General features: G+C 46.8%; 1 protein-coding gene across 2 annotated transcripts; it reads right to left on the bottom strand.

Annotated features, from left to right (window-relative positions):
• Positions 1-46,202: 46,202 nt before the first annotated feature.
• LOC140467095 (CD9 antigen-like) lies at positions 46,203-135,189 on the bottom strand. Of its 2 annotated transcripts, XM_072563160.1 has the most exons (8): positions 134,904-135,187; positions 96,769-96,871; positions 83,379-83,476; positions 82,157-82,231; positions 74,975-75,070; positions 63,279-63,350; positions 62,163-62,246; positions 46,203-46,447 (listed from the first exon to the last, which is right to left on the bottom strand). In XM_072563160.1, the coding sequence occupies exons 1-8, from the start codon at positions 134,970-134,972 to the stop codon at positions 46,382-46,384; spliced, it is 663 nt and encodes a 220-aa protein (XP_072419261.1). In that variant the 5' UTR covers positions 134,973-135,187; the 3' UTR covers positions 46,203-46,381. The 2 variants fall into 2 exon arrangements, with proteins under 2 accessions (XP_072419261.1, XP_072419262.1); XM_072563161.1 differs by lacking the exon at positions 63,279-63,350 and having other exon boundaries at positions 134,904-135,189.
• Between the last annotated feature and the right edge of the window lie 8,990 nt (positions 135,190-144,179).

Raw genomic sequence — 144,179 nt, 5'->3', positions numbered from 1 at the left:
CCCACACACACTCACAGGCACCTCCACTATCACACTCACCCTCACACCCTGACACACTCACTCCGCACTCACCCTCACACACTCACCTCCACTATCACACTCACCCTCACACCCTCACACACTCACCGCCACTATCACACTCACCCTCACATACTCACCTCCACTATCACACTCACCATCACACACTCACCTCCCCTATCACACTCGCCCACACACACTCACAGGCACCTCCACTATCACACTCACCCTCACACCCTGACACACTCACTCTGCACTCACCCTCACACACTCACCTCCACTATCACACTCACCCTCACACCCTCACACACTCACCGCCACTATCACACTCACCCTCACACACTCACCTCTACTATCACACTCACCATCACAAACTCACCTCCACTATCACACTCACCCTCACACACTCACCTCCACTATCACACTCACCCTCACATACTCACACACTCACCTCCACTATCACACTCACCCTCACACCCTCACACACTCACCTCCACTATCACACTCACCATCACACACTCACCTCCACTATCACACTCACGCTCACACACTCACCCCCACTATGACACTCACCCTCACACACTCACCCTCACATCCACTATCACACTCACCCTCACACACTCACCTCCACTATCATACTCACCCTCACACCCTCACACACTCACCTCCACTATCACACTCACCCTCACACCCTCACATACTCACCTCCACTATCACACTCACCATCACACACTCACCTCCCCTATCACACTCGCCCACACACACTCACAGGCACCTCCACTATCACACTCACCCTCACACCTTGACACACTCACTCCGCATTCACCCTCACACACTCACCTCCACTATCACACTCACCCTCACACCCTCACACACTCACCGCCACTATCACACTCACCCTCACACACTCAACTCCACTATCACACTCACCCTCACAGACTAACACACGCACCTCCACTATCACACTCAGCCTCACACACTCACGTCCACTATCATACCAACCCTCACATACTGACCTCCCCTATCACACTCACTCTCACACACTTACCTCCACTATCACACTCACCCTCACACCCTGACACTCTCACCTCCACTCTCACACTCACACTCAAACACTCACCTCCAGTATCACACTCAGCCTCACACACTCACCTCCACGATCACACTCACCCTCACACACTCACACACTCACATCCACTATCACACTCACCCTCACACACTCACCTCCACTATAACACTCACCATCACAAACTCACCTCCACTATCACACTCACCCTCACACACTCACCTCCACTATTATACTCACCCTCACACCCTGACCTCCACTATCACACTCACCTCCACTATCAGACACACCCTCACACACTGACCTCCACTATCTCACTCACCCTCACATACTCACACGCTCACCTCCACTATCACACTCACCCTCACACACTCAACTCCACTATCACATTCACCATCAGATACTCACCTCCACGGTCATACTCACCATCACACACTCACACACTCACTTCTGCTATCATACTCACCCTCACATACTCACCTCCGCTATCACACTCACCGTCACACACTCACCACCACTATCAAACTCACCCTCAAACACTCACACACTCACTTCCACTATCACACTCACCCTCACACACACACACACGGACCACCACTATCACACTCACCCTCACAAACTCACCTCCACTATCACACTCACCCTCACACACTCACACACTCACCTCCACTATCACACTCACCCTCACACACTCACCTCCACTATCACACTCACCCTCACACCCTCACTCACACAGCTCCCCATCACACTCACTCTCACACACTCACACTCACCTCCACTATCACACACACCCTCACACACAGACCTCCACTATCACACTCACCCTCACCCATTGACCTCCACTATCACACTCACCCTCACCCATTGACCTCCACTATCTCACTCACCCTCACACACTCAACTCCACTATCACATTCACATCAGACACTCACCTCCACTATCATACTCACCCTCACACACTCACCTCCACTATCATACTCACCCTGACACCCCAACATACTCACCTCCGCTATCACACTCACCCTCACACACTCACCTCCACTATCACACTCACCCTCATACACTAACACACTCACTTCCACTATCACACTCACCCTCACACACTCACCTCCACTATTATACTCACCCTCACACCCTCACACACTGACCTCCACTATCAGACACACCCTCACAAACTCACCTCCACTATCACACTCACCCTCACACACTCACATCCACTATCACACTCACCCTCACACCCTCACACACTCACCTCCACTATCACACACACCCTCATACACTCACACACTCACCTCCACTATCACACTCACCCTCACACACTCACACACGCACCTCCACTATCACACTCACCCTCAAACACTCACCTCCACTATTATACTCACCCTCACACACGGACCTTCACTATCACACTCACCTCCACTATCAGACACACCCTCACACACTCACCTCCACGATCAAACTCACCCTCACATACTCACACGCTCACCTCCACTATCACACTCACCCTCACACACTCAACTCCACTATCACATTCACCATCAGACACTCACCTCCACTGTCATACTCACCCTCACACCCTCACACACTCACCTCTGCTATCATACTCACCCTCACACACTCACCTCCACTATCATACTCACCCTCACACCCCAACATACTCACCTCCGCTATCACACTCACCCTCACACACTCACCTCCACTATCACACTCACCCTCACACCCTCACACACTCACCGCCACTATCACATTCACCCTCACACACTCACCTCCACTATCACACACACCCTCATACACTCACACACTCACCTCCACTATCACACTCACCCTCACACACTCACACACGCACCTCCACTATCACACTCACCTCCACTATCAGACACACCCTCACACACTCACCTCCACGATCAAACTCACCCTCACATACTCACACGCTCACCTCCACTATCACACTCACCCTCACACACTCAACTCCACTATCACATTCACCATCAGACACTCACCTCCACTGTCATACTCACCCTCACACCCTCACACACTCATCTCCGCTATCACACACACCCTCATACACTCACACACTCAATTCCACTATCACAATCGCCCTCACACACTCACACACGCACCACAACTATCACACTCACCCTCACACTACCTCCACTATCAGACACACCCTCACACACTGACCTCCACTATCTCACTCACCCTCACATACTCACACACTCACCTCCACTATCACACTCACTCTCATACACTCACACACTCAATTCCACTATCACAATCACCCTCACACACTCACACACGCACCACCACTATCACACTCACCCTCACACTCACCTCCACAATCAGACACACCCTCACACACTGACCTCCACTATCTCACTCACCCTCACATACTCACACACTCACCTCCACTATCACACTCACTCTCATACACTCACACACTCAATTCCACTATCACACTCGCCCTCACACACTCACACACGCACCACAACTATCACACTCACCCTCACACTCACCTCCACTATCAGACACACCCTCACACGCTCACCTCCACTATCACACTCACCCTCATACACTCACACACTCACTTCCACTATCACACTCACCCTCACACCCATACACACTCACCTCCGCTATCATACACACCCTCACAAAACCTCCACTATCTCACTCATCCTCACACACTCAACGCCATTATCACATTCACATCAGACACTCACCTCCACTGCCATACTCACCATCACACACTCACACACTCACCTCTGCTATCATACTCACCCTCACACACTCACCTCCACTATCATACTCACCCTCACACCCCAACATACTCACCTCCGCTATCACACTCACCCTCACACACTCACCTCCACTATCACACTCACCCTCACACACTCTCCTCCACTATCACACTCACCCTCATACACTAACACACTCACTTCCACTATCACACTCACCCTCACACACTCACCTCCACTATTATACTCACCCTCACACCCTCACACACTGACCTCCACTATCAGACACACCCTCACAAACTCACCTCCACTATCACACTCACCCTCACACACTCACATCCACTATCACACTCACCCTCACACCCTCACACACTCACCTCCACTATCACATTCACCCTCACACACTCACCTCCACTATCACACACACCCTCATACACTCACACACTCACCTCCACTATCACACTCACCCTCACACACTCACACACGCACCTCCACTATCACACTCACCTCCACTATCAGACACACCCTCACACACTCACCTCCACGATCAAACTCACCCTCACATACTCACACGCTCACCTCCACTATCACACTCACCCTCACACACTCAACTCCACTATCACATTCACCATCAGACACTCACCTCCACTGTCATACTCACCCTCACACCCTCACACACTCATCTCCGCTATCACACACACCCTCATACACTCAACACTCAATTCCACTATCACAAGCGCCCTCACACACTCACACACGCACCACCACTATCACACTAACCCTCACACTCACCTCCACTATCAGACACACCCTCACACACTGACCTCCACTATCTCACTCACCCTCACATACTCACACACTCACCTCCACTATCACACTCACTCTCATACACTCACACACTCAATTCCACTATCACACTCGCCCTCACACACTCACACACGCATCACAACTATCACACTCACCCTCACACTCACCTCCACTATCAGACACACCCTCACACGCTCACCTCCACTATCACACTCACCCTCATACACTCACACACTCACTTCCACTATCACACTCACCCTCACACCCACACACACTCACCTCCGCTATCATACACACCCTCACAAAACCTCCACTATCTCACTCATCCTCACACACTCAACGCCATTATCACATTCACATCAGACACTCACCTCCACTGCCATACTCACCATCACACACTCACACACTCACCTCTGCTATCATACTCACCCTCACACGCTTACCTCCACTATCACACTAACCCGCACACCCTCACACACTGACCTCCACAACAGACACACCCTCACACACTCACCTCCACTATCACACTCACCCTCACACACTCACCTCCACTATCACACTCACCCTCACACACTCACCTCCACGATCATACTCACCCTCACACCCTCACATACTCACCTCCGCTATCACACTCACCCTCAAACACTCACATACTCACTTCCACTATCACACCCACCCTCACACACTCACACACGCACCACCACTATCACACTCACCCTCACACACTCACCTCCACTATCACACTCACCCTCACACACTCACCTCCAACATCACACTCACCCGCACATACTCACCTCCACTATCATACTCACCATCACACCCTCACAGACTCACCTCCGCTATCATACTCACCCTCACACACTCAACACTCACCTCCACTATCACACTCACCCTCACACACTCACCTCCACTATCACACTCACCCTCAAACACTCACACACTCACCTCCACTATCACACTCACCCTCATACACTCACAAACTCACCTCCACTATCACACTCACCCTCACACACGCACCTCCACAATCTCACTCACCCTCACACACTCAACTCCACTATCACACTCACCCTCACACACGCTCACCTCCACAATCTCACTCACCCTCACACACTCAACTCCACTATCACATTCACATCGGACACTCACCTCCACTGTCATACTCACCCTCACACCCTCACATACTCAACTCCACTATCAAACTCACCCTCACACACTCACCTCCACTATCACACTCACCCTCATACACTCACACACTCACTTCCACTATCACACTCACCCTCACACCCTCACCTCCACTATTATACTCACCATCACAAACTCACCTCCGCTATCATACTCATCCTCACACCCTCACACACTGACCTCCACAATCACACTCACCCTCACACACTCACTCACACAGCTCCCCTATCACACTCACCCTCACACACTCACGCTCACTTCCACTATCACACTCACCCTCACACACTCACGCTCACTTCCACTATCACACTCACCCTCACACACTCACCTCCACGATCACATTCACATCAGACACTCACCTCCACTGTCATACTCACCATTACACACTCACACACTCACTTCTGCTATCATACTCACCCTCACACCCCAACATACTCACCTCTGCTATCCCACTCACCCTCACACACTGACCTCCACTATCAGACTCACCCTCAAACACTCACACCTCACTTCCACTATCACACTCACCCTCACACACTCACCTCCACTATCACACTCACCCTCAAACACTCACACCTCACTTCCACTATCACACTCAACCTCGCACACTCACCTCCACTATCATACTCACCCTCACATGCTCACATACTCACCTCCCCTATCACACTCACCCTCAAACACTCACACCTCACTTCCACTATCACACTCACCCTCACACACCCACACACGCACCACCACTAACACACTCACCCTCACACACTCACCTCCACTATCACACTCATCCTCACACACTCACCTCCACTATCACACTCACCCGCACACACTCACCTCTACTATCATACTCACCATCACACCCTCACAGACTCACCTCCGCTATCACACACACCCTCACACACTCAACACTCACCTCCACTATCACACTCACCCTCACACACTCACATCCACTATGACACTCACCCTCACACACTCACACATGCACCACCACTAACACACTCACCCTCACACACTCACCTCCACTATCACACTCATCCTCACACACTCACACACTCACCTCCACTATCACACTCACCCGCACACACTCACCTCCACTATCATACTCACCATCACACCCTCACAGACTCACCTCCACTATCACACTCACCCTCACACCCTCACCTCCACTATCATACTCATCCTCACACTCTCACACACTCACCTCCACTATCACACTCACCCTCACACCCTCACACACACACCTTCCATATCACACTCACCCTAACACATTCAACACTCACCTCCACTATCACACTCACCCTCACACCCTCACCGCCACTATCACATTCACCCTCACACACTCACCTCCACTATCACACTCACCCTCATACACTCACACACTTACCTCCACTATCACACTCACCCTCACCCACGCACCTCCACTATCACACTCACCCTCAAACACTCACCTCCACTATTATACTCACCCTCACACCCGGACCTCCACTATCACACTCACCTCCACTATCAGACACACCCTCACACATTCACCTCCTCGATCAAACTCACCCTCACATACTCACACGCTCACCTCCGCTATCACACTCACCCTCACACACTCAACTCCACTATCACATTCACCATCAGACACTCACCTCCACTGTCATACTCACCCTCACACCCTCACACACTCATCTCCGCTATCACACTCACCCTCATACACTCACACACTCAATTCCACTATCACACGCACCCTCACACACGCACCACCACTATCACACTCACCCTCACACTCACCTCCACTATCAGACACACCCTCACACACTGACCTCCACTATCTCACTCACCCTCACATACTCACACGCTTACCTCCACTATCACACTCACCCTCATACACTCACACACTCACTTCCACTATCACACTCACCCTCACACCCACACACACTCATCTCCGCTATCATACACACCCTCACACACACCTCCACTATCAGACGCACCCTCACACACTGACCTCCACGAACTCACTCACCCTCACACACTCACCTCCACTATCACACTCACCCTCACACCCTCACATACGCACCTCCACTATCACACTCACCCTCACACACGCACCACCACTATCACACTCACCCTCACACACTCACCTCCACTGTTATACTCACCCTCACACCCTCACACACTGACCTCCACAATCAGACACACCCTCACACACTCACCTCCACGATCATACTCACCATCACACCTTCACATACTCACATCCGCTATCACACTCACCCTCAAACTCTCACGTACTCGCTTCCACTATCACACTCACCCTCACACACTCACACACGCACCACCACTATCACACTCACCCTCACACACTCACCTCCACTATCACACTCACCCTCACACATTCACACATTCACCTCCACCATCACACTCACCCGCACACACTCACCTCCACTATCATACTCACCATCACACCCTCACAGAAACACCTCCGCTATCATACTCACCCTCACACACTCACACACACACCTCCCCTATCACACACACCCTCACACACTCACCTCCACTATCACACTCACCCTCAAACACTCACACCTCACTTCCACTATCACACTCACCCTCACATACTCACACGCTTACCTCCACTATCACACTCACCCTCATACACTCACACACTCACTTCCACTATCACACTCACCCTCACACCCACACACACTCATCTCCGCTATCATACACACCCTCACACACACCTCCACTATCAGACGCACCCTCACACACTGACCTCCACGAACTCACTCACCCTCACACACTCACCTCCACTATCACACTCACCCTCACACCCTCACATACGCACCTCCACTATCACACTCACCCTCACACACGCACCACCACTATCACACTCACCCTCACACACTCACCTCCACTGTTATACTCACCCTCACACCCTCACACACTGACCTCCACAATCAGACACACCCTCACACACTCACCTCCACGATCATACTCACCATCACACCTTCACATACTCACATCCGCTATCACACTCACCCTCAAACTCTCACGTACTCGCTTCCACTATCACACTCACCCTCACACACTCACACACGCACCACCACTATCACACTCACCCTCACACACTCACCTCCACTATCACACTCACCCTCACACATTCACACATTCACCTCCACCATCACACTCACCCGCACACACTCACCTCCACTATCATACTCACCATCACACCCTCACAGAAACACCTCCGCTATCATACTCACCCTCACACACTCACACACACACCTCCCCTATCACACACACCCTCACACACTCACCTCCACTATCACACTCACCCTCAAACACTCACACCTCACTTCCACTATCACACTCACCCTCACATACTCACACGCTTACCTCCACTATCACACTCACCCTCATACACTCACACACTCACTTCCACTATCACACTCACCCTCACACCCACACACACTCATCTCCGCTATCATACACACCCTCACACACACCTCCACTATCAGACGCACCCTCACACACTGACCTCCACGAACTCACTCACCCTCACACACTCACCTCCACTATCACACTCACCCTCACACCCTCACATACGCACCTCCACTATCACACTCACCCTCACACACGCACCACCACTATCACACTCACCCTCACACACTCACCTCCACTGTTATACTCACCCTCACACCCTCACACACTGACCTCCACAATCAGACACACCCTCACACACTCACCTCCACGATCATACTCACCCTCACACCCTCACATACTCACATCCGCTATCACACTCACCCTCAAACTCTCACGTACTCGCTTCCACTATCACACTCACCCTCACACACTCACACACGCACCACCACAATCACACTCACCCTCACACACTCACCTCCACTATCACACTCACCCTCACACATTCACACATTCACCTCCACCATCACACTCACCCGCACACACTCACCTCCACTATCATACTCACCATCACACCCTCACAGAAACACCTCCGCTATCATACTCACCCTCACACACTCACACACACACCTCCCCTATCACACACACCCTCACACACTCACCTCCACTATCACACTCACCCTCAAACACTCACACCTCACTTCCACTATCACACTCACCCTCACACACTCACCTCCACTATCATACTCACCCTCACATGCTCACATACTCACCTCCCCTATCACACTCACCCTCAAACACTCACACCTCACTTCCACTATCACACTCACCCTCACACACTCACACACGCACCACCACTAACACACTCACCCTCACACACTCACCTCCACTATCACACTCACCCTCAAACACTCACACATTCACCTCCTCGATCAAACTCACCCTCACATACTCACACGCTCACCTCCGCTATCACACTCACCCTCACACACTCAACTCCACTATCACATTCACCATCAGACACTCACCTCCACTGTCATACTCACCCTCACACCCTCACACACTCATCTCCGCTATCACACTCACCCTCATACACTCACACACTCAATTCCACTATCACACGCACCCTCACACACGCACCACCACTATCACACTCACCCTCACACTCACCTCCACTATCAGACACACCCTCACACACTGACCTCCACTATCTCACTCACCCTCACATACTCACACGCTTACCTCCACTATCACACTCACCCTCATACACTCACACACTCACTTCCACTATCACACTCACCCTCACACCCACACACACTCATCTCCGCTATCATACACACCCTCACACACACCTCCACTATCAGACGCACCCTCACACACTGACCTCCACGAACTCACTCACCCTCACACACTCACCTCCACTATCACACTCACCCTCACACCCTCACATACGCACCTCCACTATCACACTCACCCTCACACACGCACCACCACTATCACACTCACCCTCACACACTCACCTCCACTGTTATACTCACCCTCACACCCTCACACACTGACCTCCACAATCAGACACACCCTCACACACTCACCTCCACGATCATACTCACCCTCACACCTTCACATACTCACATCCGCTATCACACTCACCCTCAAACTCTCACGTACTCGCTTCCACTATCACACTCACCCTCACACACTCACACACGCACCACCACTATCACACTCACCCTCACACACTCACCTCCACTATCACACTCATCCTCACACACTCACACACTCACCTCCACTATCACACTCACCCGCACACACTCACCTCCACTATCACACTCAACCTCACACACTCACATCCACGATCACACTCACCCTCACAGCCTCACACACTCACGGCCACTATCACATTCACCCTCACACACTCACCTCCACTATCACACTCACCCTCAAACACTCACACACGCACCTCCACTATCACACTCACCCTCACACACTCACACACGCACCTCCACTATCACACTCACCCTCACACACTCACCTCCACTATCACACTCACCCTCACACACTCACCTCCACTATCAGACACACCCTCACACACTGACCTCCACTATCTCACTCACCCTCACATACTCACACGCTCACCTCCACTATCACACTCACCCTCACACACTCAACTCCACTATCACATTCTCCATCAGACACTCACCTCCACTGTCATACTCACCCTCACACACTCAACTCCTCTATCATACTCATCCTCAAACCTTCACATACTCACCTCCGCTATCACACTCACCCTCACACACTCACCTCCACTATCACACTCACGCTCACACACTCACCCCCACTATGACACTCACCCTCACACACTCACCCTCACATCCACTATCACACTCACCCTCACACACTCACCTCCACTATCACACTCACTCTCATACACTCACACACTCAATTCCACTATCACACTCGCCCTCACACACTCACACACGCACCACAACTATCACACTCACCCTCACACTCACCTCCACTATCAGACACACCCTCACACGCTCACCTCCACTATCACACTCACCCTCACACCCACACACACTCACCTCCGCTATCATACACACCCTCACAAAACCTCCACTATCTCACTCATCCTCACACACTCAACGCCACTATCACATTCACATCAGACACTCACCTCCACTGCCATACTCACCATCACACACTCACACACTCACCTCTGCTATCATACTCACCCTCACACGCTTACCTCCACTATCACACTAACCCTCACACCCTCACACACTGACCTCCACAACAGACACACCCTCACACACTCACCTCCACTATTATACTCACCATCACAAACTCACCTCCGCTATCACACTCATCCTCACACCCACACACACTGACCTCCACAATCACACTCTCCCTCACACCCTCACTCACACAGCTCCCCTATCACACTCACCCTCACACACTCACGCTCACTTCCACTATCACACTCACCCTCACACACTCACGCTCACTTCCACTATCACACTCACCCTCACACACTCACCTCCACGATCACATTCACATCAGACACGCACCTCCACTGTCATACTCACCATTACACACTCACACACTCACTTCTGCTATCATACTCACCCTCACACCCCAACATACTCACCTCTGCTATCACACTCACCCTCACACACTGACCTCCACTATCAGACTCACCCTCAAACACTCACACCTCACTTCCACTATCACACTCACCCTCACACACTCACCTCCACTATCACACTCACCCTCAAACACTCACACCTCACTTCCACTATCACACTCACCCTCGCACACTCACCTCCACTATCATACTCACCCTCACATGCTCACATACTCACCTCCCCTATCACACTCACCCTCAAACACTCACACCTCACTTCCACTATCACACTCACCCTCACACACCCACACACGCACCACCACTAACACACTCACCCTCACACACTCACCTCCACTATCACACTCATCCTCACACACTCACACACTCACCTCCACTATCACACTCACCCGCACACACTCACCTCCACTATCATACTCACCATCACACCCTCACAGACTCACCTCCACTATCACACTCACCCTCACACCCTCACCTCCACTATCTTACTCATCCTCACACTCTCACACACTCACCTCCACTATCACACTCACCCTCACACCCTCACACACACACCTTCCATATCACACTCACCCTCACACATTCAACACTCACCTCCACTATCACACTCACCCTCACACCCTCACCGCCACTATCACATTCACCCTCACACACTCACCTCCACTATCACACTCACCCACATACACTCACACACTTACCTCCACTATCACACTCACCCTCACCCACGCACCTCCACTATCACACTCACCCTCAAACACTCACCTCCACTATTATACTCACCCTCACACCCGGACCTCCACTATCACACTCACCTCCACTATCAGACACACCCTCACACATTCACCTCCTCGATCAAACTCACCCTCACATACTCACACGCTCACCTCCGCTATCACACTCACCCTCACACACTCAACTCCACTATCACATTCACCATCAGACACTCACCTCCACTGTCATACTCACCCTCACACCCTCACACACTCATCTCCGCTATCACACTCACCCTCATACACTCACACACTCAATTCCACTATCACACGCACCCTCACACACGCACCACCACTATCACACTCACCCTCACACTCACCTCCACTATCAGACACACCCTCACACACTGACCTCCACTATCTCACTCACCCTCACATACTCACACGCTTACCTCCACTATCACACTCACCCTCATACACTCACACACTCACTTCCACTATCACACTCACCCTCACACCCACACACACTCATCTCCGCTATCATACACACCCTCACACACACCTCCACTATCAGACGCACCCTCACACACTGACCTCCACGAACTCACTCACCCTCACACACTCACCTCCACTATCACACTCACCCTCACACCCTCACATACGCACCTCCACTATCACACTCACCCTCACACACGCACCACCACTATCACACTCACCCTCACACACTCACCTCCACTGTTATACTCACCCTCACACCCTCACACACTGACCTCCACAATCAGACACACCCTCACACACTCACCTCCACTATCACACTCACCCTCACACACTCACCTCCACGATCATACTCACCCTCACACCCTCACATACTCACATCCGCTATCACACTCACCCTCAAACTCTCACGTACTCGCTTCCACTATCACACTCACCCTCACACACTCACACACGCACCACCACTATCACACTCACCCTCACACACTCACCTCCACTATCACACTCACCCTCACACATTCACACATTCACCTCCACCATCACACTCACCCGCACACACTCACCTCCACTATCATACTCACCATCACACCCTCACAGAAACACCTCCGCTATCATACTCACCCTCACACACTCACACACACACCTCCCCTATCACACACACCCTCACACACTCACCTCCACTATCACACTCACCCTCAAACACTCACACCTCACTTCCACTATCACACTCACCCTCACACACTCACCTCCACTATCATACTCACCCTCACATGCTCACATACTCACCTCCCCTATCACACTCACCCTCAAACACTCACACCTCACTTCCACTATCACACTCACCCTCACACACTCACACACGCACCACCACTAACACACTCACCCTCACACACTCACCTCCACTATCACACTCATCCTCACACACTCACACACTCACCTCCACTATCACACTCACCCGCACACACTCACCTCCACTATCACACTCAACCTCACACACTCACATCCACGATCACACTCACCCTCACAGCCTCACACACTCACCGCCACTATCACATTCACCCTCAAACACTCACACACGCACCTCCACTATCACACTCACCCTCACACACTCACACACGCACCTCCACTATCACACTCACCCTCACACACTCACCTCCACTATCACACTCACCCTCACACACTCACCTCCACTATCAGACACACCCTCACACACTGACCTCCACTATCTCACTCACCCTCACATACTCACACGCTCACCTCCACTATCACACTCACCCTCACACACTCAACTCCACTATCACACTCACCCTCACACCCTCACATACGCACCTCCACTATCACACTCACCCTCACACACGCACCACCACTATCACACTCACCCTCACACACTCACCTCCACTGTTATACTCACCCTCACACCCTCACACACTGACCTCCACAATCAGACACACCCTCACACACTCACCTCCACGATCATACTCACCATCACACCTTCACATACTCACATCCGCTATCACACTCACCCTCAAACTCTCACGTACTCGCTTCCACTATCACACTCACCCTCACACACTCACACACGCACCACCACTATCACACTCACCCTCACACACTCACCTCCACTATCACACTCACCCTCACACATTCACACATTCACCTCCACCATCACACTCACCCGCACACACTCACCTCCACTATCATACTCACCATCACACCCTCACAGAAACACCTCCGCTATCATACTCACCCTCACACACTCACACACACACCTCCCCTATCACACACACCCTCACACACTCACCTCCACTATCACACTCACCCTCAAACACTCACACCTCACTTCCACTATCACACTCACCCTCACATACTCACACGCTTACCTCCACTATCACACTCACCCTCATACACTCACACACTCACTTCCACTATCACACTCACCCTCACACCCACACACACTCATCTCCGCTATCATACACACCCTCACACACACCTCCACTATCAGACGCACCCTCACACACTGACCTCCACGAACTCACTCACCCTCACACACTCACCTCCACTATCACACTCACCCTCACACCCTCACATACGCACCTCCACTATCACACTCACCCTCACACACGCACCACCACTATCACACTCACCCTCACACACTCACCTCCACTGTTATACTCACCCTCACACCCTCACACACTGACCTCCACAATCAGACACACCCTCACACACTCACCTCCACGATCATACTCACCCTCACACCCTCACATACTCACATCCGCTATCACACTCACCCTCAAACTCTCACGTACTCGCTTCCACTATCACACTCACCCTCACACACTCACACACGCACCACCACTATCACACTCACCCTCACACACTCACCTCCACTATCACACTCACCCTCACACATTCACACATTCACCTCCACCATCACACTCACCCGCACACACTCACCTCCACTATCATACTCACCATCACACCCTCACAGAAACACCTCCGCTATCATACTCACCCTCACACACTCACACACACACCTCCCCTATCACACACACCCTCACACACTCACCTCCACTATCACACTCACCCTCAAACACTCACACCTCACTTCCACTATCACACTCACCCTCACACACTCACCTCCACTATCATACTCACCCTCACATGCTCACATACTCACCTCCCCTATCACACTCACCCTCAAACACTCACACCTCACTTCCACTATCACACTCACCCTCACACACTCACACACGCACCACCACTAACACACTCACCCTCACACACTCACCTCCACTATCACACTCATCCTCACACACTCACACACTCACCTCCACTATCACACTCACCCGCACACACTCACCTCCACTATCACACTCAACCTCACACACTCACATCCACGATCACACTCACCCTCACAGCCTCACACACTCACCGCCACTATCACATTCACCCTCACACACTCACCTCCACTATCACACTCACCCTCAAACACTCACACACGCACCTCCACTATCACACTCACCCTCACACACTCACACACGCACCTCCACTATCACACTCACCCTCACACACTCACCTCCACTATCACACTCACCCTCACACACTCACCTCCACTATCAGACACACCCTCACACACTGACCTCCACTATCTCACTCACCCTCACATACTCACACGCTCACCTCCACTATCACACTCACCCTCACACACTCAACTCCACTATCACATTCTCCATCAGACACTCACCTCCACTATCACACTCACCCTCACACCCTCACCGCCACTATCACATTCACCCTCACACACTCACCTCCACTATCACACTCACCCACATACACTCACACACTTACCTCCACTATCACACTCACCCTCACCCACGCACCTCCACTATCACACTCACCCTCAAACACTCACCTCCACTATTATACTCACCCTCACACCCGGACCTCCACTATCACACTCACCTCCACTATCAGACACACCCTCACACATTCACCTCCTCGATCAAACTCACCCTCACATACTCACACGCTCACCTCCGCTATCACACTCACCCTCACACACTCAACTCCACTATCACATTCACCATCAGACACTCACCTCCACTGTCATACTCACCCTCACACCCTCACACACTCATCTCCGCTATCACACTCACCCTCATACACTCACACACTCAATTCCACTATCACACGCACCCTCACACACGCACCACCACTATCACACTCACCCTCACACTCACCTCCACTATCAGACACACCCTCACACACTGACCTCCACTATCTCACTCACCCTCACATACTCACACGCTTACCTCCACTATCACACTCACCCTCATACACTCACACACTCACTTCCACTATCACACTCACCCTCACACCCACACACACTCATCTCCGCTATCATACACACCCTCACACACACCTCCACTATCAGACGCACCCTCACACACTGACCTCCACGAACTCACTCACCCTCACACACTCACCTCCACTATCACACTCACCCTCACACCCTCACATACGCACCTCCACTATCACACTCACCCTCACACACGCACCACCACTATCACACTCACCCTCACACACTCACCTCCACTGTTATACTCACCCTCACACCCTCACACACTGACCTCCACAATCAGACACACCCTCACACACTCACCTCCACTATCACACTCACCCTCACACACTCACCTCCACGATCATACTCACCCTCACACCCTCACATACTCACATCCGCTATCACACTCACCCTCAAACTCTCACGTACTCGCTTCCACTATCACACTCACCCTCACACACTCACACACGCACCACCACTATCACACTCACCCTCACACACTCACCTCCACTATCACACTCACCCTCACACATTCACACATTCACCTCCACCATCACACTCACCCGCACACACTCACCTCCACTATCATACTCACCATCACACCCTCACAGAAACACCTCCGCTATCATACTCACCCTCACACACTCACACACACACCTCCCCTATCACACACACCCTCACACACTCACCTCCACTATCACACTCACCCTCAAACACTCACACCTCACTTCCACTATCACACTCACCCTCACACACTCACCTCCACTATCATACTCACCCTCACATGCTCACATACTCACCTCCCCTATCACACTCACCCTCAAACACTCACACCTCACTTCCACTATCACACTCACCCTCACACACTCACACACGCACCACCACTAACACACTCACCCTCACACACTCACCTCCACTATCACACTCATCCTCACACACTCACACACTCACCTCCACTATCACACTCACCCGCACACACTCACCTCCACTATCACACTCAACCTCACACACTCACATCCACGATCACACTCACCCTCACAGCCTCACACACTCACCGCCACTATCACATTCACCCTCAAACACTCACACACGCACCTCCACTATCACACTCACCCTCACACACTCACACACGCACCTCCACTATCACACTCACCCTCACACACTCACCTCCACTATCACACTCACCCTCACACACTCACCTCCACTATCAGACACACCCTCACACACTGACCTCCACTATCTCACTCACCCTCACATACTCACACGCTCACCTCCACTATCACACTCACCCTCACACACTCAACTCCACTATCACATTCACCATCATACACTCACCTCCACTGTCATACTCACCCTCACACACTCAACTCCTCTATCATACTCATCCTCAAACCTTCACATACTCACCTCCGCTATCACACTCACCCTCACACACTCACCTCCACTATCACACTCACGCTCACACACTCACCCCCACTATGACACTCACCCTCACACACTCACCCTCACATCCACTATCACACTCACCCTCACACACTCACCTCCACTATCACACTCACTCTCATACACTCACACACTCAATTCCACTATCACACTCGCCCTCACACACTCACACACGCACCACAACTATCACACTCACCCTCACACTCACCTCCACTATCAGACACACCCTCACACACTCACCTCCACTATCACACTCACCCTCACACCCACACACACTCACCTCCGCTATCATACACACCCTCACAAAACCTCCACTATCTCACTCATCCTCACACACTCAACGCCATTATCACATTCACATCAGACACTCACCTCCACTGCCATACTCACCATCACACACTCACACACTCACCTCTGCTATCATACTCACCCTCACACGCTTACCTCCACTATCACACTAACCCTCACACCCTCACACACTGACCTCCACTATCACACTCATCCTCACACACTCACACACTCACCTCCACTATCACACTCACCCGCACACACTCACCTCCACTATCATACTCACCATCACACCCTCACAGACTCACCTCCACTATCACACTCACCCTCACACCCTCACCTCCACTATCTTACTCATCCTCACACTCTCACACACTCACCTCCACTATCACACTCACCCTCACACCCTCACACACACACCTTCCATATCACACTCACCCTCACACATTCAACACTCACCTCCACTATCACACTCACCCTCACACCCTCACCGCCACTATCACATTCACCCTCACACACTCACCTCCACTATCACACTCACCCACATACACTCACACACTTACCTCCACTATCACACTCACCCTCACCCACGCACCTCCACTATCACACTCACCCTCAAACACTCACCTCCACTATTATACTCACCCTCACACCCGGACCTCCACTATCACACTCACCTCCACTATCAGACACACCCTCACACATTCACCTCCTCGATCAAACTCACCCTCACATACTCACACGCTCACCTCCGCTATCACACTCACCCTCACACACTCAACTCCACTATCACATTCACCATCAGACACTCACCTCCACTGTCATACTCACCCTCACACCCTCACACACTCATCTCCGCTATCACACTCACCCTCATACACTCACACACTCAATTCCACTATCACACGCACCCTCACACACGCACCACCACTATCACACTCACCCTCACACTCACCTCCACTATCAGACACACCCTCACACACTGACCTCCACTATCTCACTCACCCTCACATACTCACACGCTTACCTCCACTATCACACTCACCCTCATACACTCACACACTCACTTCCACTATCACACTCACCCTCACACCCACACACACTCATCTCCGCTATCATACACACCCTCACACACACCTCCACTATCAGACGCACCCTCACACACTGACCTCCACGAACTCACTCACCCTCACACACTCACCTCCACTATCACACTCACCCTCACACCCTCACATACGCACCTCCACTATCACACTCACCCTCACACACGCACCACCACTATCACACTCACCCTCACACACTCACCTCCACTGTTATACTCACCCTCACACCCTCACACACTGACCTCCACAATCAGACACACCCTCACACACTCACCTCCACTATCACACTCACCCTCACACACTCACCTCCACGATCATACTCACCCTCACACCCTCACATACTCACATCCGCTATCACACTCACCCTCAAACTCTCACGTACTCGCTTCCACTATCACACTCACCCTCACACACTCACACACGCACCACCACTATCACACTCACCCTCACACACTCACCTCCACTATCACACTCACCCTCACACATTCACACATTCACCTCCACCATCACACTCACCCGCACACACTCACCTCCACTATCATACTCACCATCACACCCTCACAGAAACACCTCCGCTATCATACTCACCCTCACACACTCACACACACACCTCCCCTATCACACACACCCTCACACACTCACCTCCACTATCACACTCACCCTCAAACACTCACACCTCACTTCCACTATCACACTCACCCTCACACACTCACCTCCACTATCATACTCACCCTCACATGCTCACATACTCACCTCCCCTATCACACTCACCCTCAAACACTCACACCTCACTTCCACTATCACACTCACCCTCACACACTCACACACGCACCACCACTAACACACTCACCCTCACACACTCACCTCCACTATCACACTCATCCTCACACACTCACACACTCACCTCCACTATCACACTCACCCGCACACACTCACCTCCACTATCACACTCAACCTCACACACTCACATCCACGATCACTCTCACCCTCACAGCCTCACACACTCACCGCCACTATCACATTCACCCTCAAACACTCACACACGCACCTCCACTATCACACTCACCCTCACACACTCACACACGCACCTCCACTATCACACTCACCCTCACACACTCACCTCCACTATCACACTCACCCTCACACACTCACCTCCACTATCAGACACACCCTCACACACTGACCTCCACTATCTCACTCACCCTCACATACTCACACGCTCACCTCCACTATCACACTCACCCTCACACACTCAACTCCACTATCACATTCACCATCATACACTCACCTCCACTGTCATACTCACCCTCACACACTCAACTCCTCTATCATACTCATCCTCAAACCTTCACATACTCACCTCCGCTATCACACTCACCCTCACACACTCACCTCCACTATCACACTCACGCTCACACACTCACCCCCACTATGACACTCACCCTCACACACTCACCCTCACATCCACTATCACACTCACCCTCACACACTCACCTCCACTATCACACTCACTCTCATACACTCACACACTCAATTCCACTATCACACTCGCCCTCACACACTCACACACGCACCACAACTATCACACTCACCCTCACACTCACCTCCACTATCAGACACACCCTCACACGCTCACCTCCACTATCACACTCACCCTCACACCCACACACACTCACCTCCGCTATCATACACACCCTCACAAAACCTCCACTATCTCACTCATCCTCACACACTCAACGCCATTATCACATTCACATCAGACACTCACCTCCACTGCCATACTCACCATCACACACTCACACACTCACCTCTGCTATCATACTCACCCTCACACGCTTACCTCCACTATCACACTAACCCTCACACCCTCACACACTGACCTCCACAACAGACACACCCTCACACACTCACCTCCACTATCACACTCACCCTCACACACTCACCTCCACTATCACACTCACCCTCACACACTCACCTCCACGATCATACTCACCCTCACACCCTCACATACTCACCTCCGCTATCACACTCACCCTCAAACACTCACATACTCACTTCCACTATCACACCCACCCTCACACACTCACACACGCACCACCACTATCACACTCACCCTCATACACTCACCTCCAGTATCACACTCACCCTCACACACTCACCTCCAACATCACACTCACCCGCACATACTCACCTCCACTATCATACTCACCATCACACCCTCACAGACTCACCTCCGCTATCATACTCACCCTCACACACTCAACACTCACCTCCAGTATCACACTCACCCTCACACACTCACCTCCACTATCACACTCACCCTCAAACACTCACACACGCACCTCCACTATCACACTCACCCTCACACACTCACACACGCACCTCCACTATCACACTCACCCTCACACACTCACACACGCACCTCCACTATCACACTCACCCTCACACACTCACCTCCACTATCACACTCACCCTCACACACTCACCTCCACTATCAGACACACCCTCACACACTGACCTCCACTATCTCACTCACCCTCACATACTCACACGCTCACCTCCACTATCACACTCACCCTCACACACTCAACGCCACTATCACATTCACCATCAGACACTCACCTCCACTGTCATACTCACCATCACACATTCACACACTCACTTCTGCTATCATACTCACCCTCACACACTCACCTCCACTATCACACTCACGCTCACACACTCACCCCCACTATGACACTCACCCTCACACACTCACCCTCACATCCACTATCACACTCACCCTCACACACTCACCTCCACTATCACACTCACTCTCATACACTCACACACTCAATTCCACTATCACACTCGCCCTCACACACTCACACACGCACCACAACTATCACACTCACCCTCACACTCACCTCCACGATCAGACACACCCTCACACGCTCACCTCCACTATCACACTCACCCTCACACCCACACACACTCACCTCCGCTATCATACACACCCTCACAAAACCTCCACTATCTCACTCATCCTCACACACTCAACGCCATTATCACATTCACATCAGACACTCACCTCCACTGCCATACTCACCATCACACACTCACACACTCACCTCCGCTATCATACACACCCTCACAAAACCTCCACTATCTCACTCATCCTCACACACTCAACGCCATTATCACATTCACATCAGACACTCACCTCCACTGTCATACTCACCATCACACACTCACACACTCACCTCTGCTATCATACTCACCCTCACACGCTTACCTCCACTATCACACTAACCCTCACACCCTCACACACTGACCTCCACAACAGACACACCCTCACACACTCACCTCCACTATCACACTCACCCTCACACACTCACCTCCACTATCAGACACACCCTCACACACTCACCTCCACGATCATACTCACCCTCACACCCTCACATACTCACCTCCGCTATCACACTCACCCTCAAACACTCACATACTCACTTCCACTATCACACCCACCCTCACACACTCACACACGCACCACCACTATCACACTCACCCTCACACACTCACCTCCACTATCACACTCACCCTCACACACTCACCTCCAACATCACACTCACCCGCACATACTCACCTCCACTATCATACTCACCATCACACCCTCACAGACTCACCTCCGCTATCATACTCACCCTCACACACTCAACACTCACCTCCAGTATCACACTCACCCTCACACACTCACCTCCACTATCACACTCACCCTCACACACTCACCTCCACGATCATACTCACCCTCACACCCTCACATACTCACCTCCGCTATCACACTCACCCTCAAACACTCACATACTCACTTCCACTATCACACCCACCCTCACACACTCACACACGCACCACCACTATCACACTCACCCTCATACACTCACCTCCACTATCACACTCACCCTCACACACTCACCTCCAACATCACACTCACCCGCACATACTCACCTCCACTATCATACTCACCATCACACCCTCACAGACTCACCTCCGCTATCATACTCACCCTCACACACTCAACACTCACCTCCAGTATCACACTCACCCTCACACACTCACCTCCACTATCACACTCACCCTCAAACACTCACACACTCACCTCCACTATCACACTCACCCTCATACACTCACAAACTCACCTCCACTATCACACTCACTCTCACACACGCACCTCCACAATCTCACTCACCCTCACACACTCAACTCCACTATCACATTCACATCGGACACTCACCTCCACTGTCATACTCACCCTCACACCCTCACATACTCAACTCCACTATCAAACTCACCCTCACACACTCACCTCCACTATCACACTCACCCTCATACACTCACACACTCACTTCCACTATCACACTCACCCTCACATACTCACCTCCACTATCACACTCACCCTCATACACTCACACACTCACTTCCACTATCACACTCACCCTCACACCCTCACCTCCACTATTATACTCACCATCACAAACTCACCTCCGCTATCATACTCATCCTCACACCCACACACACTGACCTCCACAATCACACTCACCCTCACACCCTCACTCACACAGCTCCCCTATCACACTCACCCTCACACACTCACGCTCACTTCCACTATCACACTCACCCTCACACACTCACGCTCACTTCCACTATCACACACACCCTCACACACTCACCTCCACGATCACATTCACATCAGACACTCACCTCCACTGTCATACTCACCATTACACACTCACACACTCACTTCTGCTATCATACTCACCCTCACACCCCAACATACTCACCTCTGCTATCACACTCACCCTCACACACTGACCTCCACTATCAGACTCACCCTCAAACACTCACACCTCACTTCCACTATCACACTCACCCTCACACACTCACCTCCACTATCACACTCATCCTCACACACTCACACACTCACCTCCACTATCACACTCACCCGCACACACTCACCTCCACTATCATACTCACCATCACACCCTCACACCCTCACCTCCACTATCATACTCATCCTCACACTCTCACACACTCACCTCCACTATCACACTCACCCTCACACCCTCACACACACACCTTCCATATCACACTCACCCTCACACATTCAACACTCACCTCCACTATCACACTCACCCTCACACCCTCACCGCCACTATCACATTCACCCTCACACACTCACCTCCACTATCACACTCACCCTCATACACTCACACACTTACCTCCACTATCACACTCACCCTCACCCACGCACCTCCACTATCACACTCACCCTCAAACACTCACCTCCACTATTATACTCACCCTCACACCCGGACCTCCACTATCACACTCACCTCCACTATCAGACACACCCTCACACATTCACCTCCTCGATCAAACTCACCCTCACATACTCACACGCTCACCTCCGCTATCACACTCACCCTCATACACTCAACTCCACTATCACATTCACCATCAGACACTCACCTCCACTGTCATACTCACCCTCACACCCTCACACACTCATCTCCGCTATCACACTCACCTTCATACACTCACACACTCAATTCCACTATCACACGCGCCCTCACACACGCACCACCACTATAACACTCACCCTCACACTCACCTCCACTATCAGACACACCCTCACACACTGACCTCCACTATCTCACTCACCCTCACATACTCACACGCTTACCTCCACTTTCACACTCACCCTCATACACTCACACACTCACTTCCACTATCACACTCACCCTCACACCCACACACACTCATCTCCGCTATCATACACACCCTCACACACACCTCCACTATCAGACGCACCCTCACACACTGACCGCCACGAACTCACTCACCCTCACACACTCACCTCCACTATCACACTCACCCTCACACCCTCACACACGCACCACCACTATCACACTCACCCTCACACACTCACCTCCACTGTTATACTCACCCTCACACACTCACACACTGACCTCCACAATCAGACACACCCTCACACACTCACCTCCACGATCATACTCACCCTCACACCCTCACATACTCACATCCGCTATCACACTCACCCTCAAACTCTCACGTACTCGCTTCCACTATCACACTCACCCTCACACACTCACACACGCACCACCACTATCACACTCACCCTCACACACTCACCTCCACTATCACACTCACCCTCACACATTCACACATTCACCTCCACCATCACACTCACCCGCACACACTCACCTCCACTATCATACTCACCATCACACCCTCACAGAAACACCTCCGCTATCATACTCACCCTCACACACTCACACACACACCTCCCCTATCACACACACCCTCACACACTCACCTCCACTATCACACTCACCCTCAAACACTCACACCTCACTTCCACTATCACACTCACCCTCACACACTCACCTCCACTATCATACTCACCCTCACATGCTCACATACTCACCTCCCCTATCACACTCACCCTCAAACACTCACACCTCACTTCCACTATCACACTCACCCTCACACACTCACACACGCACCACCACTAACACACTCACCCTCACACACTCACCTCCACTATCACACTCATCCTCACACACTCACACACTCACCTCCACTATCACACTCACCCGCACACACTCACCTCCACTATCACACTCAACCTCACACACTCACATCCACGATCACACTCACCCTCACAGCCTCACACACTCACCGCCACTATCACATTCACCCTCACACACTCACCTCCACTATCACACTAACCCTCAAACACTCACACACGCACCTCCACTATCACACTCACCCTCACACACTCACACACGCACCTCCACTATCACACTCACCCTCACACACTCACCTCCACTATCACACTCACCCTCACACACTCACCTCCACTATCAGACACACCCTCACACACTGACCTCCACTATCTCACTCACCCTCACATACTCACACGCTCACCTCCACTATCACACTCACCCTCACACACTCAACTCCACTGTCACATTCACCATCAGACACTCACCTCCACTGTCATACTCACCATCACACACTCACACACTCACTTCTGCTATCATACTCACCCTCACACACTCAACTCCTCTATCATACTCATCCTCAAACCTTCACATACTCACCTCCGCTATCACACTCACCCTCACACACTCACCTCCACTATCACACTCACCCTCACACACTCACACATTCACCTCCACCATCACACTCACCCTCACACACTCAACTCCACTATCACATTCACCATCAGACACTCACCTCCACTGTCATACACACCCTCACACACTCAACACTCACCTCCACTATCACACTCACCCTCACACACTCACCTCCACTATCACACTCACCCTCAAACACTCACACACTCACCTCCACTATCACACTCAAACTCACACACTCACATCCACTATCACACTCACCCTCACACCCTCACACACTCACCGCCACTATCACATTCACCCTCACACACTCACCTCCACTATCACACTCACCCTCAAACACTCACACACGCACCTCCACTATCACACTCACCCTCAAACACTCACACACGCACCTCCACTATCACACTCACCCTCAAACACTCACCTCCACTATTATACTCACCCTCACACACGGACCTCCACTATCACACTCACCTCCACTATCAGACACACCCACACACATTCACCTCCTCGATCAAACTCACCCTCACATACTCACACGCTCACCTCCACTATCACACTCACCCTCACACGCTCACATACGCACCTCCACTATCACACTCACCCTCACACGCTCACATACGCACCTCCACTATCACACTCACCCTCACACACGCACCACCACTATCACACTCACCCTCACACACTCACCTCCACTATTATACTCACCCTCACACCCTCACACACTCACCTCCACTATCACACTCACCCTCACACACTCACCTCCACTATCATACTCACCCTCACACACTCACCTCCAAGATCATACTCACACTCACACCCTCACATACTCACATCCGCTATCACACTCACCCTCAAACACTCACATACTCACTTCCACTATCACACTCACCCTCACACACTCACACACGCACCACCACTATCACACTCACCCTCATACACTCACCTCCACTATCACACTCACACTCACACACTCACACATTCACCTCCACCATCACACTCACCCGCACAAACTCACCTCCACTATCATACTCACCATCACACCCTCACAGACTCACCTCCGCTATCATACTCACCCTCACACACTTACACACACACCTCCCCTATCACACACACCCTCACACACTCAACACTCACCTCCACTATCACACTCACCCTCACACACTCACCTCCACTATCACACTCAACCTCACACACTCACATCCACTATCACACTCACCCTCACACCCTCACACACGCACCTCCACTATCACACTCACGCTCACACACTCACCTCCACTATTATACACACCCTCACACACTGACCTCCACTATCACACTCACCCTCACACACTCACACACGCACCTCCACTATCACACTCACCTCCACTATCAGACACACCCTCACACACTCACCTCCACGATCAAACTCACCCTCACATACTCACACGCTCACCTCCACTATCTCACTAACCCTCACACTCTCAACTCCACTATCACATTCACCATCAGACACTCACCTCCACTGTCATACTCACCCTCACACCCTCACACACTCAATTCCACTATCACACTTGCCCTCACACACTCACCTCCACTATCACACTCACCCTCATACACTCACACACTCACCTCCACTATCACACTCACCCTCACACACTCACACATGCACCTCCACTATCACACTCACCCTCAAACACTCACCTGCACTATTATACTCACCCTCACACCCTCACACACGGACCTCCACTATCACACTCACCTCCACTATCAGACACACCCTCACACACTCACCTCCACGATCAAACTCACCCTCACATACTCACACGCTCACCTCCACTATCACACTCACCCTCACACTCTCAACTCCACTATCACATTCACCATCAGACACTCACCTCCACTGTCATACTCACCCTCACACCCTCATCTCCGCTATCACACTCACCCTCACACACTCACCTCCACTATCACACTCACCCTCATACACTCACACACTCAATTCCACTATCACACTTGCCCTCACACACTCACACACGCACCACCATCACACTCACCCTCATACACTCACACACTCACTTCCACTATCACACTCACCCTCACACCCTCACACACTCACCTCCGCTATCATACTCACCCTCACACTCACCTCCACTATCAGACACACCCTCACACGCTCACCTCCACTATCTCACTCACCCTCATACACTCACACACTCACTTCCACTATCACACTCACCCTCACACACTCACACACGCACCACCACTATCACACTCACCCTCACACCCTCACACACTCACCGCCACTATCACATTCACCCTCACACACTCACCTCCACTATCACACTCACCCTCATACACTCACACACTCACCTCCACTATCACACTCACCCTCACACACTCACACATGCACCTCCACTATCACACTCACCCTCAAACACTCACCTGCACTATTATACTCACCCTCACACCCTCACACACGGACCTCCACTATCACACTCACCTCCACTATCAGACACACCCTCACACATTCACCTCCTCGATCAAACTCACCCTCACATACTCACACGCTCACCTCCACTATCACACTCACCCTCACACACTCAACTCCACTATCACATTCACGATCAGTCACTCACCGCCACTGTCATACTCACCCTCACACCCTCACACCCTCATCTCCGCTATCACACTCACCCTCATACACTCACACACTCAATTCCACTATCACACGCACCCTCACACACTGACCTCCACTATCTCACTCACCCTCACATACTCACACGCTTACCTCCACTATCATACTCACCCTCACACACTCACCTCCACTATCATACTCACCCTCACACCCTCATATACTCACATCCGCTATCACACTCACCCTCAAACACTCACATACTCACTTCCACTATCACACTCACCCTCACACACTCACACACGCACCACCACTATCACACTCACCCTCACACACTCACCTCCACTATCACACTCACCCTCACACACTCACACACGCACCACCACTAACACACTCACCCTCACACACTCACCTCCACTATCACACTCACCCTCAGACACTCACACATTCACCTCCACCATCACATCACCCGCACACACTCACCTCCACTATCATACTCACCATCACACCCTCACATACTCACATCCGCTATCACACTCACCCTCAAACACTCACATACTCACTTCCACTATCACACTCACCCTCACACACTCACACACGCACCACCACTATCACACTCACCCTCACACACTCACCTCCACTATCACACTCACCCTCAGACACTCACACATTCACCTCCACCATCACACTCACCCGCACACACTCACCTCCACTATCATACTCACCATCACACCCTCACATGCTCAGATCCGCTATCACACTCACCCTCAAACACTCACATACTCACTTCCACTATCACACTCACCCTCACACACTCACACACGCACCACCACTATCACACTCACCCTCACACACTCACCTCCACTATCACACTCACCCGCACACACTCACCTCCACTATCACACTCACCCTCACACGCTCACCTCCACTATCTCACTCACACTCATACACTCACACACTCACTTCCACGATCACACTCACCCTCACACAATCACACATGCACCACCACTATCACACTCTCCCTCACACACTCACCTCCACTATTATACTCACCCTCGCACCCTCACACACTGACCTCCACTATCAGACACACCCTCACACACTCATCTCCACTATAGCACTCACCCTCACACACTCACCTCCACTATCATACTCACCCTCACACATTCACCTCCACTATCATACTCACCCTCACACACTCACCTCCACTATCGGACTTACCCTCACACGCTCACATACTCACCTCCACTATCACACACACCCTCACACACTCAACACTCACCTCCACTATCACACTCACCCTCACACACTCACCTCCACTATCACACTCACCCTCAAACACTCACACACTCACCTCCACTGTCATACTCACCATCACACACTCACCTCCACTATCACACTCACCCTCACACACGCACCACCACTATCACACTCACGCTCACACACTCACCTCCACTATTATACTCACCCTCACACCCTCACACACTGACCTCCACAATCAGACACACCCTCACACACTCACCTCCACGATCATAATCACCGTCACACACTCACCTCCACGATCATACTCACCCTCACACCCTCATATACTCACATCCGCTATCACACTCACCCTCAAACACTCACATACTCACTTCCACTATCACACTCACCCTCACACACTCACACACGCACCACCACTATCACGCTCACCCTCACACACTCACCTCCACTATCACACTCACCCTCACACACTCACACATTCACCTCCACCATCACACTCACCCGCACACACTCACCTCCACTATCACACTCACCCTCACACGCTCACCTCCACTATCTCACTCACACTCATACACTCACACACTCACTTCCACTATCACACTCACCCTCACACACTCACACACGCACCACCACTATCACACTCACCCTCACACACTCACCTCCACTATCACACTCACCCTCACACACTCACCTCCACTATCACACTCACCCTCACACACTCACCTCCACTATCATACTCACCCTCACACACTCACCTCCAAGATCATACTCACACTCACACCCTCACATACTCACATCCGCTATCACACTCACCCTCAAACACTCACATACTCACTTCCACTATCACACTCACCCTCACACACTCACACACGCACCACCACTATCACACTCACCCTCACACACTCACCTCCACTATCATACTCACCATCACACCCTCACAGACTCACCTCCGCTATCATACTCACCCTCACACACTTACACACACACCTCCCCTATCACACACACCCTCACACACTCAACACTCACCTCCACTATCACACTCACCCTCACACACTCACCTCCACTATCACACTCACCCTCAAACACTCACACACTCACCTCCACTATCACACTCAACCTCACACACTCACATCCACTATCACATTCACCCTCACACACTCACCTCCACTATCACACTCACCCTCGTACACTCACAAACTCACCTCCACTATCACACTCACCCTCACACACTCACACACGCACCTCCACTATCACACTCACGCTCACACACTCACCTCCACTATTATACACACCCTCACACACTGACCTCCACTATCACACTCACCCTCACACACTCACACACGCACCTCCACTATCACACTCACCTCCACTATCAGACACACCCTCACACACTCACCTCCACGATCAAACTCACCCTCACATTCTCACACGCTCACCTCCACTATCACACTCACCCTCACACTCTCAACTCCACTATCACATTCACCATCAGACACTCACCTCCACTGTCATACTCACCCTCACACCCTCACACACTCATCTCCGCTATCACACTCACCCTCACACACTCACCTCCACTATCACACTCACCCTCATACACTCACACACTCAATTCCACTATCACACTTGCCCTCACACACTCACACACGCACCACCATCACACTCACCCTCATACACTCACACACTCACTTCCACTATCACACTCACCCTCACACCCTCACACACTCACCTCCGCTATCATACTCACCCTCACACTCACATCCACTATCAGACACACCCTCACACGCTCACCTCCACTATCTCACTCACCCTCATACACTCACACACTCACTTCCACTATCACACTCACCCTCACACACTCACACACGCACCACCACTATCACACTCACCCTCACACCCTCACACACTCACCACCACTATCACATTCACCCTCACACACTCACCTCCACTATCACACTCACCCTCATACACTCACACACTCACCTCCACTATCACACTCACCCTCACACACTCACACATGCACCTCCACTATCACACTCACCCACAAACACTCACCTGCACTATTATACTCACCCTCACACCCTCACACACGGACCTCCACTATCACACTCACCTCCACTATCAGACACACCCTCACACATTCACCTCCTCGATCAAACTCACCCTCACATACTCACACGCTCACCTCCACTATCACACTCACCCTCACACACTCAACTCCACTATCACATTCACGATCAGTCACTCACCGCCACTGTCATACTCACCCTCACACCCTCACACACTCATCTCCGCTATCACACTCACCCTCATACACTCACACACTCAATTCCACTATCACACGCACCCTCACACACGCACCACCACTATCACACTCACCCTCACACTCACCTCCACTATCAGACACACCCTCACACACTGACCTCCACTATCTCACTCACCCTCACATACTCACACGCTTACCTCCACTATCACACTCACCCTCATACACTCACACACTCACCTCCGCTATCATACACACCCTCACACACACCTCCACTATCACACTCACCCTCACACACTCACCTCCACGATCATACTCACCCTCACACCCTCATATACTCACATCCGCTATCACACTCACTCTCAAACACTCACATACTCACTTCCACTATCACACTCACCCTCACAAACTCACACACGCACCACCACTATCACACTCACCCTCACACACTCACCTCCACTATCACACTCACCCTCAGACACTCACACATTCACCTCCACCATCACACTCACCCGCACACACTCACCTCCACTATCACACTCACCCTCACACGCTCACCTCCACTATCTCACTCACACTCATACACTCACACACTCACTTCCACTATCACACTCACCCTCACACAATCACACATGCACCACCACTATCACACTCTCCCTCACACACTCACCTCCACTATTATACTCACCCTCGCACCCTCACACACTGACCTCCACTATCAGACACACCCTCACACACTCATCTCCACTATAACACTCACCCTCACACACTCACCTCCACTATCATACTCACCCTCACACATTCACCTCCACTATCATACTCACCCTCACACACTCACCTCCACTATCGTACTTACCCTCACACGCTCACATACTCACCTCCACTATCACACTCACCCTCACACGCTCACCTCCACTATCTCACTCACACTCATACACTCACACACTCACTTCCACTATCACACTCACCCTCACACAATCACACATGCACCACCACTATCACACTCTCCCTCACACACTCACCTCCACTATTATACTCACCCTCGCACCCTCACACACTGACCTCCACTATCAGACACACCCTCACACACTCATCTCCACTATAACACTCACCCTCACACACTCACCTCCACTATCACACTCACCCTCACACATTCACCTCCACTATCATACTCACCCTCACACACTCACCTCCACTATCACACTCACCCTCAAACACTCACACACTCACCTCCACTGTCATACTCACCATCACACACTCACCTCCACTATCACACTCACCCTCACACCCTCACATACGCACCTCCACTATCACACTCACCCTCACACACGCACCACCACTATCACACTCACCCTCACACACTCACCTCCACTATTATACTCACCCTCACACCCTCACACACTGACCTCCACAATCAGACACACCCTCACACACTCACCTCCACGATCATACTCACCCTCACACACTCACCTCCACGATCATACTCACCCTCACACCCTCATATACTAACATCCGCTATCACACTCACCCTCAAACACTCACATACTCACTTCCACTATCACACTCACCCTCACACACTCACACACGCACCACCACTATCACACTCACCCTCACACACTCACCTCCACTATCACACTCACCCTCACACACTCACACATTCACCTCCACCATCACACTCACCCGCACACACTCACCTCCACTATCACACTCACCCTCACACGCTCACCTCCACTATCTCACTCACACTCATACACTCACACACTCACTTCCACTATCACACTCACCCTCACACACTCACACACGCACCACCACTATCACACTCACCCTCACACAATCACCTCCACTATCACACTCACCCTCAAACACTCACACACTCACCTCCACTGTCATACTCACCATCACACACTCACCTCCACTATCACACTCACCCTCACACCCTCACATACGCACCTCCACTATCACACTCACCCTCACACACGCACCACCACTATCACACTCACCCTCACACACTCACCTCCACTATTATACTCACCCTCACACCCTCACACACTGACCTCCACAATCAGACACACCCTCACACACTCACCTCCACGATCATACTCACCCTCACACACTCACCTCCACGATCATACTCACCCTCACACCCTCATATACTAACATCCGCTATCACACTCACCCTCAAACACTCACATACTCACTTCCACTATCACACTCACCCTCACACACTCACACACGCACCACCACTATCACACTCACCCTCACACACTCACCTCCACTATCACACTCACCCTCACACACTCACACATTCACCTCCACCATCACACTCACCCGCACACACTCACCTCCACTATCACACTCGCCCTCACATGCTCACCTCCACTATCTCACTCACACTCATACACTCACACACTCACTTCCACTATCACACTCACCCTCACACACTCACACACGCACCACCACTATCACACTCACCCTCACACACTCACCTCCACTATTATACTCACCCTCACACCCTCACACACTCACCACCACTATCAGACACACCCTCACACACTCACCTCCACTATCACACTCACCCTCACACACTCACCTCCACTATCACACTCACCCTCACACACTCACATCCACTATCACACTCACCCTCACACACTCACATCCACTATCACACTCACCCTCACACCCTCACACACTGACCTCCACTGTTACACTCACCTCCAGTATCAGACACACCCTCACACACTCACCTCCACGATCAAACTCACCCTCACATCCTCACACGCTCACCTCCACTATCACACTCACCCTCACACACTCAACTCCACTATCACATTCACCATCAGACACTCACCTCCACTGTCATACTCACCATCACACACTCACACACTCACTTCTGCTATCATACTCACCCTCACACACTCACCTCCACTATCTTACTCACCCTCACACACTCACACACGCACCACCACTATCACACTCACCCTCACACTCACCTCCACTATCAGACACACCCTCACACACTGACCTCCACTATCTCACTCACCCTCACATACTCGCACGCTTACCTCCACTATCACACTTACCCTCATACACTCACACACTCACTTCCACTATTACACTCACCCTCACACCTTCACACACTCACCTCCGCTATCATACTCACCCTCACACACTCAACTCCACTATCACACTCACAATCATACACACACCTCCACTATCACACTCACCCTCACACACTCACTCCACTATTACACTCACCCTCACACCTTCACACACTCACCTCCGCTATCATACTCACCCTCACACACTCAACTCCACTATCACACTCACAATCATACACTCACCTCCACTATCACACTCACCCTCACACTCACCTCCACTATCACACTCACCCTCACACTGACCTCCACTATCAGACACACCCTCACACCCTCACCTCCACTATCACACTCACCCTCACTCCCTCACACACTCACCTCCACTATCACACTCACCCTCACACACTGACCTCCACTATCACACTCACACTCACACACTCACCTCCACTATCACACTCACCCTCACACTGACCTCCACTATCAGACACACCCTCACACCCTCACCTCCACTATCACACTCACACTCACTCCCTCACACACTCACCTCCACTATCACACTAACCCTCACACACTGACCTCCACTATCACACTCACACTCACACACTCACCTCCACTAACACACACACCCGCACACACTCACCTCTACTATCACACTCACCCTCACAGCCTCATACACTCACCTCCACTATCTCACTCACCCTCACACACTCACCTCCACTATCACACTCACCATCACACACTCACACACTCACTTCCACTATCACACTCACCCTCACACACTCACACACGCACCACCACTATCACACTCACCCTCACACACTCACCTCCACTATCACACTCACCCTCACACACTCACACATTCACCTCCACCATCACACTCACCCGCACACACTCACCTCCACTATCACACTCACCCTCACACGCTCACCTCCACTATCTCACTCACACTCATACACTCACACACTCACTTCCACTATCACACTCACCCTCACACACTCACACACGCACCACCACTATCACACTCACCCTCACACACTCACCTCCACTATTATACTCACCCTCACACCCTCACACACTGACCTCAACTATCAGACACACCCTCACACACTCATCTCCACTATAACACTCACCCTCACACACTCACCTCCACTATCATACTCACCCTCACACATTCACCTCCACTATCATACTTACCCTCACACGCTCACATACTCACCTCCACTATCACACACACCCTCACACACTCAACACTCACCTCCACTATCACACTCACTCTCAAACACTCACACACTCACCTCCACTATCACACTCACCCTCACACACACCCTCCACTATAACACTCACCCTCACACACTCACCTCCACTATCACACTCACCCTCACACACTCACATACTCACCTCTACTATCACACTCACCCTCACACATTCACCTCCACTATCACACTCACCATCACACACTCACATACTCACCTCCACTATCACACTCACCCTCACACACACCCTCCACTATAACACTCACCCTCACACACTCACCTCCACTATCACACTCACCCTCACACACTCACATACTCACCTCTACTATCACACTCACCCTCACACATTCACCTCCACTATCACACTCACCATCACACACTCACATCCTCCATCACACTCACCATCACACACTCACACACTCACCTCCGCTATCATACTCACCCTCACACACTCACCTCCACTATCACACTCACCCTCACACACTCTCCTCCACTGTCACACTCAGCCTCACACACCCACACACTCACCTCCACTATCATACACACCCTCACACACTCACACACACCTCCACTATCAAACTCACCCTCACACACTCACCTCCACTATCACACTCACCCTCACACTCACCTCCACTATCACACTCACCCTCACACTGACCTCCACTATCAGACACACCCTCACACCCTCACCTCCACTATCACACTCACCCTCACACCCTCACACACTCACCTCCACTATCACACTCACCCTCACACACTGACCTCCACTATCACACTCACACTCACACACTCACCTCCACTATCACACTCACCCGCACACACTCACCTCTACTATCACACTCACCCTCACAGACTCATACACTCACCTCCACTATCTCACTCACCCTCACACACTCACCTCCACTATCACACTCACCCGCACACCCTCACCTCCACTATCACACTCACATCACACACTCACCCCCACTATCATACTCATCATCACACCCTCACACACTCACCTCCATTGTCAGACTCACCCTCACACACTGACCTCCACTCTCACACTCACCCTCACACACTGACCTCCACTATCACACTCACCCTCACACACTGACCTCCACTCTCACACTCACACTCACACACTCACCTCCACTATCACACTCACCCTCACACTGACCTCCACTATCAGACACACCCTCACACCCTCACCTCCACTATCACACTCACCCTCACTCCCTCACACACTCACCTCCACTATCACACACACCCGCACACACTCACCTCTACTATCACACTCACCCTCACAGCCTCATACACTCACCTCCACTATCTCACTCACCCTCACACACTCACCTCCACTATCACACTCACCATCACACACTCACACACTCACTTCCACTATCACACTCACCCTCACACACTCACACACGCACCACCACTATCACACTCACCCTCACACACTCACCTCCACTATCACACTCACCCTCACACGCTCACCTCCACTATCTCACTCACACTCATACACTCACACACTCACTTCCACTATCACACTCACCCTCACACACTCACACACGCACCACCACTATCACACTCACCCTCACACACTCACCTCCACTATTATACTCACCCTCACACCCTCACACACTGACCTCAACTATCAGACACACCCTCACACACTCATCTCCACTATAACACTCACCCTCACACACTCACCTCCACTATCATACTCACCCTCACACATTCACCTCCACTATCATACTTACCCTCACACGCTCACATACTCACCTCCACTATCACACTCACCCTCACACACTCAACACTCACCTCCACTATCACACTCACCCTCACACACTCACCTCCACTATCACACTCACCCTCAAACACTCACACACTCACCTCCACTATCACACTCACCCTCACACACTCACAATCACTATCACACTCACCCTCACACACTCACCACCACTTTCACATTCACCCTCACACATTCACCTCCACTATCACACTCACCCTCACACTGACCTCCACTATCAGACACACCCTCACACCCTCACCTCCACTATCACACTCACCCTCACTCCCTCACTCACCTCCACTATCACTCACACCCGCACACACTCACCTCTACTATCACACTCACCCTCACAGCCTCATACACTCACCTCCACTATCTCACTCACCCTCACACACTCACCTCCACTATCACACTCACCATCACACACTCACACACTCACTTCCACTATCACACTCACCCTCACACTCACACACGCACCACCACTATCACACTCACCCTCACACACTCACCTCCACTATCACACTCACCCTCACACGCTCACCTCCACTATCTCACTCACACTCATACACTCACACACTCACTTTCACTATCACACTCACCCTCACACACTCACACACGCACCACCACTATCACACTCACCCTCACACACTCACCTCCACTATTGTACTCACCCTCACACCCTCACACACTGACCTCAACTATCAGACACACCCTCACACACTCATCTCCACTATAACACTCACCCTCACACACTCACCTCCACTATCATACTCACCCTCACACATTCACCTCCACTATCATACTTACCCTCACACGCTCACATACTCACCTCCACTATCACACACACCCTCACACACTCAACACTCACCTCCACTATCACACTCACCCTCACACACTCACCTCCACTATCACACTCACCCTCAAACACTCACACACTCACCTCCACTATCACACTCACCCTCACACACTCACAATCACTATCACACTCACCCTCACACCCTCACACACTCACCACCACTTTCACATTCACCCTCACACATTCACCTCCACTATCACACTCACCCTCACACACTCACACACGCACCTCCACTATCACACTCACCCTCACTCACCTCCACTATTATACTCACCCTCACATCCTCACACACTGACCTCCACTGTCACACTCACCTCCAGTATCAGACACACCCTCACACACTCACCTCCACGATCAAACTCACCCTCACATCCTCACACGCTCACCTCCACTATCACACTCACCCTCACACACTCAACTCCACTATCACATTCACCATCAGACACTCACCTCCACTGTCATACTCACCATCACACACTCACACACTCACTTCTGCTATCATACTCACCCTCACACACTCACCTCCACTATCTTACTCACCCTCACACCCTCACATACTCACCTCCGCTATAACACTCACCCTCACACACTCACCTCCACTATCACACTCGCCCTCACACACTCACACACGCACCACCACTATCACACTCACCCTCACACTCACCTCCACTATCAGACACACCCTCACACACTGACCTCCACTATCTCACTCACCCTCACATACTCGCACGCTTACCTCCACTATCACACTTACCCTCATACACTCACACACTCACTTCCACTATTACACTCACCCTCACACCCTCACACACTCACCTCCACTGTCATACTCACCATCACACCCTCACACACTCACCTCCACTATCATACTCACCCTCACACACTCACCTCCACTATCACACTCACCATCACACACTCACCTCCACTATCACACTCACCATCACACACACACCTCCACTATCACACTCACCCTCACACACTCACTCCACTATCACACTCACCCTCACACAGTCACACACTCACCTCCACTACCACACACACCCTCACACACACACCTCCACTATCACACTCACCCTCACATACTCAATTCCACTATAACACTCATCCTTACAAACTCGCCTACACTGTCACACTCACCCTCACACACTCACCTCCACTATCACACTCACCCTCACACACTCACACCCTCACCTCCACTATCACACTCACATCACACACTCACCCCCACTATCGTACTCATCATCACACCCTCACACACTCACCTCCATTGTCAGACTCACCCTCACACCCTCACACACTCACCTCTACAATCAGACACACTCTCACACCCTCACCTCCACTATCACACTCACCCTCACACTCTCACCTCCACTATCACACTCACCCTCACACACTCACCTCCACAATCGCACTCACCCTCACACACTGACCTCTACTATCTCACTCACCCTCACATACTCACACGCTCACCTCGACTATCACACTCACCCTCACACACTCAACTCCACTATTACACTAACCCTCACACACTCACTTCCACTATCACACTCACCCTCACACTATCACCTCCACTATCACACTCACTCTCACACACTCACCTCCACTATCACGCTAACCCTCACACACTCACACACACACTTCCACTATCACACTCACCCTCACACACTCCTCTCCACTATCACACTCACCATCACACACTCACATACTCACCTCCACTATCACACTCACCATCACACACTCACATCCTCCATCACACTCACCATCACACACTCACACACTCACCTCCGCTATCATACTCACCCTCACACACTCACCTCCACTATCACATTCACCCTCACACACTCACCTCCACTATCATACTCACCTTCACTCCCTCACACACTCACCTCCACTATCACACTCACCCTCACACACTCTCCTCCACTATCACACTCAGCCTCACACACCCACACACTCACCTCCACTATCATACACACCCTCACACACACCTCCACTATCAAACTCACCCTCACACACTCACCTCCACTATCACACTCACCCTCACACTGACCTCCACTATCAGACACACCCTCACACCCTCACCTCCACTATCACACTCACCCTCACACCCTCACACACTCACCTCCACTATCACACTCACCCTCACACACTGACCTCCACTATCACACTCACACACTCACCTCCACTATCACACTCACCCTCACACACTCACCTCCACTATCACACTCACCCTCACAGCCTCATACACTCACCTCCACTATCTCACTCACCCTCACACACTCACCTCCACTATCACACTCACCCTCACACACTCACCTCCACTATCACACTCACACACTCACCTCCACTATCACACTCACCCTCACACACTCACCTCCACTATCACACTCACCCTCACAGCCTCATACACTCACCTCCACTATCTCACTCACCCTCACACACTCACCTCCACTATCACACTCACCCTCACACACTCACCTCCACTATCACACTCACCATCACACCCTCACACACTCACTTCCACTATCACACTCACCCTCACACCCTCACACACACCCCTCCACTATCACACTCACACTCACCCTCACCATCACACCCTCACCCTCCTGTTCACTGACCTTTACTCCATTGTTTTTGTCCTTTCCCTCTCACCATCTCATCCTCACTGTTATGTTCACTCACCCTCATGGTCACTCACCCTCACCCCCTCAATCTCATGTTCATTCACCTTCATACCCTCACTCTCAAACCCTCACCCTCACATTCTTACATTCCCAATCATCATGATGTCTGTTGCAACTGTGACAAAGAACAATGTTCCTTCCCAACCTGTATGCGGCCTTGGTCCTTCCATGGTGCCATCATCTTCAAACAGGTCTCACTGTGGTTCAGTTGGCTGGGAGCCTTCCTCCCACCATCATAAGACCACAGACCAGAAGATGTAAAACCAGTAGTAGGACATATTGTGTCTGCTTCACTCATCACTGAGACCATAGTTGATTTAATCATCCTCAACTCCATTTCCCTGCCTTTTCTAAATAAGCCTTAATTTTCTTCCTGATTAAAACCCTGTCCATGTCAGCCTGAAATATATTTCATGACCCAACCTCTCCAACCCTCTGCAGTAAAGAATTCCACAGATTGCCTGTTTCAAATGTGCAATCCCTTAATCTGAGATAATACCCTGTCCCACAAGGGGAACAAACTTTCCAGGCCTTCCCTGTCAAGTCCTCAAAGAATTTTACATATTTTAATCAGGTCGCCTCTCATTCTTCTAAATTCCAATGAGCACAGGCCCAACCACTCCACATAGGTTATTGCCTACAGCTCTCTGTAGACTCTTCATTGTCATCCTTCCTACCTATCTTAGTGTCATCCACAAATGTGACTTTCCTCTTCTAAGCAATTAACAGCACGGTGGCACAGGGGTTAGCACTGCTGCCTCACAGCGCCAGAGACCCAGGTTCAATTCCCGCCTCAGGCGGCTGACTGTGTGGAGTTTGCACATTCTCCCCGTGTCTGCGTGGGTTTCCTCCCACAGTCCAAAGATGTGCAGGTTAGGTGAATTGGCCATACTAACTTGCTTGTTGTGTTAGATGAAGGGGTAAATGTAGGGGGGTGGGTTGCTCTTAGGAGGGTTGGTGTGGACTTGTTGGGCTGAAGGGCCTGTTTCCACACTGTAAGTAATCTAATCTAATATATATTGTAAATAATTGTGACCCCAGCACTAATCCCTGTCATACTCCATGGTTGTCATCCTGAAACATGTCTCCCTGATCCCAACTCTCTGTCTTCTATGAGTTAAGCTTTCCAAGCTAATACAGTACCTCTAGCACCATGGAATTTTATGTTACTAAGTAGCCCTACGTGAATGTACACCTTTTGGAAATCTAAATATATGATATCTACTGGGTCCTCTTTATCCATTTTGTTTACCTCCTCAAAGAACAAAATTGCCCCCTTCCTGAACCCATACTGACTGGTTTAAAAGCTCTGCCATAACATGATTTCGATTCTAACATTTGTCCAATCATAACCACAGTATCATTTCCAGTTCTTTTCCTTCTACTCCATTGTCTGTTGTTAAATTATCAGAGTGCTTCTCCAGGACAGAAATTTCATCAATTAATTAGGGGGAAGATGGAAAGGCTCTCTTCCCACTCCAAATCCCATCATTCCTTGTAAGTGTCTGACACTAAACCAATGTGCTCATAATTTTGGTGTCATATTTGACCCCAGGATGAGCTTCTAAACTTATCTTCACTAAAAGCATCAATTTGTTACATTGCCCTCCTTGTACCATCTGGTGAAACCCTCCTTCAGGTCTTTGTTACCTTCAAGCTTGACCATCCCAACACACTTCTGGCCAGTCTGTCATTTCCTTCCCTCTTTAAAGCTTGATGTCGTGCAAAATTCATGCCTTAACTCCTACTCCATTATCAACCTCTGAGCTGGATCAGGCAATATCTGATTTTTAAAATTCCAAAACTTATTGTTCAAACTCTTCGATGACTTCATACCTCCTTATCTCCATATTCAGCCATACTCAGATCTCCAGAGAAATCATACTGCCCTTGAAATGTTAACTCTGTTGTTCTCTCCACAGATAGTGCCAGACATGGTGATAGTCTAGTTATTATCCCTAGATTATTAGTCCCAAAACCGAAGTCATGTAATTGGGACATGGGATTAAATCATGTCATGGAATTTGATTCAATTAAATAAACTGGAATGAAGAGTTGAATGATAACCATGAAACTACTGTCAGAAAACCCATCTGATTCACTAATGCCCTTTAGGGAAAAAAACAGCTAACCTTACCTACATGTGACTCCAGACCCACAACAATGTGATTGACGTTTGTGTGCCATCTGGGAATCAGAGATGTACAATAATTGATGCCCACATTCCATAAATAAACAATTTTTAAAAACCTGCTGTGGTTTTCCAGCACTTAATTTAAGACCACTGTACTCCTGTAACTCTGGCTTCTTGAGCATCTCTGACTTTAAACATTCCACTTCCAGTGACCTTGCCTTCAGTTTTGTGTGGCCCAATTCCCACTCTTCACCTCTCACCTCTACATCACATGTTCCTCGTCGAAGACAATCTTACAACTTATCTCTTTGGATAATCAAAAGCTGAGTCAATGTCATCTCAGTGTCATGTTTTGTTTTCTCAAGTTCCTGTGAAATACCTTGGAATATTTTAGCTTACTACATTAAAAATACTATAAGAATAACAGTCTTTTTGTTTTGCAATGTGCTGTCCAATTACAGGACTACAGAGTGTAACTGGGCTATACCAAGCCAGTATGGGCCTCATGAATTCGTTAACAGGCCTCAGTGAACTAGTAACTAGTCATCATTGAACTGTTAACTTGGCTTCACTGGTAACCAGGCCTCACTGATCTGGTAACCTGGTGCTATGGTTAAACTAGCCTCACTGAACTGGTAACTATGTTTCAAATTAGTGGATTTCCAGCTATCAAGGGGTTGTAATTTGGCCTCACTGTAACTAGGCCTGAATGTGTCTCACCAAAATGGCAACCAGACCTCTGTGTATCCAAATCAGTGTGCAGTTCCACCCAGTCAACCAGTGTATTTAAAAGACACTAGCTATTTAGTGTCTTTGTTAAAGGCAATTGTAATGAATTTTCACAAGTTTATGTAAAATAATTGAAGCATTACAAGAATGAGAATCTGTCCACAATCCAGAAAAATATTTGGTATCTACTTAAATTAACCAACAAGCAACTAGGCATTGGATCGCTTTCCAATTAAAAAAGGTGCAAATAGTGTTGGACGAGTCTCTGTGATCGTTCCAATGTCACATGCCATCCCGTGAATTCCGAATCGCACAGCACAGAACCATACTAAAGATCATCCCAAATATCTGTCAAAAAACACAACATTAATCAAATCAGCGGTGGGAAGCAGAAAATTAAATCAGTTCATGCAAAATTCCAAATGTCACAGCAAAGAACAACAGAGCACTGGCAATAAACTCTTCAACAAACTGATAATGCACTAAAATCAACAGAAAATAGACTGTTATCACCCAGAGGTAAAACCAATGACTGCAGATACTGGAAACCAGATTCTGGATTAGTGGTGCTGGAAGAGCACAGCAGATCAGGCAGCATCAAAGGGGCAGCGAAATCAACGTTTCGGGCAAAAGCCCTTAATCACCCAGAGAGAGGTCATGCAGCTCATTATAAACTGTGCCAGACCTTTGATAAGGTTATCTCACTCATCACAGGCACCCTCCCATTGCACTTAATCCTTTCTGCTCAAGCCCTTTTCCTTCTCACAAATGACCGATGTCAAGTGTAAGCAGCAGCATTATAAAGTTTGCAGATGATACAGAATTTATAGTAGAGTCTGGTGAGATTGGTTAAGGCTTCAGGCTGACAAACAGAAGAGTGAAGTAGCCAGGAGCATGCAAGTGGAGCTAATTCAGAGAGTGCACTTGGGAGGATTAATATGGGTAGATGTACTGTGAAAGTCTGGTTCATTGTACATATGTTTTACAAAGTAACTTTTAGTTATAGGATTTAAAACTTTAACTGTAGACAAATGGAAGAGTCGGTTTCATAAACAGATAAGAAACCCTGAACGAGTTTTGAGAAGATTTGTAGCTCAGGTTGAGGTTTTGGATGTAGGTTTGCTCGCTGAGCTGGAAGGTTCATTTCCAGACGTTTCGTTACCTTACTAGGTAACATCTTCAGTGGACCCCATGCGAAGCAATGCTGAAACATCCTGCTTTCTATTTATATGTTTGGGTTTCTTTGGGCTGGTGATGTCATTTCCTGTGGTGATGTTATTTCCTGTGGTGAAGTCACTTCCTGTTCCTTTTCTCAGGGGGTGGTAGATGGGGTCTAACTCGATGTGCAACCCTGAAGTAAGTGCAATACAAATAGGTTTGGAGTTGACTAAACTCAGGAGGTAACTTTGGAAGGTCAGAATTCATGAGAAAGAAGGTTGAACAATGAATGATCTGACTCTTGTCATGCAACAGAGCTTGGAAATCTGGAGAGAGAACAATGATTTCCATCAGAAGTATCAATTATTCCTATGGGTTACAGAATCAAAGATTTTTTTACGCATTTGCGTTTGAATCGATCCTTAATATGCCATGTTATCACAGAGATAATGATTCAGGGTGGACCCTTAGTTCAAAGGGTCTTTGAGTTTTTAAAATTGATTTGTTTTTTCGCTCAAAGAAGCAAGCACTTCAACTTGAACTTCATGAGGGAAAAGCAACGGAAAGTTTTGTTGCTGCTTACAGCCAGTGAAAGAAATCTTTAGTGATCCTCACAGAGCATTGCAGCAGAAAGGAGTCAGCTGGAAAGGTTAGCATGGTAACAGCTGTACTGAGAGTACAGACTGGGAAATAAACATGCTATGTATGTTCAAAACAAGAATAGGGTGGTATAAAGTCCACCATTGTGAAAATTCAAGTAAGATAACCGAATCCATACACAATTTTCAGGTGTGGTCTCACAAAGGTCCTGTCCAATTGCAGGAAGACATCCCTGCTCCTGTACTTGAATCCTCTCACAATGAAGGCCAACAGACCATCTACCTTCTTCACCACCTGCTGCATCTGCACACTTACTTTCAGTGACTGGGTTGCAAGGACACCCATGCCACATTGTACTTCACCCTCCCATCTCAGTTCACCCTCCCACCCAGCTCAGTGTCATTTGCAAACTCGGAGACATTGTGAAAAACTTGGGTCATCGAATCCCTATGTGTGGGGCAGGCCTTTTGGCCCATCGAGTCTGCTCCAACCTTCCGCACCCTATCCCTGGACACCCTGCATTTCCCACGGCTAATCCACCTAGCCGACATATCCATGGACACTATAGACAATTAGCATGGCTACCTAACATGCACACCTTTGGACTGAGGGAGGAAATCAGAGCACCTGGAAGAAACTCACGCAGACACGTGGTGAATGTGGAAACTCCACACAGTCAGCCAAGGATGGAATCGAACCAGGGTCCCTGGCATTGTGTGGCAGCAGTGCTAATGGCTGAGCTACTGTGCCACCAAACATTGATCCCTGCATATTCTCAATGGTCACTGGCTGTTATTCAGAAAGTGACCCCTTCATTTCTACTCTTTGTTTCCTGTTCTTCCAACCACTCTATCTTTGTCAGTACACTACCCCCAATCCGATAGGCTTTAAGTTTACATGCTAATCTCCTGTATTGGACATTACTGCATGCCTTCTAACCACATCCACTGACTTCCCCTTTATCAGCTATTATCCTAGCTACATCCTCAAAATTTCCAGCAGATTTGTTAAGCCTGCTTTCCCTTTCACAAATCCATACTGACTCTGTCAGACCTGATTTGGAGATGCCGGTGTTGGACTGGGGTGTGCAAAGTTAAACATCACACGACACCAGGTTAAAGTCCAACAGGTTTAATTGGAAGCACACTTGCTTTCATAGAACATAGAACAATACAGCACAAAACAGGCCCTTCAGCCCACGATATTGTGCCGAACATTTGTCCTAGCTTAAGCACCTATCCATGTATCTATCCAATTGCCGCTTAAAGGTCGCCAATGATTCTGACTCTGCCACTCCCACAGGCAGCGCATTCCATGCCCCCACCACTCTCTGGGTAAAGAACCTACCCCTGACATCCCCCCTATACCTTCCACCCTTCACCTTAAATTTATGTCCCCTTGTAACACTCTGTTGTACCCGGGGAAAAAGTCTCTGACTGTCTACTCTATCTATTCCTCTGATAATCTTATAAACCTCTATCAAGTCACCCCTCATCCTTCGCCGTTCCAACGAGAAAAGTCCGAGCACTCTCAACCTATCCTCGTACGACCTATTCTCCATTCCAGGCAACATCCTGGTAAATCTTCTCTGCACCCTCTCCAAAGCTTCCACATCGTTCCTAAAGTGAGGCGACCAGAACTGCACACAGTACTCCAAATGTGGCCTTACCAAGGTCCTGTACAGCTGCAACATCACTTCACGACTCTTGAATTCAATCCCTCTGCTAATGAACGATAATACACCATAGGCCTTCTTACAAACTCTATCCACCTGAGTGGCAACTTTCTATGAACATAGACCCCAAGATCCCTCTGCTCCTCCACCTTACTAAGAACCCTACCGTTAACCCTGTTTCCCGCATTCTTATTTGTCCTTCCAAAATGGACAACCTCACACTTGACAGGGTTGAACTCCATCTGCCACTCCTCAGCCCAGCTCTGCATCATATCTAAGTCCCTTTGCAGCTGACAACAGCCCTCCTCACTGTCCACAACTCCACCTATCTTCGTATCGTCTGCAAATTTACTGACCCACCCTTCGACTCCTTCTTCCAAGTTCCTTCATCAGGTGATTGTGGAGGGCTCGATCGTAACACAGAATTTATAGCAAAAATTTACAGTGTGATGTAACTGAAATTATACATTGAAAAATTGATTGTCTGTAAAGCCTTTCATCTGTTAGAATACCGTGATAGTTTCACTTTCATGTGTAAATCACAAAACCTTTTTTTAAAAGTTGCATTCTCGGGTTAGCTGTTAACAATGGTGATAGCTAGACAATATGTTAAAGGTGTTGGCCCTCTGTGTTCTCTGTCTATGCCATGATGTTTAGATTGATTCTAATCTAAAAAGTGAGATAACAGAGTTTTACATAAATTCCCGCAGTTTTTGAGCTCAGAGTTCTACATGAACGGATGCAGTTTTTGAGCAAAGTGCAATGTAACTGCAAGTACAAATTCACCCCACAAAATATATGTGTGCATGTGGATCTTTGTCTATCTGTGTGTGTGTGTGTGTGTCTGTCTGGGGTGGGAGTTGTGAGTGTGAGAAAGTGTGTGTGTGTTGTGAGTGCAGAGTGTCTTAAGTCTGTGAGGGGGTGCGTGTGGGAGTGTGTGTGTCTATAAGGGTGTGTGTGGGTGTCTGTGTGTACCTGTGTCCGTGTGTATGTGAGAGTGTGTGTGTGTGTGTGTAGTGCAATGGTGATCACCTGTAATGTGACATGAACCCAAGGTCCCTGTTGAGGCCCACCCTGTGGGTACCGAACTTAGCTATCAGCCTCTGATCGGCCACTTTCCTCTGCTGCCTGTCCCGAAGTCCACCTTGGAGGATGGTCACCTGAAGGTCCGAGGCTGGATGGCCTGGACCACTGAAGTGTTCCCCAACTGGGAGGGAACCCTCCTGTCTGTTGATTGTTGTGCGGTGCCCATTCATCCGTTGTCGTAGCCTTTGCTCGGTTTCCCCAATGTACCATGACTCCGGGCATCCTTGCCTGCAACGTATAAGATAGACAACGTTGGCTGAGTCCCATGAGTACCTGCCATGTACAAGGTTGGAGGTGTTCCCATGTGTAATAGCGGTATCTATGTCCACAATCTGACATGTCTTGCAGTGTCCACCGTGACAGGGTTGTATGAAGTTGTCCTGAGAGCCAGGCAGTTTGCTACGAACAACGATCTGTTTGAGGTTTGGCGGTTGTTTAAAGGCAAGTAGTGGAGGTGTGGGGAAGGTCTTGGTGAGGTGCTCATCCTCATTGATAATGTGTTGCAGGTCACGAACAACATGCCGTAATTTTTCAGCCCCTGGGAAGTACTGAACAATGAAGGGTACCCTGTCAGTTGCAGCACGTGTCTGTCTCGTGAGGAGGTCATTACGGTTCCTTGTTGTGGCACGTCGGAACTGGTGGTCGATGAGTTGAGCATCGTACACCGTTCTTGTGAGGGCATCCTTGAGTACTTCCAGGTGTCCATCACGTTCCTCCTCATCTGAGCAGATCCGGTGTACGGGTAGGGCTTGTCCATAGGGGATGGCTGTTTTAATATGTTTTGGGTGGAAGCTGGAGAAGTGTAGCATTGTGAGGTTGTCTGTGGGTTTGTGGTAGAGTGTGGTGCTGAGGTGTCCATCCTTGATGGAGACACACGTGTCCAAGAATGAGACAGACAGTTGAGAGTAGTCCATGGTGAGTTTGATGGTGGGATGAAACTTGTTGATGTCACTGTGTAGTTTTATCAGTGACTCCTCACCATGGGTCCAGAGGAAGAAAATGTCGTCAATGTACCTGGTGTACAATGTTGGTTGGAGATCCTGCATAGAGAAGAAGTCTTGTTCGAACCTGTGTATAAAAAAGTTGGCGTATTGGGGTATAAATGTGGTCCCCATGGCTGTTCCGTGTGTCTGGATGAAGAACTGGTTGTCAAAGGTGAAGACGTTGTGATCGAGGATAAAGCGGATGAGTTGTAGGATGGTGTTTGGAGATAGCCAGTTGTTGGTGTTGAGTACTGAGGCTGTTGCCGCGATGCCATCATTGTGGGGGATGCTGTTGTAGAGTGGAGAGATTCTCACATAGGGTCCCATTGTCCGACACAATGGGACGTCCTGGTGTGTTGGCTTTGTGTACCTTTGGAAGGCAGTAGAAGTCGCCTACACGAGGAGTACATGGGATGAGGGCGTGTAGGGAACTCTGAAGGACCAGATCCAAAATCCTGATCAATGGGTTTAATTCTTGGGTGTGTTCTTTGGTCGGATCAGCTGGTAGTTGCCTGTAGTGTTCCTGGTTGTTCAGTCGGTACACTTCCTTGCAGTAATCTGTTCTAATCTAAATGACAAAGGCTCATCCTTTACCTGCTGGTTTGATGACAATGTTGTGATTGGTTTTGAGAGTCTGGATGGCATTGCATTGTGAACGGGTGATGTTTTGCTCTACCTTGTGGGTACGGCTGATGAATCTGCCATTTATATATTTCCTGACGGTTTGAGCATACATGTCAAGCCCAGGGCAGCGGCCCTCCGGTGGGGTCCATGTTGACACCTTCCTTGGTCGCTCCTCTACAGATCCCTGTGATGACTGTTCCAGTTCATCAGTGGGATCACTGCCAGCACCTTGAAAGAATTCCCGGAGTCTTCAGTACAGGCAGCAGAGGAAAGTGGCCGAGCAGAGGCTGATAGCGAAGTTCGGTCCCCACAGGGAGGGCCTCAACAGGGACCTTGGGTTCAGGTCACATTACAGGTGATCACCATTGCACTACACACACACAGAGATACACACACACACACATACACACACACACACACACACACACACACACAGACACCCACACACACAGACACACACACACACACACACACACACACACAGACACCCACACACACAGACACCCACACACACCCTTATAGACACACACACTCCCACACTCACACATGCACCCCCTCACAGACTTAAGACACTCTGCACTCAAAAACTGCATCCATTCATGTAGAACTCTGAGCTCAAAAACTGCATGAATTTATGTAAAACTCTGTTATCTCACTATTTAGATTAGAATCAATCTAAACATCAGGTCATAGACAGAGAACACAGGCTAACACCTTCAACATATTGTCTAGCTATCTCCATTGTTAACAGCTAACCCGAGAATGCAACTTTTAAAAAAAAGGTTTTGTGATTTACACATGAAAGAAATGAAACTATCACTGTATTCTAACAGATGAAAGGCTTAACAGACAATTAGATTAGATTAGGTGGGCGGCACGGTGGCACAGTGGTTAGCACTGCTGCCTCACAGCACCACAGTTCACTTCCTGCCTCAGGCGACTGACTCTGTGGAGTTTGCACATTCTCCCCGTGTCTGCGTGGGTTTCCTCCCACAGTCCAAAGATGTGCAGGTCAGGTGGATTGGCCATGCTAAATTGCCCATAGTGGTAGGAAAGGGGTAGATGTAGGGGTATGGGTGGGTTGCGCTTTGGCGGGGCGGTGTGGACTTGTTGGACCGAAGGGCCTGTTTCCACACTGTAAGTAATCTAATCTAATAACAATCAATTTTTCAATGTATAATTTCAGTTACATCACACTGTAAATTTTTGCTATAAATTCTGTGTTACGATCGAGCCCTCCACTATCACCTGATGAAGGAGCGTCGCTCCGAAAGTGAGTGTGCTTCCAATTAAACCTGTTGGACTATAATCTGGTGTTGTGTGATTTTTAACTCTGTCAGACCTGTCACTATTTTCCCAAATGCTTTGCTATTAAATCTTTTATTTAACAACAAATCCTTAAGGACAGCAGCAAATGTTTATGACGTTTAAATAAAAAGATTCATTTTGCTGAAAGAAAACGGTCAAAACTTTCTCATTTTGTACAAATCAGGACATAAACAAGGATACCAAATTTAAAGGGAGGAATAATTTATACCTCCTGGCAAAAAAAAGAGTGCTGATTGGTTGGCAAATAGACTCTAATCGGTTGAGATATTGTCATTCTCCAAGGAATAAATATTTCCCAAGCTCGTTTCCTATTTCAAAACTTTTATTTGTCAAGGGGAAATTTGAGAAACATATCACAGAATAGTGTCCTTCAAACTTCTGTCTAATTGAGAAAGGCATGCTCCCTGTGCTCATTTTTCTATTTGCAGAGAGCAGGGCCCTGTATCTGAGTCAGTATAAATAAGCAACATTGCACACCTGACTGACTATCTCAAACTGGTGGTTAGTATAATTCTTAGCACACTCAGGGTTATGACAGATAGAGTTCAATCTGGATAAATGTGAAGCATTGTTTTTTGGTACAACAAACAGGGGTAGGAAAACTACAATGAACAGTAGGGTCATCAGGATGAAGGTCTTATGTCTGAAACATCAATTCTCCTGCTCCTGCCCGAGCAGCTGTGTTTTTCCAGCTCCACACCTTTTAACCCTTGAGTAGTGTTGTAGAACATATGGACTTAGGGGCACAGGTACGTAATTCCTTGATGTTTGCATCACATATAGACAGGATGATTAAAAAGGGTGTTTAGCATGCTTGCCTTTGTTGCTAGGGCCTTTAATAATAGGAGGTGCGATGTTATGCTGAGGTTGTACAGGACATTGGTGAGGCCTCTTCTGGAGTACAGTGTCCAATTCTGGTCTCCCTCTTATAGAAAGGGTATTATTAAGCTGGAGAGAGATTTACCAGAATGTTGCCTGGTATGGAAGGTTTGAGTTATAAGGACAAGCTAGGTAAATTGGGACTTTTTTCACAGGAGCAGAGGAGGTTGAGAGATGACCTTATAGAAGTTTATAAAATAATGAGGTGTATTGATGAGGTAAATGGTAGGTGTTTTTTTCCCTAGGGGGGTGGGGGATTTCAAGACCAGTGGGCATGTTTTTAAGGTGAGATAGGAGGCAGGTTTAAAAAAGACATGAAGGGCAACCTTTTTACACAGAGAGTGGTTCGTGTGTGGAATGAACTTATTGAGGAAGAGATGGATGTAGGCACAATTACACTGTTGAAAGACATTTGGATAAGTGCGTGAATAGGAAAGGTTTGGAGGGATATGGGCCAGGTGCAGGCAGGCGTTCCAGTTTAGTTTGGGATTATGGTCAGCATGGACTGGTTAACTGAAGGGTCTGTTTCTGTGCTGTATGTCTGTATGACTTTGTGACTCTATGTGCCATCCAATTGTGGAATCACATCTAATGTTGGGCTCTGTTCGAAATTTTGCAAGTACAAGCTGTTCCCTTGGGTTTATAAATGGAGGGATTGAATATAAAAGCAAAGAAAGATGCTGGACCTGTATCAATCAGCAGCTAGGCTCAGCTGGTGCTGGAGCAATGACTTTAGAGAGTGTGCAGGAAAAGTTTACCAGGGGGTGACAAGGGATGAGGAACTTCAGTTATGAGGCGAGAGTGAAAGGTCTGGACCACTCTCCTTCGAATAGACAAAGGAGATCAATCAAAGCTTTTGCCTGATATCAGGTTTTGATGAAATTGATGGAGAAAAATTATTTCCAGTGGTAAGTAGGTCAATAATCAGAGATCATGAACATAAATCATTGGGTAATGAAAGGGAAGATGAGATATTCTTTCTCACAGAGTGTTATCAGAATCTGGAACCCTCAGCCTGAGGTGCTGCAAGCTGGCTCAGTCATTAACAACAGCCAGATACTGAAAGGTTAAAGATGTACAGAACTACTGAGGAAAAGGGCTAGTAATGGGAATGACCACATAAATGGCCTCTTTCAGTGACTGTAGGTTTATATCTAATTCTCTCTTGAATGTCATTATAGGATGTACTCCCACCACATTTGTGCAACCAGGTTACAGCAACTTGTGTGGAATAAGGTTTCAGCCTGGAGCATTGTTAGCTCTTTTCCAATCGTCTTAATGGGGCTTTAAAGAACATAGAACAGTACAGCACAGGAACAGGCCTTTTCACCCACTGTGTCTGTATCAAGCATGATGCCATTATAAAGTAATCCCATCTGCTTGTACCTGGTCCATGTCCCTCTATTCCCTGCCTCTTCATGGAAATACCTCCTAAATGTGGCTATTGTACTTGCTCCTACCACATCCTCTGACAGTGCATTCCAGGCACCTACCTTCCTCTGTGTAGAAAACTTTCCTCACACATCTCAATTTCCACCCACTGCTGATCTGTTGCCAAAACATTACTTCTTATTTACTCCCATCAAAACTATAAAGGAGTCTTGCCAACTCCAATAAGTCACCATCTGCTTTTCTCTCCTTCAATTCGATTCCTGTAACTGAATTCCCTCATTCCTGGAAATATTCCCAGAAATCGTTTTGACCGTCTCCAAAGTTTTTACACATCTCTTCATGTGAGTGACAATAATTTTCCAGCTGAGATCAACTAGTAGTTTATAAAGCTTTTATTTTGTTTTTGTTTTTGTAAATAAACCAAGGATCCTATTTGACTATCTCCTGACTTCTTCAATCACCCTCAAAGATTTTAAATTGTGCCATTTAAATCATGTTGTGTCTCCCCATTCTCCTTCCACTGTTATTGTATTACTTCTCACTTCTTTCATGAACCTTTATTTGCTCTCTGTTTCTTCAGCAGCCTCTGTCCTCCTATAGTATATTATTAGCCTCCTCATGGTTATACTACCTTTCTGAGTTTGAATCACTGGCAAATATTTAAATGCTACCTTACCCACCTAAGTCCAGGTCTTTCATATAGATTCAGAAGTACACTTCTTTCCAGCCTGAAAGAACTACTCGTTCTTTCTTTCAATTTAACATCTATCCTGATGCTGTGCATTTAGCAACACACATTCATTTTCATTGTTATGGACGAGACCAAACTCCATAAAAATATTCTAAGAAGATAAGCTGAATCCCAACTTTTTCTGATTTTTAAAGGTAAGGTGTTCTGTTCTGGATGCAATTTGGTTGGTCAAACTATCAGGATTGAAGCAAAATACACTTTATTCTTATATTATAGGTAAAATATAAACAAAAGAAAGAAGAATTGAAATAACTCAACTCAATTGGAAAACCTAACAGAACAGCAACTGTTCCAATATAGTAACACCCTTGGCAAAGGCAAATTCAATAAAATAGATTGTCTCAATGCAATTGTCCAGTCCAGGAGTAAAGAACATCATGAGAAAATTCAGAGAGAGAGAACGAGAGAGTGAAATAGTGAGAGAACGAGAGAGTGAGAGAGTGAGATAACGAGAGACAGAGAGAGAACTCAAGTGGTTTGTTGCAGCACGGAGAGATGTATAGCAGCTTCTAACCTCCAACAAGTTCTGAAAGTTAAACTGAAATCCTGGTCCTATGGAAGCTTGATCCAACCCCTTCTATTGTTCCAACTTGAAAATAAACCCAAGGCCTCACAAGCTGTTTACTTTATTGTCTTGGAACAGATTGTTCACCACTTCTGTCTCAACATTTCTTCATAACAAATGGACAAAATACACCTCTTAAAGCCATAGCATCATCACATTATATTTTGAAAGATTATATTGGAACCATACAATAGATAAGACCTCAATTAGGCCATTCAGCCTGTCCTGTCCATTCTGGCCAGTGGAAGGGGCAATTCCTCTCACATCTCCCCACTGCCTCTCCCCATCTTGCTCATGTCACCATTGCTTCTTTTTCCAACCATTTTAAAATCGGGCAGCACAGTGGTTAGCACTGCTGCCTCACAGCGCCAGAGACCTGGGTTCAATTCCCGCCTCAGGCCTCTGTGTGGAGTTTGCACATTGTCTGCGTGGGTTTCCTCCGGGTCCTCCGGTTTCCTCCCACAGTCCAAAAATGTGCAGTTTTGGTGAATTGGCCAGGCTAAATTGCCTGTAGTGTCAGGGGCAGGGGTAAATGTAGGGAAATGGGTCTGGGTGGGTTGCGCGTCAGTGTGGACTTGTTGGGCTGAAGGGTCTGTTTCCACACTGTAAGTAATCTCATCTCATCTAATAAATTGGTGTCCTCACATTTTTGAGTCTTCCACCAACAGAAACAGTATCCCCTTATCTACTCTATCCAAGACATGTCATGATCTTGGATGTAGGTTTGCTCACTGAGCTGGAGGGTTCATGTCATGATTTTGAATACTTTTGTCAAATCTCTTCCTAACATTCTCTTCTCCAAGGAAACATTCCCAAATTCCATAATCTGATGACTGAAGATCCTCATTCCCAGAATCACTATCATGAATCTTTTCTGCATTCTATTTACCTTTTTATCCTTCCAGATGTGTGTGCCAGAACAGTGACACAGTGACTCATTGGGGAGCACTGCTGCCTCACAGCGCCAGGGACCTGGGCTCCGTTCCAGCCTCAGGCCACTGTCTGCTTGGAGGTTGCACATTCTCCCTGTGTCTATGTGGGTTTCTCCTGGGTGCTCTCACTTCTTTACACATTCTGAAGATTTGAGGTTCGCCATTGTAAATTGTGCAGGCTAGGTGGGTTTGCCATGGTATAAAGTGTGAGATTATGGGGATAGGGCGGGATGTTCTTTAAAGGGTTGCTGTAGACTTGATGGGGTGGATGACCCCTTTCCAGACAGTGTGCTCCTATTAACAAAGGACAGAATACTGTTTGCAATATCTGATCTCTTAGACTGTCTGACACCTTAAAAGATTTGTGTACGTACACATCGAGGTTGCTCTGCTTCTGAACAGACTTTAGAGTCAGATCCTTTATTTTATGTTCTCTCTTCAGGTTTTTCTGATCAAAATGAATAATTCCACATTGAAGTAATCACTTGCCTCTATCTTTATATGCATCTTGTAAGCCCACATAACAGACTACAGAGTGGATTTGTATTGAATCAGATGTCCAGAAGTTTATTCACATGATGCAGGTACAATTACAATGTTTAAAAGACATTTGGATGGATATATGAATAGGAAAGGTTTGGACGGATATGGGTCAGGAGCATGCAGGTGGGACTTCCAGGCAGAATATTTTGGGTTGGGATCATGGTTGAAGAGTTTTTTTTATCTCTCCACTCTGCAGGCTCCCTGCCACTATTCCTGATGAAGGGCTTTTGCCCGAAACATCGATCTTCCTGCTCCTTGGATGCTGCCTGACCTGCTGTGCTTTTCCAGCACCACTCTAATCTAGACTCCCCTTGGTTTGGGATCATGTTCAGCATGGACTGGTTGGACCAAAGAGTCTGTTTCCCTGCTGTATGACTCTGTCACTCCAACCCATAGAGAGTTTGTATCTGATACACATTAATTCCAGTTTTGCTAGGGCTGCTTGATGTCACACTCCGTTGAATGCAGTTGAATGTCAAGGACTGTCACTCTCACCTCACCTCTGGAGTTCACTTCTCTTTTTCCATGTTTGAAGCAAGGCCATAATGAGGTCAGAAACTGAGTGACCCTGGCAGAACCCAAACTGGGCGTCACTGAGCAGATTATTGCTGAGAAGGTGCTGCTTGATGGCACTGTTGTTGCCACCTTCTATCACTTTACTGATGACCGAGAGTGGACTGACGGGGCAGTAATTGTCTGGGTTGAATATGTCTTACTTTTTCTGTATTGGACATACTTGGACATTTTTCACATCATTGATAGATGCCTGTGTTAAAACTGTACTGGAACAGCTTGGCCAGGAACGTGGCAAGTTCTGGAGCACAAATCTTCAGCACTATTGCCGGAATGTTGTCAGGGCCCATAGCCTTTGCAGTATCCAGTCTCCAACTGTTCCTTGATATCACATGGAGGGAATCAAATTGGCTGAAGACTGTGATGTCTGACACTTTAAATGACTGATGAACTGATGATCTGCTTCTGCACCCCCATTACAGTTGTTTCCTTTATTTTATATTTTCTCCCCATGTTTTTCCGATCAAAATGAATCATTTCACATTGATGCAATCACTTCCTTGCATCTTTATGCACATCTTGTCAGCCCATGTAATATAGACTACAGAATTGCATTTGTATTGAATCAGATATCCAGAAGTTTATTAACAACTATGTACACTGATATGACATCTCAGACATACATATACAGCCTGGATTCTATGCTTACGAAGATTACAATTCCAATATGTGGTTTACTGCATGACTGGCTAGTAGACTGGCTGTCTCTGTTGATGAATATGATGCTGGGAACCACAGGAAGAGGCCGAAATGAAGCATCCATTTGGCACTTCTGGCTGAAGAGTATTCCAGATGCTTCAGCCTTATCTTTTGCTCTGCTGTGCTGTTCTCCCACCCCACCCATCATTGAGGACTCCACAAACCTCCCCCACCCAGCACCCACCCCATTTATCTCTCCACCCTGGAGGCTCCCTGCCTTCATTCCTGATGAAGGGCTTCTGCCCAAAACGTTGATTTTCCTGGTCCTCGGATGCTGCCTGACCTGCTGTGCTTTTCCCACACCAGTCTGATCTAGACTCTGATTTGCAGCATCTGCAGACCTCCCTTCTGCCTATGTTTGTGGAGGCCTCATTCAGCGTTGGTTGTTCTCTGCAATTCTTTATTTTCTTTCCAGTCATCTGGCCTCCTACTCACCTTTTATACAATTATATCGAGTTCTTTGAGGATGTGACTAGAAGAGTTGATGAGGGTTGAGCTGTGGATGTGGTGTATATGGACTTCAGCAAGGCATTTGATAAGGTTCCCCATGGTAGGCTCATTCAGAAGGTCAGGAGCAATGGGATACAGGGGAACTTGGCTGTCTGGATACAGAATTGGCTGGCCAACAGAAGACAGCGAGTGGTAGTAGAAGGAAAATATTTTGCCTGGAAGTCTGTGGTGAGTGGTGTTCCACAGGGCTCTGTCCTTGGGCCTCTACTGTTTGTAATTTTTATTAATGACTTGGATGAGGGGATTGAAGGATGGATCAGCAAGTTTACAGATGACACAAAGGTTGGAGGTGTCGTTGACAGTATAGAGGGCTGTTGTAGGCTGCAGCGGGACATTGACAGGATGCAGAGATGGGCTGAGAGGTGGCAGATGGAGTTCAACCTGGATAAATGCGAGGTGATGCATTTTGGAAGGTTGAATTTGAAAGTTGAGTACAGGATTAAGAATAGGATTCTTGGCAGTGTGGAGGAACAGAGGGATCTTGGTGTGCAGGTACATAGATCCCTTAAAATGGCCACCCAAGTGGACAGGGTTGTTAAGAAAGCATATAGTGTTGTGGCTTTCATTTAACAGGGGGATTGAGTTAAAGAGTCGTGAGATCTTGTTGCAGCTCTATAAAACTTTGGTTAGACCACACTTGGAATACTGCGTCCAGTTCTGGTCGCCCTATTATAGGAAAGATGTGGATGCTTTAGAGAGGGTTCAGAGGAGGTTTACCAGGATGCTGCCTGGACTGGAGGGCTTATCTTATGAAGAGAGGTTGAATGAGCTCGGACTTTTTTCGTTGGAGAAAAGGAGGAGGAGAGGGGACCTAATTGAGGTATACAAGATAATGAGAGGCATAGATAGAGTTGATAGCCAGAGACTATTTCCCAGGGCAGAAATGACTAACACGAGGAGTCATAGTTTTAAGCTGGTTGGAGGAAAGTATAGAGGGGATGTCAGAGGTGGGTTCTTTACACAGAGAGTTGTGAGAGCATGGAATGCGTTGCCAGCAGCAGTTGTGGAAGCAAGGTCATTGGGGACATTTAAGAGACTGCTGGACATGCATATGGTCACAGAAATTTGAGGGTGCATACATGAGGATCAGTGGTCGGCACAACATCGTGGGCTGAAGGGCCTGTTCTCTGCTGTACTGTTCTATGTTCTATATGTTCTTTTTTCCCTTTCAGTTTGATGTTTTCCTTAACCTTTTTTTAAGATAAGTACAGGTGGTGGGCTCTCTCCATGGAATTTTTCTTTATATTTGAAATATACTTCATTGAGTCATAGAATTCCTCCAGTGTGGAAATAGGCCATTCGGCCCATCGGGTCCACACTGAACCTCTGCAGAGCATCTCGTTCAGATCCACTCCCCACTTCTCACCCTGGAAATGTGCATGTCCCTTGGCTAATTCACCTAGCCTACATATCCCTGAACACCATAGGCAATTCAGCTTGGCCAATTCACCTAACCTGCACATCTCTGGATTTATTCTGAGTATTCTGAAATATCTATTAAATGTCTGTCACTATGTCTCTATTATTACTTAATCTCTCATGTTATTTACATAGACTTCATACAGCATTTAGCTAAACCTTTAGCTAAATCTTGGTGCTAGCCTCAGGGGCTGCAATTTATTTGTCAGTTTGACAAAACATCAAAATGAGATCACCAGACTGGCCACACACTCTGGAGCAGAAACCTTTGATCCTGTAGACCATCAGGACTAGCTAAATACAGCTGCTTTCCACAGACCAGGAGAGGGAGTCAATGTCACTTACCATTATTCCTGCGATCCCAATTCCCACCACTCCAATCATGTATAGCTTTGAGTTGAAAAATTCCTTTAATTTCGAAGTGCAGTTCTGGGGGGGCAATAATAGAAAACATTTCTGATCTCAGTGATAGGAATCAGAAGTTGGAAGAAAGTACCATATTTTCACAGATAACAGTGAATAAGCGATTTTATAATACAAAAACAATTTCCCAAAGTGTCCCCTGAAGAATATTTTAGTTGTGTTCTTTGAGGTAATTATTGAGTAGGATAGCAAGAACTCCCTGCTCTTTCTGAAAATAGCAGAGTGGGATATTCACATGCAAGGTAGAGTACAAGTCAACCTCAGCTGAATGAATGTTCTGAAAGATGGCACCTCCAACAGTGCAAGTCTGTCTCTATATTTTACTGACATTCCAGTTAGGATTATCAGCTGGAGTGGTGTACAAAACGCAATGTTCTTTCTCAGACATCATGTTCGTACTGAGCCACGGTGAGCTCTGATCGTGGTCAGTGCTGAACAGTCTCCAGGGACCAATACAAAGTGAATATCGTAGGGTGTACAACTCTCAGCTCAGACTCTGTCTTAACACTCAATTCAGTTTCATGAATGGCAATGAGAAACACATTGTTGAGACCCGATGAATGGATACGTGGAAACAAATGGCTTATTCCTGTCCGTAACCATGGCAATGCAACTATGAACCTATTGCTCAATAGCAAAGCACAAACATTGCCTACCGTCAGGTGAAGTTTATTTAGGAAGCATTATTACTCAGAATGGAGGTATAGTGGTAGTGACCTTATCTCTGAGCCAGAGGTCTCACGTTCAAGTCCCATCCTGCTCTAGAAGGTGTCATGCATCTCTGATCAAGTTGATTTGAAAATACCCATTCAGATTTGGAAAGACACTTCCAGCAGATTTGATTAAGGACTGGAAGAAAAGGCCTTTATGTAAATAAATGGAATAGCTTCCATCAAATGCTTTACTTTGGAAGGTCCACGGGACAGAATGTTAGAGCTCAGTATCAGAGTTTGTAGGAGAGGGCCACTGACACTTTGCAAGAATGGGCAAGTGAAGAAAGAATTATATCTAGAAGTCAGCTTAAAACATGGAACTCACTGCAGATACTTGCAATGTCGGACAGAGATACTGCACAACAGGATCCGGTAATGAGTCTCCACAGCACTGCAACTAGACAGAGAGGGAAACATGACCAAATATATCACTTAACATCAGGTATACATGCAAGACAGCAGAGAACACTTTAGTAAGTTGGGACTGAATATTGTCCATTAGTGGGAGCGAGACTGAAATGGGTAAGTGAAGGTGAGATTGCAGAGTGACAATGTGAGTCTGCTTAGTGTCAGTGAGTGCGACACTACATGGTGACTGTGAGAGTGAGATTGAAGTGTGTCAGTGAGTGAGACTGCAGTCTGTCAGTGAGTGTGAGACTGCAGTGTGTCAGTGAGAGTGATACTGTAGTATGTCGGTGAGTGTGAGAGTGCAGTCTGTCAGTGAGAGGGAGACTGTAGTGCGTCAGTGTGAGTGAGACTGCAGTGTCAGTGTGAATGAGACTGCAGTATGTCGGTGAGTGTGATACTGCAGTGTGTTGCTGAGTGTGAGACTGCAGTGTGTCAGTGAGAGGGAGACTGTAGTGTGTCAGTGAGAGTGATACTGCAGTGTGTCAGTGAGTATGAGACAGCATTGTGACAGTGAGTGAGACTGCAGTATGTCAGTGGGAGTGAGACTGGAGTGTGTTAGTGAGGGTGAGACTGCAGTGTGTCAGTGGGAGTGAGACTGCAGTGTGTTAGTGAGGGTGAGACTGCAGTGTGTCAGTGTGAGTGAGACTGCAGTGTGTCAGTGTGAGTGAGACTGCAGTGTCAGTGAGAGTGAGGCTGCAGTGTGTCAGTGTGAGTGAGACTGCACTGTGTCAGTGTGAGTGAGACTGCACTGTGTCAGTGAGGGTTAAACTGCAGAGTATTAGTGGGAGCAATAAAACAGTCAGTGGGTGGGACAGAGTGAAACTTTAGTTTGTCAAGGAGAGTGGGACTGCAGTGTATCAGTGAGTGTGAGACCTCACTGTGTCAGGCGACGAGGAAATGAGTGTGCCAGTGGAAGCAAGAGAGAGACTGTAATGGGTCAGTGATAGCGTGAGACTGCTGTGTTTCAGTGAGAGTCAGACTGCAGTGTGTCAGTGAAGGTGAGACTGCAGTGTGTCAGTGAGGTTGAGGCTGCAGTGTGTCAGTGAGTGTGAGACTTGTGTGTGTCAGTGAGTGTGAGACTGCAGTATGACATGTGTGAGACTGCAGTGTGTCAGTGAGAGTGGGACACCAGTGTGTCAGTGAGTGAGAGACTGCATTGTGACAGTGAGTGAGACTGCAGTGTGTCGGTGAGAGTGTTACTGCAGTGTGTCAATGAGAGTGAGACTGCAGTGTGTCGGTGAGAGTGGGACTGCAGTGTGTCGTTGAGACTGTTACTGCAGTGTGTCAGTGAGAGTGAGACTGCAGTGTGTCAGTGTGAGTGGGGCTAAATGTGTCAGTGAGAGTGAGACTGCAGTGTGTCAGTGAGAGTGGGACTGCAGTGTGTCAGTGAGAGTGAGACTGCAGTGTGTTAGTGAGAGTGAGACTGCAGTGTGTCAGTGAGTGTGAGACTGCAGTGTGACACAGTCCGCAGACTGTCATTGAGTGTGAATGTACAACGCCTAAGAGATAGAGTGACTGCAGTGTGTCAGTGAGATTGTTACTGCAATCTGTTGGAGAGAGTGTTACTGAAGTGTGTCAGTGAGAGTGTTACTGAAGTGTGTCGGGGAGAGTGTTTCTGCAGTGTGTTAGTGAGAGTGGGACTGCAGTGTCAGTGAGTGAGGGACTGCAGTGTGTCAGTGAGAGTGGGACTAAATGTGTTAGTGAGAGTGGGACTGCAGTGTGTCAGTGAGGGTTAAACTGCAGTGTGTCAGTGTGTTTTAAAATGCAGAGTATTAGTGGGAGCAATAAAACAGTGGGTGGGACAGAGTGAAACTTTAGTTTGTCAAGGAGAGTGGGACTGCAGTGTGTCAGTGAGTGTGAGACCTCACTGTGTCAGTGCGACTAGGAAATGAGTGTGTCAGTGGAAGCAAGAGAGAGACTGTAATGGGTCAGTGGTAGCGTGAGACTGCTGTGTTTCAGTGAGAGTCAGACTGCAATGTGTCAGTGAAGGTGAGACAGCAGTGTCAGTGAGTGAGACTGCAGTGTGTCAGTGTGAGTGAGACTGCAGTGTGTCAGTGTGAGTGAGGCTGCAGTGTGTCAGTGTGAGTGAGACTGCAGTGTGTCAGTGAGTGAGACTGCAGCGCGTCAGTGTGAGTGAGGCTGCAGTGTGTCAGTGAGTGAGACTGCAGTGTGTCAGTGTGAGTGAGACTGCAGTGTGTCAGTATGAGTGAGACTGCAGTGTGTCAGTGTGAGTGAGGCTGCAGTGTGTCAGTGTGAGACTGCAGTGTGTCAGTGAGTGTGAGACTGCAGTGTGTCAGTGTGAGACTGCAGTGTGTCAGTATGAGTGAGACTGCAGTGTGTCAGTGTGAGTGAGGCTGCAGTGTGTCAGTGTGAGACTGCAGTGTGTCAGTGAGTGTGAGACTGCAGTGTGTCAGTGTGAGACTGCAGTGTGTCAGTATGAGTGAGACTGCAGTGTGTCAGTGTGAGTGAGGCTGCAGTGTGTCAGTGTGAGACTGCAGTGTGTCAGTATGAGTGAGACTGCAGCGCGTCAGTGTGAGTGAGACTGCAGTGTGTCAGTGTGAGTGAGACTGCAGTGTGTCAGTGTGAGTGAGACTGCAGTGTGTCAGTGTGAGTGAGGCTGCAGTGTGTCAGTGTGAGTGAGGCTGCAGTGTGTCAGTGTGAGTGAGACTGCAGTGTGTCAGTGTGAGTGAGACTGCAGTGTGTCAGTGTGAGTGAGACTGCAGTGTGTCAGTGTGAGTGAGACTGCAGTGTGTCAGTGTGAGTGAGACTGCAGTGTGTCAGTGTGAGTGAGACTGCAGTGTGTCAGTATGAGTGAGACTGCAGTGTGTCAGTGTGAGTGAGACTGCAGTGTGTCAGTGTGAGTGAGACTGCAGTGTGTCAGTATGAGTGAGACTGCAGTGTGTCAGTATGAGTGAGACTGCAGTGTGTCGGTGAGAGTGTTACTGCAGTTTGTCGGTGAGAGTGAGACTGCAGTGTGTCGGTGAGAGTGAGACTGCAGTGTGTCGGTGAGAGTGTTACTGCAGTGTGTCAGTGAGAGTGGGACTGCAGTGTGTCAGTGAGAGTGTTACTGCAGTGTGTCAGTGAGAGTGTTACTGCAGTGGGTCAGTGAGAGTGAGACTGCAGTGTGTCGGTGAGAGTGTTACTGCAGTGTGTCAGTGAGAGTGGGACTGCAGTGTGTCAGTGAGAGTGAGACTGCAGTGTGTCGGTGAGAGTGAGACTGCAGTGTGTCGGTGAGAGTGAGACTGCAGTGTGTCGGTGAGAGTGTTACTGCAGTGTGTCGGGGAGAGTGGGACTGCAGTGTGTCGGTGAGAGTGAGACTGCAGTGTGTCAGTGAGAGTGTTACTGCAGTGTGTCGGGGAGAGTGGGACTGCAGTGTGTCGGTGAGAGTGAGACTGCAGTGTGTCAGTGAGAGTGAGACTGCAGTGTGTCAATGAGAGTGAGACTAAATGTGTTAGTGAGAGTGGGACTGCAGTGTGTCAGTGAGGGTTAAACTGCAGTGTGTCAGTGTGTTTTAAAATGCAGAGTATTAGTGGGAGCAATAAAACAGTCAGTGGGTGGGACAGAGTGAAACTTTAGTTTGTCAAGGAGAGTGGGACTGCAGTGTGTCAGTGAGTGTGAGACCTCACTGTGTCAGGCGACGAGGAAATGAGTGTGTCAGTGGAAGCAAGAGAGAGACTGTAATGGGTCAGTGGAAGCTTGAGACTGCTGTGTTTCAGTGAGAGTCAGACTGCAGTGTGTCAGTGAAGGTGAGACTGCTGTGTTTCAGTGAGAGTCAGACTGCAGTGTGTCAGTGAAGGTGAGACTGCAGTGTCAGTGAGTGAGACTGCAGTGTGTCAGTGAAGGTGAGACTGCAGTGTCAGTGAGAGTGAGACTGCAGTGTGTCAGTGAGTGTGAGATTGCAGTGTGTCAGTGAGGGTGAGACTGCAGTGTCAGTGAGAGTGAGACTGCAGTGTGTCAGTGAGTGTGAGACTGCAGTGTGTCAGTGAAGGTGAGACTGCAGTGTCAGTGAGAGTGAGATTGCAGTGTGTTAGTGAGTGTGAGATTGCAGTGTGTCAGTGAAGGTGAGACTGCAGTGTGTCAGTGTGAGTGAGACTGCAGTATGTCAGTGAGAGTGAGACTGCAGTGTGTCAGTGAGTGTGAGACTGCAGTATGACATGTGTGAGACTGCAGTGTGTCAGTGAGAGTGGGACACCAGTGTGTCAGTGAGTGAGAGATTGCAGTGTGTCAGCGACTGCGAGACTGCAGTGTGTCAGTGAAGGTGAGACTGCAGTGTGACACATCCGCAGACTGTCATTGAGTGTGAATGTACAACGCCTAAGTGATAGAGTGACTGCAGTGTGTCAGTGAGACTGTTACTGCAATCTGTTGGAGAGAGTGTTACTGCAGTGTGTCAGTGAGAGTGTTACTGAAGTGTGTCGTTGAGAGTGTTACTGCAGTGTGTTAGTGAGAGTGGGACTGCAGTGTCAGTGAGTGAGACTGCAGTGTGTCAGTGAGAGTGGGACTGCAGTGTGTCAGTGAGAGTGGGACACCAGTGTGTCAGTGAGTGAGAGATTGCAGTGTGTCGGAGAATGCGAGACTGCAGTGTGTCAGTGAGTGTGAGACTGCAGTGTGACAGTGAGTGAGACTGCAGTGTGTCAGTGAGTGTGAGACAGCATTGTGACAGTGAGTGAGACTGCAGTGGGTCAGTGAGTATGAGACTGCATTATGACAGTGAATGTGATACTGCAGTATATCAGTGACGGTGAGACTACAGTGTGTCAGTGAGAGTGAGACTGCAGTGTGTCGGTGAGAGTGTTACTGCAGTGTGTTAGTGAGAGTGGGACTAAATGTGTCAGTGAGAGTGGGACTGCAGTGTGTTAGTGAGAGTGGGACTGCAGTGTGTCAGTGAGGGTTAAACTGCAGTGTGTCAGTGTGTTTTAAAATGCAGAGTATTAGTGGGAGCAATAAAACAGTGGGTGGGACAGAGTGAAACTTTAGTTTGTCAAGGAGAGTGGGACTGCAGTGTGTCAGTGAGTGTGAGACCTCACTGTGTCAGTGCGACTAGGAAATGAGTGTGTCAGTGGAAGCAAGAGAGAGACTGTAATGGGTCAGTGGTAGCGTGAGACTGCTGTGTTTCAGTGAGAGTCAGACTGCAATGTGTCAGTGAAGGTGAGACAGCAGTGTCAGTGAGTGAGACTGCAGTGTGTCAGTGTGAGTGAGACTGCAGTGTGTCAGTGAGTGTGAGACTGCAGTGTGTCAGTGAGTGTGAGACTGCAGTATGTCAACACCTGTGGCATTGTAATGTGTGAAAATACACTTACTGATTTTGAGATTTCAGTATGTCAGTGAGTTTAAAACTAAAGTGTGTGGATTAGAGTGGGACTGTTGTGTTTCAGTGAGATTAGGAACATCGTATGTCAGAGAGAGAGAGAGAGAGTGTGTGCATGTGAGAGACAGAGAAAGAGAGAGAGACTGCAGTGCGTCAGTGACAGCTGGACTGCTGTGTTTCAGTGAATGTGAAAATAGTGTGTCAATGAATGTGAGACTGTAGGTTGTCAATGAACAAAGAACAAAGACAATTTACAGCCCAGGAACAGGCCCTTTGGCCCTCCAAGTCTGAGCCAATCCAAATCCACTGTCTAAACCATTTCCTAAGCATCTGTATCCCTCTGCTCCGCACCGACTCATGCATCTGTCCAGACGCACCTTAAATAACTCTACCGTGCCTGCCTCTACCATCTCTGCTGGCGACACGCTCCAAACACCCACCACCCTCTGTGTAAAGTACTTGCCACGGTATCCCTCTTAAACTTTCCACCTCTCACCTTGAAAGCGTGGCCTCTCGTTATTGAATCCTTCACTCTGGGAAAAAGCTTATCTTTATCTACCCTGTCTATACCCTTCATGATTTGTAGAACTCAATCTCCTTTTTTCTAACGAAAACAATCCTAACCTACTCAACCCCTCTTCATATCTAGCACCTTCCATACCAGGCGACGCTCCTTCATCAGGTGATTGTGGAGGGCTTGATCATAACACTCGAACCCTCCACTATCACCTGATGAAGGAGCGTCGCTCCGAAAGCTAGTGTGCTTCCAATTAAACCTGTTGGACTATAACCTGGTGTTGTGTGATTTTTAGCAATTTGTTAGTGAGACTGGGACTGCCACACGTTAATGATTGTAAGACTGCAGTGTTCAAGTGCAAAACTAAATAGTGTCAGTGAGAGAGAGCATGCCGTGTGAGACTGCAGTGTCAGTGACTGAGTCTGCAGTGTGTCAGTGAATGTGAGGCCGCAATGTGTCAATGAGTATGGGACTGTAGTGTCAGTGAGTGTGAGACTGCAGTTTCCTGGTGAATGTGAGACTACGCTCTCTAAGTGAGTGTGAGACCAGATAGTGTTGGTGAGACTGGACTGTGTCAGTGTGAGTAAGCTGCAGTTTGTCAGTGGTAAGGCAAAGGTAGTCAACGCATTGAGCCTGTGAGAATATTTTGCAATCACTGCTACATGGTCGAAGGAAGGGCAGGATGGCAGCTGCCAAGTAAGAAATGCCCGGGCAGCTGGTACTCAAGGATTGCCAGAGACGAGGCACCTGCTCAGCTCCTGTGATGTTGGCAATGAGGGACTTTGTACAAACGTACAACATATGCAGAAGCAGCTGGCAAATTTCTCAGGGGCACTAAGAAACCTGACAAAAGTTTGCAGGACTGTGAGGTTCCGGTGACCTTTGTGGAGTTACCATGGTGAGCCAGTCCCAACTCCTTAGGGCTGCTGGGTAAACACTCAGACCTATTCTCCATCACTCCATCAGCGCCAACAGCAAGGTGACAGGGAGAGAAGGAAACTTTACCTGACTCTGCAGGAGCCTGTTCCTCACAAGAAGGCAGGGCAATGCCAGTAGGCATCCAGCCAGAGACTCCCAGAAGTCTCCTCTCAGCACCCTCCAGAAGTGGTCAGGCCTTTCACTTTCACCCTGCCTGTCAAACTTAGAAGGGCCCCCCTGCCTTTGAAGAGAACACACTCAGTACCTCAAGGCACTCTAGACACAAACATCCCACCCCTACCAGCTTTGCCTGACCAAATCTCCAAGGGCAATGGGCTCTACTTTCACCCCATCTATAAATCCCAGGACTGTGCCAAGACCAAGTGGGTCAGAGAGTAAGAAGCCCTTCTGAGGGCACATTGGTGGCACTTCAATGTCAATAAGTTTTTACATTTGTAAAGAGACTCTCTCTTTTCACCATCAGTTGTATGTGAGAGTCTCCTTCTGACTGAAACAATTGGGAACAATTGTTCTGTAAGAAATGCACAGCAGAAATGTGGAGGCTGTTTAAGGAGGACTTGTTGTGAGTGTTGGATAACTTTGTCCCAGTGAGACAGGCAAGGACTGGTACGGTGAAGGAGCCTTGGATGACAAAAGGGGCTTCTCGTCAAAAGGAAGAAGGAATCTTACGTAAGGTGGAGGAAGCAAGGATCTGGCACAGCTTTAGAGGATTACACAGTAGCTAGGAAAGAACTCAAAAATGGGCTGAGGAGAGCGAGGAGGGGCCATGCAAAAGCCTTGGTCGGAAGGATTAGGGAAAACGTAATGGTATTCTACGCTTATGTGAGGAATGAGAGAATGATCAGACAGAGGATAGGGTCGATCAGGGATAGTGGAAGGAACTTGTGCCTGGAGTCTGAAGAGGTAGCAGTAAATTGAGGAGTGTGTAGGTTAGGTTGATTTTAGAGTAAGATAAATGCTCAGCACAACATCGTGGGCCGAAGGGCCTGTGCTGTAATGTTTGATGGTCCAAGGTGTGAATGAGTAGTTTCTTGCACCAAATTAGGACATTGGGGAAATGGCAGGTGATTATTACTTTGATAATTATGGCGAGTCTTTCCAGGCCTCAGCACACTGCTGTGATGCACAAACAAAGACTGGAATTGATTTGGAATGTCACATGATTTTTAAAAATTCATTTATGTATGTGGGTGTCACTGGCTGGGCCTGCGTTATAGCCCATGCTCATTACCCTTGTTAAGGTGGGGAGCTGCTGTCCTGAAATGTTGCAGCCCATGTGCTGTGGGTTGACCCACAATGCCATTAGGGCGGGAGTTCCAGTTGACTACGTCAATGACACTTGAGGGGAAAGTGCAGACATCATGGTACTGCCACTGGATAAGGAATCCAGAACTCAGGCTAATCCTTTGGGATATGGGCTTGAATTCCATGGTGAAATTTCTAGAATATAAAGCTCGCCTGACCATGACCAACAAAGACAGCCATTGAGGACTGAGCAGGAGGCCAGTTGAGGTTCAACCCTCTTGTCACATCTTCCCAGAGGAAGAACCACAAGAGGCACTTTTAATGGTCTTTCTCACATTCGCAGGAAAATAATGTCCTCTCTGCTTTCCAAGAAACTCAGGCAGAAATACAATGTTCGCCCAGTGCCCAAATGCAAGAATGATGAGGTTCAGGGCATCAGTGCAGATTATAAGGGTCAGCAGATTGCTAAATGTGCCCAAGTATACAGAAAGAATCCTGTCATATATATTGAGTATGCAGTGTGATAAAGCCAATTGTACCAGAGTTCATGTTGGCATTTACCCCAGTAAGATGTTGATTACCAGCTAAAGCTGGACAAAGTAACTTTATTAACAGAGTATGAAGTCTAACAAAATAAGATGAAGAATTCTAGTCTAAGGTGTTAATTCTAAGTTTAAGAGATATCAGGAAAGGCTAGCCAAGCAAAATGTGTATCCTGTCACATGTGGGGAGTGCTGGATGCTGCTAGTGTCCTAAATGATCAAATGTACAAGGGGTGCTCCCAGGCTGCAGAAGCTGGAGCTCCGGGTCGCGGAGTTTGACCAGCGCTTGGAGAAACTGTGGCACATCTACAGTCACACCACAGCCCGAGGGGCTAGGGGTAAGAAGAGAAAGGGTGACCACCAGACAATCCAGAACAAATAGGCAGATAATGCAGGAGTTCCCTGGGATCCCAATAACTAACTGGTTTTCCAGTTTGGAAGCTGATGGGAGTGTTGGTACCCTGGAGGAGTGCAGTCAGAGCCAAGCTTCTGGCATCATAAGCAGCTTGACTGTATGGCGGTGAGGGGCAGAAGAGGGAAGGAACAGCGGGAGTGATAGGAAATTCTTTAGTTAGGGGAGCAGACAGATGTTTCTGTGGCCAAAGATGTGACACCACAATGGTATGTTTTCTCCCTGGTGCTTGGGTCGGGGAGGTCACTGAAGGGCTGCAGGACAACCTGAAAGGTTGTGGTACATGTTACTTCCAATGCTATGGGCAAAGTAAGGAAAGAGATCTTCCATCAAGAAGTCAGAGAGCTCGGCAGTGGATTAAAAAGCAGGACCTCAATGATTACAATCTCTGGTTTATTCCTACTGCCACATACTAGTAAGTTTAGAAATAAGAAAACAGGACAGCTGAATGCATGGCTCAAGGTTTGGTGCAACAGGAAGGGTTTCAGATTCCTGGATCACATTTCTGGCGAAGGTGGGACATGTCAAATGGGACAGTCTGTATCTGAACCACACTGGGACCAACATCCTTGCAGGTAGACACTTGCTAGTACAGTTGGGAGGAGTTTAAACGGTCTGACTGGGAGAGGGGACACAGAATATCGATGGAACAGAAACACATCATGCCACAGCAAAGGAAGCAAGTCAGATTGAGTTCTACTATATTGTGAGTCACGAGAGTAAAGCGAGGCTCGGTGGTCTTTATTGCTAGGAGTGTAATAGGTAAGTCTTATGAGTTCATGGCATGGATTGACACATGGAAGTATGATAAAGTGTGATGCTGGAAAAGGCACAGCAGGTCAGGCAGTATCTGAGGAGCAAGAGAGTCGACATTTTGGGCATAATCCTTCATCATGACAGCGGAGGGGGAAGGCAGCTGAGAAATAAATGGGGGACGAGGGTGCGGTTGGGGGAAAGGTAAGTGGGATGGCGATAGGTGGGCGAAGGTGATTATGATAGGTTGGTGGGAAGTGTGGAGCAGTCAGGTGGGAAGGAAGATGGACAGGTAGGGCAAGTCAAGAGGGTGGTGCCGAGTTGGAGGATTGGATCTGGGATGGATGGGGGTGGGGAGACTTGGAAACTGGTGAATTCAATGTTAAGACTGTGTGGTTTGTAGGCTCCTGAGGCAAGAGATGAGGTGTTCCTCCTCCAGTTTGCAGGTGGCCTTGCTTAGGTGGTGTCCCCAGAATGGACATGTCATTGGGGGAATGGGAGGCGGGAGTTGAGATGGATGGTCATGGGAAGGTGGGGTTGCTTGATGTGTATGGATCAGAGATGTTCCCTGAACCACTCTGTGCGCTCAGTCTCGCTGATGTAGTGGAGGCCTTTCCCCTAGCCCCACTACCCCCATTTATTTTTCAGCCCCCTTCCTCCTCCCCAGTCCTAATGAAGAATTATGCCCAAAATGTCAACTCTCCTGCTCCTCAGATGTTGCCTGACCTGCTGTGTTCTTTCCAGTGCCACACTTTCTCAACCCTGATTCTCCAGCATCTGCAGACCTCACTATCTCCTACATGGAAATATGATATTGTTGGCATCACAGAAACATGGTTGAGGGAAGGGCTGGACTGGCAACTCAACATCCTGGGATATAGCATCTTTAGGTGAGACAAAGGAGGATGTAAAAAGGGTGGTAGTGTAGTACTATTGATTAAAGTGCCAATTACTACAATAAGGAGAGATAATTTCTTGGAAGGGTCCTCCAATGAGGCTTTGTGGGTCGAACTGAGGAATGTATTATAGGCCCTGAAAGAGTCAGCAGGAAATAGAGGAGCAAATATGTAAAAAGTTCACAGAGCTGTGTAAGAGTAATAATCAGATAATTGTACTAAATTTCAATGTTACCACCATAAGTTAGGTCAGAGTGGTAACGGTTTAAAGGGGGTGGGTTTCTTGAAATGTCTCACTGAGTTAAACAGCAGCCTGACACAGTCATACTGACAGAATCAGACCTTACAGACAATGTCCCAGACACCACCATCACCCTTCTTGGGTAGGTGTTGCCCCACTGCCATGTTGTGGTGGGCTGGTGACATTCAAACACTTGAACATCAGCCTGGGTCTCTGGAACACTATGCCACTGTATGTATGTACTTCTGTGTAAGTCAATAATAGCATCTCTATGTTTAGGAGATCTTGCTGTCTCCAAGCTGCCTCAGTCATGTCTGACTCTCCCTCTGAGCTGACAGGCTCGTGATTGGTCCTTTAATGTCAGTACCCTGCCCACTACAGCAGAGGCAGCCAATGAAGAACACGCCTCCCAGAATATTACAAGCCAATCTCACAGGTGCCAAATGCGCACTCGACTCCTGTTCACTCAAAACATTGTGGCCCTGAATCCCAGGGGAAAATCCTGCCCACTGTTTCCCCCTTTGGCCCAAATAATGTGAGAATTTGGAGAGTTGGTAGTGTAGATCTTTGTGATGTCTGTGAAGGTATAACATAAGCTCTCACTGTACTCTGGGATTTAGTCTCTCGAAGTTTGTAAGTTGTGAATATATGGCATAGGAAGATAGGTGTGTGCTGTGTCCACTCACACATGACAAACAATTGAGTTGGTTGAGTGTGTAAATGTTCCACACTAAGGGTATGGTGTGAGGCACCCACTCACCACACTATGGATGGCACGTAATGTCCTGTTACCCGCTCCAGTCATTTTATAAGCTTGCAGGGATTTGCTGTAATAGCCACTCATCTCTTGCAGAATCTATCAGCAAACAAAAAAAAAGTCATAACACAGGAAGGTCCACGATCAACAATAGCGTAGGGGACAGAGGATCGAGGATTGAGAAACAAGGGAGACAAGGAGAGAGGAAAAGCGAGAGATAGCGACTGCTCATGCAAAAAAGGCAGAGAGATAGACTGAAAGGATGGAAAGATCAAGCGAGATGGAGAGAATGAAAGGTAGAGACATGGAAATGAAGGGTCATGGGAAATAGGGAGAGACAAGGACACAGAAAGAAATAGAAACAAGAAGGGAAAGCAGAAGACAGGAAAGAGGAGAATGTGGAGGAAGGAGAAGGAGGGAGGGTGAGTCTGGAAAGGGAGACAGGTTAGAATCCGAAAGGTTTGTGACATGGGCAGAGGAGGGGCACAGGAAATGGAAGGTGGTTTGGAGAAGGGAAGAGCAATGAGGGGGTAGAGGAGGACATGGACACCATTTAGTGATGCATGGCTGCAAGCCAGTCAGAGCAGGAACTAAGTACACTGGGTGAAACAGAGCATTTTCAAGTTGGCAAGCTGTAATAATAATGTCGCAGGGTTCAGTGCTGGGCACTCAACAATTTGCAATTGATATCAATTGCCATTAAAACAAATATCGATATAAAAGCAAGTTTTCAAGAGGTCCTAAGGAGTCTGAAAAGCAATATAGATAGGTGAAGTGAGGAGGTAAACGTTTGGTAGATAATGTGGGAAAATGTGAATTTGTTCACTTTAACAGAAAAAAGAAAAACATAAAATAAATGAAGAGATACTGCAGAACACGACAGGACATCGAAATCTGGATGTCCTGGTACATCAGTCATGAACAGTTGGTTTGCAGATTCAGCAAATGATTAGAAAAGTCAACAAAACGTTGGTGTTTACTGTAAGGGAAATTGAATATAAAAGTTGAGAAATGTTGCTGCAGCTGTACAGGGCCTCAGGAAGGCCGTACCAAGAGTACTGTGCACCATTTTTGTCTTTTATTTAGGGACGGTGTCACAAGCATAAAATTATACTCCAGATTTAGTAACAACTGTAGTCTCCTTTTAACAGTAAGCACAAGGAGATTTTTAACATTGGTTTCTCTTGTGGCATACACCACAATAGGAACCTGATGGTACTTATCTCAAGGAACCTTCCACAACATTTCCACGGGGTAAACAGAAAGATATTGAAAATGATTTCCCTTGAGATGGGAATAGTGTTTTCCTAACTCATCAACAACCAAAATAATGGGAGGCAATCCTATTAATAGCTGAGAAAATTATATAGTTAATTACAGTAGCTCAATCAGTGGATATGCTCCTGAACTGGGCTAACCCAATACCTAATATGGGAGCATGATTCAACATTGTGGGATAGCAACTCTTTTTGCGTTTTGGTCTGAAATTTGATTGGGAACAGCCATTCAGGGTAGAAGTGTCAGGAAGACTGTACCAATCAATGCTCTCCACTGAACTAACTATGAACAGCATGTAAGAGTTGTATTTTCTCTCTGATTCCAAGGAAAGGGTGCTTAGACGGGCAAGGGCCAATTACAAGGGCCAAATTAGACAGGAACCGAGGAATATGGATCAGGATCAGTTATTTCATGGCAAATCTACATCTGGCATTTGGGAGGCCTTTAAAGACCAGTTGATTAAAGTGCAGGACATGCATGTCCTTGCAAAATTGAGGGATAGGAAAAGCAGGATTCAGGAACCATGGATGACAAGGGAAATTGTAAGCTCAGTCAAAAAGAAAAAGGGAGCATACAGTAGGCAGCTACAAACTGACAAAGCCTTTGAGGAGTTTCGAGAAATTAGGAAGGAACTTAAACGCTGAATTTGGAAGGCTAAAAGGGGCCATGAAATGTCTTTAGTAAATAGGGTCAAGGTGCATCCCAAAGCTTTTTATGAAGATATTAGAAGAAATAGGGTAACAAGGACAAAGTAGAGAAGTTATACATGGAGCCACAGGAAGTGGGAATAATGCTTAGCAAGTACTTTGTATTGGTATTTACCAAGGAGAAGGACATGACTGATGTCGAGGTCAGGGATGACAATGTGACTACTGTAGAGAATGTCAATATTTGAAGGGAGAAGTTTGGAGTATGCTAAATTGTAATAAGGTAGACAAGTCCCCAGGTCCAGATGGGATCTATCCCAGGTTACTGCAAAAGGCAAGGAAAAAAAATAGCTGGGGCATTAGCAGGTATCTTCACATCCTCTTTGATCACAGGCAAAGTTCCAGAGGACTGGAGATTTCTCAATATCCTTGCTTCCTTTGTTAAACAAAGGAGCAGCAATGTTAGAAATTATGAACTGGTGAGACTGATGTCTGCGGTGGGGAAACACTTGGAGAAAATACTATGAGACAAGATATATGCACATCTGGAAGAAATCAGACTAGTTAATGATAGGCAGCATGGTTTATACGGGGAAGGTCATGTTTCACCAACCTGTTTGAACCTTTTGAAGAGGTGACAAAGATACTTGATGAGGGAAGGGCTGTGGATGTAGTTTATATGGACTTTAGTCAGGCATTTGATAAAGTCGCACATGGCAGATTGGTATAAAAACTAAAATCACGTGGGAGTCAGGGTGGGCTGGCTAGATGGATACAAAGCTGGCTTAGTCATAGAAGATAGAGGGTAACAGTGGAAAGGTGTTTCTCAGAATCAAGACCAATAACTAGTGGTGTTCCATAGGGATCAGTCTTAGGTCGCCTGTTGTTTATAGTAAATATAAATGACCTGGAGGAAAATGTGAGTGGTCTGATTAGTAATTGGTGGAGTTCCTGATAGTGCCAATGACAGTGAAAGAATATAGATAGATTGACGACACAGAAATGGCAAGTGGAGTTAATTCAGACAAATGTGAGGTGATGCATCTTGAAGAATCATATTTAGGGGTGAGTTATACTGTAAACATTAACATACAGACAGATCTGGGTGTACAGGTCCATAGTTCCCCAAAAGTGGCAACACAGGTGACCAAGGTGATTAAGGAGGCAGATGGCATGTTTACCTTCATCGGCCGGGGTTTGGAGTACAAGAGTTGGCAAACCATGTTGCAGCTATATAAAACCCTTGTTAGGCCACATTCGGAATACTGTCTGCAGTTTTGGTCACCACACTACCAGAAGGACATGGAAGCTTTGGAGAGAGTGCAGAGAAGGTTCACCAGGATGTTGCCTGGTCTCAAGGGCATTGGCTATGAGGAAAGATTAAAAAGACTAGGATTGTTTTCACTAAAGATGCCGGCTGAGAGGAGACCTGATAGAGATCTACAAAATTATGAGAGGCATAGAGAGGGGGGATCGTCAGAAGTTTTTTCGCCAGGGTTGAAGTTTCAATTACAAGGGAGCACAGGTTCAAGATGAGAGCAGTAAAGTTTAAGGGAGATGTGCATATGAAGTTTTTCACACAGATATGGTAGGAACCTGGAATGTACTGCCAGCAGAGGTAGTGGAGATAGGCACATTGGTGACATTTAAGAGGCATCTGGATGGTTACATGATTAGGGAGGGAGTAGAGGGATACGGGCCAAATAAGGGCAGAAGGTTTGTTTATTCGTTTAGTTTGGACATGATGTTCAGCGCAGGCTTGGAGGGCTGAAGGGAGTGTTCCTGTGCTGAACTTCTCTTTTTGTTCTTTGTATTTTTGTTCTTTATGAAATCATTTCTGTCCTCCCTTTCTCCCTCTGTAAGGGTAAAAAAAAACCCCAGAAGATTAGATTCCCTACAGTGTGGAAACAGGCCTTTGGCCCAACCATTCCACACTGACCCTCCGAAGAGTAACCCACCCAGACCCATTTCCCTCTGACTAATGCACCTAAAACTATGGGCAATTTGACATGGTCAATCCACCTGACCTGCACATCTTTGGACTCTCAGAGGAAACCAGAGCACCCAGAGGAAACCAACGCCATCACAGGGAGAATGTGCAAACTCCACACAGACAGTCGCCTGAGGCTGGAATCGAACCTGGGACCCTAGTGCTGTGAGGGAGCAGTGCTAACCACTGAGCCACCATGCCACCCCAAAACCCAAGGGAGCTTAAATGAAAGAAGTCCAACAAAAGAAGAACGAGGTCTACCCAATCAAATATCGAAGCAAAGAAAATTTTACTAGCAACAACTATTTAGTTTTCGCATGATGATTGGCACAGGCTTGGAGGGCCAAAGGGCCTGTTCTTGTGCTGTACTTCTCTTTTGAAAGTTGTCCAGAAAAATCCTCCCTGTCCCATTGTGAAGGAAAACAGGTAGTTTCCAATAAAATGGGAACACCACCACCTGCAAGTTTCTCTCCAAGTCACTCACCTGGCTTCGACATACCTCACTTTTCCTTCACTGTCTCCAGGTCAAAATCTTGGAATTCCCTCCCTAATGCCATTATGGTTAAACTCACAGCAGGTGGACTGCAGCAGTTCAAGAAGGCAGCTCACCACCACCTTCTCAAGGGGCAACTAGAGCCAGCAGTGCCATGTCCCCCAACTGAATGAAAAAGAAATAAAGCCAACAGGCCTCACTCCCTGAAGCTGCTCTGCCTACTGAGTTCATCTACAAAGACACACTTAACTACAGAAGCCAGGTCAGTTTGCAGTTGAAGTGTTTGTTGGCTGGGATGAAGGGTTAAAGTCAAAGAGCTGTGCTCCATAGTTGTTATCTTCCACACTTGACTGAATCCATGGATGAAGGAGTTGTCGGATATTGGTTGGGCCTGTCCTGATTGGAATTTTGAAGAATGAGACGTGATCATATTGAAACAAATAAGATTTGACAGTGTGAATGTTCAGCAGATGTTTTCTCCAGGAGGGGAGTTTAAAACTAGGGGACAGATTTTAGAAGGTAGTTGTCTCCCATTCTTTTTTCTCTGAGGATTATTAGAATACTGAGTTCTACTCACCAGAGATTAATGGAGACTGAGGCACTGAATATATTCAAGGCTGAGTTAGACAGATTTCTGATTGTTAAAGGAGTCAAAGAGGATGAGGGGCACTCAGGAGAGTGGAGTTGAGGCCACAATCAGATCAGTTATGATCTCACTGAATGGCAGAGCAGGTTTGAGGGGTTGAATGGCCTACTCCATTCAAATTCTTGTCTTCTTCTGACTGAAGTTGGTGACATATATCCTGAGTGGACTGCCCAGAAAACCTGTGAGGTCAATTTATTTTGTATTTGTTATTTAACTTATAATTTGTGACATATATTGACCCAATATATCAAAATAAAGAAGCAGAGGGGGAGGGGAGCTGATGTTGAATTTTGTCCCTTTCTCGACCAGGGTCTGATAATCTACATCTCAAAATATGAAAGGAAATGGCCCTGGAAATATTGAATGCATTGCTGGTCATCGTCAATAGACTCTGGAGCAGTTCCTACAGATAGGAAGATGGCAAGTACAACACCGCTATTTAATAAGAAAAAGAGGAGACAAAAGATAATTACAAAGCAGTTTGTCAAACATCAGTTGGGGGTGAGGGGAGAGGTGCTAGTCTCTATTGTAAATCATGATAATAGGACATTTGGAAAGCATTAACAGGGCTGGACAATGCCTGCATCGGTTTATGAAAGACAAATCATACTTAACTAATCTACTGGAACATTTTGAGGATATAATTACCAAAATAGGTAAGGGAGAACCAGCAGATGTGGAGCATTTAGATTGTTCAGAATGTTTTTGATAAGAGATTAATGAGCAAAGCTAAAGCACAAGGGATAGGGATCAATATATTGGCATGGATTAAGAATTGGTTGACAGACAGGAAACAGAGTGAGAATTAATGGTCTTTTTCCAGTGGCAGGAAGTGACTAGTAGGGTATAGCAAGGCACAATGCCAATGACCCAGCTATTTACAAGTTATATAAATAAGTTGGAAGGAGCTACCAAACGTAACATTTCCAGGTTTGCTAATGTGTGGGATAGTGAGATGTGAAGAGGATACAAGGAGGCTTCAAGGTCATTTAGACAAACTGAGTGAGTAGGTAAATACATGGCAGGTACAATACAGTTAATGTCAAGTTATACATTTTGGTGTGAAAAACAGAAAGGCAGAGTATTACTTAAGGGGTGACCTACTGGGAAGTGCGGCTATATCATGGGATCTAGGTGTCAGTGAAAGTAGACAGGCAGCTGCAGCAATTAGCTGGTAATGGTATATTGGTCACCATTGCAAGAGAATTTCAGTTCAGAAGTAGCGATGTCTTTCTGCACTTACACAGGGCATCGCTGAGACTGCACTGGGATAATTACACACAGTTTTGGTCTGCCTACCTAAGAAAGGATATGTTTACCATAGAGGGAGTACAGCAGATGTTCACTTGGCTGATACCAAGGATGGCAGGACTGTCCTATGTAGAGTGAATGGTTCAGTTGGGTCTATATTCACCAGAGTTTCAAGGATAAGAGGACGTCTGATTAAAACATATTATAAAATTCCAACAGGGCTGGACAGACTAGATGCTGGGAGGATGTTTCCCTGGTTGGGAGTCTGGAATCAAGGGTCACAGTCTCAAGGTACAGAGTCGACCGTTTAAGGCTGAGTTGAAAAAGGATCTCTTAATTCAAAGGGTAGTAAACCTGTGGAGTTCTCTACCACAGAAGACTGGGGGCCGAAGTCTCTGAATATGTTCAAGAAAGAGATAGGTACATGTTTAGATTTTAAAAGCATCAAAGGTAATAGAAAGAAAGTGGAGAACTGACTGTGAGATAGGGGATCAGCCATAACCATGTAGACTGGTGCAGCAGCCTCTAAGGATCAAATGGATTAGCCTTGCTTCTGGTTTCTATGTTTCTGTAATCTGCAATGACTCATGGATCAATAGCTTCTTTGGAGTCTGCGATGGACAGATTTTTGTGAACCAATGGTACTGCGAAGGAATATGGGGAAAACGGTGACTACACACCGAGCTCATTGATCAGCCATGGTCTGGATAAATGGCTGAAAGTCTCCTGAATGGTCTCCTCATGTTCATATGAATGTGGAGTTGAAATGCTAAGAATTAAGGAGCTTGGAGATGGGAAGAGGGGTCCCTTTCCAATCCTGCAGCTGAGAATGGGAAGAGCTGTTCTGGCATTTTACAGGTGGGCTGAGGTAATACATTACCTCGTGCTTGTTCAGGAAACCCCAGACTCCAGCTGTGATCTCAGCCACAAAAATCACCAGCAGACACATGAAGAACTGGAGAGAAAAAGGTCAGCATTGTTAACAGTGAACATCAACACCTGAACCCTGTAGCACTTTGTATTCTGACCCCAGGTATTCAATAAACACTGAGCTGAAACACAAACTAACATTTCCCCTGAAACTCATGAAGACTCCTTGAAACAAAGTCCTACACACCAGACCCCAGAAAAGCATACCGAATACCAACTCAGATTCAGAATGGACTCTGTTCCCCAATATGCTCAGAGCCCTGACCCCAGGCAAACTTTGACCCCAGATACACATCAATCATTGACCCAGAAGCACATTGAGCACAGATCCAAAATGCACCTCAGCTGCTGACTTTGGCTGTACAGTCACCCATGATCCCAGATGTAGAATCACCCATAACACCAGAGCCCAGTCTGAGCCATAACCCCAACAATGACCAATTCCAAACTCACATTGTCCAATGATTGTAATTCAGTCTGGCTATGAACCTGAGACAGTCAATAAATCCTATTCTTATTGGAGACCAACTCCTGACCCCAGACACACTCCAACCCCAGACTGTAGAGGCAGAAACCTCCATAACATTTAAGAAGCATTTAGATGGGAACGTGCGATGCCAAGACATACATAGAGCTACATAGACCTATATAACTCTATTACTTATAACCCAGATTCACACTTACAAATGACCCCTGATACCAGAACTAAAACAAATCCTCAACTGAGACATCATGCCAGCCACTCAGCTCAACACAGACACCAGTGACACACTGACCCCTGACCACAGGCAAATACTAATCCTTGCATCACATGACCCCTGACCCTAGTTATGCATTGATATGTGATCTCTGACATGGACCAACCTTGACTCAAAATGTACAATCCACCCGATCCCAGGGACACACTAAACTCCACCTCAACATACACCAAATCAAACTATCAATTGCAACCCCCAGTTAGAGAGTGACTCATGACCCTGTCCATAAAACCAACCCTGAACCCAGATATATACAGAACCCTAATTCTGTATGCCCACTAACCAACCACTGACCAAGGCACATACTGACTCAAACAACAAATGGAAACTAACCTGACCCCGGTATCGCACCAACTATGACTCCTAACCTCAGACATACATTAAATGTTGGCCTCTGAGCCTAGCAATACTTACAGCTCCAAGTAAACACTGAGATTCGTGCACCACTCCACAACATCCAAGAAAACCCACCAGCATCATCAGAGCCCCAGTGGCAATCAATGTGTAGACTCCTAAAAAACGAGAAAGCAGAATGAGCGAGTGAGCAGTTGGTAGAGCTAGAGCAGGAGTCAAGGCGTGTCTGGGAGAGAGGGAAAGAGGAAGGACCTTAGAGAGGACAAGCCCAGGAGGATGATAGACAAAGGAAGAGAACAAGAGGGATGATGGGAGAAAGGTGGGTGAAGGAAAGAAATAGAGGGTCATGCAGAACAGAGTGAGGAAAGAGAGAGACACAAAAAAACTGGGGGGGGGGGGGGGGGGAGGTGAAATGGGGAGAGAACTACAGCAAGAGATTTAGAGGAAGATGTGGAGTGAGACAGGAAGGGAGGAGAGGAGGACAAGCAAAAGGACCAGAATAGGAGGGAGAAAGAGACAGAAGAGAGAAAGAATTAGGCTGGGAGGGAGGGAGAGGGGCTGAACAGGGAGGGACAGCTGGAGAGGGCAAGGCTAGGATGGAGAGAGTCAGGGACAGTGTGAGAAAGGATGGAGGCTTGGCTGGGTGAATATCTGTGTGAGACAGAGGGAGGAGGGGAGACAGGCAGCATGGAGGGAGGTGGAGGGCCAGGCTGGGTAGAGGTGAGAGGAAGGAAGGAGCAGAGAGGGTCAGTGTGAAGAGGAATAGAGGGCCAGGCTGGGCAGAAGACTGTGAGAGAAAGGGAAGAGGGGAGAGGGGCAGTGTGGAGAGAGGTGGATGACCAGGCTGGGTGGGGGTGAGAAAGAGGGAGGAGGGGAGAGGGGAAGTATGGAAAGGGGCGGAAGCTCTGTCAGGAAACCATTCCATGTTTGACCTTTAATGGCTTCTGCTCACAAACACAAACATGTTCAAGAAAGGGAATAGGGAAACCCCTGGGAATTACAGACCAGTCAATATTACATCTGTGGTAAGCAAGGTACCAGGAAGGATTCTGAGAGATAGGATTTATGACTATTTGGAAAAACATAGTTTAATTAAAGATAGTCAGCATGGTTTTGTGAGGAATAAGTCATGCCTCACAAGCTTTATTGAGTTCGTTGAGGATGTGATGAGACAAGTTGATGAAGGTCAAGCACTGGATGTGGCGTATATGGAATTCAGTAAGGCATTTGATAAGGTACCCCATGGTAGCCTCATTCAAGTTAGGAGATATGGGATACAGGAAAATGTGGTTGTCTGGATACAGAATTGGCTGGCCAAAAGAAGACAGCGAGTGGTAGTGGATGGAAAGTATTCCGCCTGGAGGTCAGTGACCAGTGGTGTCCCGCAGGGATCTGGTCTTGGGCCTCTGATCTTTGAGGTTTTTATAAATGACTTCGATGAAGAAGTGGAAGGGTGGGTTAGTACATTTGCCGATGACACAAGTGTCAGTGATGTTGTAGATAGTGTCGAGGGCTGTTGCAGGCTACAACAAGACATTGACAGGATACAGAGCTGGGCTGAGAAGTGACAGATGAGGTTCAACCTGGATAAATGTGATGTGATTCATTTTGGAAGGTTGAATTTGAATGCTGAATACAGGATTAAAGACAGGATTCTTGGCAGTGTGGAGGAACAGTGGGATCTTTATGTCCATGTACATAGATCCCTCAAAGTTGTCACCCAAGTTAATCGGGTTGTTAAGAAGGCGTATGGTGTTTTGGCTTTCATTAACAGGGGGATCAAGTTTAAGAACCGCAAAGTTTTACTACAGCTCTATAAAACCCTGGTTAGACCACGCTGGGAATATTGCATCCAGTTCTGGTTGCCTCATGACAGGGAGGATGTAGATGCTTTAGAGAGGGTACAGAGGAGATTTACCAGGATGCTGCCTGGATTGGAGGGTTTGTCTTATGAAGAGAGGTTGGGTGAGCTCGAGCTTTTCACACTGGAGAGAAGGAGGAAGAGAGGTGTCTTGATGAAGTTATACAAGGTAATGAGAGGCCTAGATAGAGGAGATAGCCAGAGACATTTCCTCAGGGCAGACGTGGCTGCCACGAGGGGTCAGAATTTTAAAGTGATTAGAGGAAGGTTTAGGGGAGATGTCAGAGATAGATTCTTTATGCAGAGAGTGGTGGGTGCGTGGAATGCACTACCAGAGGTGGTAGTAGAGTCAGAGACATTAGGGACATTTAAACGACTGCTGGATAAGCACATGGACAGCAGTAAATTGAGGGGTGTGTAGGTTAGGTTGATGTTAGATTGAGATAAATGTTCAGCACAACATTGTGGGCCAAAGGGCCTATACTGTGCTGTACTGTTCTATGTTCTATGATTGTGACAGGTCACAGTGTGCTATGTACAAATGCATATCTTCAAACAGACCACTGTCTGTAAAACAAATTGTATGAACTGTCATTTGTAATGACATGCTACATGGTCTATACATGGTCTACAAAAGAAAATTATACCTCATAAAAAATATCTGTGTTCATTGTAATCCATCCCATTTTAACTTGTCTCTGCACACTCATTGCATAAGGTTAAGGTCAGGGTTAAGATATCCAGGTACTTTGAGGGTGCACATGCAAATTATTGCTGGCAATTTCCTTGGTATCTGCTCATTTCTGCAGTAGATATAAGCCTCAATTGTCCAGCCTTTCATCATCAGACAACCTTTGACCGAAGTTGCCAGACTTGTAAAGCCTACATTGAACTGTCTCCAATGCTATTACATGCGTCCTTAAATAAATGAACAGTGAACTTGTGTAGATGCCAACAGACTGCTAGGTTGTTGAGAAAACCAACATTCATTTCACTGTTTTCATATCTGTTGGTTTCTGCATGTCTGTTATCAACCTCACTTTATTAGGATCCACGTAAAGTCCTTTCACCTTCAGTACATGGCCTATAGACTTGACTTTAGTCATCTTCAATTGCATCCACTCTGGGAAGAGCAATGATTATCTCATACTGTCTGTGTTGGATACTCTTCTGAAGCACTGGAAAAGCCAAAAGCATGTACCTGTCCTCTACATCCGAAATCGTGTCCAAACAGTTTTCATAAAAACTACAGTTTTTACGAAACCTCGCTTTCCATGTTTATCCTTCACATTCAGGGTAGTATTAACTTAGCATGATGTAGCAACATCTCCTCAATGGTTGGCATGAGGTAGTGAGAACTCTTCAAAGTTTTATTGCTCTACTTTATATCGATGGATACGCTCAGCTTTCCAGGGTGCTTCACTGCTACCATGCTGCTAATCCAGTCTGTCAAACTTGTCTCTGTGCCGATTACTCCCTTCATGACTGGCTTCTCTAGCTGGTCTTTCAAGCTGGCTAAGTACCCCCTTCAGCAAATGTTGCATTGGTCTGCCATTCTCATCTACTTTGAGATGATATTCACAGGAGGATGTCCAAAACCTGTGAAAACATCTTTGTACTTTTTTATCCAGTAGTTCATGGTCTGTTGCCCTGTGAAATCTCTTCTGGTACATGTAAGGTTACCAGTCACGCTTTGGACTTGTTTAAACTGAGATGATTGGCTCAGGCTTAATGTCTATTATCTAGAATTACAGATTTTCTCTCTTCCCATTGCTCCCAGCTTTATATCACTTCTTGGTTGAGTGTTTTTCAATTATAAAAGTCTCAACTTTAACTTTGATGGCTTCATTTTTTGGGAATCATCTTCAACCACTTTTCACAGGTCTGCAAAGCTCCTGATGTTGCATGAAGCACCAGTGTCCACCTGACATTTTATATTTACTTGATATTCTTCTTGTGTAGCCATCTGTGCCAGTCTATTCAACAGTTTAGAGTGAGTCAGAATCATTGTCAGGTATCTCTCCTGCAACCATATTATCTTTCCAAGCCCAACATATTCGACCTCTCCTCGTGAGAAAATCTCTTAATACCCTGAATCAACCAAATGAACCTTCTCTAGGCTGCCTCCAGTGTATCTTTCTTTCAATACCAAAACTGTTCACAGTATTTCAGTTGTGTTCTGACTGGTACCTTGTCTAGTTTTACTAAACTCTTCCTAGTTTTACACTCTATTCTCTTTGAAATGATTGCCAACATTTGATTTGCCATTCATATTACCCACTGAACTTGGATACTAGTTTACTTTTGTAATCATGGACAAGGATTCCAAATCCCTCTGTTCTGAAGCTTTCTGCAGTCTCCTTCTGTTTAAATAATATTCAGCTCCTCCCAAAATGCAAAACCTCCTATTTCCCCACAGTACATACCATTTTCCAAGCTTTATTCCACTCATTTAACCTGTCTGTATTAGCCTGCAGACTCTTTGTGTCAACCTCACCACTTCCCTTCCCATCCATTTTTGGGTCATCTACAAACTTGACAATAGTACATTCACTTCCATCATCGAAGTCATTCACATATATTATAAGTAACTGTGACCCCAGTCCCTATGGCACTCCAATTAGTTGCAGATTGTCATCCTGGAATATCCCCTTTATCCCCAACTCATTGTCTTCCATTAGTTAGCCAAATCTCTATCTAAGCTATTACAGCAAGCTTTGTTTTAGCTGGCACCTTATGAACTGATGCCTGCAGCAAAAAATATATACATCAGATACCTCACCTCTACTATATTATCACAATCTCTGCAATGTTCAAGAAGTTAGTTGATGATGGGAATGAAAAGGCTGTCTTCCGCTAAGTTTTATTTAAGGCAAAGCTATATTATTATTCAAGTGATTTGTGTTGTAAAGTATAAAAGTGATGTGTATAGCCCCTGCATTACATTTCTATTACTTAATATATGTTTTACTTTGAATATGGGGATCTCTTGATCAACCGGCACACTTCTGGTCCCAAAGGTATTATGTAATAAACAGTTTGCTGTATCTCCAACACCATGGCTTCCTATCTCGTAGGTAATTAAGGTCTTGATTGAACACCTTTTTCAAACACATTACATCCACTGTTTCACTCATATGTATCCTGCTTGCTACCTTTGGAAAGAATTGTAACAAACTTATCAAATATGATTTACCCTTTATGAAGCCATGTTGACTCTGCTTGACAACATTATGTATTTCTAAATACACTAGTATGACATCCTTTAGAATGGACTCTAACATTTTCCCAATGACAAATGTAAAACTAATTGGCCTGTAGTCACCAGTTGCTCATTTCCCTTTTCAAATAAATGCATTATACTGGCAGTTTTCCAAATCTTCTAGGACTTTTCTAGACTCTAAGGGTTCCTAGAAGATTACTATCAGTGCATCTACTATCTCTGTAGCTACTTCCACTAATATCTGAGGGCATAATCCATTAGTTCCAGGGGCTTATTTGCCTTTAGACCCATTAGTTTTCGTAGTATTTTTTTCTCTAATGACAGTTATTGTATTTATCCCTCTGCCCACACTATTGCCCCCACCCCCACCATTTTGCCCCATGATATTTTTAAAGAGTTCTATTTGTGTCATCTACCATAATGACCAAAACAATGTATTTACTCAGCTCCTCTGCCGTTTCCTGATTCGCTATTATTTCTCCAGCCCTGTCTTTGAGTGGGCCTATGTACACTTTGACTTTTTTTCACATTAGATTAGATTAGATTCCCTTCAGTGTGGAAACAGGCCCTTCGGCCCAACAAGTCCACACTGACCCTCTGAAGAGTAATCCACCCAGACCCATTTCCCAGCATCTAATGCACCTCACATTATGGGCAATTTAGCAAGGCCAATACACCTAATCTTTGGACTGTGGGAGGAAACTGGAGTACCCGGAGGAAACCCACACAGACGCAGGGAGAATGTGCAAACTCCACATAGATAGTCACTCGAGGCTGGAGTTGGACCGAGGACCCTGGTGCTGTGAGGCTAACCACTCAGCCACCATGCCACATATTTAAAGAAGCTCTTACTGCCCATTTTTATATTACTTTCTAGTTTACCCTCATAGTTTATTTTTCTCCCTTTTCCTTTTGATCATTTTTGTTGGTATTTAAAACTTTTCCCAGTCCTCAACTTTACCAGAATCTTTGTCATGTTGTATGTTATTTTTCTTCCAATTTGAAAGAAGCATTAACTTGCCTCGTTAATCATGGTCTGTTCATTCCCTTCCTAGAACCCACCTTCCTCACTGGCATGTGTCTGTCCTGGGAGACATAAACTATTTTATTAAATGTCTGTCATGTTTCCTCTTTGCTTCTAAACCCCTTTCCCAATCCACTCCAGCCAGTTCTGCCCTCATTTCTACATAATTACCCTTGTTTAAGATTAGCTTGGTTTTTTTGCAGCCCAGATTTCCCCCGCTGAAGTTGAATACTAAAGCCTGTCATACTATGGTCACTGTTCCCTAAGGGATCTTTTACTCAGAGATCATTTACTAAAACTACTTCATTACACATCACTACATCCAAGCTGACCTGCTCACTCTTTTTTGCAACAAAAAGAAAAGAGGGCATAAATTTAAAAACATGTTGCAAGGGTGACGTAATAAAAAACTGATATATAGAAACATAGACAATAGAAGCAAGAGTAGGTCATTCATCCTTTCAAGCCTGCTCTGTCATTCAGTATGATCATTCAATTTAATTGCCCATTCCTCCTTTTCCCCCATACCTTTTGATCCCTGTAGCCCAAAGTGCTATATCTAGAGGGCAAACGTTCCACTGGTTTGAGTCATATCTGGCACATAGGAAGATGGTATTGGTTGTTGAAAGTCAGTCATCTCAGCTCTAGAACATCTCTGCAAGTGTTCCTCGGGTTAATGTCCTAGGCCCAACCATCATGAAAATTAGAGGGCATAGGTTTAAGGTGAGAGGGGAAAGATTTCAGAAGGGCCTGTGGGTCAACTTCTTCACAGAGAGAGTGCTGCGTATGTGGAATGGGCTGCCAGAGAAAGTAATTGAGGCAGGTATAATAGCAATATTTAAAAAACATTTGGATAGGTCCATGGATGAGAAAGATTTAGAGGGATATGGATGAAATGCAGGTAATTGGAACTAGCTGAGTGGCACATGATCAGTACAGACCAGTTTGGGAGAAGGGCCTGCTTCCATGCTGTATTACTCTATGACCGGTGTCTTGTGACTATTGTCAGTCTCTGTTCTGACTGGGAACGAATGCATCTAGCACCAGTCTCTGTTGGGAGTTTCAATGGACAGTTTGCTCACAGACAGGGAGTGACCTGCGCCTGTTGCCACTGTCATGTTTCATTGACTGTTTCCAATCTCTGCAATGACATGTTCCACTCTTCAGTTACTTCCGATCACTGTACTGTCATTGTATTGGAACAAGAAATGATTTGCTCTACATCCTGGGAATTCCTGAGCTCATTGTCAATCCCTGATCTGATGGGGAATTACTAACTGGCAGTTTCTGTACTTACTCAGAGCTATGACCTACAATGTCAGTCACACTAAAAACAAGCAAATACTGTGACAAAAACAGAAGTTGCTAGAAAAGCTCAAGAGGCCTGGCAGTACATGCGGAGAGAAGTCAGACCTAATATTACAGGTCGAATGACCTGAAACATTAACTCTGATTTCTTTTCTCAGATGCTGCCAGGCCTGCTGAGTTTTTCCAGCAATTTCTATTTTTGTCACTGATTTACAGCATATGCAGTTCTTTTGGTTTTTATTTTTTATAGCAGGCCCTGCTACTCACAGTATTGCTCCAGATTTCCTGGAACTGCTGTTATTCTCTGTACAGCAGCACAATATTCTAACTTAAGTCAGAATGCATTTGGCCTGAGCCTTACCAAACGATTGGTCGTCAGACCCCACCCTGTTACTGTGGTTACCACCACTCACTGTTCTGACTGGGCGTTCCTGGGATGGTCGCCAGACTGAACACATGCTGCCTGTTGCGGTTTTTGCACTGACAAAGATTGACTGTAATTATGGCCCTCCTCTGCCGTCAGTTCAGAATCAGCACATGATGTTTGCAAAGGGTTAACCAACCCTGCTGATTCCTTGCAACCCAATCTGGAACTCCATCCTAATAGGCACAACCTGCTCCCAGTCAGGAATCCGCCACTTCCTGCACACAAGCTATTTATAGAGAAAAATGCAGAAAACCAGGCAAACATCACCCCACCCCCATACACCATTCTTCACTCAGCCACCAACCCACCATGGCTGAGCTCAGTACAGCCTCAATCAAAACACACAAGCACACTGCAGATTCAGTTCACACTGAAAGGAGGTCAGAGATAAATAAAAGAGGGCAACAGAAAGACAGATGAAGCCTGGGCAACGTGACATAGAGACATGGTCAGGAGAAGACAGACAGTAAGGCAGACATAGGAGCTGAAGAACCATACAGGGAGATGGGAATTGGAGAAAGATACAAAGACAAAGTTAGAAGACATCGATATTCAGACAGAGATAGAAAGAGAGAGAGACAAAGAGGTGAAAAATTAATTGAGAGATAATGACAGAGAAAAAGTGATACAAAGGTTAAAATAGAGAAACAGAGTGAGTGAACGCAGCTGAAAGAAAAGACAGAATCTAGAGCGAGGGGTCACTGTTTCAAAATAAGGAGTCACCCATTTGAACCAGAGGTGAGGAGAATTTATTTCTGTCAGATTGTGGTAGGTTTTTCGATCTCATCTCAAAAAGATGGTGGAATAGAAGTTCTGGAATATATCTGAGGCAGTGGTAGATTCTTGTTAAGCAAGGAGGTGAAAGGTTATCGGGCATAGGCAGGAATGTGGCTTTGAGTTTACAAACAGATCAGCCAATAACTTATTGATTTGCAGGGCAGGTTCAAGGGAGTACTCCAGCTCCTAAGAGAATCCTAGAGAAGTAGAGAAAGAGAGGCAGATTCTGAAAATAACATGGAAACAAACAGAGACTCACCAAAAGAGAGAGATACCCACAAAGAGGGAATCAGAAAGGGAGTAATACCCACTGAGTAAGAATCAGGGAAAGTGCACCCACAGAGAGAGTCACACAGGGAGAGTGACATCCACATAAACAGACAAATAGAGAGAGAGTGACAAACACACAGGGAATCAGAGGGTGGGAATCAGAGAGTCACACACACGTACACAGGATCAGAGAGAATGATACACATACAGAGGGAATCAGAGAGAGGGACACTGTTTCATGGTTTCTCTGATTCCCTCTGTATGTGTGTCATTCTTGTGTGTGTGTGTGTGTGTGTGTGTGTGTGTGTGTGTGTGTGTGTGTGTGTGTGTGTGTGTCACTCTCTATCTCTCTTTATGGGAATTACACACACACACACATACACCAACCCCCCCACCCAACTCCCCGCCCACCCCACCCCAATAAATGTTCCTGAAAATCTGGGACTAAAAAAGAAATCCCTGCTGATCTCAGTGATGCTGCTGTTGCCACAGTCCTCAACAAAAGGAGACAAAGAGAACTGTGGGAGCTACCCAGGAATCTCCCTGTTTTCCGTCACCATGAAGATCATTGCCCAAATAACATTTGTGCTGCTAAGATTCTTGTCTCATCCTTCCAAACCTTTGATATGACTCCAAACTTGGACAACATATAGACAACACCTCAAGGCCGAAATGAAGCACCATCAACACTTTTTGAGATGGATGCTCCACATCAGTTGGGAGGACAGGTTTTTGAAGCTTTTTTGAAGCACCAGCAATGAGGCCATGATCATCCAAAACAAACTCCGCTTAGCTGCCATCTGAGTTCCAACTGCCAAAGCAAACATTCCTCACCCAGCTCAAGGAAGGCACTCAAATGAGAGGAGGACAGAGGAAATGGTTCAAAGACTCCCCGAAGGCTTCTCTCAAGTAATGCAACACAGACATCAACTCTTTCAGAAGAAGCCAACTTAGAGGAAGCTCCTGGATGAAGGGACACAATTCTTTGATTAAACCTGTCAATAGAACAGTCAATCTTCCGTAATTATACAGGCACCAATCCCCACCTCTTCCTCCACTACATTGATGACTGCATTGGCACCACCTCGTGCTCCCGCGAGGAGGTTAAGCAATTCATCAACTTCACCAACACATTCCACCCTGACCTTAAATTTACCTGGACCATCTCTGACACCTCCTTCCCCTTCCTGGACCTCTCCATCTCCATTAATGATGACCGACTTGACACTGACGTTTTTTACAAACCCACCGACTCCCACAGCTACCTGGATTACACCTCTTCCTACCCTATCTCTTGCAAAAATGCCATCCCATATTCCCAATTCCTCCGCCTCCGCCGTATCTGCTCCCAGGAGGACCAGTTCCACCACAGAACACACCAGATGGCCTCCTTCTTCAGAGACCGCAATTTCTCTTCCCACGTAGTTAAAGATGCCCTCCAACGCATCTCGTCCACATCCCGCACTCCGCCCTCAGACCCCACCCCTCCAACCGTAACAAGGACAGAACGCCCCTGGTGCTCACCTTCCACCCTACCAACCTTCGCACAAACCAAATCATCTGCCAACATTTCCACCACCTGGGATATATTTCCCTCCCCACCCCTTTCCACCTTCCCTCCATGACTACCTGGACAGGTCCACACCCCCCTACAACCCACCCTCCCATCCTGGCACCTTCCCCTTCCACCGCAGGAACTGTTCATCCTGTGCCCACACCTCCTCCCTCACCTCCATCCAAGGCCCTAAAGGAGCCTTCCACATCCATCAAAGTTTTACCTGCACATCCACCAATATCATTTATTGTATCCGTTGCTCCTCTACATTGGGGAGACTGGGTGCCTCCTAGCAGAGCGCTTTAGGAAACATCTCCGGGACACCCGCACCAATCAACCACATCGCCCCGTGGCCCAACATTTCAACTCCCCCTCCCACTCTGCCGAGGACATGGAGGTCCTGGATGTCCTTCACCACCGCTCCCTCACCACCAGACGCCTGGAGGAAGAATGCCTCATCTTCCGCCTCGGAACACTTCAATCCCAGGGCATCAATGTGGACTTCAACAGTTTCCTCTTTTCCCCACCTCACCCTAGTTCCAAACTTCCAGCTCAGCACTGTCCCCATGACTTGTCCTACCTGCCTATCTTCTTTTCCACCTATCCACTCCACCCTCCTCCCTGACCTATCACCTTCATCTCCTCCCCCACTCACCCATTGTACTCTATGCTACTCTCTCCCCACCCCCACCCTCCTCTAGCTTATCTCTCCACGCTTCAGGCTCACTGCCTTTATTCCTGGTGAAGGGCTTTTGCCCGAAACGTCGATTTTGCTGCTCCTCGGATGCTGCCTGAACTGCTGTGCTCTTCCAGCACCACTAATCCAACAAAAGGAAATACGGCAAAGGAACTGGTGAAAGGAATGCCAATGATCTCGAGATTAAAAACCAGTTCCACGTCTTGAAAACACCTGCAAAACGTGCAGTTGAATCGAACTCAGAAAAGACCCATCAGGACCCATGACCAGAGAGACAGAATTTCCAAGGTGAACACCCCATACTTGGTCGACAGTGATTGCTGACAATGGTTCGGATCTGTAGTGCAGAGGCTGGAAGTGAGTTGACTTGATTTATTATTGTCACCGGTACTGAGATGCAGTGAAAAGTATTGTTTTGTGTGCTCACCAGACAAATCACACCTTACATAAGCACATCAGGATAACAGAACAGAATACAGAATATAGTGTTATAGCTACAGAGAAGGTACAGAGAATGATCACATCTAATAAAGGAGAGGTCCATTCCTAAGTCTGATAACAGTAGGGAAGAAGCTGTTATTTTATTTTTTGTAGGTATTTTCAACATTTTGTATCTTCTGCCCACTGATCATGTTGGCTGCATTCCCAAGGCAGCAGGAAGTGTAGAAGGAGGCAATGGAGGAGAATAGGACAGCAGGAAGTGTACATGGAGGCGATGGAGGCAATGGAGGAGGATAAGAAATTGGAGCAGGAGTAAACCATTCAGACCTTCAAGCTTGCTCCACCAGTCAATGAGGTAATGGCTGATCTGATATGGATCTGAAATGATCTTTCCTGCCTGTCTACCTCAGCCTCCACAGCTCAGTGGGGGAAAATCCCCACAATTCAGGATCTTCTCAAAATCCTCCTTATCTCTGTCCACTAGTTCTGAACTCCCTACAAGGGGCCTTTCATCAACATTAACCCTGTCAATGCCCCAGAGAATCTTATATGTTTCTATAAATCACCTCTGATTCCTCAAAACCCAGAGACCAACTTACACAATCTCTCTTCATGAGCAAACTCTTCATCTCCGGGAATTAGCCAAGTGAACAGTCTGTGAGCCACTTCCGATGCAACCACTTCCACTTCAACTGGGAGTGCAAACTGTGCTTCAGTATTCTTGATGTAACTTCACCAACACCTTGAAGAGGAATAGCAAGATTTGCCTTCCGAAACAACTTGTTAATTTTGATTCATGAGTATCGGAGTTGGGAGGTCATGTTGCGGCTGTACAGGACATTGGTTAGGCCATTGTCTGGTCTCCCTGCAATAGGAAGGATGTTGTGAAACTTGAAACTGTTCAGATAACATTTACAAGGATGTTGCCAGGTTTGGGGGGGTTTGAGCTATAGGGAGAGGCTGAATAGACTGGGGCTGTTTTTCCTGCAGCATCAGAGACTGAGGGGTGAGCTTATAGAGGTTTATAAAATCACGAGAAGCATGGATAGTGTAAATAGACAAAGTCTATTCCCCAGGGTGGGGTGAGTCCAAAACTCGAGAGCATAGGTTTAAAGTGAGAGGGAAAGATTTAAAAGGGGCAACCTTTTCATACAGAGGGTGGTGTGTGTATGGAATGAGCTGCCAGAGGAAGTGGTGCAGGTTGATACAATTACAACATTTAAATGGCATCTGGATGGCTATACGAATAGAAAGAGTTGAGAGGTTATGGGCCATATGCTGGCAAATGGGACTAGATTTATTTCGGATAGCTGGTCAGCATGGAGGAGTTGGACCGAAAGGTCTGTTTCCATGCTGTACATCTTTACGACTTTATGTACAAGGACACCCAGAGCCCTCTAGACCACAACACTCTCCAGTTTCTCTCCTGTTAATGTGCTGCTTTTCCAGTCTACATACCAAACCTTACCATTTACAGATTATACTCCTGCCAAGTTTTTCACCTGCGCATAACACATCTATCATCCTTTGTTAACAGTGTCCTGCTTTCCTACCTCTCTCTAGTTATTTCCTTTATTTCCACAGGCTGTAATGGGCAGCACCTATACACCAAACTCCACCTTCAGCTCAATGTAGAATCACATCAAACCTCCCGAAATGAAAGCTGCTGTATGGAGCAGTACACTTATCACCACAGCTCTCTTCACCCATCTTGTTACTCCCTCTCTACTGCCCTCCAGCTGGATCATGCTTCGTGTCTCCGAATGCTTTACATAATGAGCAGTGTTTACAAATTGTTCAGAATGGTGTTGACACAACAATATCTGTCCCCCCCACCCCCCCCCTCCCCAAACCACACTTCACTTACCAATGTAGAAAGACGTGGGGCAATGGTCGCCACTGAATATGGTGGTGGTCTCAGAGTCAAAGCGAAGCCACAAGCCAAGCGAAAGGACTGCAGTTCCAGACAGCTGGCAATAAAAGACCATTCACAGTTAATGAAGACCAACACGACTAAACAGGAGTAAATTAACGTACAGCAACAGTAAGAGGGATTGACAGCAAAGGGAAGTGAGAGTAACGAGGAGCTAGTGTAATGGAGAGGGTAATAGGGAGTAGGAAGTGAGAGTAATGAGGAGCTAGTGTAATGGGGGTTGGAGTAACAGGGAAGGAGATTAATGAGGAGTGATAGCAATGAAGAATGAGAGTCAGAGCGATTGAGAGTAATAAGGAGTGACAGTAATAAGGAGTATGAGCAATGGGAATGACAGTAATGAGTGAGCGAGAGTAATAGGAAGTGAGAGGAGAGGAATGGGGAGTGAATAATGAGGAATGACAGTAAAGAGGGGTGACTGCAATGAGAAGAAACTGGAGTGAGGAGTGACTAAAATATTGGTGTCCTCATGGGGAATAACCTTATGGAACAGTGAATGTACTGTTGAAACTGTAACAACAAAAGCCTATTGTAATGAATGACAGTCCAGGCTAGAGCTCAACTTCCTGCTGGTGTCCTTTCAGAATCTACTCTTTGTCCCTGACCTATTTCAACATCTCATCCTAAGGACAACACTTCAGCACTGTGTAGTGGAACAACAACCTCCAGAGCAGGACAGAAACCCCATCGAACTAGACTGGACAGCACTAACTGTCCAACCACAACTGACACACACAGTTCTCATTCCACTTCTCTTTGCTCACCCTCTGCCGGAATCCTCATCGAAGATCTTGCTCCCTCGAGACTTGTCCATTCCAACACGCTCCTGACAGGTCTCACCAATCGTTCCTCAGAAGTCAAAGGAGTTGCAAAAAAGACCACCCATGTCGTAACTCGCACCAACTTCTTTTCCCCTGCTGCCTGGTGCTGACTGATCTATTTCAGCTGCTGATTAAACAATGCCTAATCTAAACATTCTCGCTCATGGGTGCAGTAATAGAGAGAGATCAGAGAGAGAATGGTGCCTCTTACGTCGGCAGGGTGGAGAGAGGTCATTGATGTTCTTCCTACAGTGCTAGGCGTTGGTCCAAACAGCTGAACTTTCACTAAACTAGGTAGCAACCACAGACCAGGCTGGCACGGTCTGGTAGAATGGACTCCACTACTTCACCAGCCTAGACATCAGGAGCTCCAGATGCAGAGCACCGATTTCCCCCATCTGTCATGGCTGGCGAAAATGTCAGGATTCGTGTTGGGGCAACTCCACATTGACAGTACCTGTCCGAGCGTACAACATCCTTGAACGATGATGCAGGGATGCTGGTTGTGAATTCGGGGTATCCGCTGATGCCAAGGAGTTCTTTTTTAGGTTGGGGACCTGTGACAGTGGGGTTCCATGGGGATCAGTGCTAGGACCATAACTATTTATGATATACACTAACGACTCGGAAGATAGAGGTTAATGTATGGTAGCTAAATTTGCAGTCTACATAAAAATAGGTGGAAAGGTAACTTGCAAGAAGCATGCAAAGTTTACAGAGAGATATTCATCAAAATCATAAAATCCCTACTGTGTGGAAACAGGCCATTTGGACCAACAAGTCCACACAGACTCTCTGAAGAGTAGCCCACCCAGACCCATTCCCCTACCCAATTACTCGACATTTACCCCAGACTAATGCACCTAACCTATGCCCCTGAACACTATGGGCAATTTAGCATGGCTAATTCATCTAACCTGCACATCTTTGGATTGTGGGAGGAAACTGGAGCACCCAGAGCAAACCCACACAGACACAAGGAGAATGTGCAAACTCCACACAGACAGTCACCCGAGGTGGAAATCAAACCCGGGTCCCTGGTGCTGTGAGGCAGGAGGAAACCCACGCAAACATGGGGAGAATGTGCAAACACCAAATAGATTAAGCAAGTGGGCAAAAAGTTGGCAAATGGAATACAATGTGGGAAAACGAAAAGTTATTTATTTTGGAAGGAAGGACAAAAGAATAAGTATTATTTAAATACAGAATAACTGCAGAAAGCTGCAACACAAAGGGACTTGAGAAACTTGTACACAGAAAGTTAGCAGACAGGTAATCAGGAAGGCAAATGGTATGTTAGATTAGATTACTTACAGTGTGGAAATAGGCCCTTCGGCCCAACAAGTCCACACCGACCTTCTGAAGAGCAATCCACCCAGACCCATTCCCCTACACCTAACACTACAGGCAATTTAGCATGGTCAATTCACCTAACCGGCATATTTTTGGACTGTGGGAGGAAACCGGAGCAAACCAGTGCAGACACGTTGAGAATGTGCAAACTCCACACAGACAATTGCCTGAGGTGGGAATTGAACCCGGGTCTGCTAACCACTGAGCCACCATGCCGCCCTAAATCCTTATTTCAAGGGGATTGGGGTATAAGAGGAGGGAGGTCTAACAGGAACTGTATAAGATGCTGGTAACATCAGAACTGGAGTACTGTCAGCAGTTTTGGCCCCCTTATTTAAGGAAAGATACAATTTCATTGGAGGCAGTTTTTCGAAGGTTCACTTTATGATCCCTAGTATGGAGGGGTTATCTTATGAGCAAAGGCTAAACTCTACTCATTGAAATTTAGAAGAATGAAAGGTGATCTCATTGCCACATATCAGATTTTGAAGGGGCATCTTTTTAAATGCTGAGACAATGCTTCCCCCATGGGAGAGTCTAGGACCAGAGGGCATAGTCTCAGAATAAAGGGGCACCAACTTAGGACTGAGATGGGGTGGAATTTCTTCTCTCAGAGGGTTGAGAGGCTTTGGCCACTTGTCACAAAAGGTGGATGGGAGCTGGGCGCAGCAGACCCATCATGGATTATGAAATATTTGTTGATCGTGATGCTAAAATCTGGATCACATTGTGGGGAAGGAGACTCTATGCGATGTACGAGACAATGACAAGATGCAGGTCTCCAGTGGCACTGGGGACTGACTTTGAGATGGTGTTCAGGTTGGGGTGTAGCCGAGGACAGGTAAACTGTGCGACCTGGACGTTATGTTATGAGTAGGGTGAGAGAATGGGTTGTATATGAAGCAGTGTCTCCCATGCCAGCCCAGTGCAGTGGGCAGCGTGGCTCGTTCTCTGCTTTGTTCCTGTCTCCCCTGAAGAAGGGCTCATGGCCGAAACGTCAATTCTCCTGCTCCTTGGATGCTGCCTGACCTGCTGCGCTTTTCCAGCAACACATTTTCAGTTCAAGGGGCCCTAGCCTAGCAAAACTAGGGTCAACAGAAATAAGGGATAAATGCTCTGTTGGTTGGTGTCAGACTGGCACATCGGAAGATGGTTGTGGTTGTTGGCTGTCAGTCATCTCAACTCCTGGACATGTCTGCAGGAGTTCCTCGGGGTAGATATTTTCTAGTCAACATGTTTAAAAATGAGATAGCTAGACTTCAAGGTCTATATGTGCCTGTGAAGGTGAAGGGTAAGGTTAGCAGCATGAGGGAACCCTGGATGACCAGAGATATTGAGACTTTGACCAGAAAAAAGGAGGGGTATGGCTCAGGTATACAGGCAGCTGGGATCAAGGGAATCCCTGGAAGTGTATAGGGAATACAGGAGTTCACTGAAGAAGGAAATCAGAAAGGTGAGAAGATAGCCTTGGCTGTGAAGATTAGGGTGAATCCAAAGAGGTACTAACGCTGAAGAAATTTACAAAAATGTTGCCTGGACTCTATGATCTGAGTTAGAGGGAGAGGTTGGACAAGCTAGGACTTTTTTCTTTAGAATGTAGAAGACTGAGGGGGATCTTATCGAAGTGTATAAGATCATGAGAGGCATGGAGAGGGTGAATGCACTCAGTCTTTTTCCCAGGGTTGGGGAATTGAGGACGAGAGGGCCTCGGTTTAAGGGGAAGAGGGGAAAGAATAAAAGGGAACCTGAGGGGCAACTTTTTAACATAGAGGGTTGTACGCATATGGAATAAGCTGCCAGCAGAAGTGGTTGAGGTGGGTACATTAACAACATTTAAAAGGTATTTGAACAAATACATGGATAGGAAAGGATTAGAAGGATATGGGCCAAGTGCAGGGAAATGGGGTTAGCATGAATGGACATTTTGGTCGGCATGGACCAGTTTGGGCCAAAGGGCCTGTCTCTGTGCTGTAGGACTCTATGAATAAACACCAAGGGAACAGATGGGACTTGAACCTGGGTCTCCTGGCTCAGATGTATGGACACTACCATTGCACCAGAATCATGTCCTAGGCCAAACCATCTTCATCACTGACCTTCCCCTCACCATAAGGTCAGAAGTGGGGATGTTCACTGACAACTGCACAACGTTCAGCACCATTCGTGACTTCTCAGATACTGAAGCAGTCCATGATCAAATACAGCAAGACCTGCCACTCACCACGTGGAACATGTTGGGACCCAACCTCAATCTGGATTTTGTCAGTGAACAGAAATTGGAAGACTTCTTACATCTTGCAGATCATGGAAGCTATATATGCTGGTTTTCAAAGAGCCTGAAGGCAGAAAGCAGTCAGCCGAATTAGCTTAGAAGGCTATGGGATATCTCCTGGCAAAAAAAACATGGAGTTGTTGCAAAATTTTGGGATTGTCCTGGGAAAAATAAATGAAACTTCAAGATTTTATAAGTTACAGTGACATTGTGGTGTACTGGGATTGTCACTAGACTAGTAATAAAGAGAAGATAGTAAGGTCTGCAGGCGCTGGAGAGTCAGAGTTGGTAAAGTGTAGCACTGGAAAAGGCACAGCAGGTCAGGCAGCATCAGAGAAGCAAGAGAGCTAACATTTTAGGCATAACCCTTCATCAGGACTGGGGAGGGGAAAGGGGGGGTGCTGACAAATAAATAGGGGGAGGGGCTGGTGCTAGAGGAATGGTAGGCGGGATGGTGATAGGTGGGCGGAGGTAGGAGATGATTGTAATAGGTCGGCCGGTGGCAAGTGTGGAGCAGATAGGTGAGAAGGAAGATGGACAGGTGGGTCAGGTCAAGAGGGCGGTACCATGTTGGATCTGGGATGGGGTGGGGGTTGGGGAGATTTGAAAGAGCTTCAGGGCAGAGAAGATGAGCAGGCATTGCAATTGGAGAGAGAGTCCGCCACGACCACCACTTCCACCAATGCCGTCAACCACTCTGGCTCCATGGACACTGCTGGTCACATGACTGTCAACATCACCGCCAATCATATGATTGTCTCCGGAGTGGTAGTGTGCATGAGATCAGTCTCCACCCCCACTGCCAACTCCAGCTCAGCACTCACTCCATCTCCAAGCCCTGCTGGGTATTTACCATCACCCCCCTGACCTCCCCCTCACTGCTAGGATGTGCGATTCCACTCCAGGACACCCCAGGCCGAAGGGCCTGTTTCCACACTGTAATCTAATCTAATCTAATCAAAAAAATGTCCTCCTACTTCAAGGACAATAAATTCCTCTCCTCTGTGATCAACAATGCCCCTCAATCACAACTTCTCCATTTCCTGCACCTCCGCCCTCAAACCCCACACACCCAGCCACAAGGAATGAATCTGCCTGGTCCTCACATTCCACCCCATTTAATCTCCAAATCCAGGGCATTATTATCTGCCATTTTCACCATCTACAGTCAGACCCCAACACCAAAACCATCCATATTCTCATCACCAAAACCATCCATAATCTCATCACCTCAGGTGATCTCCCATCCAATCTCATAGTTCCCCAACCCTGTATCCCCTAGTTCTACCTCTTACCCAAAATCCACAAACCTGACTGCCACCAACACCTTCCGGTGGCCATCCATTTTAACTCTCCCTCCCACTCGTCCACCTTGAGGGGATAGTAGCAGGAGGTGTCAGCGAGTTGGTGTCTGGCCTCTGCGATGTCGTCCACCTAGTTCACTAACATCCTTTTGGTGAATGAAATCAGCTGTTTTCATTGTACAGAACCATACATTGAACTCCAGACCCACAGCACAGTGCTGGAAAACAACTCTCTTCTCGGGTCCTTAGGGATTTGCTATAAAGCTGGATCAGCTAGAAAAAGCCCATATCCAATGAAAGAATTATCTTTAAAAGGTAGTGGTACTTACTTTGCTTAATTACTCTTTATATAAAGTTTGTTTTTGTTACAAAACCTGAAATCATGTGCTGCAATTTCAATTAATTGCTTGGTTTCTTCTTTAAACTTTAACAATCTACAATGAGACCACAACAATGGAGTTCTCAGTTGTCCATTCTAATGTTGTCTCCAGCCCAACTGCAGAGCTCAGTGGTTTTCAAAGTGTGAACCAGGATGAATTATCTAACTAGGCTGTGATTGTCCAGCATTTCTAGCTTTGTTTTTTTACCCTTAGCTCTATAGATTCTTTGCTTTGAAGGAAGTGACATCACTGATGTTCCACATGCCAAATTTCCTGAGGCTCACCTTTTAGAAATCTTCCTCCTATTCACAGCCCACCTTGTGGGCAATGTCTATGTTTGAGTTGTGATGCATTGCTGCTTTAGGGATGTTATTGACTGTTACCTGTACTACATGAGCACTCCATCTGAGCTGGGATGAAATGTTCAGTGCTTCAATTTTAGATGTTGCTGTTCTTTAAAGTATCTCCATTTTGGTCACTTTATCCTCCTGTTTGGTGATCTCCCGTGATGTTCTGAATGCTTCTCATTTGGAACCAGGTTAGTTGCCTAACAATGCGTCATTGTCTCACAGGAATGTAAGAGGTCTAGGTGTCACAGAAACATGGAATCCCTACAGAGTAGAAACACGCCATTCGGCCTGACAACCCCACACTGACCCTCTGAAGAGTAACCCACCCAGAACCACTCCTTACCCTAATATTCCACATTTACTCCTGACTCATGCACCTAACCTACACTTCCTGAACATGCACCATTTTATACACGGCAAGGTTTGTTGTTAGAGGGAGAGGGAGGGAATCGAGCCCAGACAGAAGGGAGAGGGAGAGGGAGAGGGAGAGGGAGAGGGAGAGGGAGGGAATTGAGTTCAGTTGGAGAGGGAGACGGAGAGGCAGAGGGAAAGGGAGAGGGAGAGGGAGAGGGAGGGAATTGAGTTCAGTTGGAGAGGGAGACGGAGAGGCAGAGGGAAAGGGAGAGGGAGAGGGAGAGGGAGGGAATTGAGCTCAGTTGGAGACGGAGAGGGAGGGGGAGAGGGAGCGGATCAAGTTCAGTCGGAGAGGGAGAGGGAGAGAATCAAGCTCATTCAGGAGGGAGAGGGAAAGGGAGGGAATCGAGCCCAGTCGGAAAGGGAGAGGGAGAGGGAGAGGGAGGGAATCAAGTTCAGTCGAAGAGAGAGAGGGAGCGGATTGAGCTCAGTCGAAGAGGGAGGGAGTAAGTGCAGAGTAAGTGGAACCTTCTGTGAACCCAGAGGCAGAGCTCCTGAGGTGATAACTGAGTTTGAAAGGTGCTCAGAGCAAGACGTTTGGCTGCTTAGGGACCAGGAGACTAGTACCGGGAGGAGGATAGAGTGTCATGTGTTTACTTTTCTGGTTTGTAGTTTATCAGGAATATGGAGAGCACGAACGGGAAATCTGCTTCAGTGAGTAGTGGGTAGGGTTGAGTAATGTTATTGTTGTAGTTGCTAAGGTTCACTCACCGCTGTGGAATGCTCCTTCTGCAATATGCAGGAAAACAAGGATACTTCCAATCACTACGGCGACCATGTATACAACAAGTACGTTCAGCTGCAGCTCCTGACTGACTGCATGGGGCTGCTGATGGACTGGTGAGGCTGAGGACCTCATAGGCAGCACATATAGTGAGCTGCTCACAACACAAGGAAGGACTACACAGACTCAAAAAGCACTGGTTGACCACCAGGAGCCCCCTGTGGCCATTGCCCTCAGAAACAGATAGATCATGTTCGATACCGCTGGGGGGAGATGGCTAATCAGGGGAAAGCAGCACCTGCCAAATCACTGGCACCACGGAGAGGAAAAGGAGTAGGGGAGCTTTAGTGATCGGGGACTCAATTGTACGGGGAACTGGGCAGCAAATAAGCCTCTCAAATGATATATTGTCTCCCTGGTGCCAGGAGAAAGTGAGGACTGCAGATGCTGGAGATCAGAGCTGAAAATGTGCTGCTGGAAAGCACGGTGCCAGGATCAGGAATGTCTCAGGGGAGCTGCAGGACGTTTTGAAGGGGGGAGGGTGAACAGCCTTCCCCTTCAGTACCAACAACATGGGTTTAAAAAAAAGAAATGAGGTCCTACAACAGGGAATTTAGATCATTCGTTAGTAGATTAAAGAGCGAGATTACTAAATTTGTCATGTCTGGATTACTTCCAATGTTCCGTGCTATCGTGTAGAGGTCAGATAAATGTGAGCCTAAAGGGGAATGCTGAAGAGGGAGGGCTTTGGACTTTTGAATCACTGGGGCCATTCATAGAATCCCGACAGTGCAGATAAAGGCCTTTCAGCCCATTGAGTCTGCACTGACCTTACAAAGACCCTACCCAGACTAAACTCCACCCCTCCCAAACCTATCCACACAACCCTGCATTTGTCATGGCTAAATCACCTAGCCTGCACATCCCTGAACACTATTATTGGCAATTTAGCATAGCCAATTCACCTAAGCTGTACAGCGTTGGACTGTGGGAGGAAACCCATGCAGACACAGGGAGAATGTGCAAACTCCACACAGACAGTCACCCGAGGGCGAAATCGAACCTGGGTCCTTGGCATTGTGCTACCACTGTGGCATTATACCACCCACTGACCCGAGAAACCTGTACAAGCTGGATATGTTGCTCCTGAACCAGAACAGGATAGTATCTTAGCTGGGAGGTGTGCTCATGTGCATGGGGAGATGGGGCACAGAGTAATTGGAAAGAATCAAACAAGGTCCAATGAGATATTGAAGGAATGTTAAGACAGTCTGGTAGGGAGTAGAGCCACGGGCAGGATAAGCAGAATTGGAGATCTGGAAGGCTAGCTTGTATTTATTTTAATACAAGACCTGACTGGTAAGGCAGATGAATTTAAAATGTTCATCAGCATTTGGGAATGCGATATTGTTGCATGGTTGAAGTAAGGGCAGGACTGACAGCTTAACAAGTTTCAGGCATGGTAGGGGGATATATAAGAGAGGTGGGGCATTGCACTATCGACAAAATAAACTATCATTGCAAATGAGGTCGAGCTTAGAAATAAAAATGCGGTGATTACTTTGCTGCGATTACACAACAGGCCTCCCAATAGTTGGAGGGAGATAGAACAGGAGATATGGAGGCAAATCACAGAGATGTGTGAAAGAAACAGGGAATTTCAACTTTGCTCACATTAACTGAGAACACCTTAGTTTGAAAAGATTGGATGTGATAGAATTTTTAAAGTGCATTCAGGTGGGTTTTTTATGCTGGTACATGGATGGTCCTACAAGGGATGGGGCAGTGCTAGACCTAGTCCTAGGAAATTAAGCCAGTTGAATGTTGAAGTGTCAGTGGGTGAGCATTTTGGGATGGTGACTGTAACTTTAAATTTCAAACTCATTAAAGAAAAGGATAAGGAAAATGGTTCTAAGCCAGGGTTTAGAATATTGAAGCAGAGAAATGCTGTTACAACTTTACAAAACATTGGTTAGACCATAAACGGTATACCATTTGCAGTGCTGGTCGTCACACTATTAGAAGAACAGGATTGCGCTGGAGAGGATGCAGAGGAGATTCACCAGGATGTTGCCTGGGCTGAAATGTCTCAGTTATGAGGAGGGACTGGGTTTGTTTTCCCTGCAACAGTGGAGGCTGAACGGGACCTGATTGAGGTATAAAAAATTACGAGACATAGACAAAGTAGATCATGAGAATCTTTTCCCCAGACAGACCGGACAGCATATGTTTAAGGAGAGGAACAAGTGGTTTAGAGGCAATCTGAGGAAACATTTTTTCGCCCAAACGGTGGTAGAAAAATGAAACGTGCTGCCTGAGATTGGTGGTCTCTGGATGAGCACTTAAACTGTGAGGGTATAGTAAGCTATAGACCAAGTGCTAGTAAATGGGCTTAGTGCAGTTTCGTGTTTGTTGATTGGTGTAAATGTGATGGGCTGATGGGCCTGTTTCTCAATGAATTCTGTTGCGTGCCTTTGCACACATTGCTGGAGCTAATGTTTCTGAAAGAAGTGGTTATCAACAACAAACACAGAGAATGATGGAGTAACTCAGCAAAGTCTGGCAACATCTGTGGACAGAAAAACCAGGTAACATTTTGAGTCTGGTATGACTCTACTTTGAAAACTAAAGAAGTTATTGACAGTGTTCAGTGTTGTGTTAAGCACTTCCCAACCCCAGGGAAAAGACTTTGCCAATTTACCCCATCCATGCCCTTCATAATTTTGTAAACCTCTAAAAGGTCACCCCTCAGCCTCCGACGCTCCAGGGAAAACAGCCCCAGCCTGTTCAGCCTCTCCCTATAGTTCAAATCCTCCAACCCTGGCAACGTCCTTGTAAATCTTTTCTGAATCCTTTCAAGTTTCACAACATCTTTCCGATAGGAAGGAGACCAGAATTGCACGCAATATTCCAACAGTGGCCTAACCAATGTCTTGTACAGCCGCAACATGACCTCCCAACTCCGTTACTCAATACTCTGACCAATAAAGGAAAGCATGCCAAACACCTTCTTCACTATCCTATCTACCTGCGACTCCACTTTCAAGGAGCTATAAACCTGCACTCCAAGGTCTCTTTGTTCAGTAACATTCCCTAGGACCTTACCATTAAGTGTATAAGTCCTGCTAAGATTTGCTTTCCCAAAATGCAGCACTCACATTTATCTGAATTAAACTCCATCTGCCACTACTCAGCCCATTGGCCCATCTGGTCCAGATCCTGTTGTAATCTGAGGTAACCCTCTTCACTGTCCACTACACCTCCAATTTGGATGTCATCTGCAAACTTACTAACTCTACCTCTTATGCTCACATCCAAACCATTTATGTAAATGACAAAAAGTCGAGGACCCAGCACCGATCCTTGAGGCACTCCACTGGTCACAGGCCTCCAGTCTGAAAAACAACCCTCCACCACCACCCTCTGTCTTCTAGTTTCACTCCTTTCCTGATGGTTAACCCAAAATCCTCAGCTGCTTCTGAAAAACAATCCACGATCCTTTGAAAGACCTCTTCAGAATGCTGCTGGAGGGACTGGTCATGAGCAAACAGTAACTTACACTGTCATCACCGATAGCAGATGCTCATTTCAGTATCATGATTTGGAGATGCTGGTGTTGGACTGGGGTGTACAAAGTTAAAAATCACTCAACACCAGGTTATAGTCCAACAGGTTTATTTGGAAGCACTAGCTCTCGGAGCACCGTTGCTTCATCAGGTAGCTAGTGAGGAAGAATCATAAGTCGCAGACTTTATAGCACATAGTGTCATGCAACTGATATATATTGAACAAATCTAGATTGCTGTTAAGTCTTTCAACTTTTAGAATGGGTTGCAGGTTTCAGTTCATTAATATGTAAATCCCAGAACTTTTTTCAAGAAGAACAAAGAACAAAGACAATTTACAGCCCAGGAACAGGCCCTTCGGCCCTCCAAGCCTGAGCCGATTCAAATCCACTGTCTAAACCTATCACCCATTTCCTAAGCATCTGCATCCCTCTGCTCCCTACCTACTCATGTATCTGTCCAGATGCATCTTAAATGAATCTACCGTGCCTGCCTCTACCACCTCTGCTGGCAACGCATTCCAGGCGCCTACCACCCTCTGTGTAAAGGACTTGCCACATGTATCCCCCTTAAACCTTTCACCTCTCACCTTGTAAGCGTGACCTTTCATTATTGAATCCCTCACCCTGGGAAAAAGCTTATCTCTATCTACCCTGTCTATACCCTTCATAATTTTGTAGAACTCAATCAGGTCCCCCCTCAATCTCCTTTTTTCTTCTGAAAACAATGCTAATCTACTCAACCTCTCTTCATAGCTAGCACCCTCCATATCAGGCAACATCCTCGTAAACCTTCTCTGCACCCTCTCCAAAGCGTCCACATCCTTTTGGTAATGCGGCGCCCAGAACTGTACACAGTATTCTAAATGCGGCCAAACCAATGTCTTGCACAATTTTACCATGACCTTCCAGCTCTTATTCTCAATACCCCGTCCAATGAAGGCAAGCATACCATATGCCTTCTTGACCACTCTATCCACCTGTGCAGCCACTTTCAGGGTACAATGGGCCTGAACTCCCAGATCTCTCTACTCATCAACTTTTTCCAAGGTTCTTCTGTTTACTGTATAATTCGGTCTAGAATTAAACTTCCCAAAATGCATCACCTCACATTTGCCTGGATTGAACTCCATCTGCCACTTCTCTGCCCAACTCTCCAATCTATATTCTTTGACAGTCCCCTATGCGTTCTGCTACTCCACCAATCTTTGTGTCATCTGCAAACTTGCTGATCATACCAACAGTGCCCTCTTCCAGATCATTTATGTATATCACAAACAACAGTGGCCCCAGCACTGATCCCTGTGGAACACTACTGGTCACCTTTCTCCATTTCGAGAAATTCCCTTCAACTACTACTCTGTCTCCTGTCGCTCAACCAGTTCTTTATCCACCTAGCTAGAACATCTTGCACACCATGTGATTTCACTTTCTCCATTAGCTTACCATCGGGAACCATATCAAATGCCTGACTGTCCTGCAAACTGTCCTTTTTGGACAAAACAGAATGTATCTGCAAATACAAAGTCAACCCATGTGTGTGCATGTAAGGGAGAGACTGTGTGTGTGTGTGTGTGAGTGAGAGAGAGAGACAGACAGAAAGAGGGTGAGTGCATGCTTGGTAGTGTGTGCATGAGTGTGACGGAGTATCAGCCTGTGAGAGCATGTGCGCGTGGGTGTGAGTGTGAGAGTGTGGAGTGTGTGTGTGTGTCTGAGAGACAGCATGTGTATGATAGAGGGTCTGTGTGAGTGTGTGATTACGTAAGGGTGTTTGTGTGTGAATATGAATAGTGTAGTGGGATCATCCGTAGTGTGACATGAAACTATGTCCAGGTTAAGGCCTTCCCCATGGGTATCAAACTTGGCTATCAGCCTCTGTTTGGCCACTCTGCGTTATTGCATATCCCAAAGTCTGCCTTGGAGAGGTTCATGTCACACTACACTATATATTTTCTCTCTCACACATACACATACACTTTTACACTCTCCCTCACATGTATGCACACTTGTAAATCTATGGGGTGAATTTGTATTTGCAAAATTGTATTTGCAGATACATTCTATTTTGTTCAAAAAGCACACAATCTGCATGCAGGCAATGCAGGCAGTCCATGTGGCATTTTATAAACTCCTACTTTAGAAATAGAACCAGCCTGACTCAAGATTGAATACAGACAGTCTCTAACCTCACACTTTGAATACATTGTCTGAGCTTAAATGTCACTTTCTTTTATAATTTGGAGGTGCCAGTGTTGGACTGGGTGTCCAAAATTAAAACTCACACAACAACAGGACCATAACTTTTTTTTAATAAAACCACAAGTTATCTCAGGAACGTGACTTGAAAGACATTCTGGGATTTACATGTTAATTAATCGAAACCTACAATCCATTCTAGAAGATGAAAGACTTAACAGCAAATCTAGTTTTGTTCAATATATCGTATCAGTTGCATGACACTATGATCTTGTGCTATAAAGCCTGTGTCCCATGAACCTGCCCCATTAGCTCCCCGACAAAGGAGCAGCACTCTGAAAGCTAATACTTCCAAATAAGTCTGTTGGACTATAACCTGATGCTGTGTGATTATAATCTTATTTCAGTTTCAGTTTGCAGTGATTTACTGTCTGCTGTGTATCCCTCTTCCAACTTTACCAAATTCCCAAGGAAACCTGACAGCAGACAGTATACTGAGGAGCACGACACACCCCTGTCTCACACCAATTTGTGACGTCAGCGTATTCACCACAATCAGTGAATCTGACCATTGTTCCAGTGTGAAATTAAAACTCCACCAAGCCTGACTGACCTCCCCACAAGGCAACGCCACTTCCCAAGTCAAAGGCTTCATCAGTTCAAAGGCACAGCTGCAGAGTCCCACTGTCGCAGCATTCTTCTCATAGTTGGCCAAAGCTGAAGATTACGTTCGAAGCATTTTTCACTGAATTCACTTGATGCTTTCTGACAGTGGCTAAGAGTCCTTACAGTAGAAGGACTCTTGGCAAACTGTTTGTTGATCCTGCATTCTGTGTTGTAATTGTGTGAGTTTAATGTAAAGCTACAATTCCCCCAAGTTTGTATATTTCTCCGGAGATCCACTCAGAGCCTGGAGCATCCTTGGATCTGGTGGCATTTTCAACATTCACAAAGAAGGCTTGCTAGCCACGTTTTCAGACTGGGTGCTTGTCTATTACTGGCCCAGTTATGGTCAATTGGGGTGAAATATTTACTGTCATCAATTCCTGGTGAGAGGTTGGTTAACATTGCAGGAGTCTTTTGATGCAGAAAATCCACCCTTTTGTTTAAACACCATCAACATCGTGGTCAAGGCTTTACCTCAGCCATGAGACTGATGGAGAAAAACAATCATGTGATCTTACATCACTTTCCAATGATGATGTAAACCATATTATTTTCATATTCTCATTAATCCTTAACAAGGCATATCCTGAAGGTGCTGAGCTCCATGTTGTAAGGGCGTATTTCCCCCACCAGGGTGGCACGGTGGCACAGTGGTTAGCATTGCTGCCCCACAGCGCCAGAGACCCGGGTTCAATTCCCACCTCAGGCGACTGACTGTGTGGAGTTTGCACATACTCCCAGTGTCTGTGTGGGTTTCCTCCGGGTGCTCCAGTTTCCTCCCACAAAAATGTGCAAGTTAGGTGAATTGGCCATGCTAAATTGCCCATAGTGTTAGATGTAGGGGAATGGGTCTGGGTGGGTTGCGGGTCAGTGTGGACTTGTTGGGCCGAAGGGCCTGTTTCCACACCGACTAATCTAAACACTGAGAAGCAGTGGATATTTGACTGAAATGAGGAAGCAACACTGTTTTCAGGGCATCAGAGAAACTCCTCATTAGCACAGATGGACCCGAAGCTCTCCAGCGTATTTCAACTCCCTTGTGTCTTGCACCATCTACTGCCACCATGACATAATCCTTTCATCCTCAGGCAATGATTTCTTGTGAACAGATAGAACTTTCTTACCCAGTCTTGCTACATCTCCCATTCTCTGCACTCTGCACTGAGTTGACGAGGAGCTCCTACATCCAAAGGGATGTGAATCTGTGGAATTCCCTGTCCAGTGAAGCAATTGAGGCCACCTCATTGAATGTTTTCATGGCAAACAGATTTTTTAACAGTAAAGGAATTAACAGTTATGGTGAGTGGCTGGATAAGTGGAGCTGAGTCCACAAAAAGGCCAGCCATGATCTTATCGAATGGCAGAGCAGGCTTGATGGGCGAGATGGCCTACTCCTGCTCCTCGTTCTTATGTTCTTATGCTCCTTGATTTGATCTCGGTTTTCATCAAGATAATCTCACCAGTGCCTTTCCTATATTTGTAGTGCATTCTGCAGTAGCTTTGACAATTTGTCGACTAGCTACTTCAAAGTTATCACTTATATTTCCTTCAGGGGACTGGTGTTTTCCAACACTGAACCTAAAAACCTTGTAGCTCTCACAAAGCCAATCTCTGCATGCACAGCTCACAGCAATGCCTGTCCTCGCTTATGCAGCTCTTGGCGACGCCAAGCCCTGCGCACTCTGCTCTTGGCGACGCCAAGCCCTGCGCACTCTGCTCTTGGCGACGCCAAGCCCTGCGCACTCTGCTCTTGGCGACGCCAAGCCCTGCGCACTCTGCTCTTGGCGACGCCAAGCCCTGCGCACTCTGCTCTTGGCGACGCCAAGCCCTGCGCACTCTGCTCTTGGCGACGCCAAGCCCTGCGCACTCTGCTCTTGGCGACGCCAAGCCCTGCGCACTCTGCTCTTGGCAATACCAATCCCTGCGCACTCAGCTCTTGGCAATGCCAGTCTCTGTGGATGCAGCTCTCATGGGGCTCTGGTGCAGAATGCTACTCTTGTGAATGAGTTTGTATACTTTATTTTGCAACATCGAGGGTTCTGCAGAACACTCTCCTCCTCTTGGTTATATTGCTCTATAGGATGGTGATGGAGTCATTCTGATGCCAATTACGGATGCAACCAGGTTTTTTTTTAATTTTGCCTTTTGTCAAAAGATGTTGCCGAGATTGAAATCTTCAAGTAAGTGCAAAGACTCAGGAGTAGCAAGTTCCCACGATTTCTGCTGAAAGGCTTATGCCTGAAATGTCGATCCTCCTGATCCTTGGATGCTGACTGACCTGCGGTGCTTTTCCAGTGCCACACTTTCCAATGATGACAACAGTGAAGAATGTTGTGAAACTTGAAAGGGTTCAGAAAAGATTTACAAGAATGTTGCCAAGGTTGCAGGTTCTGAGCTACAGGGAGAGGCTCAATAGGCTGCAGCCATTTTCACTAGAGCATTAGATGCTGAGAGGTGACCTTATAGATGTTTATAAAATCATGAGGGCATAGAAAGGGCAAATAGTCAAGGTCTTTTCCACAGGGTAGGGAAGTCCAAACCTAGAGGGCGTAGATTTGAGAGGGGAAAGATTTAAAAGGGACTTAAGGGCAACATTTTCACACAGAGGGTTGTGCTTGTATGGAATGAGCTGCCAGAGGAAGTGGAGGAGGATGGTACAATTACAACATTTAAAAGGCATCTGGAATATGAACATGAATAGGAAGGGTTTGGAGGAATATGGGCCAAATGCTGGCAAATGGGACTAGGCATACTGGCTCAGTGGTTAGCACTACTGCCTCACAGCACCAGGGTTCCAGGTTCGATTCTGTCTGTGGAGTTTGCACATTCTCCTTGTGTCTGCGTGGGTTTCCTCCGGGTGCTCTGGTTTCCTCCCATAGTCCAAAGATGTGCAGGTCAGGTGAATAGGCCATGCTAAATTGCCCATAATATTAGGTGCATTAGTCAGAGGGGAATGTGTCTAGGTGGGTTCCTCTTCAGAGGGTCAGTGTGGACCTTTTGGGCCGAAGGGTCTGTTTCCACACTGAAGGGAATCTATAACATCTGGTCAGTATGGCTAAGTTGGACCGAAGGGTCTGTTTCCATGCTGTATAATTCAGCAGGTCTATAACAAGAATCAAAAGGAACCCCGTCTTCATGATAAACTCTACAAGGGCTAACATGTAGGGAAAACCAGGTGACTCACTCAAAAAACTGTGTCACCAATCACCACACTCTTGTCCTCCTGGTTCTCATACAATTTCTTCTTAACATCTCAGTCATTGTTGGACCAAATGCATGAACAATTGTCACAGACTCTTCTGTTCTCAAGAGGTGGCTGTAGGGTCATCAGCCGACCACACATGTGCCTAGGAAAAGGCCAGTCTGCAATGTCAGGCTTGAGCGAAGCCGGGGTCCAGAGTGTGGTGCTGGAAAAGCACAGCAGGTCAGGCAGCATCTGAGGAGCAGGAGAATCGATGTTTCGGGCATAAGCCCTTCATCACAAATCAATCCTGATGAAGGGTTTATGCCTGAAATATCGATTCTCCTGTTCCTTTGATACTGCCTGACCTGCTGTGCTTTTCCAGCACTACACTCTGGACTCTGAGCTCCAGTATCTGCAGGCCTCACTTTCTCCAACTTGAGCAAAGTCGGGACCTGCTTCTCGGCTCTCTTTTTTTTTACTTTTCTACCCAGACAAACGTACAGGAAGTCCCTGGGTTGCCAGAGGATTGTGTTCTTCAGTCCATTTGCAAGTTGGTTTGTACACAAATCAGATCACAATACACGACAATATAAAGTAACTGATCATAAGTACAAGAAATGCTTGTATGTTTCATCTTTGAAATTACACCATTGTTTGGGATCATGTTTGTCAGTATGAGCATTTGTAAGTCAGATGTTCATAAACCAGGGAGTCCCTGGAAAACTCTCTGAGCGGTCTATCCTCTGGATAGCTGGATTCCACAGATTTAGTTGAGGGAACTAAACATAATGTCTCCAAGTTTGCAGATGACACAAAACTTGTTGAGTGAGCGAACTGTGAGAATGCAGCAGAGATGATTCAGTGTGATTTGGACAGGTTGAGTGAGTGGGCAAGTGCACAGCAGTATAATGTGGATCAATGTGAGGTTAGCCACTTTGGGAGCAAAAACAGAGATGGCAGATTATTATCTGAATGGCAACAGATTAGAAAAGGGAGAGGTGCAATGAGACCTAGTCCATGTACATCCAAGTCCATGAGGTTGAAGGTACGGTGACTCAGTGGTTAACACTGCTGCCTCACAGCACCAGGGACCTGTGTTCGATTCCAGTCTGGGGCGTTTGTCCGTGTGGAGTTTACACATTCTCCCTATGTCTGTGTGGGCTCCCTCCAGGTGCTCCAGTTTCCTCCCCCAGTGCAAAGATGTGCAGGTAGGTAAATTGGCCGTGCTAAATTACCCTGTCATGTCCAGGGGTGTATAAGGTTAGGTGGATTAGGTATATTAGAAATACAGGGATAGGATACAGGGGTGGGTTGGCTTGGGATGCTCCTTGGAGAATCAGTGTTGACTCAATGGGCTGAATGGCCTGCTTCCACACTGTACAGGTTCAATGACTAGGCAGGAGGATGTCCTTGCTGACAGGGGTATCTGAAGCAGGCCCAGGACTTTGTGTAGCTGCAGTACAACATTTATATCCGTACTCCAGTCCTCTCAACGTAAAGACCAGCATTCTTGATTATTTTCTACACCTGCTTGTGATATTTTAAAGATCTATGAAACTGAACCCCTAAGTCTCTCTGTATAACGGGTTAGTAAATCAGCAGCTGGAACATGTTCATGGTAGAACAGACCAGCCCTTGCATCATGCTGACAGATATACCAGGCACAAAGGGCAATACTGACGCAGACAAATGTTTGGTGGGACAGAATGTAAAATTGCTAAAAGGGGGGACTGGAAGTTGAAGCTCCTTGATTTGCATTCATCACAAATGTGAATAAAGAGAGATTGTTTTATGCAGAATGAGAAGAAGGTGCTGAATGTTTGAGTCATCATTGATTAGAGATGCTGCAAGAGCCTGTCAATCTTCATTCTCAAACCAGGCAGGGAGATTCCATGGCAGCCCAATTTGGCTGTTTCCTTGACCCCCTTTATTTGAAAGAGGTGCAGGGTACATATGATCTCCTTTTACTTACCAAAATCTCAAGTCCTGTATGTTGAATATTTCAGTATATAGCTTCTGGTACATGCAAATTCATCACGCTGCAGACCCGACTGATGATCTTAAACTGGTTCCTGGTGTAACTCTTAACAAAGTCTGGATTATTTAATCATTTATTTCCAATAACAATTAAATTATCTCGCATGATAACCAATGCTCTGATCAAGTCATCAATTGTCGTGTATCGCCAGAAGTCATGAAAGGACCTTGGCACAGCCCATGACTTTTGTCCCTACACGTTGCCCAGTCTATCTCAGGTTGCCCTCGAGGGGGAAGGTGTGTAAAAGATATGAACAAAAGGTGTCTCATACTGCTACTAACCAGTAAACCCAGCGATGGTTTGCTCCACTGATAGGATGCTGCCATCAAACCAAGAAGATGTATCACCTACCACACAGATGAGTAAAGTGATAGGTGAGTTTCAGTGCCAAATATGAAAATTATATGTGCCAATGACTGGCAGCCACAGACCACTTTTGCAACCAGTCTGTGCTTGCCAGCCTCAAAATTATATCCACCATTCGATATGATTCTGCTATCACAGAATAGAAACATTGGGGATGGAAATACTGTGGAGAACATTTTGCAAAGCAGAAAGTCAAGAGTGTAAGGAAAGCAGAGTTCTCACTGCAAGGAGCGGAATTATTTTGCATGGTTAAAAGGAAGCACAGCAAGCAGGCAAAGATAACCACAGGAGAGATATTGCCTGTATATTTCACAGCATTCAATAGGTTGAATTGGTCAAGTCAATTGGTGAGACACAGTTGGAATAAGGACTGCAGAAGAACATCAGGTCAATAATAAAAAAAAAATCAGATGGACACTACAGGGCGGCACGGTGGCACAGTTGTTAGCACTGCTGCCTCACAGCGCCAGAGACCTGGGTTCAATTCCCGACTCAGGCAATTGACTGTGTGGAGTTTGCACATTCTCCCTGTGGGTTTCCTCTGGGTGCTCTGGTTTCCTCCCACAGTCCAAAAAGTGCAGGTCAGGTGAATTGGCCATGCTAAATTGCCCGTAGTGTTAGGTAAGGGGTAAATGTAGGGGAATGGGTCTGGCTGGGTGCGCTTCGGCGGGTCGGTGTGGACTTGCTGGGCCGAAGGGCCTGTTTCCACACTGTAAGTAATCTAATCATGACCTTCAAAAGTGAAGTGGCTGAACATGTTCATCCAAACTTGAAGACCTGAAGAGTAAGGTTAAGGCTATATGATGGTATCATACTCCTACCAAAAGGACAGATTACTCTGCGAATCCCTTACAACATGAACAAGGATCTGGAGTTCCACATCATTGACAGCAAGCAACTGCCACTCATCCCAGTCAGATCCAGTCTACAGTTTGCATGATACTGGGTTCAGTGGAAACCTGAAACAAAAACAGAAAGTACTGGAGAAATTCCACAGCTCTGTGGCTAGGGAGAGACACAGAGTTAACGTTTCGAGTCTGGTATGGCTCACCTTGTGCAAAGTTGAGAGCTGCCATGCAGAGATCAATGGATGTAAAAGTAATATAACCAGTTGACAACATTCTGAACCGATTTGTGGGCAGAGCGTGAAGCATTCTGCCAATGCAGGCCAATGACATGCAATAGTACTGGGCATGGAATCAGAAGCAACATTGATGAAGATCAAGCAGTTAGTGATAGCTATGCCAATGCTGAATGAATCTAAATGATGAAGGGTCCCTGCTGGGTGACACCAGCAAGACAGGACTTAGAGCAACCTGAAAGCAACCATCAGACCCAGAGGTCCATAGCAAGCCAACAACAGAAATGGAATAACAATGAGTGCCTATAAAAGATACAGGAACAACAATCCATTGGGAAAGCGACATCCCAGATAAACAATGAATGATATTCCTGATATACCTTGTAGTTGTTGGAGATGCTTTGGGAGTGAAGAGGTGAGTTACTTGCGGTGACATTCCCAACCTCTGACCTGCTCTTGTTGCTATGGCATTTATTCCAGCCCAATTTTCAGTCAATGGTAACACCCAGGATGTGCATCATGTTGGGTTCAGTGATGGTAATATCATTGAATGGCAAGGGTGTTAATTGGATTCTCTCATGTTGGGAATGGTCACTGCATTATAGATGTGTGACATGAATGTTACTTATCAGCCCAAACCTGAATATTGTCCATATCCAGTTGTATCCAGGCACGGACTGTTTCAATCTCTGAGGAGTCACCAATGGGATTTAAAGGAGATGTGTGAAGAAAGTCTCTTACACAGAGGGTGGTAGGTGCCTGGAACATGCTGCCAGTGGAGATGGTAGAAGCAGATACAATAGCAACATTTCAGAGGCATTGAGACAGACACATGAACAGGCAGGAATAGAGGGATACAGAGCATGTGCAGGCAAATGAAATTAGTTTAGAATGGCCGCAGGGTCAATTGAGGAGTCTGGTCTTGTGCTATACAGCTCTATGTTTCATGTAAGACTAGATATGATGGCTGGCACCTCTAATTTCCCTCACGTTCCTCAATATCCTTGAATACATCTCACCCAGTCCTGGTGACTTACCAAGTGATGATAGATTATTCAATACAAACACCTTATCAGTTTAAACCCTTCTAGTGTCTGAATTACCACAATTTTGCTTCACCACAATCTGCGGAGTAATTTGTTTTTTGTCAAGATACATGCAACACAGAGTCAGCAAGTGATGTCTGGCTGTTTTAATAAGTAAAGTAATTGTTTTTAGTTTGTCTTGTCTGATAGATGGACAATGTGCATGTTTTAAGCATGTGTATGCTAAAGGTGTATAATTCAGGGGAGAATGGGATGTCTCTGAGGATAGAGCACACAGAACAAGAAATAGCTGCATTCAGAATGATTACAGTGGAGATGGATCTTTTACATGGTCAGCCTCGACTCACCCAATTTTACACATCTCATGGTGTACTATAGCAGCCTCCGTGCCTGTATTGTGGAGTGTTCAGTATCAGAGAGCCAAATGCGTTTCCTCTACAACATCCACCACCTGAAAGGAATATTGTTGATAGGGTCTCTCCTTCAGCCTGCATGTGACCTCTGACCTTCAAAGCCCTTTTAAGAGTGCAGCTGCTGCCACACATAAGCAACTAATTGAAGCCACCAGCGATGGCTGAGTGAATGTCAAGAACAATCAACCATTCACATGGTTCCTGTACCTTTGATACACAGTCCGAGGGCTTTTGTAGCGCTATAGCAGTGTCTCTATCTCTGGGCCAGGAGGCCGGAGTTCAAGTCCCACTTGCTGCAAAGGTGTGTAATAATATGCCGGAACAGGTTAATTAGAAAATTTTTGATGCCAAGCCCACATGTAACCAGCAGCACAAACTTTACTACAGTAATTCACCAAGACTCAGTGACCTCCTCCATCTAGAACAGTAATTCCCAAACTCTTCCCTCTGTAAGCCTATTGTAAAATTGTCACGCTCCCTTAATGAGGTCTGGTAGAGCACAAGGCAGCTGTTGTACATCCATTGTTATCTTAGAGCTCACAACACCAAAACCTCAACACCTGGGATCATGGAGCCAACTTTGGGAAGCTCTGACCTGGAAGGGCCAGGACAGCAGATGCATGGATATCCCATCCACCACATTCAACATTCACTCCCTCCACCACTGATACTCAGTAGCAGCAGTATGTACTATCTACAACATTTCCTGCAGAAAATCAGCAAGATTCTGTAGACAGCATCATCCAAAACCACATCTGAAGGACAAGGGCAGTAGACACAAGGGAACACCACTACCTTGCAAGTTCTCCTCCAAGCCAGTCACCATCCTGAGTTGCAAATATATCTCCGTCCCTTCAGTGTTGCTGGGTCAGAATCCTAAGGTCAATGTGGCTCAGCCTATTGCATGTGGACTGCAGTTCAAGAAAACTGCAGTCTTGAGAGCAATTAGGGAAGGTCAGCTAGTGACACCCACATTCCGAGAATGAATTTTAAACATAGGATGGAATCCCAAGCATGGCATTTAACATCAGGCTATCATCCCAGAAGGAAGGGTTCAGTGATGGGTTAGGGTCAAAAACATTGTTTCAGCCAATGATACAATCATTCCATGAATGAGCTTCAAAAAAGGATAAAGAAAGTGAGAGAGTTTAGAGTTAAACAGATAGCAAGAGTAAGGAAGATTGAGGTTAAGTGGGAGAGCAATGATTGGTGCAGTGGAGCCTGAGGTGTGTGTACAGTTTGAGACACTCACTTCCTTAGCTAAGCCACAAAGCATGAGGTAATGGACAAGTGTCGTCAGCTGTGGAAACGTGGGCAGTACTAGTCTCAGCCTACAATCCCTTCAGTCTGTTACTCAAAATTAAACTGAACCAGTTTCAATCTCACTGACGGTTATTAGCTACCCAGATCCAGTACCCACAGCTCTCCTTCAATGGCAACGTGAGGCTAGAACTGGACAGACACCACTGCCAAGTGAGCAGCTGGATGAGGGGGTGCAGGTGAAACAACATGCCGATGCACTCCAGAGGGTTAACCACGTACTGAGGCCAACTCACAATGACAGAGCAAACGGAAACCTCCTGGAGGAGCAGCAACAAGCCGCACAGGGTAATGAAGACAAGGTGGAGGCTGGAGGTTGCTCAGGCATGTAGCAAACAAGCTAAATCTAGCCACGCAAATTTAGAACATCTGGCAAACACATTCCGTGGCACTGGCCATTTAAAATTAGGCACATCATCAGGATGTGGGAGTAAACAGCATCCCCACAGGCAGGGCACACTGCCTCTATGCAAAGGAGACACTTGCAAATGGAATAGCTCGGCCTTTCCCCACTCCCAGCATATTGCCACGAGGTGAGCTTTCTGGTTGGATTGCGGATGAAAGGCTCCACCATTGGAACCGGATTGTGGAGGGGTGGAATGGGGGTGGGGTGGGGTGGGGTGGGGTGGGGTATGATTGGGAGATAGGGAGGAGGAAAGGAGATTGTCGGGGTGGGGGGGGGGGGGGTTGTTGAGAGAGACAGCAGACCCATATAGATGAAATGGCCATGTGGAGCTCTGTAGGCCCAACACATCTGCTCTTACCAACGGTCCCCAACCCTGGCTCCAAATCACAAAGGCAGCAAAGAGGTGGAGTCTGATTGGAAGGAGCTTTGGTTGGGCATTTGAGGGAAGGCTAGAGTATTTGCATGATGGCATGAATGAGAGAAATATAGTTAGACTCCTGACGGCAGAGATTCAATAGAAATGTGAGGGAACTTGGAGTCTGAGTGCACCAAGGAGAGTAAATCCTGAAAAGACAGTCTTCAATGCAAGTTGTTAACAGCATAGCCTTCAATTAACCCATTAGCTCCAGTATGTACCATCTACAAGATACACTGCAGTAATTCATCTCAGACCACAAACCTACAGCCACTGCCATCTTTAAGGACAACAGCAGCAGATATATGGGAACCACCACCTGCAATTTCAGCCCGAGCCACTCATCATCCTGATGTGAAATATATCACCAGTCCTTCACTGTCGCTGGGTCACCATCGTGGAATTTCCTCCCTATTGGCATTTTAGGTCTAACTACAGCACATGGACTGCAACAGTTCAGGAGGCAGTTCACCACCACCTTCTCAAGGGAAGCTAGGAATGTCAGCTAGTGACATCCACATCCTGTGAATGAACTTTAAAAAAACTTGGAAATCCCAAGAATGGCATTTAATGTCAGGTTATTAACCCAGAAGGAAGGATTCAGTGATGGGTTAAGGTCTTGAGGGGGGAGATTCAATAATGGGTTAGGGTACAAGATGTCAAGGGGATTCAATGATTGGTGAGTATCCCGGGGGGAGGGCATTTGATGATGGAATTGGGTCCTCGAGGGACGGGTTCAATAATGGGTTAGGAGCACCTTACTGGGCCGATTGCATGACCAAAACTCCTCTCGTCTTTGAAAAAGCTTTAGTTATACATTTCTGAACTCTTGCCTCAGGCCATCTGGTGAAAGTTCAGTCTCCTGCTAACAACGTGCTAAGAATTCAACTGGAGGCACCACAACCAGACTCCAGATATAGCTCAGCCTGACTTTATGTATCTGTGTGTGTGTGTGTTTATGTATGTGTGTAAGATTGTGGGTGTGTGTATGTGTGATCATAAATGTGTGTCTGTATGAGTGTGTATGTGTGTTTACAGGTTCTAGTCACTACAGGCCAGTGCTTTCCAGAATGCAGAGAAAAAGTATGAATCTCTCTCTCGGTTTTTTGGTCTGGATATGGGAACAGCATGGAAAAGCTGCAATAAGATAGATATTCAGCCATGGTCTAATTGAATGGTAGAGCAGAATTGATGGGCTGAATGGCTTGCTGCTTTATGTGCATGAGTGTATATTTATGTATGCATGTTTGTATGTGTATATGTCTGAATGTCTGTGCATGTGATTGTGTGTGTGTGTGCGCATTTCATAGAATCCCTATGGAGCGGAAGCAGGCCATTCGGCCCATCGAGTTCAGACTGACTGTCCGAAGAGCATCCCACCCAGACCCAACCTAATACCCCATGGCTAACCCACCTAGCCTGTATACTATGGTCAATTTAGTATAGTCAACAAACCAAACCTGTTCATACCTGTGCATGTGTGAGAGACTGTCTGTGAAAATGTGTATGCCTGATTATTTGTGTGTGTGTGTGCGCACACGTCCAAATTTGAGAGTGTTAGTGTGTGCCTGTGCATATATGAATATGTGTATGATTGCCTGTGTGTGCCTGAGTGCCAGGTACGTGTATGATGTTTGTGGGTGTTTTAGTGTGAGCGTGTGTTTGTGTACATGTGAATGTACGTGAATGAGACAGTATGTATGCATACCAGTGTCTATGTGTATGTTACAATGTCTGTTTATATGATGACCGTGTGCATAATCCAACACCAGCATTCTGCCCCAATCCAGCAGAGTATTGTCTGTGCGTGTGTATGTATGCGTGCATGGGTGTCTATATTAGTGTGTATGAATGTGTGTGTGTGTGTGTATATATATATATATATATAATATATATATATGAGTGAGTGAGTGTGTGCATCTGTATGCTTTTGTGTATGTGTATGAGTGAGTGTGCCTTTGTGTGTATATGTGTGTGTCTGGGTGTGTGTGTAAATGAGTGAGGGTGTGTGTGTTTGTGTCTGTGTCTAGATGAGTGAGGGCGTGTGTGTGTGTGTGTATGTCTAGATGAGTGAGGGTGTGTGTGTTTGTGTCTGTGTGTAGATGAGTGAGGGTGTGTGTGTGTGTGTGTGTCTGTGTCTAGATGAGTGAGGGCCTGTGTGTGTGTGTCTATGTCTAGATGAGTGAGGGTGTGTGTGTTTGTGTCTGTGTGTAGATGAGTGAGGGTGTGTGTGTTTGTGTCTGTGTGTAGATGAGTGAGGGTGTGTGTGTTTGTGTCTGTGTCTAGATGAGTGAGGGCCTGTGTGTGTGCGCGTGCGTCTGTGTGTAGATGAGTGAGGGTGTGTGCGTCTGTCTATGTGTGTGCCTGACTATTTGTTGTGACAACCATCCCAGTATTAAATACATGCACAGTCTATAATTTTAATGTAACCCTGTTATGGAACATTTAAAATCTGGATTTCACACACAGAGGCCACAGCCTATTTTAAAAAGGGAAAAGATGAGAAAAACTTAAAAATACCCTTGCTTATAGACAGAAGAGGAGAAACATGACAGAACTGAATTTGTCACTGTCTCCTGTCTGTAACATTACACTAACAGTGTAGTGATGGGGCATTAGGATGGAAGAGTTTATTAGACAGCACAGAGAGCACATCACAGAGCCAGTGAAAGATGCAGATTTCCTGAATAACTTTACTGAACCATTCCTGTTTTTACAAGAATCCGGCCAATTTTACTCTCTGGTTCCAGCCCAAACAAGAAGGTTATTATTTCCATTCCACACCTTCCCACAAAGGGAGGGAACCTCTTGACCACAGCTGGGTTGTTGTGTGTTCAGGGGCGAACTCAGTTTAGTCCTCAAAGTAATGCTGCTCGATTTCAGTGAACCTTCCGTAAGAATTGGTGGCTTCCAGCTTGGTCCATTTGCATTGTCAACACATGAGCTTCAAGTCCAGTCCATATGAGAGTGGATCATGTGAGACTCTGACACGGCATGCTTCCAATTACAAGCTCAACAGTATCCATTTGTACACCTCCCTCCACCCCACTTCCAATTCGCAATGAGCTCATGCCCTGTGCAACCGTGGCCCGAACATAAATACCTCACTCCATCACTCCCTTACTCAAACCCGATAGCACTGCTCCAGGGGAAGAGTCTCAGAACATCTCACTTCAGAGCTGATCGCAGTTGGTACTAAAGGTGCAGGATCCAGTCACGACAGGCCAGTGCTTTCCAGAACGCATCAGAGAAAAAGTATGAATCTCTCTCTCAGTTTTCCATTCTGGATATGGGAATAGCATGGAAAAGCTGCAATAAGATAGATGTTCAGCCATGGTCTAATTAAATGATAGAGCAGAATTGATGGGCTGAATGGCTTGCTGCTGTTCTTATGATCCAATGTCTGTTCCTCTCTCAATCCAGCTACCCTGTGCCTCACAGTTGGTTCCTGATTTCAGACAAACAGCAGCTTCCCGTCCCAAACCACCAGCAGTGTCCTGCCCCAGTCAAACATCGGCATCCTACAACAACACCCTTTCCCAGTCCCACACCGGAGCCCCATCCCAGTCCCACACCGGAGCCCCATCCCAGTCCCACACCGGAGCCCCATCCCAGTCCCACACCGGAGCCCCATCCCAGTCCCACACCGGAGCCCCATCCCAGTTGCACATCGGAGCCCTATCCCAGTCCCGCACCAGAGCCCAATCCCAGTCCACCGCCAGAGCCCTATCCCAGTCCACCGCCAGAGCCCTATCCCAGTCCCACGCCAGAGCCCTATCCCAGTCCCACGCCAGAGCCCTATCCCAGTCCCACGCCAGAGCCCTATCCCAGTCCCACACCAGAGCCCTATCCCAGTCCCACACCAGAGCCCTATCCCAGTCCCACACCAGAGCCCTATCCCAGTCCCACACCAGTGCGCTGCCCCAATCCAACACCAAAGTCCTGCCTCAGTCCAAACCCAGCATCTTGCTCCAGTCCAATACCAAATGTCTGCCCCAGTCCAACATGAGTGTCTTGTGGCTGTCCAAATCCGGCAACATGCCTCAATCCAACACCAGTATCCTTCCCCAGTCCAATACTATTGTCCTACCCCAGTCTAACGCTAGTGTGTTGTCCTGTCCCAATCAAAAAGTAGAGTCCTAACACAGTCCAACATGCTCAACATCAAGGTCCACAGTGCAATGTGCCACCAGACCCCCAACACAATTGCTCCAATCCAAACTCACTCACAGCAGGAATGGTTACTCATTTAGGCCTGCATCTTAAGCAGAGAAAATACTAATTTTATCATTCACCATATAGACCATGGTGAGAGCTCCCCATTTGGACTTCATGTCGAGAAAGTAGCTGGAAGATTTGCTTAAGCTAAAAGCTATTTGAATAAATCTCCAACATTCATTGTAAAGCCTTGCAGCTGGGTTCACTTGAAAACTGCAAAAGGCAGTTGAGTACCTTCCCACAACACAAACAAGGAACTAAAGAATCCATAGTCAGGAGGTTTCTAAGGAAAAGCTGAAGGGGTGCCCAGCTAAATAAAGCTGATGTTAAGGACCCCATCAACTATTATGGAGGATAACTAGAACACTGAGGAAAGTGAATTCTGGGGCACTTTGGCATTCCTTTGGTCAGTCTCTAGAGAAGTCTTAACAAAGAGACCTTGGGGTGCAGGTTCATAGTTCCTTGAAAGTAGAGTCACAGGTAGATAGAATAATGAAGAAGACGTTTGGTATGCTTTTATTGGTCAGAGCATTAAATATAAGAGTTGAGAGGTCATGTTGCGGCTGTACAGGACAGTGGTTAGGCCACTGTTGGAGTATTGTGTGCAATTCTGGTCTCCTTCCTATCGGAAAGATGTTGTGAAACTGGAAAGGGTTCAGAAAAGATTTACAAGATTGTTGCCAGGGTTGGAGAATTTCAACGATAGGGAGAGGCTGAATAGGCCTCTCCTGGGGCATCGGAGGCTGAGGGGTGACCTTATAGAGGTTTATAAAATTATTAGGGGTATGGATAGGATAAACAGACAAAACCACTGCAGCGGACAGCTGGAACTGACAACCGGAAGCGGCAGAGACAAACCACTATAAATGCCGGAGGAAACATCACAGAAGCGCTTCACAGGAGGCTCCCAAGCACTGAGGATGTCACCTAGACAGGGGACGAAACGTCTGCAACACAAATTCCCAGCTCGGCGAACAGAACCACAACAACGAGCACCCAAGCTACAAATCTTCTCACAAACTTTGAAAACAAAATCTTTTCCCTGGGAAGGGGGAGTCCAGCACTAGAGGGCATAGGTTTAAGGGTGAGAGGGGAAAGATAGAAAAGAGACCTAAGGGGCAACTTTTTCATGCAGAGGGTGGTGCATGTAAGGAATGAGCTGCCAGAGGAAGTGGTGGAAGCTGGTACAACTGCAGCATTTAAAAGGCATCTGGATGGGTATATGAATAGGAAGAGTTTACAGGTATATGGGCCAAGTGCTGGCAAATCGGACTAGATTAGGTTAGGATATCTAGTCGGCATGAACGAGTTGGACCAAAGGGTCTGTTTGCGTGCTGTACATGGCTCTATGTCTCGAAGTGAATGCACCTTCAGGACTGTTATATTGTACAATGAATTATTTTTGAACTGAAACTGACTCTGTAATGGGCAAGTTAGATGACCAAAATGCCTCTGGCCTTTGGAGACGTTAACAATAGCCTCTGGACAGCATTTCTTCAGTCTGGCAAGAAGCAGTTTGCTGTTAATTTTGAGTCAGTCCACTGATTTTCTTCACTATCAACTCTGATATTCTAATTAATTAGAATATAGGTTAATTAATGACACATGCTGACTTGACACTACTTTGGGTTTACCTGATTATAAACCAGCTGTTTCAATTTACCTGACATCAAAAACTTTCATTTAAGTTCAAACTCAAATTAATTTCTAAAGCTCGAATTTTATATTCAAAATAAAAGAAATTACAAATTTGATTTTCATAACTTGTTTAGAAGTGGGAACAATGGTGTTTTATCCACACAACTGAGACCAAATTCACCACAAAAATTAAGGGTTCTAGTCAGAGGATCTGAGAATATTTTATGTAATTGTAAAAGGCTTTTAAAATGATACAGAAGTATTTTGTTAATTACACTAGAGTTTAATAGTCAGATTTATAATAAATTTTAAACAACTAGTGTCAACTTTTGGAGACTGCCTGCAAGCCTGTTATTGAGTAGCTTAATACTACATGAAATTGGATTGAAAATTCCTGGTTCCAATATGTTTAAGAAAGATAAAGGAGAAAGGAGGAGGAATTCACACTATTGAATGAATATACCACACAGCCTGGATGCTGAACGACATACAGTAGCATCAAAATCATACAGGTAAGGAACCATCAAACACTAGTGGGTATCTACCAAACAGTGAACAGGGCTGAGAGATGAAAATTCACAGCGAATTGCAGAAAGATGCAATGCCTATAGAGTAGTGATATTGGGAGACTTCCATTTTCCTAAACCAGTCTGCAAAATACCAGAGTGAAAGGTCAGATTGGAATACCCAAGTGAGAGCTCCCAAATGAAACAGAAAAAAAGTGATGACATGTCCAGTCTGTAATGCATTACAGAACCAACCACAAAAAGAGAGAAAATGGGTAAAGATAATAAAGGAACAGAGTTACTGAGAATTGGCTTGTTAGATAAAAGCAACTCAATAACCTTTTTATAAACATTGAATCAGTTGAAGGGCTGACAAGGGAAGGGTGAGGTCAATTGGGGACCAAAAGGAAATGTTTCTGTGTAAGCATACACCATAACTGAGGTAAAAACTGAATATTTTGCATCTGTTTTCACTAAAGAACAGGATGTTGCCAACATCACAATAAAGGAGGCGTTGGTATATATGTAGGATCAGATAAAAATAGTTCAATTCATTACACAGTGTTCTTCCATATTAAACACCATTGTACTGTGTAACATTATCTTGGGATGGCGTTCAAACAGATCTAGCAACTCGAGACTGGGCATCCATAAGATACTGGGAACCAACAGCAACAATCTGGTATTCACCCTGAATCTGTAACCTCATTGGCTCAACATGTCTATCATTTCCATCCACCTCTGGTTTAGTCGGGAGGGTAGGAGACGAAACCAGCAAGAGCACCAGACATACCTAAAGCTACAAGTTCCAAACTGGTGAGACTACAAACAGGACTTGCCAGACTCCCAAATCACATGAAAAAAATAAAGTGTAATGGATTTGTAGAAATGCAACAAAGTTCAGATGAGATTCCAAGGGAAGTGAGGATGGAAATTGTGGCAGATTTGCATAATTTATCTCATTGATCTTCAAAATGGGGTACGTTGAGAGAGGTTGGAAGATAATAAACACCTCTGTTCCCTTCAAAGAGAAGGGAAAAGAATAAATTCTGCAACAGATCAGCAAGCAGTAGGTCAGCCAGATGTGGGTCAGACAAGCCAGAAATCCAGGGTGAGGAACATATAGACCAGGGTGAGGTGTAGGTAGACCAGGGTCAGAGGCAGGTTCACTGGGGTGAGGGGACAGATTGACCGGGGTGAGGGGCAGATCAATGAGGGTGAGGTCAAGATAGACTGTGGTAAGGGGCACATAGACTGGGGCGAGGAGACACAGACTGGAGCGAGGGGACACATAGACCAGGGCGAGGGTGAGGGACACATGGACCGGGGCGAGGGTGAAGGACACATAGACCGGGGCGAGGGTGAGGGACACATAGACCGGGGTGAAGGGGACAGATTGACCGGGGTGAGGGGACAGATTGACTGGGGTGAGGAGCAGTCTTGACAAAATTCTTCAGAGCAGAAATGAAAATAATTCATACTTGGAGAATGGTGTGTCAGTAAATGAGAAACTGTGTGATTTGTTTACTTCAATCATGTCTGACGAACTCACTGAACTTTTTGAAGAAGTAGTATACTCAACATAGTGAGTATATTTAATGATGTGTATTACAATAAAATCCTTTTTGTTCTCTCCATATGTACCAGGGAAGCCACTTTCTCACAGAGTGTAACATTCAGAGTACTCTTGGTTCTAACATTTATAACGGTTCAGGGACATCTGTTGTCCACACACACCAAACAACCCCACCATCCTGTGGCCAACCACTTCAACTCCCCCTCACATTCCCCCAAGGACATGCAAATCCTATCTCTCCTCCACTGCAAATCAAAGTCACCTGCCAAGTGGAGGAAGAATGCCTCATCTTTCGCCTTGTGACCCTACAACCACACTACATCAACATTAGCTTCACCCGTTTCCAAATCTCCCCAACCCCACCTCACTGTAGATCCAGCACTCCAACTGAGCACTGCCCTTTTGACCTGACCTACCTTTCCATCTTCCTTCCCACTTATCCACTCCACCCTCCCCACCAATCCATCACAATCACCAAATGCCTGAAATGTCAACTCTCCTACTCCTCGGGCGCTGCCTGACCTGTGCTTTTTCCAGCGCCACACTTTTGACAATTCTGCCCAGTGGTAGGAGTGTGACATATTGTAAAAGGTTTTTAATAGACCACTCAGGACTGTGCAGGGGAGGCAATCAATGAACAGAAGTACAAGAGTTACAGACACACCATCTGAAGGTCAGGCAGTATGGGAAGGAGAGGGGAAAGGGACGTTGCTCCATTCTGGGGGTGCAGCAGGTGACTGTACTGTTATGAAAGCAGCTGAACTGCACAGTTTCTGCATAGGGGACTCAGGTGGGAACCTGAGCGCAGTTAGGTGGCTCAATGCTGTCAGAACTCATGGGATGTTCTAGGAATTAGTCAACAACTAAGCATCGGAATATCTAAGAAAATTGGCCCTCGTGTGGCAGGATGGTAGAGTCCCTGCCCGGCCCCAGAGAGGCCTCTGGTCAAGTCCCAGCTACTCCAGAGGTGTATTCTCACATCTCTGAAAAGGTTGATTAGAAAAATACATTAATTTTAAAAACACAAGAAAGTTTCTGCCTTCCTTTTCTCATAAACTTTTTTTATTTATTATTGTTGCACTGTCCTTCATGGAACACAAACACAGGAACATTTCAGTTCAGTGAAACTAGCTGTCAGTGAAAAGCTGGTGTTGTGCCTGTAAATAAGTACTGGAATACAGTGGTTGGATTCCATGAGAATGTAGACTGAAGATAGGAGGGTGAGTGAATAGACCAGGAGCCATCTTTGAGCAAGTCCACAATGGAGCAGCTCTTCAAGACCAAATCGGCAAGAGTGAAGATTTACAATCTTGTGTGAAGTATAATGAGATTTGATGAATCCAGGTGTTGTAACATCCAGGGTGTGTTGCTGAGAAATCCAAAGAATCTCCGGATCATATTTGACATTTCAAAATGTGCTGTGAGGTGTTTGCTCACAGTCAATTACCCATGTTTATCACATACTAATTCATTTTGAGTATTAGAAATGAGTTGTACATATATTGGGGACTGTGTTACTGCTATAATTTTTATAATCAAACATTGTTTGTTCAGAGCCACAGACTGTGTGACTTTATTCTGAATATAACCCGATCACATCTTCATATATAGAGTCATAGAGATGTACAGCATGGAAACAGACCCTTCGGTCCAACCCGTCCAGGCCGACCAGATATCCCAACCCAATCTAGTCCCACCTGCCAGCACCCGGCCCATATCCCTCCAAACCCTTCCTAATCATATACCCATCCAAATGCCTCTTAAATGTTGTAATTATGATCTCTTCTGAAATCATAACAATAAATTTGGTGATCTGATCTGGGATCATAACATGATTTAGGGATTCAAGCAGGGCTTGTAATCTTTGGATCAATATGAATGTTCGGACTTGCTAGAGTTTGGGCTTGCTAAGATTTTCCTGGTGAACTGTACATATTGAAAATCAAAATGGCTTTGTCAGTTCCTATAATTTTTACTCAGATCTTTCCCTGAGTGATTCAAAAACAATGACCAGACCAAATTAATAGCATTAGCAGAAAACTTGTAGTTAAAAAACAGGGACTAAAAAAGCAGAAGACACAAAAGAACTGTGGATGCCGTAAATCAGAACAGTTTCAGCAGGTTCTGTTTGTGAGGAAGGGTCATCTGACTCGAAACATTAACTCTGATTTCTCTTCACAAATGCTCCCAGACCTGCTGAGCTTTTCCAGCAATTTCTGTTTTTGTGATTTAAAAAGCAGATACAATTAAGGTGAAAGCATACCATCCAGGATCAGAAGAGGAAGAATCTAAGATGGGTGAAACAGTGTGAGTTGAGCAGAATTCAGTTACAGAACTTGAGATAGAAACAAAGTTTAAGGTAGACAGGGGAAGCAAATGTTTGAACTTAACTTTAAGGCAAGAAACAAATAAGAAATCATGAAATAGAAAAAGAAAAACTGAGGTTATGACAAGCAAGTGCATCTAGTGCTTCAGAGGAGGAGGGAAATTCCATTTGGAAGTTAGAATTAATCAAAAATCTTTCTTCTGTTCCTAAAGAGATGTAGACAGATACTTCCTCTTGTTTGAGAAAGTTGCTAAAAACTTTAAGTGGCCAAAGCACTCCTAAGACTCTTGTGCTACTAACTATTAAAGTGATGAATGTTCTTCTGAAAGACGAGAATAAACATTCTTTAGATTATAAAACTAAGAGAACTGTGGCACTTAAAACTTATCAGCTTGTTTCTCCAGTTTACCAATTAAAATTCAGAACAGAAAAGATGAAACCTAGTCCAGCATGTTGAGTACACTAAGGATAAAGAAACATCAAGATTATTTTTGTTAAAATTATGGCAAACTTTTAAAAATGTGACAAAAATGATGATTATGGAAAAATTTGGGAATAGCACTCTAGTAACACTTAAATTCTACTTTAAAAAAAGTCACATATCTAAAGTCAAAGAGGTGGTTATACATGATATTCTGCACATTCAGCTGAGGGTTCATAAGTTGTCACATGGAAACCAACAGAGGTACTGGTGGAATTGGCAAGAAAGTGGCTTAGGGAGAAGGCTGAACCTTCCAAAATAATATAGAAAAGAAACCACTATGTTTTCATTGCCATAAGATAGGGTGCATTAAAGCAAATTATTTGGAATGAAGCAACAAAAAATGGAAGATAGGAAAAGGGAGGAGGTCATTCAGCCCTTTGAGCCTGCTCCACTATCCAACATGATCATGGCTGACCCTCTATCTCAACAACATACTCCCACTCTCTCCCCATACCTTTAGCTTCTAGAAATCTATTTCCTTCTTAAATATATTCAGTGACTTGACCTCCAAAGCCTTCTGGGTAGAAAGTTTCACGGGCTCACCGCCCTCCACATGAAGAAATGTCTCCTCAGCTCAAGGTGAAAGGCAGGTTTAGTCGGGATTTGAGGAAAAATCTTTTTCACCAAAGGGTGTTAAGGGTCTGGAATGCACTGCCTGGGGCAGGTGGAGGGTGGGAGGATAACTGAGTTAGGAAACCTCACAAACTTTAAAAAGTACTTGGATGAGTAGTGAAGTGTCATAACATTCAGGACCTGGTGTGGAAAATGGAACTGCTGTAGATTTTGTGTGGTTTTAACAGCACAGACTTGATAGGTTTAGGCCTTTTCTGTAATGTATGATTTGAAGATTCTCAGTACAAAATGGCCTGCCCTGTATCCTGAAACTTTGATCACTTGTCTGGATCCACCTCGCCAGGGGAAACATCATCCCTGCATCCTGTCTGTCCAGACCTGTCAGAATTTTATACATTTCAATAAGATCTCTTCTCATTATATTTTTCACACCAGCGAATACAGGCCAGTCTCTCCTCAAACGAGTGGCAGTAATAAGAATACTCAAGGAGTGTTCATAAAAGACATGACTAGTGAAGGAAACAGTTTTCATCAGGAGATACAGACTTCCAAATGACAAAATCCCACACATTTGTTATTAATAGACTCGAGACAGAAAGCAGAGTTCACTGCTGAAAAGTGGTTTTTCAGACCTTCAACATGCAGCAGTGTATGAAAGCATAGCTATAGACTTTAGTAGGTCTGAAATGCTACAGCTACTGAAAATCGAACCTGGAAACACCATCACAGCATAGCATTAGATATTCAGTCCATCAAATCTATGCCAGCTCTTCAAATGAGCATCATTACCTCCTGCCATCTCCTGCTTTTTCCCCATGCACATTATTTCTATCCATATAATCGTTCAAAACCCTCTTGAGTGCCCCAATTAAACCTGTTAGAAAGAACATTGGAAACAGTCAGCGTTTTTATCATCTCGAAGGTGCTTGTGAAGATGGTGAAATGGACAGATACGCGGTGCATTCACTCTAACGGAGAAGTGTGAACCTCACCTTCAGAACAGACAAGTGAGGAAGTGCAGGACCAGGAAGATCAGCAAGTGGATCTTCACAAACCATTGAAGACAGCAGGACCATGTGATAAGGAAGATTTTTTTAAAGATTATTAAACTCTGGTTAGGTTACAGCTCAGTGTTTGTCATTTCTACTGCAAATGTAGGAAGAACCTTATGACAACTAAGCCATTTGGTCTATCAAGTCTGCTCTGACATTCAGTATGTTTCTCAACCTCCATTCTCTTGCCTTGATCCCCTTACTAATCAAGAACCTCTGTCTTAAATACACTCAATGACTTGGCCTCCACAACCATCTGCAGCAATGAGTTCCACAGATTCACCACCCTTTGGTTGAAGACATTTCTTGTCTTTGTCCTCAAGTGTTGTCCCCCTCACCCTGAGGCTGTTCCCTCGGGTTCTAGCCTTCCTACTAGAGGAGCCGTCTTCTGTGTAACCACTCTACCAGGCTTCTCAGTATTCTGTAAACTTTAATAAGATCTCCCCCCACCCCCCTCCCCATCCTTCTACATTCCACCGAGGACACACCCAGAGTCCTCAACCACACCTCATATAACAAGCCCTTCATTCTTAGGATCATTCTTGTAAACCCCACTTGGAACTCTCTCTAAAGCCACACATCCTCCCTTAGATGTGAGCCCGAAAACTGCTTGCAATATTCCAAATGCATTCTGGTTTCGTAGTGCTGGAAGAGCACAGCAGTTCAGGCAGCATCCGAGGAGCAGTAAGATCGACGTTTCGGGCAAAAGCCCTTCATCCTTTTATTCCTGATGAAGGACTTTTGCCCGAAACGTCGACTTTTACTGCTCCTCGGATGCTACCTGAACTGCTGTGCTCTTCCAGCACCACTAATGCAGAATCTGGTTTCCAGCATCTGCAGACATTGCATTTGGAATAGGTAAAAACAATCTGACCAGAGCCTTATCCAGCCTCAGCAGTGCCCTCCTGGTTAAAGTGGTGGAGGTGATTGACTGAACTGAGTAGGGGAGAGGGAGTACGGCTCAGTGAAGGTGCTGGGGTTGAGGTTAGAGAGAGAGAGAGAAGTCCAGAAACAATACATTAGCTCCTAATGATTGGGTATCCTTGCAAGGAGCTGTACCTTAACCAGATGAAACGGAATTAACGTAAATACTTTGAAAAAACTGCCCAGAAAACTTGGGGGAGACGTCCTGCAGCCAGTGAGCTCTGTGGTGAGTGCGCCGTTTGATCGGGCTCAGTGGAAACTCTCACAGGTGACTGCAGGAGCCGCCCGTCGGCAAATAACAGCGGGCTCTCGCTCTCACAGAGCCGGGCAAGCAGGCAGGCGAAGGGCCGAAGAACTGCATTCGGTGCACCACCGCTCTGTAACTCGCCCGTCTCTGTCCCTCTCTCTCTCTCGGGTCCTCTTTCTATTTCGGCTTCGCCCTCTCCCCGGTCACTCACCCAGAAGAAGAGGTTGAATGTGAACAGCAGATACTTCATGCACCTCATTCCGCCCGAGACACTGCCCATGGCGACGGCGTTCGAGCCCCCCGGAGCCCCGCACCTCAGCTAGGAACAGTCTCCACACAAGACAAGCGACCCGGGCCGAGAGCAGGAGGAGCACTAGGGAGGGGAGGGGAGGTGAGGTGAGAGACAGAGGGAGGGATAAGGGGAGGGAGAGTGAGAGATTGAGGAGGGGTGAAACAGGACAGAAAAAGAGGAGGGGAGAGGCGGGGGAAGGAAGAGGGGACAGGGATCACAAGAGAGCAAAGGAAACAGAGGGAATGCTATATACAGTTGGAAAGGGAGGTGGGGGCGGTAGAGGGTCTTAGGAGCAGAAGAGGCCATTCAGCCCCTCAAACCTGCTCCACAATTCACTAAGACCCGATTGTGTGTTTGACTTCCACATTCCATCTACCCCCCGATAACCCTGACCCACAAGAATCCATCCACTCAAAATACTGCCAATGCTGGAATTCTGAACTAAAGCCAGAAGTTGAGAGGGAACCAGAGTTAATGTTTCGAGTCCAGTATGAGTCTTCTTCAGTTTTGAGGAAGAGACATTGGACTCGAAACATTAACTCTTTCTCCAAAAAGAATCAATCCATCGTAAAATTATTCAATGACCCCGCCCCCAACCCCTTCAAAAAAAAAGAGTTCCACACTGAGGGTTCATATAACCCTCAAAGGGAAAATAGTTCTCATCTCTCTCTGCCTTGAAAGACCAATTTTCCGCAGTGCTTCTTGGTTCTGCACTTGCCCACCAGAGGAACATCATTTCCAGTCCATCTTATCAAGACCTTTCAGAAACTTTTACGCATTAATTACGTCATTAAACTCTCTCATTTCCGCTGGAATTAAGGTCAGTCTGTTCATCTCTTCCTCACATCGACAACCTTCATTTCCGGGGTTATCAATCTGATAATCTAATGAAATGAACTATGTCCAATGTATTTACTTCCTTCCTTTAAATAAGGAGACCAAAACTGTTTGAGAAACTTAGCAGCATCTGTGGGGAGAAAGCTGAGTTGGTGCTTTGAGTCGGGTAACTCTTCATAAGAACTGTTAGCAACTAAGGAAAGGTAGTATTTATCCTGATGGAGGAGGGGGAAGTAAGCAGATAGGTGGAGACAGAGTCCAGAGAGTGAGACAAGGGGATGGTTGATAATGAACCAAGACAGAACAGAAGCTGAATGAGTGATGAGAGCTTAGAAAGGTGAGAATTGGTATCTTGTGCTTGAAGCTATGTCATGACAGCACCAGGTGTTGGGGGTGTGATCAGGCCCCTGAGTTATTGAACTCACTGTTGAGTCATGAAAACTGCAGGGTCCCTGAACATAAAGGAAGATGCTGCTATAGAGCCATAGACTCATAAAGATGTACAGCATGGAAATAGACCCTTTGGTCCAACTTGTCCATGCCAACCAGATATCCCAACCCAATCTAGTCCCATCTGCCAGCACCCGGTCCATATCCCTCCAAACCCTTCCTATTCATATACCCAACCAAATGCCTTTTAATGTTGCAGTTGTACTAGCCGCCACTTCCTCTGGCAGCCCATTCCATGCACATACCACCCTCTGTGTGAAAAAGTTGCCCCTTAGGTCTCTTTTATATCTTTCCCCTCCCACCCTAAACCTATGCCCTCTAGGTCTGGACTCCCCCCACCCCAGGGAAGAGACCTTATCTATTTACCCTATCTATGCCCCTCATGATTTTATAAATCTATATAAGGTCACCCCTCAGCCTCCGACACACCAGGGAAAACAGCCCCAGCCTCTTCAACCTCTCCCTATAGCTCAAATCCTCCAACCCTGGCAACATCCTTGTAAATCTTTTCTGAACCCTTTCAAGTTTCACAACATCTTCCTGATAGGAAGGAGACCAGAACTGCTTTTCACTGAGCGTGTGCTGAGTTTTGATGGAAGTATGCAGCAGGCCTGAATTCCTCGGCACCTTCAAATTCTGCTGTCCTTCTCCATTTTAAATAATATTCTGCTTTTTCATTCTTCCTGCCAGCAAACAACTTTACCTTTCCCAGTTACACTCCATTTGCCAGATTAGTTTCATTGACTCAACCTATCCAGGCTACTTCATAACATACTGTTCCACTTCATGTTATCTGCAAGTGTAGCTACAACGCCTTTGCTCCCCTCATCTCAGTCACTGATATACATCGTAAAATGTTGAGGCCTAGCACAGACCCTTGCTCTACTCCATTTGTTACATCCTGCCACTCAAAGATTGACATTTATGCCACTTAGATTAGAGTGGTGCTGGAAATGCACAGCAGGTCAGGCAGCATCCAAGGAGCAGGAAAATTGACGTGTTGGGGAAAAGCCCTTCATCAGGAATAGAGATTTTGTGCCATTTATGCATGCTCTCTTTTTTGTGCCTGCCAGCCAACTTTTTATCCATGCTAATATGTAACCCCCCACCACACCCCATACCAGTTGTAAACACTTTTTTTAAATTTGTTCTGAATGTGGACCGAAATAGGAGAAGAACTGTTTTAAAAACCAAGGACTACTGGGATTGTTGCATGTCTTGACACCCACTCAAAGTACTTTTTTACACAGTGGCTGGTTCCAGTAGTAGGTGAACTGTCATTTGCAAATGTGATGGAGCTTGAAGAGTTGTAGAAACATTGAAAACAGGAATAGGAGTAGGCATTCAGCCCTTCAAGTTGACTCCACTATTCAATATGATAGTAACTGATCATCCACCTCTGCTCCTGCCTATTCCCCACACCTTTTAACCCCATTAGCCCTAAGGATTTTATCTATCTTCTCGAAAACATTTTGGCCTCAACGACTTGCTGTGCCAGAGAATTCCACAGGTTCACCATTTTCTGGGTGAAGGGAGACTTGATTGACAACAAGTAGGGGATTGGTCTATTTGTTCATTCACTCATGGATTGTGGATGTTGCTGGCTGGGCCAGCATTTATTGCCTGTCCCTAGTTCCCTTCAAAAGGTGGTAATGAGCTGCCTTCCTGAACCACTGCAGTCCACTTACCGTAGGTAGGCTCAGAATACCGTTAGGGAGGGGATTCTAGCAAGAATGAAGGAATGGTGATATGTTTCCAAGTCAGATGGGTGAGTGTCTTGAAGGGAAAACCACGTATGTATCGTCCTTGTCCTTCAGGACAGAATTGGTCATGAGTTGGAAGGTGCTGTCTCAGGCTTTTGCTGAATTTTGTAAAATGTACAAGCTGCTGCTACTGAGTGGATAATGAGAGTGGACGTTTGTCGATTTGGTGCCAAGCAAATGAGCTGCTTTTTGTTGGATGCTGTCAAGTTTCTTGAGGGTTGTTGGAGCGGCACCCATCCAGGTTTATTCCATCACATTCCTGACTTGTGTCTTGAAGATGGTTCACTCGGGAAGTCAGGAGATGAGTTACTTGATACTAAATTTCTAGCCTGTTACCTGCCCCTGGTTAAACAGAATGTTATTAGTAGGGGATTCAGTGATGGTGATACCACTGAGTCTCCAGGAGCAATGGTTAGATTCTCTCTTATTGGAAATGGTTATGTGTGTGTGTTGCAAATTTTATTTGACACTTGTAAGATCAAGCCTAAATAATGTCCGGGACTTGCTGTATTTGGACATGGTTCTGAGGAGTTATGAATGGTACTGAACATTGTGCAATCATAAGTGAACGTCCCCATTCTAACCTTATCTTGGGGGACGGTCATCAAAGCAACTGAAGATAGCTAAGTCTTGCACACTACCCTGAGCAGGAGATCTTGCAGAGATGTCCTGGAGATGAGATGACTGACCTCCAGCAAGTACGTTAAAAATCACACAACAGCAGGTTATAGTCTAACAGGTTTATCTGGAAAGCGAAAGTGAGGACTGCAGATGCTGGAGATCAGAGTCAAGATTAGAGTGGTGCTGGAGAGGCACAGCAGGTCAGGCAGCATCTGAGGAGCAGGAACATCAACGAAACGTCAATTTTCCTCCTCCTCGGATGCTGCCTGACCTGCTGAGCTTTTCTCGGGTTTATTTGGAAGTCCTAACTTTCAGAGCGCTGCACCTTCATCAGGTAACTAGTGAGGCAGGATCATAAGACACAATTTATAGCAAAAGATCACAGTGTTATGCAATTAAAACAATATATGGAAAACCTAGATTGCTGTTAAGTCTTTTAGAATGGGTTGCAGATTTCAGTTCACTAATATGTAAATCTCAGAACTTCTTTTAAGTCACCACCTCAAGATAACTTAAGGTTTTATAACAAAAAGGTGACATCTCAGCTCAGAAAATATATTAAAGGTGTGAGGTTAGAGTCTGTCTATATCCCTGTCTTGAGTCAAACTGGTTCTATTTTCAAAGTAGGAATTTCTAAAATGGTATATGCATTGACTGCCTGCAGGCTGTGTGCTTTTTGAGCAAAAATAGAATGTATCTACAATTCTGCAAATGCACATTCACCCCATAGACCTATACGTGTGTGCATGTGAGTGTGAGTGTAGGTCAGACAGTGTGTTTTTTAATGTGTGTGTGCTTGGTATTGTGCGTGAATGTGATGGAGTATAAGCCTGTGAGAGGGTGTCTGTGTGTGTGTGAGTGTGGGGGGTGTATGTGTCTGAGAGAGCATGTGTATGAGAGAGGGTCTGTGTGAGAGTGTGAGCATGTAAGAGTGTGTATATGTGCTTGTGTGTGTGAGAGTGTATAGTGTATTGGAGTCACCTGTAGTGTGACATGAACCAAAGGTCCCGGTTGAGGCCATTCTCATGGGTATAGAATGGCTATCAGACGAGCAGAGGCATGGGCCACAACATTGCCTTCCCACTGCAACTTATTTTCCAGTCCCTGAGAAGATGCCCTGACATTGCCATCTGGACTCTCGCTTTTGCCACAGAGATTGGTGCCAATCCCCCTCATTGTACTATCTCCTGCTAGTACATTGTTGCTCCTCCACTTGAATGGTTTCCTGTGCCGTGGTGCGGTGGTGCCATGGTGCAGTAGTGTTGTGATGCCGTGGTGCCATGGTTAGTTTGCACATGTACCCTGCAGCTTCCATTCTTATCCAAACAAATTGAGAGAATGTCAAATCCTGAATCATAGAATAGAATCATAAAATTATACAGTGCACAGTCTGCACCAACATCTAAGTGACACCTGATCTTCAACCTGATCCCATTTGCCAGAACTTGGCCATACCTTTGAATGTTATGATGTCCAAGTACTCATCCAGCTCCTGCTGATACTCTTGCCCTCTGACTCCCCTTTTTGCCTCACTCACAGTCATACCCTCCTGTCCATGACTACTGACTAAAATTGATGTCCCCTGTCCTAAGTGGTGTGATTGCCTCCTGTTACAAAGAAACCAGGTAAAATTCTCCTTTCCTTAATGTGTCACAATGTCCGTAGTTCAGCCTCCAGCCAAAACTGCTCATTCTTTAAATGCTCAGTGTAGACAAGTGTGCTCTTGACTACATTAGCATCCAGGAGCTCCCACATGTTGCAGCCTTGACGCATCACTTGTTCTGCCATCCTTAATGAATTTGAATGGATTAATTCATTATATTATTCATTTGTATTGCCTTTCATATAATTTACTGAGAATCCACCAATCTTTATACAATGTTGAAACTGAAGAATAGAAATGACCTTAACATAGGCAAGGCTAGGAAGGGAGATTATCAACTCTAGAACAAAATTAAAGAACTGGTCCTCAAGTGTTATAATCTCTGGATTACTGCCCAAAACACATGCAAATTGGCTTAGGGAAGTACACACGTGGCTAAGGAACTGGTGTGGGAAAGAGGGGTTCCATTTAATTGGGGCATTGGCTTTAGTTTTGAAACAGGAGGAATCTGTACCAATGGGACGGTCTCCACCTGAACTGATCTGGAACTGGTGTTCCAGCGAAAAGGATAAATGGGGTGGTTACTAGGATTTAAACTCGGGAGTCGGAAGGAAGGGAATGTGAAAATGACAGGAAATAATGGTAAATAAAAAGGAAAGCAGCAGGTGAGCACGTGTACAGGACGGTTTAACAACAAGGTAGACTGTGAAAGAAGTAAAAATGAAGGATAACTCAGGAGATATTATTAGAGATGTTGGAAACCTTGAGGGGATGAAAATTAGCATAAGGGCACTTTATCTGAATGCTTTTAGCATTCGTAACAAGGTTGAAGAGTTAACAGCACAAATCATCATGAACGAGTATGATTTGGTAGCCATTACAGAGACATGGTTACAGGGTGGTCACAACTGGGAGTTAAATCTCCAGGGTATCAGACTATTCGGAAGGACAGACAGCAAGGTAAGGGAGGTGATATAGCTCTGATATTCAAGGACGGTATCAGGGCAGTACTGAGAGATGATATAGGTTCTGTGAAGAATAAAGCTGAATGCATTTGGGTGGAAATTAGAAATTCTAAGAAGAACAAGTCACTGATAGGTGTAGTCTATAGGCTACCAAATAATAACATCACATTGGGATGGGCAATAAACAAGGAAATAGCTAATGCATGTAAAAATGGTACGGCAACTATCATGGGGGATTTTAATCTCCATGTCGATTGGTCGAACCAGCTCAGTCATGGTAGCCTTGAGGAGAAGTTTGTTGAGTGTATCCGCGATAGTTTTCTTGAACAGTGTGTAATGGAACCAATGAGGGAGCAAGCTATCCTAGATCTGGTCCTGTGTAATGAGACAGGAATAATTAATGACCTCTTGGGATCCTCTTGGAAGGAGTAATCACAGTATCGTTGAATTTAGAACACAGATGGAGAGTGTGAAGATAAAATCCAAACTAAGGTCCTGTGCTTAAACAAGGGAGACTACAATAGAATGAGGGAGGACTTGGCGAAAGTAGATTGGAATCAAAGATATTATGGTGGGACAGTTGATGAGCAGTGGAGGACTTTCAAAGCAATTTTTCAATGTGCTCAGCGAAGTATATCCCAGTGAAAAGGAAGGACTGTCAGAAAAAGGGTAATCTGCCATCAGTGTCGAAGGAAATCAGGGAGGCTATCAAATTGAAAGAGAAGGCATACAAAGTGGCCAAGATCAGTGAAAAACTAGCAGATTGGGAAAACTTTAAAGATCAACAGAAAGCCATAAAAAGAGTTATAAAGAAAAGTAAGACAGAACACGAGAAAAATCTTAGCACAGAATAGAAAAGTTTCTATAAATATATAAAATGAAAAAGAGTGGCTAAAGTAAACGTTGGTCCTTTAGAAGATGAGAAGGGGCATTTAGTTATGGGATATGATGAAATGGCTGAGGCATTGAACAGATAGTTTGTATCGGTCTTCATAGTGGAGGGCACTAATAACATGCCAGTAATTGACCAAGAGAGTGTTGGGCAACCTATTGGAGTGAAGTATAGACAAGTCTCCTGGCCCTGATGGAATGCATCCCAGGATACTAATAGAGGTGGTGAGAGAAATAACAAGTGCACACGTGGTAAGTTTCTAAAATTCGCTGGACTCTGGGACAGTTCCAGCAGGTTGGAAAACAGCAAATGTGACAGCACTGTTTAAAAAGAGAGGTAGACAAAAGATGGGGAATTATAGACTGGTTAGTTTAGCCTCTGTAGTGAGGAAGATGCTTGAGTCTATTATCCAGGAAGAAATAGCAAGGATCCAGATAGAAATTGTCCCATTAGGCAAACGCAGCATGGGTTCATTAAGGGCAGGTCATGCTTACAAATCTTTTGGAATTCTATGAAGACATTATGAGCAAGGTGGACAATGGGGACCCAGTAGATGTGGTGTACCTAGATTTCCAAAAGGCCTTCCATAAGGTGCCGCACAAAAGGTTGATGCATAAGGTAAAGAAGCATGGTGTTATGGGTAAAATATTAGCATGGATAGAGGCTGGGTTGACTAATGCGAAGCAAAGAATGGGGATAAATGAGTGCTATTCTGGTTGGCAAACAGTAACTAGTGGTGTGTCTCAGGGATCGGTATTGGGACCGCAATTATTCACAATTTATATAGATGATTTGGAGTTGGGAACCGCGTGTAGTGTGGCAAAGTTTGCAAACGACACTAAGATGAGTGGAGACCAAAATGTGCAGAGGACTGCGAAACTTTCCAGAGGGACATAGATACTTTAAGTGAGTGGGCAAAGGTCTGGCAGATGGAATACAACGTTAATAAATGTCAAGTCATCCATTTTGCTCGAAGTAACAGTAAAAAGGATTATTACTTGAATGGTAAAAAGTTGCAGCATGCTGCTATGCAGAGGGACCTGGGTGTCCTTGTGCATGAATCACAGAGGGTTGGTCTGTGGGTACAACAAGTAATTAGGAAGGCAAATGAAATTTTGTCCTTCATTGTTAAAGGGATTGAGTTAAAAGCAGGGAGGTTATGTTGCAGCTGTACAGGGTGCTGGGGAGGCCACACCTAGAATACTGCATGCAGTTTTGGTCACCTTACTTAAGAGAGGATGTACTGGCACTGGAGGGGGTGCAGAGTTTTTATGTTGTTCTGTTGTGTTAACCTCTTACCAGAGACAGGCGAATCATTGAGCTTCTTTCTCCATGGTGGAGCAATTCCAATTTATTCCAATGAATTAAATCACTTCCTTCTGGGGAAGAGAATCCTACATTCCAACCATCCTTTTGAGAAAACGACATTCTCCTTATTTCTGTCTTCAGAGGGAGATTGCTTATTATTAAAATATGTCCCCTACAATTAGTTTCCTGAACAAGAGGAACCATCCTCTGAGTTTCCATCCGACCTAGTCCCTTCAAAATCATACTTTTCAATAAGATCACCTCTCATTCTTCTAAACACAAATGGGTGTAGGCCCAGCGTTTAGCTAAGCCTTTCAGGTGGCGAGTGAACTTTTCTGAACTACACTGAAATAAATCATATTTTTTTTTCAAACTGGCAGGTCAAATCTGTACAGCATTCTCCAGGTGTAGTCTCATCAAAGCTCTGTATAGTTGTAGTAAGTCATCCCTACTTTACTGTTCCATTTTCCCTTGCAATAAACAGCATTCAATCTGGCTTCCCAATCACTTATGTACCTGCAGACTAACGTTTTTGTTTGACTCATGGACCAGGACCAGGACACCAAGGTCTCTCTGTCTCACCGGGTTATAGAGTCATTCAGACATTTGGCCCACCATGTTAATGCTGACCAACAGACACCAATCTATACTGATCCTATTTACCTGCAGTTTGTCTATAGCTGACAATGCCTGGCAATTTAAGTACTCAACCAGATGCTTCTTAGGCATTGTGAGAGTACCTGCCTCCACCACCCT

Source organism: Chiloscyllium punctatum, chromosome 45 (assembly GCF_047496795.1).
Source record: "Chiloscyllium punctatum isolate Juve2018m chromosome 45, sChiPun1.3, whole genome shotgun sequence".
NCBI lineage: Eukaryota > Metazoa > Chordata > Chondrichthyes > Orectolobiformes > Hemiscylliidae > Chiloscyllium > Chiloscyllium punctatum.
Note: the sequence above shows the minus strand (reverse complement) of the source record. Positions and strands in the feature narration are given on the sequence as shown.

Coding starts and splice junctions, on each gene's coding strand:
- LOC140467095 (XM_072563160.1), bottom strand. CDS start 134,972: ATGGGCAGTGTCTCGGGCGGAATGAGGTGCATGAAGTATCTGCTGTTC. Junction 83,477..96,768: donor CCCCACGTCTTTCTACATTG/GTAAGTGAAGTG, acceptor CTCGTTTTTTAG/GAGTCTACACATTGATTGCC. Junction 82,232..83,378: donor CTCAGTGTTTACTTGGAGCT/GTAAGTATTGCT, acceptor TTTTCTCTCCAG/TTCTTCATGTGTCTGCTGGT.